The following is a 121896-nucleotide window of genomic DNA, read 5'->3' as shown; positions in this document are numbered from 1 at the left end:
TATGAAGACAATTTTTCACTCAACTTTGCATCAAAAGACCATGTTTATATACTATTAATTACACAGGTTTAATGTTTTTACTACAGATTTATATTTTGCACAATCAAAGTCATACTAATGGTTGGTACCGGTTGGATTTATACTGCACTGTGGAATTTTTGCCACTTTGTATTAACAACAATGAGCAAAAGATCCTCCCTCCTCTCTTCCTCCCTTGATACTATTTATTTTATTTTTTGACCGCTTGTTCACTGTGCTGGCATTTAACATTGTAAAATGTCTCAGGACAATGTCCTTTACCAAACATAAAATATAGATTTTCAGAGCTGTTGTTCAACAATTCAAAATCAATTGAAACATTGACATTGAACCAAACTATCCCCATCCCCAGTCAATCTTATATAGCCAACACAATATCATCGTGATCAGATTGTAAGTCAATCTGGAAAAGGGTGTCTGATAAATGCTGTATATTTAAATGTTCCCTCATAGGGTTACAATTAACCTGCAGCTTAAATGTACAGCAAATGTTGCCTTTTTATGACCCAGGAACCACCTATTTCCGTGTTCCTGTGTTGGTTATCTGATTTGGAACTGTGGTAGTTTCTTGCCACACTTGGTCACAGACGTGGTCACAGATGGGCTGAGTCCGGTGAGTGATCGTGAGAGAGCACATTGGCTTAATTTTCTTGCTGCCTGATCTGTAGGATATAGAGAATTCGTATTGTCCAAAGAACATGGCCCACCGGGCTTGTCTAAGTTGAGCTTTTTGCTAGCCAGGGTCTCCGAGCCATGGTATTATCTGTTTAGTAACAAGAGTGATGTCCCAATGTTAGCATGGTCCAATCGGGAGAGGTTGTTGATTCAGTCGACCACAATCACTTCCTTGTTCCCCCAATTAACTAAAACAGGGAAGCTGGAGACGCATTCATCAGGGATTCTTCCTTGTGCATTCTGCCCTCATCCCTGGACTGCCTGGTGGAATCCATTAGGTAGTTGTCCATTTGATTAAATAAGTATTACTTATTTATTTAATATACTGAACTAGTTTAATAAACCAGATGGCGTAGTTGTTTTTTTTGTGACTTGATGGTGTCAACCTGACCCAGGGCACATTAAATTCTGATGTTTGGTCCAGACCAGTTAAAAGGGGGATCACAGCCCTGCAACAAATACCACCATTACTCCAAAGCATATTTGATGGCTAACAGCTCACAGTTCCCCACCACGAAATGCTGCTGAGTGGAAGTGAATTCCCTGTTAAAGAAGCAACATGGGTGAAGGTTCTGGTCTGCATCACATTGGGACAGAATGGCACCAGTGCTTGCATCCGCCTCATCCACTTTAACAACAAAGGATTGTGCTGGATTGGGGTTATAAAGGATTGTTGCTGTGCTGAAAGCATGGCAGAGTGTGGTGAAAGCAGTGATGGCTTCAGGGTTTAAATTAAATGGTCAGACTGATGGGCAGTGAGGGGAGCCACAACTGCACTGTAGCCCCGGATAAATCAGCAACAAAAATTGCAGGTCTGGGCCCCAGCTGTAGTTGGGTGTTCAGGATGAGATGAGACAGGCTGGACAAGGAAGTAGTGGGGAATGCCTGTCTGGTGCCCCTATTTTCTGGCTAGAGGAGGCCGCGATGGTGGTTTGGCGAAGCACAATGTATGTACGAAGTGCATGGGTTTGCCTTGGTTGTCAGAACGGGTCACCAAGGAAGCTGGTGGAGTAAAGTGCTGTGCATAAGTCGGGGGGCTGGCGGACTGAAGGGAGGTGAATGAGACTGGACTGGTGATGGCAAAAAAAGAGGGAGTGCTTGCCAAGTGTGAGAAAGAAAGGTCGATTCTCATACCTAGTTGGATCATGCTACAATGGAACATATTCATGATCCATGCATTCTCCTCAAAGAACATGATCCTCACCTGTCCCCAAGGAGGTCTGGACTGCGAGAGTTCAAAAAGTGACAATGCTGACAAGAGGTAAGACCTTGGCGAATGTGATAGAGCTTGAGACGGTTTCAGTCTCACAATCTGGGTGGCAGAAGGTAGTTTGGAGCTCCTGCAAAAAAGTTAGGGCACATGAGGGAGTGGGATGAGTCAATCTGTAGCTGAGCAGTGGCCCATTTATCCAGGACAGAAATAGAGCAATGCAAACAAGTAAAACAGAACAGTGAATGTCACAAGTTCGGTGAACCCAATTGCGGAGGAACACAAAGAGGAAGGTGAGTCTTGTGTTTAATATACAAACATTATTTTAGCGATAAGCTCAACACGTTTGTACTAATGTTTGAGGCAACTTGCTGCATACGAGGCAGATGAGATGCTAGAGATTCAGAAGTATCTTACTAGATAATGATTCATCAAACATTCAGGCGAGTAGAACCAACGTGCACTCTTTGAACAATAAACTGGACTGCCGAAGACTACTTCTAACCTCCCGGAAAGAGATTAGACATTGCTGCATTCTTATCTTCACCGAAACTTGGCTGCACAATTGCATCGCGGACTCCTCTATCCAGCTAGACACGCTGACCTGCTTCTGCACCAACAGAGAGTCCTGCTCATCAGGTAAGGCGCATAGCAGTGGCCTGTTTGTCTACATCAATAACAGCGTGTGCAGGAATGCTGCGATCTTCTCCGTGCTTGTAGAGTGGCCCCGTAATCAGAAGGTTGCCAGTTCGAATCCCGATCCGGCAAGGTGCCACTGAGGTGCCACTGAGCAAAGCACCGTCCCCACACACTGCTCACCGGGCGCCTGTCATGGCTGCCCACTGCTCACTCAGGGTGATGGGTTAAACGCAGAGGACACACCGTGTGCTGTGCTGCTGTGTATCACACGTAACACATCACTTCACTTCGACTAAAGGTAGTGTTGCACTCGGTGAACTCAGCAAACTGCAGACAGTCTACTCGAACAGCTTCTTCATCATCGTGGCAGACTTCATCAATGCAAACCTCAAAACAATGCTGCCAAAATTCCATCAGCACATTCATTTTGCAACATGAGGGGACAGCATGTTAGACCACCTCCCCCACATACAATCAGACCACATCTCAAGCAATTCAGACTAGCCATCAGAGAGGTGAAAATGTTGCCCCAGGGGGCAATCTCTGCCCTCCAGGACTAATCTGACTGAACAGACTGGGAGATGTTTAGAGATGGAGCCACCTATGACCACTCTGTGGACTTGGAGGAGTACAGTCTTTCCATGACTCTCTGCATGGCCATGACCCTCCACAGAATAAACCGGCTGAAAGCAGAAGGACCAGACAATATATCTGGTCGGGTCCTACGGGAGTGTGGTGACCAGCTTGCAGACATCTTCACAGGTATCTTCAACACATCTCTGAGTTCAGTTGTGGTACCTTCCTCAAAACCACCAAGATCAACCCAGTGCCAAAGAAGCTCTCCACTCTGTAGCTTGATCTTGGACAGGCCTCAGTTTGTGTCTATAAGAACTAACCCCTTCAAGGACTTCAGACTGAGCACAGGTTCCCCACAGGGATGCTGCTCAGCGCACTGCTGTTCACTCTGCTGACACACGACTGTGCTGCACAGTACAGCTCGAACCACATCATCAGGTTTGCAGATGATACAACATTAGTTGTACATTATTTGTTAGTTGTACAATAGTAATCTACTGGTGTTAATCAACTAGAAACTGTTCATTCTTGTAACCTCTATTGTACCATGCCTCATTCATGCCAGGTAACATCAGAATGCATTTTTAATACAGTTCTTGCTCGAGTCTATTTCTTTACAGAAACCAACTCTCCCCACCCCACTGCAGACGACCTCTCCTCAAACCTCAACACCACCTCTACCACCAAGAAAACCCAGCAATGTCTGCATTATCAGACTCAGAAAGCTGAAGAACCTCCCGCCTCCCATCCTCACATCATACTACCGGGGGACCATCAAGAGTGTTTTCTGCTGCTACATCACTGTCTGGTACGGGAACTGCACTGTCACTGAGCAGAAGGCCCTGCAGCGTATAGTGAAGACAGCAGAGGGCATCATCGGGGTTCCACTTCCACCCATCTCTCAGCTCTGCGAGAAACACCTCATTACGGGGCCGCTTGTTGTTTCTTGTTTCCAGTTAATTACATTTTCTGTTAATCTGTCTGCTGGCAAACCAGGGGTGCTCAGAGCGGGCCTACTTTACCATCCAAACTTCGTGCAATAAAAAGCCCCTTAAAAAAACAGAACAAAAGCATATTGAGGTGTATTGTCTTCTCTCCTTTGTGCGATTTACATGAAGGGCATATGAAGATTTCCAATATATTCCCTTAAAAAGTCTTCTCTCGTAACTATTCTCGCTTCCATCTGTGGAAAGTTTTTTTTTTTTTTTTTTTGTGTTGTTTCCAGCTTTAATTTAGATTTAGTCACTTCTTGACTTTTATAGTACAGACAACCTTTAGGGAAAGCTGTTACCTCAGCTTGTGCACAGCAGATTGATTTTAATGTTTGACAGATGTTTCTCAGCAAGGCTGTGTGTACCATATATGCCTACCCACCATACAGAAAAAAGTCTTGTAATAATCTGACGTGAGAGGAAATTAACAGCACTCCACATCTAGCCAAATGCGGCTGATGAATTTTTAATACCTGCAGATTTGTCATCAGGTGCTGTGAGACACTGGCTCTGAGGAGAGCGCCAGTTTGCAAGACGGAGATCTGTGGTGACGTTCCAAGTTCCCAGCGCAGGGAAACTGCTGTAATCATCTCATGGTTGACATGAGTGGAGTCTGCACAGGTGCAGTGTTACTGATCCTTTTGCTGTGATTTCCTGCTGCTATAATTCTGGTGGTGATGTTGTGTCAAATATTGTCCTTAATGTCCATATTCCAGAAGACATGGCAGCATTTTAGTGCACGTACACAAATGAATGAATCACATTTTAGTGTCAGAAGGTTGCCGGTTCGAATCCCGATCCGCCGAGGTGCCACTGACAAAAGCACTGTCCCCACACACTGCTCCCCGGGTGCCTGTTATGGCTGTGCACTGCTCACCAAGGGTGATGGTTAAAAGCATAGGACACATTTCATTGTGTCACCGTGTACTGTGCTGTGTATCGCAATGACAATCACTTCACTTTCAGGTTGATTTTTAAATAATCATTACTGGATAACTAGATATTCAACTGGATATTCTGGATATACTGGATATTCAATCCCAGGACCACAGAAATCATATATTTTTATATAAATTTTATGTATTTTTTTTTTTTAGATCACATTCATTCGATACTGTTCTTCTGTCAGTTGTATACAAAGGACGAATTTGATTCAAAACCATGTCTACTGTATTGGACAAGAATGTTTACACACACAAATTGGCAATTGGTGTATCTGAAGGAACACAGTACAATATACAGTACAAAGCGATATAACATAAGCTACACAAAAAAAATGCAATCAGGATCTCACTTGCAGGCACTCAAGTGAGGGTGAGGACGTGATGGGAAGCAACCAGTTGACTCTGGTGTCTATAGTCTGACAGAGGGGAGGTGTTCGTGGTGTCAGGGGTCTAAAATTATTTTTCCTGTTTGTTTGCCACACGTCCTGTAGGGTGTGTGGGGGTGGGGCACCAATTATTCTACAAGGCTCCACATCTAGAGATCTTTTGAAAACAGTCACTGTCAAATTGACCTTATAGAATCTTCTCTTCAAAGACCCGGTCACAGACAACAGTAAAGGGGGCTGTTTTGCTTGCTTCTGTGAGCAAACTGAATTTTCTCTCTGGGGGAGGATCACAGTGCACTAAATAATCTATAAGGTGCAGGCCTGGAATGATGGTCACGTCGATCCACACATTTCACTATCTGAAACAGTCACAGCAATCATAAGCGTCATCAGATTGGAAACGGGTTGTGAGCTACAGTAATTATGTGGCTTGTCAGTTAGGAAGTTTGTACGTCGCCTGGATCTCTTATCCTTTGGGAGGAAGCTGAATATCTATCAAATGCTCCACTAGACACGTCCACTAAGCTTCTTTATTTCTGTGCAAGACTTCACCGACATCCTTGGTGGACCAGAAGTTAAATGAATATGCAACTTGGGAGACAGGACAGGTGTTGTCAGCTTGGGCAGCTTCTTATTCAGCATTTCGTGAGAATTTGATTGTGGAGAATATGTAGAAGAGCAATATCAAAGTAGATTTTGTGCATGTTTCACTAATCATGTGTGACAAATCTGCTTGTGCTTCTTTGTGCATGTGATGTGTTGGTGGGAGGGGGTTTATATCTTAATAATCTTAATTACAAAATTAAACAATTATCCACACTGAAAAAATACTTTGAACAACATGCTAATTTCTTCTTTGAAAAACATTAGACCGAGGATCAATATTCCAAGCGTTGCAAAGGATCTAAAATTCAGCCACATGCACAAATTCTGACGGACTTTATCCTCATGGAACACAATAATTAATAATAATCTGGTAGCAGTCGCATTAGCTGCTCTACTCTCCCACAAAGGCACCTTTTTACCATATTGCTGTTCATTTGTTTGTGTTTGTATTTATATTGATATGACGACGAAGCGTTAAATGAAACACGAATAGCAGCTGTCGTGCCACAGAGCGCAGCAGAGAAGCCGGTTAACGTCGGTCAGATGTGTTTAGAGTAATAAGCGGTTTCTGCTCAGTGAGCTCTCCTCCGCTTGCTCGCCCCTCTGCTACTGTCACTCTCTCTCATCTCTCCGCCTCCCTCTGCGTGTTCACTATCTCCGATCTCCCCCACGCCGGCAGATTCTCTTCTCCTTCTGACTGCACTAGTCACAGTCGCTGCCTCATTAGCAGCATTATGGGAAAGAGAGAAATAACGCGGCGCAGCAGATCGGCTTTGCTCTTATACATCGATAGATGAATAGCGTTTCTTTTATCATTTTGGGCAATTCGTGAACCTCACCAAAAATGTCAACCTCCAACTTGGCAAGGACGTTGCGGATGACTTCACAATGACATCGCCAGTGGCAGTGGCCCGTCTGCTCCGAACTACGATCGGAAATGACATTTGCTTGCACCCGCTGCTTCGAACACCAAGCACCCTGCAACACACAACACGTGTCCATCCGTCATTATCAGCCCCCCACCCTCCCTCACTACAGTTGAGTCCAAATCCATCCTTCATGCCAACCAATACACTTAGATCCTGACCCAGGCTCCGGTTGTCGGCTCGGCACGCATTTTTCACATGTCTGTAGTGAATGAAGCAAATGAAAACAGCAGCGTTCTGCGGGAGAATCTGAGAAGATGAATGCAGTGTAGTTGACAGCATGTAATGGTACATGGGTGCATTTGCACCATAAAGAGTAGATTGTAAAGCAGTGCGGCGATATGTAGGTGTATGTGTGTGTGTGTGTGTGTGTGTGAGAGTGTATGCCACAGTTTGAAAGACAAAGGACCAGGAGTTACAGAGATTGTGAACGAGAGAGGGAGGGTTAAAAAGAGTGGTGGAAATGGAGAGTGAGTGAGTAAGTGGGTGTGTGTGCGTGAGCGCGCGATGGAGAGAGAGAGAGGGGATAGAGGGTTGTGCGGAGGAGAGCGAGCCTCTCACTTGCAGCCTGGTCGCCGTCCCTCTGCATTGCCGCCAGCACCGCGGGCTCAGCCTGAGTCAGTACGCTCCTTGAAGACCTACGGCTCGTCCCTGTCTGAACTGTGTGTGTGTGTGTGTAAAAGAGTGTGTGTGTGTGTATTCCCAGACATCCAGATTCCTACAGAATGACTCCTCTGTTCTCCTCTCTTCACATTGTACTCCTCCCTTCGAAATGACTCCTTCGCCCAAGGGTGAAGGCTGCCCAGCGACGGACTCTATCCTAAATCCGCGATCTTATGTAAGGGCTGGCATCACGTCCCTTTAAGGTAGGCACCATGGCACTTTTCTGGGCACAGCTTGCCCCCTTCGTTTCCACTCCGAGCTGTGTGTCTTTCATTGGGAGAACTGGAGGGCTCTGCTTCCAACTATAAATAGTTTGCATTTATTGTACACATGGCTGTTGCAACTATTTTAAGAACGTTTTTTACACCATGTACAGCTGTACAATTTACTTTCAAAGTTTAAACGTTGCAAAAGTCCACATATGAATGGGACTGTAGAATTATAATGTGTAACATAAGGGTTATAAAGTCCAATATACAATGCTCTTGTGAAACATTCATGTGAACTCTGATAAGGAGCTACGCTTAAGGCAGCTTATGAGTTATGTAGTTCTCGGTCCCATATGATGGCAATGTGATGCTAATAAGCAATGCTTACGATTCAGCCCACACTCCATGTGAGTAAGGAACGTAACTTTATTCACACGCAGCCCATTGCCTCGCTGATCAGCTCTTGTGATTTGGATTACGGATTCAATTAGAGATCACCGACGAATGTTTATGGACCTTGGAGTAACAGAGGCTTATTAAATAGATTTTTTTTTTTAGCGATTTGTTTGTTTGTGGTAGCCAAGCTTGGCGACAACATTCCAGCCTGCTTGATTTCTGGCTCGTGACCACGGCTCTAAATGCAAAATGGATACAGCAAGTGTTCTTATCTAAATCAGCCACTGAGGGATTTTTTTGCAAGGGACACTTTCAAAACCTGGACAAATACAGAAAAGAAGAATTAATGTCTCATTTTGTATTTGTCTTCAAGATGTTGTCCTGGAATCAGAGCACTGTCCCATATACGTGACTCTCAAACCTAAAATGTATGTTAAACAGAAGGGTTACTTTTCATAGATAAACCAAATAATTAAATATATGTAACATATGAAGGGTAAGGGTAGGATAAGTTTTGAGGCCGGGTAAGGTTTATTTTTCTGTTGTTACACATTTATAACATATGTACAATATATTTATTACAGTAGATTGGAACAAAGGTGTTAAAAGAAGTGTGCATGTGTGTGAGAGTCTTACACAACCATAATCCTGTGTTCACCCAGGAGCAATTCCAGTCAAATTCTGTTACAACAAAATGTATATTGCAGCTACGCACACAGTTAGTGGTGGTGAGCATGGCTTTTGCTTTGTATGCTGTTTCAGTTTTGCTGATCCAGCCAATGGGCAGACCGGCCCTTCAAGTAAAATGTGGTTGATCACGATCTTGAGTGTGGGTCTGAACACTCTGCACATGCCGCAATTTTTGTCTTAATTAAGGAGACGCTTGAAGCATATACTTACATGTTGTGTCTTTTTAAAATTATTCGATACTATGTGTGATTGCTTTTAACACCATTTATTGATAGAGCCCTGTCTAGCCTTTGCACGGTCAGGTCAATGTTCTTTGATCATTTGCAGCAAAGAAAGAATGCTGATTTGTAGCTTTCCTGCTATCCAATGCTCAGCAAAGTGCTCATTGGTTGTAATGAATAATTCAGAATTTGGGGATTTTTGATGCTTTCATTTTATATTGATGTGTTTTCCATTTCCATTGATATATTAATGTTGCTTGAATCAGTGAATTTTGTGTGCAAATTTGTTTAAATATTTGGATATATGATTAAAACCTTTACATCTGGATTCATTGAGCAGTAACACTTCATGTGAAGCTGGACTTTAGAGATGGTTTTGTTACATCTAAGCATGATTAGGTAAGTGTACAAGTCCTAACTTGTACAAGTAATCAGAATGAAGCAAAATGTGGAATATGCTTTCCACATTCCACAGAATACAGAATTGTTTTTAGAATTGATATATTGTAAAAAGCTGAAAAGAAATGCATTTCATTAGACTGACATGTAGCGGCAGCAGAGAGATTTATGGGTAAAGGCTGACAAAACGTGACAAATGATTTTTGAAAAAAAAGGTCACTGACCTCCCTGAGTTACGTGTGATTGATAATGATCAGCCCGGACTGCTACTTGTGTTGGACACAAGTAGCAGCTTCATGCTACCATATCTCCAGATTTCACTGTGACACACACTGTCATACATACCTACACACTGTAAATTACAGATGAGTACAACACAACAACAATTTATCAAAATTACAAACTCTTACCTGAACTGTTACTGCGGAACCTGCAGTAAATCTAAAACATTTAGTCATGCTTGTTCATGATTGGTTAATTTATAGACTGGAAAGGAAGCAATTTGTGTATATAGAGATCCAATACAATTTTCATTGTTTAAAATATAAAATTATTTTTAAGCTGATATTCCTCTTATAGCAATACCCAATTAAATTAATGTTGCTGTTTAATAGTAATGCTGATACCAAAAAGCATTATCATGAATACCTAATTTTAAGACCTATATAAATCAATTTAATGGCACTACAAAAAATAAATAAATAAATAATAATTATTTTACTCTGATAGGGTGTAAACGTCTGATCAAGCGTTTTTCTTACCAAAGGTGGTGCTCACCACCTGACTGTGCTCCACCTCCTCATTAAATCTGATTAAGAACTGATTATATTTGTTATTTATATTGAATTTATTTAAAATTACCTCAAAACTGATTTTTTTTACTACAGTTTAATCATAATATGTATTTGTTTCTATTAATTGGGGGGCAGTGGTGGCGTAGCGGTTAAGGAAGCGGCCTCGTAATCAGAAGGTTGCTGGTTCGAATCCCAATCCACCAAGGTGCCACTGAGCAAAGCACCGTCCCCACAAACTGCTCCCCGGGTGCCTCTCATGGCTGCCCACTGCTCACTCAAGGTGATGGGTTAAATGCAGAGGACAAATTTCACTGTGTACACCGTGTGCTGTGCTTCTGTGTTTTTCACTGCTTTAACAAATTAGTTGCAAGTACATCCCACATTTTGGGGTGGGAAACCACCACAGAATATTGTGATGCCCTGGAGTGTCCTGCTGCTGCATACTGGTATTTCACTGTCATTTGTCAGTGATCTTTTTTAGGACATTCAAAAATAGATTACTCTTCATAATTTGGCATTGAATCATTGAATCAAAGTATTAGAATGTTTAACAGCCATCTGATGATTAACCCTTTATCATATGCAAAAAGTTAAAGGAGCCTCATTAAATTAAGTTTATGAAGTTTGCCCATCCATTATCCAGACCCTTATTATGGTGTGTGATTGGGACAGCACTAGCCATCTGATATTTGAACAGTGCTACACCCAATCAATATATTTATATAAGAATCTAATTATTCTCCATGAAGCAAGTGCAAACTGGATTATTGAAATAAACTTGCCTTCTCTCACCTTCAGCGAACAATATAAAGATTGGAGTTGAAGTTCCCATTGACACATACTGTATGTGATTTTGGGCTATATAAGAAATGTTGTTGTTGTTCCTTTATTTATGCAGCCAAAGTGCCCCATCACTCTCCCCTATGATAGAGTAGGGGGAAATAATAAACTGACCTAAACCACAGCCTTGACACTCCACCCACTGCATTATCCAATTGGTTGAAATGTTGACAATAAACGAAAGACTGATCAATTTTTTTTACATGAGTGCTGTAGAAAAGACATTACAAAGGAAAGACTAAAGCTGTAGAGCCTCCAGCCATCCTCTGTGTACTTTCTAACTGCAGTTGAATTAATTAAGCATCCCCATTAATCACATGAAAATAAGTCAGAGTATAATGATTGGAACTTACTGGGAAAGGTCCACACTTATTTAATATCCTTAACTTCTGTGTCAGAGCACAATTTGTTTTGCCATGCATATGCACTTATTTAAATGATTGCAAAGTAAAAGTACCAAGGGTTATGTTCCCTTTTTGAAATGTTCAAATGCTTTTGCTTCGGGAAGTCTTTCTTTATATAATGTGTGGTTCTGGTGTTTCATATTGATTAAATCTGAACCCCCCAAACATTCACTTTTACTACAAATGTGAAGAATAAATTAAAGTTTACTTGTTCTGCAAGCCTAGGTAATATCTGTACAGTAAATGACATCACCATTAGAAACTGTTATATTGATCTGCTGTTTGCTACATACAGAGCATCATATGGCGAGGACAGACCGTGTGTTCAGTGAATCTGCAGACACAGCAGCGCATCACAGCAGGGAAATAAGTGGGGAGATGAAAGAATGCCTCCAGCACCTGTCAATCAACAAGCAGCAACAAACGCGTTCGGAGCTGTGGTAACAACAAATTATCCCTTAAAACTGCAGAACAGTGCCTTCAAGATGCATTTACAAAATGTCAAAAATGTCTAATTCACTGCAATAATAGGTCCTCAGGGTTCATCTGTAAAAAATGGATGCAGAAACAGGTTGAGTGAACTGAACCAGGGAACCAATTACATGCCAAGATTATACAATGCAAAGTGACTATGGAGTGACTAAGACAAACAAGACAAGAAAATGCTAGAAAAACGTGAGCTCATGAAACAAAGAACATAACAACGATTGCAAATTTACTAGCCTTAACAAAACAACATGCAAACCCTAGAAACCCAGAAGACAGAAGAGACAAGGAAAAAGGACAGAAGTAACACCAATCCACCAAAAGATGCTGGGCAAGAAATAACTAGTTTTTAATTGGTATAAAATTATAAATATATTTATATGTTGTGTTTAATACAAATATCATGAGGACAGGAAAATGGACTTCTCAACTAACAAAAAACATTGGATTTACAGACAGAATTAGATAAAACACAATGACCCAACGAGGACTAGACACAACAAAACTACATTTATGAACTTAAAATCAGGTGCACACAAGCAGGGAATCATGACCACACACAGGAACATCAAACATTGGACAGGAACATGAAGCCGGAGGACCCAGCAAAGTCAGGCAGGCCTGCAACAGAAGTCACTACAACAAAAATGATGAGATGTGGATCAAAGCCCTTGATCATTCGCATCACAAGCAGCGAGTCTTAAAACAGAGTAAAGTTGTCTGAATCTGCGAGAGGAGGAACTACAAACCCAGCTGTTTTTGTTGATATGTAATTTCTGACAACTATAAAATGAACTTTATCAATGTTTTTATTGGCCTTGGTGGCCTTTGCCTTTTTGGGGCTCTTGGACACTTTCCTGGCTGCGGCGGTCGCCGCCTTCTTGCCAGCTGCCGCAGGCTTCTCACTTTCTTGGGCGACTTCTTTGTTTCCGCCTTCTTCGCCTTAGGACGTCTCTACCTACATCTTGTTCAGCTTGAAGGAGCTCAAGGCGCAGATGCCCATTCGTCTGCACCAGAGTCTCCTTGGTGACCAGGTTCTTGATGGCCACCTTGACCCGAGAGTTGTTCTTCTCCACTTTGTAGCCAGCGGCAGCCAGCTCCTTCTTCAAGGCGGCCAGAGACTATCCGCTCCGCTCTTTGGTAGCGCACGCGGCTTTGATGATCAGCTGGGCGGCGCCGGGTCTCACTTTCTTGGGTTTCTTCTCATTCAGAGCAGTAGTTCAGTTTGGACAAGGTCATGTAAATAATAATGAGGGAAATCTATTTTCATAGAGGATGCCAGGAGGGATGGAGAGGTTTCCGATTGCACACACAGTTGTCACATAACCAGAGAATGCAAAACTAAATTCTGTGATGGAGAACTTCTGACACCAACATTCTTATGTCTACTTGAAATGCACATTGTTCTATGTCTCTGCAATTATTAAAATAGGTATAGGCCATGAAATGGTAAAAGAAAGTGGATAAACAAAAGTGGTGGAAGGACAGCTGCTGCAAGTTATCATAGAAAGAAAACTAGAGCCTAAGTGCCCAAGACTGGGAAAATTGACTGGATGAAAAAATTAATTTCTGTAGAAACAAGCAAAAATGACTGGCTAAAAAAAATGAAGGCTAAAGGTAAGCCTCATATGTAATCATCAGATTTCCTACATGCCAGGAGTCACTGGTTCTTTGGTTCCTGTTTCTTGGCTACAAAATATTTGCCTCTTCAGTGTTATATACGGCCTGTAGTTGAAGTGAAAGTGAAGTGAAGTGAAAGTGAAGTGATTGTCACATGTGATACACAGCAGCACTGCACACGGTGCACACAGTGAAATTTGTCCTCTGCATTTAACCCATCACCCTGAGCGAGCAGTGGGCAGCCATGACAGGCGCCCGGGGAGCAGTGTGTGGGGACGGTGCTTTGCTCAGCGGCACCTCAGTGGCACCTTGGCGGATCGGGATTCGAACCGGCAACCTTCTGATTATGGGGCCGCTTCCTTAACTGCTAGGCCACCACTGCCCCGAGTTAGTTGGTACAGAGGAAGCTGGCAGCTGCTGTCTACAGTGACAAAGACATAGTCGAACGCTACAGACGTCTCACGGCAGTTTATTCAGTCAAAGAGAGAAGATCCTGCGAAGTAGGGCACCCACGGAGACAGAAACTAGATGATCATGAGCAACAGGGTGATGCTTAACAGAAGCAAATTTACACACTGAGGGTGTGTGTCAGTGCTGCTGAGGGAATGGGACATTTGTACAAAAGTCAATTTATCCAAGATTTTGCGAGTTAGGGTGTGTGTGTCTGTGTCTGTGTGACGTATATATATCACATGAGATGAGCATGTGACCAGAGGATGAGCTTTACAAATAAAGCTCACAGAAACAAATATATAGCTTGTTCAGAGAGAAAAATAATGTTAAAGAGGGGGACATTAAGTGGGCAACATGCATGCTTTCCAAGGTCGCAGGGAAGGGACGGTGTACCAGGCCACAGGAGAGTTATTCACGTATGCTACTTCAATGTATTAATTACAGTTCAATAATAAATGTAATTACCTATGAAAAAGCACAGTGGAAAAGTTTGATTCCCAATCACAACCAAACAATCAAATATGTGAGACCATACTTTTACTGATCCCAACAATATCATATAATTATATTATGTTCAAGTATGAAACAACCTGATTGTTGTGTTTTACCTGCACGCGAAACGCACGGAAAATATGGCACAGATGTGTTTGAGCGGAGAGCATCCTTCACCAGGCAGTGGAAACGGGCTGCTACCTCACCATCGGGAGCCACATCTGCACGATTACTTCACCGACGCTCCGCAGAGCGTTTCCCCTCATTAAGCATGCGTGAACGGGGAGCGTCTCCTCCCCACATTCCGCCTGCAGACTAATGAAAACGAGCACTGAAGAAAAAGAAACATCTTTCCCCACCGCAGCGCTCTCCTGCAGCTCCAGGTAGCGACTTTGAAATGTTTTGTGTGCTCATAAAAACGTGGAGCACAGTTGGTATGCAGCGTATAGCAGTCTGCCCATGTTAAAAATAATTTTCTGTTGTCGGAATAGGGAAATAAATAAACAAATTAATCATGAAAAAATTTGTTAAATTGAAACCTTACAATTGTGTAAAGTTTTTTTTCATTCATTAATTTGAATGTGCCACGTTTCAATCTGTGTTTGCAATTACATATTGCAGGGTTTACTGCAGAAGCACAGAATGCAGTGTACAAAAACCATAAACTTTACCTAAACTCCAGATTACTACAAAGCCCACTCAAAATATTATCATAAATGTAATCATGCATCCATAATCTCTTCCTGTTATCTGTCTCTCAAAAGTGAATGGTTAATATACACTTTTTTATTTTTTATTATGGAACATAGTCACCCTCTGCGAATTTAATCACTGGCATGTACAAACACACAGTCTGGATAGCCACATATTTTCGTGCCGTCATCAAAAGTCTTCATTTTTCTTCTTCCAAGAAAAAGTGTGGAATCATTTCATCATTCAGCAGAACAACAATTAAAGAAATAAATATTTAAAATGAAATTCCTCCAAACACCAGTCATATAGCTCCAGAGAGCAGTTTGGAAATTTATTTTCAATTTATTCAATTATTTTCAGCTTATAAAATGAAAATGGGTGTGATAAAAATGAAATGGTTCTGCGTTTCACACCAAAAAAAAAAAACAACAACATTTTAATAGGATGACATTAGGTCCTGTTTTCATTAACAATTAACCCTATTTTCCTTCATAATGTGACTTTTGATCAATGGGCTACATCTGGCAGTATAAAAAAATTATAAGAATGCTTCTGTCTTTGATACTGCAGAATGCCATGCGTCATGAGATGATACTGAAATCTTTCATAGTGCCCAAACAAATCTCCAGTTCATCAGTCTCTCAGTGGGTTTGGGGTGTCTAAGCCACCAATGGCCAATGGCACAGTAGCAAGAGAAAATATGTGAACCCTTTTGAATTTGATATTTTTCTGCAATAATTTATCATCAGATATAATCAGACCTCCATCTATGTCAAGGGTACTGACAAATACAATAAAACAAAACCAAAAAACAGTGTTATTATTTGTTTGTTGTGAAAAACCATAATAAACAAGAGAAAAAATATGTGAACCCTTCAAATTAATAACCGGATGAACCCCTTGGCAGCAATAACCTCAACTGGGCGCTTCCTGTAGCTGTGGATCACAAAAACAAGATGAGACGTTACTTCCTTGCATTTAATCATGTTATTATATCGCAGTTTCTGTTCTCTTTATCTGCCACTCGGTCACACAGATGATGTCACCTCCACAATATGCAATCGTGGAAATAATTCAGTTTCAGGATAGTTCTGATGGATGAGCAGATGGCTGGGGGAAAATGACGAAGCGATCGAATGGACACACTTCTTCACAATGAAGTGGAAAAGATAACAGAATGTGTGGTCGGAAAACATGGAACAAATCAGAGCGTCTTCCATGTCTGGAATGGATTTAGTGTTTTCTTGAGTACACAAGGTAACACTAATATAAAGTAGATTTTTTTATTTTAATCAAATTTGACTAAAATCGTTGACAAATATTCGTGGGTAATTCTGACTAAAATGCTCAGACTTTTAGTGAACTGAAACTTGACTAGACTAAAATGAGTATGGACATGACTAAGACTAAAAAAGACTAAAATGACAGCTTGACTCAAAGACTTGACTCAAATACTTGTTGTACTAGAGTACAACAAAAATAGATGGCACCAAAAAAAACTATACTTGGAAATGTAACTCCCCCTTAGTGATAATGTCAGGATTGACTGCAGCTGGTCTCAACACCGGTGGCCAATCCTGACGGTGCATATAGACCGCAGAATTCCGCCCCCTTCGAAAGAGACGACATTTTCGTGGACTCTCTGCACGAACTTGACCTGGTTTTGTTTCATGTGTGTTTTGAGTTCTGGCAATCGCCACACGCCTGCGGGTTAGTTTATGTTCTTTATTTAAGTTAAATCCTTTTTGGCCACCGCGCCATTGTTTCTTTGTGTTTATTGTTTGTTTAGTAATAAAAACCCCTTCCCAACATGTCAAACCTCTGCGCTTCCTTCCCCCGTAAGTCCGTAGTCGTGACAGATAACAAGATGAAGAGGACCTGGTGCAACAAAGCAGGTTGAAATCATGATGTTTTCTTCAATAATCAATAATTCTTGATGACATGCAATCAACAACACTGGTCGGAAAAATAAATACAAATAAAAAGTCCCGCTTGTTGCCATGTGATTAGAGAATTACACCTTTATCACTAAAAGTTATTATTTGAGATTATTGTACTGTTGAGATGTTCAGAGAGAAAAACAGTTTCACATAAATATAAATTCTGATCCTAAACATGTTGATCATACCGAACATGAATTTAAAATGTAAACAATGAATTTCCAATCCCTGATCAGTTATTATCAAATTGTTCAGCGTGGGACATAGTTTATGATGTTCAATGTAGTGCTGCAAGATTAATCTAATCGCAATCGTAATCGCGATTTCAGTCTGTGCGATTACATGAACGCAAAAAGCTGTGATTTAAATGATTAGTACATGGATTGGATCGGATATGTTGCCGGATATGTTGACAATTGTTTTGAATATATTTGGCCATTATAAAATCCCGTTTTATAAGTCTTAACCTTAGCTAAGCTAGGCTAAGCTAGCGAAGCTATGCATTCCTGTGTTCAAGTCAGCCTCCAAACAACGTTTTGGATAAACGTAAGAACTATAATACAGGATTTTATAATGGCCAAATATAATCAAAACAGTTGTTTAGCCTTACCAGGGTTTGTCGTTCGACAGTAATGTAAAAGATTTTTTGTGATTACTTAATTTTGTAGAATATTGTATTTTGAAAGCACTGGGCATTTCAGGTTGTTATAAGTAGTTTGTATGTTTCACTTTGAAATTAAACATTTCACTATTAGTATGCGACTTTTCATTGATATACAAGCAAGTGTCCATTATCACATCGCAATCGCAATATTGATCTCAATAATCGCAATATGTCTTTTTCCCCAAATCGTGCAGCCCTAGTTCAATGTAATACCGGTAATCTAAAATGTCACAAATCCTGGTTATTACTGGTTACACTTTGGTTTGTGGGTTCATCTATTGTGCCAGCCATATCTACATACCACATTGTAAGTGATACAGTAATTAGTCTATGTTCATTTTATACCTTGTCGGAGTGGATCTGGATTTAGAAATGCCTCGGTTTCTATGGTCCCGGGCTTTTAGGATATGTAGATCGTTTTTATTTAAATTAAAGCACAGAGATTCTATTCCTCCCTATGCAGTAAAATTCAGATAAAAAAGACTTACGTTCACAGATCCACATCCGAGCAAAGGTATCACGTCGGGATCACCATTTGTAAAAAAGACCGTGTGGTGGGGTGAGAGAACAGAGTGTAGAAAGACACTTTCTCCCTCCACACAAACGCACTGTATTCAACCACTCCAACTTGATGTTACCTGGCAGAAAGAGGCATGGCACAATAGAGGTTAAAAATGAACAGTTTCTAATTTATTAACACCGGAATGTGAATATTGAATGTACTTTGTAAACCTCTTCCATCTTTATTTAAGTAAGTAATTCAAAATTGTAGAAGCTCTGAAAGCTTTTTGGCCAGACACAGCACACGTAGGCATGGTATGGGAACTGCACTGTCACCCCATCTGTCACATCTATACGAAACTCCTCATGCATCAAGCTCACTACATTATGAAGGACACCCACCAACCCTCACAAATCCTGTTCTTCCTCCTGTCATCTGGCAGACTGTTCCATAGCATCTGAACTGTAACTGCCAGACCCTGCAAGAGTTCCTTCCCACAAGCAGTCAGAGCTCCCAATGCACTGCCATCACCAAAAAAACTGAGCAACTCAGGAACAATACACTTTCAGCCTTACGCACCTTTTCACATTTCACACTAAATCTGCCCATTTTGCACATTGACATTTTGCGTATGTTTGTCTTGTCTCATGTGTCTTGGTTGAAATATCCTACATCCAGTCCATTGTAAAATGCACAGCCGTGTTGACCACCTTTTATAACGTTGTCCTTGTTTAGTGTACAGACATTTAGTCTTTAAATGTATTTAAGTCTTTAATGTATAGACGTTTACATTTACATTTACGGCATTTGGCAGACGCCCTTATCCAGAGCGACTTACAACGTGCTTTCAAGTTACCATCGATGAAGAGATCAATTCCGGTTCACTAGGACCCCAACTATGAATACAATCTTACAATCAACATTTTTTTATTCAATAAAACACATAAGCTTTTTAAAATACATGGATTTAAGAAAAGACAACTCAATTTTATTAGTATTTTAATGTGTTTGAAAATATGTTTTAAATGCCTGCTGGTAAGTGTTGGGCCCTGGCCCTTGCTTCCGTTCTTGCTATTTTGATCAAATGGAGGGATGATGAGCCCCCCAGTCATTCTCAGTGGTCAGAAAATTTAATGTCATGTTTGAATCTTGAAAAATCTGTTATTTACTTCAGCATTTAAATAGCAAGTTTTCGGAAATCCTCTAGTACACAGAGTACATGACTCATAGTGCGCTGATTTGCCGGTGTGTGTGTGTGTGTGTGTGTGTGTGTATATATAATGTTAGTTTTATCCATAAACTATTGGCAGTGATATCGTGGGGTTTTGAAGTCTGTTTTTACCTCCCTTTTGTGAAATCAACATTTCCTTTTTCTTTTGAACTTTTGCAATGCCATGTAAAAATCCCAATAAAATTATCTATGATTAAATTGTGCTCCTGTGGTCTTCAAAGGCTGTTATTTGCAATTTAATATGCATGCATTAGAACCTGCAAATATTAGAACTCACGGCAGTTAGTTAGCATCATGGCTTCTCACCTGCAATGTAATGGACTGTGTCCTTCACTCTGTGTTCAGGAAAGGGCTCTAGAAACCACAACCCTAATCATGAATAAATTGTTTTGGATAGTGTGGGATAGTGAGTAATTTAAGTACTTTATAGCCTCAAAGAAACATCGATTAAAAATGTGGTAGTAAAAACAATCAATATTTGGATATCGTGTTGGTCACTTCTGTCCCTGAAGACCAGCACTTAGCCCATGCAAACTCCGGTGCAGCTACAACCGGCTGCATAAATGTTGAGGTGGCTCAGAAGGCAACGAACAGTCCAGCTGCGCTGACAGATCCTCTTCCCACCTCTGCTCCCAGGTGCAGGAGTCACGGAACGCGCCACTAATCATTCTCCCTCTGACACCAAGCTAACAGGGAGCTGCAAGCACTGTAAACCCTCAGAGATCAGTCACCTTGTCACTACAGATCTATGTTTGTGTGTGTGTGTGTGTGTGTGTGTGTAGCATGCAATCCCACATTGCTCTACATAAGATCATTTTTAGGTGAAACAAGGAGATGTGATACCTGAGCTCTTGCTGACCTCATTGTCCATAGTCCAAAGACATATGGTTAAGGTCCTTGTACTGGGTTGTGCCTTATGGTTGTTGGGATGTTTCAGCGTCACATGACCCTGAACTAGATGGATGGATGGATGGATGGATGTCCTTTCTGTCCTTGTTGTTTATATATGCACACAAGTGAAAATAAAATAAATACATAATCTGCCATCTTGCAGGTCTTCCGTTTTCCTCCTGTGATGTGAAAGCAGCAGTTGAACCTATTTGACAATGCAGATCTGACCCTCTGTAACTGTTTGTGTGCCCAGGGATTACTGCTGGGATAGGCTATAACCTCTCTCTGACCCTTGCACGGATAAGTGGGTTTAAAAAAAAATGAATGTGATAGATGGATTTCATACTGTGACATCAGGTAATATACGCTTTTGAGGCATGTGCCTAGGTGTGTGTCAACCCGTAAAGGTCAGGAATTTGCTGTGTGCGACCTTGTTGTGCCTGGTGACATCATTATCCCTTCCTGTATATGCCACTGAACAGCTGGACTCCTATGTGTCTCGGTGGAGCGTCATGACCGGTCCCTCTCTGAGTGATCAGACCATGTGCTCGCTCTCTCGCCCCCATCTTCTGTAAGTGAATAAAATCCCTTCATTCCAGCCAGTCGAGGGGCAGCTCTGCTGTTTTCTCCCAGTGGGGATGAAATGGCTTTAAATATGATAAATAAAGCAGCAGGGGGAGGAGAAGTCGGGTCGGGTTGATCCAGTTTGGCTATGGTGGTGTTGTTTATCTCACCCTAAAGGTAAGAGTGGCACACCGAGCAACAGAGCCTAAAGGCAGAAGAAGTAGAATAAGCAGGGAGCCTGACAATTGCAGAGTAGCAGTGTGTTTGCTGTTACATATAGGCTGTTGTCTGGATGCAGATAAGATAGCAGCATACACACACACTAATGTGCAAATGTATTGGGCATGTGTGAAAAAATAATGCTATTAACTAAGTTCACTAAGCTCACTTCCAAGACTCATTGATCTTTATGGTGACAATATTACGTAATCACACTGACTGTACAGTTGAGGTTGTTTTCCTGGTGCACACAAACATTTGGGGATCAATACCAAATGGTTGATAAGTGTCTGCCTGTATTTGTCAGCATTACGAACACCATTTGTTCAACTCCATTTCCAGAAATGCAGTACCAATGCAGGGAAATAAGCTTGACATATTTTTCAGCTTCCTCAAGGGCAAGGTTATGGGCCAAAGATAGGCCAACAATTCTGTCAGCCTTGCCCATTTCTTTCTGCTTCATCAACAGTACATCTTGAAAAGTGTAACTCATGAGGAAAACATTGATTATTTCATGATTGTATTGTCTAGAATAAGAGATCTCTTAGTGACCTCTATAATGCTGTGATTATAGCTAATTGACAAGCTAAATGTAGGACATGCTAGTTAACACCAGAGTTTGCAGTGCTTTACGGTTTAAATTTTCTTTACAATCTTTGCAATTATTTACACTAATGATTTAATATTCTATATTTGTAGATAAGCGAAAGAACAGCTAACAACTAACCATGTCAGTCATAGACTTCCTCCTTTTTTAACCAACAAACCTACAAACGTGCACTGTCATTCACAGTATGTCTTTCTGTGCAAGATTCAGGCTTTTTTTGTTTTCTTTTTAAGTAAAACTCAATTTTCACATGCGACGTGCAGTTCATTTTTTCTTAAGGGCACCAGCACAAAAGTTAGTTGCAGCAAATTTTTTATTTCATTGCATTTAATAACGCTGTTTAACAAGTTCACTTTTCCTCCTTTATAAATCGCTGTGCATATAGGCAATATTGAATATTAAATATCAATTAAATGTTTAATATATAAATAAATCTGAGAAAATTACATTAAAACTGTATAAATGACTCATAACACATGCAAAGCATGTTGGTACAGTCTTGTTGGTCGGCATACGCTACCACAATAATTTTGGGCTCAGGCTTTTAAAAAGCTCTACCTGTCTGGCTCGTGTCAGTACAGGAATATCTAGGCCACGCCCAATCAGAGGCAGTTTTTTGCATGAACCACCTCCGGGGTTATACTGGCTAGGGGTTATTGTCTAGATCTGATATATTGGGGGGCAGGGGTCATAAGCCCTTTACCTCACTGGACATCACACCTCTGAGTGGAGGAATAGCAGTAAATGCGAACTTGCCCCTTCAAGCGGCCCACAGACACGGGTTAAAAATAATGAACACCAGGATTTGACAGCTGACACAGATCCTCTGTACTATGTCCATGTTTCCATCTGTCTGTATCCTGGCTGTTTAGATGGACTCTGAAAAACAGGGTGTAGTTATAGGTGACATGAGCATAGCTGAGAGGATGGCCTTGTTAATCTTATCCAGAGTGAAATGGGAATCAGAAGTAGAAGCTGACCAGTGAAATGAATGAACAGCAGGCTGTGGTAATGAGCTCATTACTGAGCCTAAATTACTGGGACTCCAGTTACTTCTGCAAAAAAAAAAAAAAAAAAAAGTTAATTTATACAAGTGTGAGTTGATTGGAATGGATATTGTTAGAATACTGGGACCAGTTTGTAATGCATGGATACATTTTTTGACATGTGCAGAGCAGAAAGGTTATGATCCTTGTTAATGTATTCCACATGACAAAATCTACAATATTACTAGATAACACACACCCACACCCACACACAAAACAGATGTCTGGACAGATGGAGTGGTGATTTCTTGTGTGCTTTACATTTGTTTTGTGTAAAGATGTGAATAATAATCTGTTGAAAAATTAACTATTGTGTGGACAGGCGGTGATTTCTCCAGCGTTTTCAACACAATACATACCAGACTACTGAGGGAGAAGTTGCTAATGATGGGTGAGGACTCGATCGTAGTGGCATGGATTACAGAATACTTCACTGAGAGACCACAGTTTGTGCATCCATACCGTGCACATGAGAGTATACTGATCATTTCTTTATGTGTCATGTCTATTCGACATAGTGCTCTTTTTAACTGGTGTCAGGGGTCAACATTCAGTATAAAGCTTGGCAAAACTATTCATAAGGTTCTGTCGGTCTATTGAATTAACAGCATACAGGGCACTTTTCTTCCATTCCTCTTAGCAGAAATGGCATGAGCCGCAATTAAATCTGAACACAACTGGTCAGATGGAGAAGTACAATCGACACAGGACTTTGATTAGTTTTGGCTGCCTACTTGTGATCTTATCGCCTGGGACCAAATGTAAACAGCACTTTACACTTCACAGAGATCTGAATCAACCAAGGATTAGTGAAAAGGGGGAGGGATGAGAAGACATGAAGGCGGAGAAAAAGAGATACCAGAAAGGAGCAAACCAAAATAAGAAAAAATCAAAGAGGGATGAGTAGAGAAAACAACAAAGGTAGCGTATAGATCCAGGCACATTTGTCAATGAGAAATACCTGTCTTTCTGTCCTTGTCATCAGAGGACATCAGAAACCTAACCAAACATGCAGATATATGAAAATTAGTTTGTAACCCAATTTCAATGTGTCATTAGCACTTAATATAGGATTAATAATGACCTATCATGTCGACATGTTCTAGTTCCCACCATAATTTCAGAGAATCCATAGAAGCCCAACAAACACAGACTACTACAGACATTTACAGTGCTGCTGGGTATTAGTTTTCAAATAAACTAATTATAATGTATGTAGGACTTGTCCCAAAAGCAAACCACCACATGTTAAAACAGCACTTTTCAAATCCCGGACCATCAGCTTCTTTTTTCCCTGCCATTCTTCAATCTAGTACTGATCCAGATTCCACTTATGTGTGTCGACAGAAAATTAGGGGAAAAAATAAAAAACAATAAGAACTTGGAAAAATAACATTAAAAATTAAACATAGAAAATTTTGCAGCATCACAAAACCATCATCATTAAAAGTTTCAAATCATAGTTCACTTAAGCTCACTGCATATATGTCTGGGTGTAGATTGGGTGGAATATTAAGTAAGACTCTTTTTATAGGATGATGGATCACATTTTGAAGGTCATGATTCTGGCAGGCTGTGTCACGATGTTTAAAAAAGACCATGTGGTGTGAGAGAGAACAGAGTGTGTAGAAAAACTCTTTCTCCCTCCACAAAAAAGGACTGGCCTACAGGAAGTTGTCACTGACCAATCACATATCTTCTTGTAGACGATCGCTATGCAAAACAAAAGCATGTTCTTGTGATGTCCAATCTTACAGACAGCCGCTTGATCCCCTGGGGCACTCGAGTATTCAGGGTCCATGGGGATCACAATTGGGTCATGTTGTGTATCTGCTTGTTCGTCCTTCCTGGTCAGTCGGGAATTCAAATGTAGCCGATAGTTGTGGTTCTGTGTCCTTTGCGATCTTCAGGCATCTGAGATCACGCTTGCAGGTAAACCTGCCTTCTTGACATAGATCAAACACAGCAGCATACATAGAATATTCAACTTGATCCAGGGCTTTTCACACTTGGTTGGGTTCTTTGTCTGGAGTCTGATGAAGTGAAAAGGTTGTAGTTTTGTATACAGATTGTACATGTAGAAAAACAGTGTTCATTGTACATTAAAACCAAACCAGAAAAAACAAATGACAACAATGATCAGACACTGTAATGCAAAAACATGTAAAAATAGTGGGAGGCTTAAAATGATATCAGGGAATTCATAACTCTGCAGATTTGCACTGGCTTATCAAGTCTAATCAACAACAGTGGCCGGAAAAATAAATACAAATAAAAATCCCGCTTGTTGCCATGTGATTAGAGAATTACACCTTTATCACTAAAAGTTATTATTTGAGATTATGGCATTGTTGAGGTGTTTAGAGAGAAAAACAGTTTCACATAAATATAAATTTTGATCCTAAACATGTTGATCATACTGAACATGAATGTAAAATGTAAATAATGAATTTTAACAGTGCAATTTCCAAACCCTGATCAGTTATTATCAAATTGTTCACAATTTGGTATGTAGTATGGTATTTGGTATGTGGTATGTAGATATGGCTGGCACAATAGATGAACTCACAAACCAAACTGTAACCAGTAGTAACCAAGATTTGTGACATTTTGTGACAAAGGGGAAAAACACAAACTTGCCTGCAGGCGTGTGGCGATTGCCATAACTCAAAAGACTACACAAAGTTGCCAGGTCAAGTTTACAATAGAGTTCAACATAAATGTTGCCGCTGCACAGGGGCAGAGCCACAGGCTTTTAAAAGATGTCCGGATTGGGCACAGGTGATGTGTTCAGGTGCCGTCAATCCTGACAGGCTGCAGCTGTCACTCAGAATTACACTTCTCAAAAAAATAAAGGGAACACTTGAACAGCAGAATGTAACTCCAGTCACACTTCTGTGCAATCAAACAGTCAACTTAGGAAGCAACACTGTCTGACAATCAATTTGACATGCTGTTTTGCAAATGGACTAGACAACAGGTGGAAATTATAGGCAGTTAGCAAGACGTGGTAAATAAAGGCGTGGTCCGGCAGGTGGTGACCACAGACCACTTCTCAGTTCCTCTGCTTTCTGGCTGATGTTTTGGTCACTTTTGAATGCTGCCAGAGCTTTCACTGTAGTGGTAGCAGGAGACGGAGTCTACAACCCACACAAGTGACTCAGGTAGTGCAGCTCATCCAGGATGCAAGCTGTGGCAAGAAGGTTCACTGTGTTTGTCAGCGCAGTGTCCAGAGCATGGAGGCGCTACCAGTAAACAGGACAGTATATCAGGAGACATGGAGGAGGTGGTAGGGGGAAGCAACTCAGCAGCAGGACCGCTACTTCTGCCTTTGTGCAAGGAGGAACAGGAGGAGCACTGCCAGAGCCTAGTGGGTAACACACTCGCCTATGAACCAGAAGACCCAGGTTCAAATCCAACTTACTACCATTGTGTCCCTGAGCAAGACACTTAACCCTAAGTTGCTCCAGGGGGGACTGTCCCTGTAACTACTGATTGTAAGTCGCTCTGGATAAGGGAGTCTGATAAATGCTGTAAATGTAAATGTAAATGTAAATTACCTCCAGCAGGCCACAAATGTGCATGTGTCTGCTCAAACGGTCAGAAATAGACTTCATGAGGGTGATCTGAGGGATTGTGCTTACAGCCTAACACCATGCAGAACAGTTAGCATTTACCAGAGAACACCAAGATTGGCATATTCACCACTGCTGCCCTGTACTCTTCACAGATGAAAGCAGGTTCAGACTGAGCACATGTCATCCTTCAGCATGACCAGTTTGGCAGTGGGTCGGTAATTATGTGGAATGGCCTTTCTTTGGGTGGCCGCACAGCCCTCCATATGCTCGCCAGAGGTAGCCTGACGGCCATTAGGTATCAAGATGAGATCCTCAGAACCCTTGTGAGACCATATGCTGGTGTGGTTGGCCCTGGGTTCCTCCTAACCTCATGTACCTGGAGACTGTCAGCAGTACTTTCAAGACAAAGACATTGATGCTATGGACTGGCCCGCTTGCCTCCAGACCTGAATCCAATTGAGCACATCTGGGACATCATGTCTTGCTCCATCCAGACCTGGATGCTTTCATTCAGATCTAGGATGTCTTTTTTCCCTTTTTTTGAGTAGTGTACAGTATTGCTGTTCAATATGTTAACAGCCTATATTGAACAACTAACAAGACTGAAACTTTTTATAACAGCTGTGGGAAATGAGTCCAAGATGGCAATTTTTTTTAATATCAAAGTACTGTTGCATGTTTGTTGCACTGACTCAACATTCTAAATTTATTACTTGAAAAATTAAATCATCCTATTTCATTTGCCATAGCTAGACTTCTTTGTAATTTCATATATGTTTGAAATTTCACATTTATTTGCATGCTCCCTATGTGTGTTTTTTTTTTTTTTTTGCAACACCACTATAAGCCTTCGCTGTTTTTTTAGTGAACCATTGCCTAAGAATACAATTAAAATAGCTTTCAGTTGGTCATGTGCAAGCTGCTTAATTGCAATAATTCAACCACATGAAAATAAGCCACCCCCATAGGCAACTATGGCCACTAATATGGTGGCAATTAGCAGTGACCTTTTTGAATGTCATTCAGTGCTAAATTCATAAGCTTTTGTATTTTGTTATACATATTGCATAATTTGTCCTCTTGCAGTGTGTCAGTGAGGCCTTCTGATATGTGACCCTAGGTAACTCTTGTGCTAAATAGGCTCTTTTACCACCTCCCCAGCTTCCAGCCTTTCCAGTTCCCAAACCTGACAGTCTGCTGCCGTGCCATCTGACAGGGCCGCCGGCAAACAGATTCATCTTGCTAACAAGAGAGCATGCTGCTAAATCCATAAATAAACAGATCATTAGCACCGTGACAGCCAGGAAGAGAGAAGAATCAGATCCTACGGGGCACTTTTCATTGGGTAATGAAAAACATTCCAGCAGGGATCACTGTGCCATTGTTTCTGTATTGCACGTCCGTGACGTGTGTCAGACCGTCAGCAATTCTTCCCTACCAGATAAAACTAATTAAAAGGTTTTGTGCAATCACTTACACAATGGTGTCATCCACATTTTATGATCTCTTTGTTGTACACTACTCTGCTGGCAAAAGTAGCTTTACTAGAATAAATGCTAAATAGTGTGTACGCAGTGAAAAGCGACTTCAAAGTGTCAAAGTTTTGGAATTGCTTAATATAGTTTTATGCATTATTCATTGCAGATTAGGTTTGATGTGCTAAAGCACACTATTCAGTATTTTGTTAAGTAGTAGTAGCCTAGTGGGTAACACACTCGCTTATGAACCAAAAGACCCAGATTCAAATCCCACTTACTACCTTTGTGTCCCTGAGCGAGACACTTAACCCTAAGTTGCTCCAGAGAGACTGTCCCTGAAACTACTAGTTGTAAGTCGCTCTGGATAAGGGCGTCTAAAAATGCTGTAAATGTAAAAAATCACAACAAATACAGTTAACTCCAATCAATGCAAGATACAAAATATTCTTGTTTATGTTAACATGTATAACCCACAAAATTAACATTGTAACAATATGTATTGAAAACATACAACTTTTATCATTATGTTTTTATTATAATTACCATGAAACAATTCCCTTCACTTTTTTGTGGCTGGAACTGCACCTGAAGTCAGTGGCTGATGTCAGTGGCTGTACATATCGCTGAGAGTGCATGTCTGCCTTATTGGAAGTTTCACAAATGTATGTACATATCCTCTTATTTTTGCACATAATGATAAAAAGGTTGCATGCAGGGTGCATTAATATGGAACTGTACCTGGCAACATTTATTATCTTTCTGAATGCAAAATAACAATCTCTCCACAAGGCTTGTCATTGTTCATCCACAATCTATAACCACGAATATTATAAAATTGGCAGTGTTATACTGACCCTGGTGTGTCTCTGTATTCACCCTATTTCAGCCTTGTTTCTGCCTCAGAGAGGTCTAGATTAGGCTTCATGCTACCCTGCAAACCTAATTTGGATAATTGGCTTACAAGCCTGAATGGAATTTTTGCCCACAGTGCAACAAAAAAGACATACATAAGTGTGGAATGCTGGGTAAACAGACTAATATGTATGTTTTGGCACATTTCTCATTATTTGATATTCTGACAGACATCTTTTTGAAACCCAGCTGTCTCCTAAACCTTCTAATCCAGGTCAGGGTTGCACGGAGACAACAGTCTGTCTCAGCAATCTGATTGTAAATTCAGGGACCCAGTCCTTCAGAAGGTAGACTCATGCACACCAATAGCAGTTTAGAGCAATTGTTCTTAATGGTTGGACTCTGGGGAAACTGTAAAACCAGTGTAAAACCGGGGAGAACAGAGAAAAAAACTCTCCCTCTGCACACAAAAGCACTGTATTCAAACCACTCCAACTTGATGTTTCCTGGCAGAAAGAGGCATAGCACAATAGAGGTTAAAAGATGAACAGTTTCTAAATTATTAACACCAGCAAATTATTATTGCAGTTACATGTGAATATTGTATGTAAAAAGGTACCAATATTACAGAGAAAACCAAAATTAAAGACAGAAGGAAAAGACAGAAAAGGACAGCACAGCCGGAACCAAGCTTCAGAGACATCACCTGATCCAGGAGAAAATTGGGAGGAGAGAAAAGACTCGGAAGCCGGAAGGCTTCCGATGGAAAAACAGCTGAGAAAGAAAGAAAAGTCCCTTCCCCACATGTGAACAGATCTTTATACACCTGGCCTACAGGAAGCTGTCACAGACCAATCAGAACCTGTTGTTTCTGACGTCACGCCCCCGGGGCCTCCCGTCTGGGGAAGACAAAGAGAGTAGACGGTCCCGACGGCCGGCACATCACACATTTTTTGCTCAGGGGAAGGCCAGCAAATGTTGCAATGAAATGTTATGCCTCCGCGACTTCCCATTTTACACCAGTAAGACACCCACATGAAACCAGCATGATAGAGTCTTGGTTCTAAGGCGGTTAACAGCAAGGGTGGATGAGGAAACACCAACCAATTAAAACTTCATCAAAAATAGAAATTCTATATTCAAACATCTTAAGTGAAACAACAAAAGGATTTGCCTTGACATTTACATTTACTTATGTAAATAAGTAAGTAAATGTGCTGTAATGTCTAATGATCACTTTGTAATAAGACTTTTAAATACATTTTATGTAAAAAGACTATAGACTCTTTCTTGGCTTGGCGATCACACCAATAAATGGTATGTCATTAATCACTGATGTCTATTAAACATCACAAGCACAAAACATGAGGGTGAACAATTTTCATAAGGCAAAACCAAGTACAGATTCCATTGGATTAAAAAAAAAAGTCATATTAGAGCAATAAAAGCTTAAACAGAAATCCAGTGTACGCTGGATTTTTTCACAGTCTTACATGGATCAAAATGGATTTTACTGTTTGTTCTAATAATTCAATTTCATGTATTTTTGAGAATTTAGACCTAAAAGCCTAAAAGATAGGCCTGACCTGAGTCCAACAGAACTTGACTCGACCTGACAGGAAATGTGTGTGGAAATGAATGGGTTGTAAATAGTTGAATGTTGCATGTTGAGATGTGTGTGACATGGGAGTTCAACCCAGTTTAGCGTAGGTGAGTTGGTAAGGCACAGTCTATGTGGTGCATATTTCCTCAATATTACCCTGAAGTTTAGATATCATATTTTAACAGAATATTTGCATTTCACACTACTTTTTTTCAAATACACATAGTCAAATTATTTTAATATGCCCAATAAAAACATGTACTAAATCACCAGAGGTTAAGCTCCATTTCACCTTGTTTCAGCATCCATTTTTGCATCTCACAATAATTAAAACACATCACCTAATAACAGTGGATGAGAATTGCGAATGGATTTAACATTTCATTAAAAAGTAAATATTTTGTCATGATTGCAAGGCATGGCAAGGGAAAAATGGATGCAGTCACACAGCTAACAGAAGGGAGATTTAAAACAAAACAAAAGACAACCAGACAAAGACAATAAGCTAACTCAACCCACACAAACTGGTGCACACTATCAGGAAAATCAGGAAGACAACATGTGTTGTCTGATTTCACCAAGCTTGACCCAATGCCCGATTTGGGCCAAGGTTTAAAGCTCTAATCGAGAGCCCTGAGACTTACTAACAAATCCACTAAATCAGGTTCTGGACATGATGGACCTCATTGCTGGTAGAACTGGTGTGGGTGTGGCCAACAAGGGCATTCATCCTGTGGTCAGAGTGGATCCCATTACTCCAGCATGGTCATGGATTGAATAGAAATGTCATATCTTGCAGATGTGATGTAAAATCAGGGTTCTATATTTTTTTGGATTGCAGGAAGAGTACAGGGATCCGTGGTCACCAAGTTAGCATTGTGATTGCTTGGGTGTCGAAAAATCAAATGCATTTCCATTGAATAGCATCTTATCAACTGCAATTGTTAGGTCTGGTATATATTTATATTCCCCAGCAGGAACCTGTGAGCAGAATATGGCTGATGGTTGATGAAGGGGGAAAAAATAGAGGCAAAAAGAAAGAAACACATTGTGCTTCCGGGTTTGGCAAATCCATGCTGCACTATTGTTGGTTATCTTCCTGCTCCATGGTGAGGAGCTTTGCTTTGTCTTCTGCTGCATCAGTGCAGTACTTGCCAGATCCCCGTTCCCCTTCAAATGTTATCTCTGCTGCTCCCTCTGGCCTTCCTACTCAGAGGAAAACACCCCCTCTCTCTTTCTATCTCCGGAGTCCTCCAGTCAGCAGTCTACGAGAGGTGATCAAACATCTACTTCTCTCTAATGTGACTCTGTGCTGAAAGTACTATGTGTGGTTTTACTGCAAAACTTTCTTACCCTGCAGGCTGTGATTACCCATACTGATAACTGTGATCATGTGGTTTTGGTGTCGACCTCAAATGCCAATGGTTGAGTTTTCAAGGCGGGGTTGTGATTTTTTTCTCAGTACTGATCTTGTTAACAATTGTTGGCGATTAGTACAAATTTGATTTAGACCTATCTTGAGTCGAATGGTTTATTGATGATTTTCTGTGCACATAAATTATGGTTTTTCGTTTTTTTTTTTTTTTTTTCTTGTTCTTGTTGTTTTTTTTTTTTGGTTTGTTAGGCCCAAATTCAAAGACGTTATGTATCTAGGGGTTCTCACTTTCCTGTGCCAAATTCATAGGCTTTAAGGTTACACCCAACATGACTGTGTGTCAAAGCTGTATGTCAAAGTGTGAGGCATTCCTCACGAAACAAATGGATATTGCTAAATACTACATTGTTAAATGTATTTCAATATATAAGAAACTTCCCCATGTATTTGCGATGCCTTTTTTCAATATATAATCTTTTTCAGTATATGTCATGATCTGTACCGGCAGGGGTTACTCCGGATCCGGAGTCCGGACCGGAGTTTCATGTTCGTCTTGTGTAATGTTCCCTGAACGTGTTTACCTGCTGTATATTTATATAATTGTATAAAACTATCCTGTTCGTGTCTGTTCGCCGTCGGGTCATTGTGCGTGTAGATATTCCCCTGTCTCGTGAAGTTTGTATTAAACCCCTGTCCTGTGATCGTGCGCATGCGTCCTCCTTCATGCCATGTCCAGCCCACCCGTGACAGTATATTATAATCACTGCACTGCTACCCATCAAATTTAGGATTGAATACAAAATCCTACTTTTGACTTATAAAGCACTTAAAGGTCTCCACAGTACCTGAGTAATCTCTTAGCTATTTATCTTAGCTATTTGAACACCCTGTGTTCAAAGGGTGCATGGTCACTACTGGTACCCAAAGTACAGAAAACTGAAAACACATCTGTTCACTCTGGCCTTCTATGAAAATCGCAGAATCTGTGTCAAATAAAAATCCACTTAATCACACAGTCACCTAGTCAAGCATACACAGTGTTCAGTTCACCTTAGTTAGGCTGTCCTAGTTAGGGTACCGGGCCATGACTCAATGCCATGACTCAACTTTCAGACGTACCAGGCCACTGTTGCACAAATATACCATTAAAGCCAAATATTTCAGCACCAGTCGTACAGTGCCACCGTCTGCTGTTGCTTCTGTTTGTTCTCTCCGAGGCACTGAGTCAACCTACTCTGCACTGTCCAGTTCCTCCAAACATGGACAGATGCTCTATACTGCACTTTGAACTTTTCCACCTCTACAACTGTAGGACTTTATCGCCTTTTTAACAAATTTATAGTCGCATAACATATTGAAAAAAAAATATTTTTAATGCATTATGGGTAAAGGAGGACCTAACTCATTTTGTTATAATGTCATTACCTCCGTTTTTTTTTCTAGCACATCTGAAGATATTATAATTTTATTGCCGCTTTCACTTTTTAATAATATTTATTTTTTGCGCTTTACAAAGAAAAAGTTACTGGTGGGAACATTTGCACATTACGCTGTGCTAGATCGTCAAAGTTGTGTTTCTAATAAAACTAAATAATTAATAAAAGATTCATATGATGCATTTTTGTTGGTTGGATGCTTTGTGGCTCAGGAAAAAGGAGGACTCATTTCTGGGCCAAATTTTAAAGAAATCCTCAAAATAGGGCACCGCTGTGATGCTTTCGGTCTTCAGTTGCATTCTTAGAAGGATACAGCCTCTGAAGTGGCAAAATCAGCAGTGAAAGCGAGTGAACAACAAAGTACTTGACTGTTAGCCGGTTGTTCTCTTCACAGCAGTAACAAGCAATATGCTCTAATTCTGCTATTTATATGTTATCGTATGTTTATCCAAAATCCTGGAAGATCTCCAAAAAAAAAAATGCAAATAATGAAGCCACGAAACTATGAGATCTGAGGCTGTGAGATCAACTCTCTCAAACCCAACTACCCTTTTGCTGAAGCATGACTTTGCTGTCTGCTTATTACTGCTTCATCAATAACAGGCTGACTGACTTGAGAGCATGTCATGTATTGTGCTTGTCCCTGCTAGCCATCATTTTATATATATTTTTTTACTAGTTTTTTTCTTGTAGTTTAGTTGGTTTGTTGATGTGTCTACATTTGCGCATCTCGTGGTGTGCTGAACACTCCCTTGCATGGTACCAAAACTGAGCGTGGAGGGTGAACAGTTTTCTTCTGTCTGCTGAAGGAACCTGGCCAGCATGGATGATTTCACCCCACCGCGAAACAAAGTCATGTGGGGGTGGTTAGGGCGCAGAAGCTGGACACTGAGATGAAACAAAGGATTTATTTTGAGAGGAAATCAAACTGGCACAAGGCTAGACAAACAAACGTAATAAGCCAAAAGGGAACAGAAACACACATGAACTAACCCGAAGACACGTGGTATGAAGACCAGGAACAAAGGAAACACAAGGTGACAGCTCTGTCCTGCTGCAGTCTCTTCCTTTAACAGGGCTCTAATCACGGAAGCCTAATTAGAGCCCCGTTGGCCCCCTGTGAACCCAGCTGCACCCAGCCGTGACAATGACAACAATTATTTACAGTGCCATTTGAGATACACAAGGACACTGTACAATACAACTTACACCAGCAGTAGTATGTATTTAAATTATAGTCATCATAATAAAAAAAAAAGGTAAAATATAAAAAAAAAAAAATCTTTTGAAGATAGAACTCAAAGTGGAAGAGAGTTGCAAAGTTTAAACACACTATAAAGCCCTGTCTCCCATGGATCCAAGATGAGCAGAAGGGGTGAACAGGAGGTGGGCATCTGTAGAACAAAGCGTATGGGTTGGTTGGTGTGGGATCAGCAAGGCGAGATGCCAACTTGGTGACTGACCTTATTTGCTGGTGAAAGATCTTCGGCGTCAACAGTCAATCCGGTTGCAATTTTTAATTGGGTATTAATGACTTTGCTACTGCTCATCCTGTAAAAACAAAACTCTTTTCAGGACTTTAAGGAGCAGTAAATTAAGTTTCACACTCATTTGCACGAAAAGAATAGCCGGGTCGCCACAAGTGCATCAGGTTGTCATGACAACAAGTAAGGGGAGGACTCAGCCACAGGTGCTTTGTACAAAAAAACTGTTAATTGAAAGTAAAGGGCGAACAAACATGTACAAATCTATTTTGGGGAATTTCTAATGGAAACAGGAAAAAGAACGGATCATTCACTAAAAACATGTGACTAAGGCCATGACTAAGACCTGACTTGCTGGAGCAGACTGCATGGGGTCTGCCCTGTGGCCACACCAGCCCACCAACTCAGAGAAACTGCACACGCTTACTCTCGCCCACACACACACACCGCACACCCACGCCCACATACACACCCACAGGTGGGAGACTGGGAATAAAGGTGGGAAAACAAGTGTAGAGATTTCGGAATGGGCTGGGCCTGCACTCAGTGCTATGTTGGATAGTACCAAACGCTCCCCTTTTGATCTCATGTGAAGTTGCATATCTTGCTATAGTTTTTTTTTTTTTTGGCCATCTTGCCATGTTATTGTTTTATTAAAATCACCATTGTATACTTGTGCCTCCTTACAATATTTCCTCCTTGCAAATATCGCAAAATAATAAATGTATGTAAATTAATTAGTCATTTAATTTCATTTTACATGGAAAGTATTAATTACGAATAACATTTAATTTTTTTATTACATATTGACTTTAATTTAGTTTTTTTTATTTGATTACATTACAGGACATACATTTCAATGTTTGTTTTGGATAATAATAAGATAATGTGAAGTGATTGTCACTTGTGATACACAGCAGCACAGCAAACGGTGCACACAGTGAAATTTGACCTCTGCATTTAACCCATCACCCTTAGTGAGCGGTGGGCAGCTATGACAGGCACCCTGGAGCATTGTGTGGGGACAGTGCTTTGCTCAGTGGCACCTCAGTGTCACCTTGGCAGATTGGGATTTGAACCTGCCACCTTCTGATTACTGGGCCACTTCCTTAACCGCTAGGCCACCACTGCCCAGTATGAGGAGTATGTGGAGTATGATGATGACAACTGTGAAAAGCAGAAGTTTAGTTCTTTAGTCTCTAGTGGCTGGCTTTTAATATTGAACTTTCCTTCTTCCACCAGGTTAATCAGCTCTGTCACCACGCCTGTACAATGGAAGATGAGGAAGTGCAAGTATAAAAATGAATAACAAAGAGCTCATGAAGCTGACTTTTTTTATTTTTTAGAAAAATATCATTTTTATCTTTTTTTTTTCCTGTGGCTGCAGTCATAGGCTGTTTCGACAGCCACACAGCAAAAGATAAATGGGTCGACAGTGCCAGTCCCTTTTATGCAAGTCAGTGATTGGCAGGGTTGAGGAAAAAGGTTAGTTAAGGGGATGCGACTCTCACATTTGAAAAAGCAGAGTAGAATCCTTAAGATAATAAACTCATTCTCATTCATAAGTAGTCATGACCATTGCTATTTAGAAACTGCATTTAGAATACTGATCTTTGCTTAAGTGTTTCTAAAATAATGAAAAAGGTCTGTGGGTTTTATTTGTCTTCTCTCAGCCAAGTAAACGGTTGACAACACACATTTGAAAAAATCAACCTTTTGGAATCAGTTGAACTCTTCAAGCACAATAATCTGTATCCTGTGCATTTAATCTAAATTTATGGCTGTGAAGCCCAGTTGCACCCAGAGAGTATTTTTGCAGACATTTAATGCTCTGCAATCTATATTTCACACACCAGAGCTCTGTGACTAATATTTGATTGAAACCAAACTGTGTCATGGAAAGAAATTTGCAATGGAGAGATAGTCAAGTGGCATGGTTTAGCAGTGACCTTAAAAATGCTAATTTTCCAGCCAGTTTCACGGATGTCCAGTCAACTTGGCAAGCAGAGGGTGGCACTGGAGACAAGCATTAAAATCTGTTCTCTATAATGCACATAGCAGACGTGGTACCACGATGCACTAGGATGCAGGTAAGCTAATGGAGGTGATTTGGTGATTTTGACAATGTTCTACTGAGAAACCTCGGGTTTTGTGTTTCTGTGGAAGTCACTTTGTCCCATAAAGTGATGCAATTGTGACACACAGCAGCACAGCACACGGTGCAGACAGTAAAATGTGTCTTCTGCATTTAACCCATCACCCTTGGTGAGCAGCCATGACAGGCGTCCGGGGAGCAGTGTGTGGGGACGTTGCTTTGCTCAGTGGCACCTTGGCAGATCGGGACTCGAACCAGCAACCTTCTGATTATGGGACCACTTCCTTAACCGCTAGGCCACCACTGCTCGTACCACCTACCTACAGCACATTCTGTCATGGCTGTTTGGCATGGCGAGGCAGGTGAACTGAGACGATGAGAAGACTTGACGAGGAAGAAGGACGCATTCGCACAACGTCACAAAAGCGTGAACATGTAACATAACAAAGACCCGACGTATAACAGACTCAAACAGGGCAGCTTTAAACAATTAAACACAGGTGAAAATGAGACATTACACATAGTAAACCCTTCCGGACTGGATCATGACAGTACCCTCCTTCCTAGGTACGACACCCAGCGTGTCAGCCAAAGCAGTCCACAAAGGAGGGAAGGAAGTCCATACAGTCTTTTTGAAGAAGAGTGGAAGATGAGATGAGATGAGATGATGAACGGCTGAGATGAATGAAAAACTGAATGATGACTGGTCCGGTATTCATGATGGATGAGTGGTGGTAGTCCTGCGCAGATGGCTTCAGACCAGTGTGGTACCGGCACCTCGTCCGCTGTCCTCAGGTGCCCGCCGCTCCAGTCCAGTCAAGAACAAGGGGGCTGGCGGTGTCCTCCCGGCGAGTCACGGCTCCTTGGATCTCAGCAGGGTGGTAAAGGCTGCGTCCAAATGCAGTCAGGTGTTTCTGTCATGGCTGTTTGGCATGATGAGGCAGGTGATCGAAGATGATGACGAGATGACTTGACAAGGAAGAAGGACGCATTTGCACAATGTCACAAGTAACTCCTTCCAGACCGGATCATGACACATTCAGCATGACCCTAAAAATGTTTGCTCAGTGCCCTCTTTCAGCCATATAAGACACCTTGGTTTGAGAAACACAAGTCTGACTCCAAACTCTCCACAATCCAGTTGAGCATTTGTGGGAAATGTTGAAAAATGCAAGATCCATGGAGGCACCACCTCACAACTTCCAGTGCTAAAAACTGCAGCATAACGTCAGATTTTGTATAGTGGAGTCCATGCCTCCATGAGTCAGGGTCGTTTTGGTAGCAAAAGTGGGACTTATTTCATGTAGACTTCGTGGTGTTAATGTTGTGGCTGATTGGTGTAGTATTATTCTGTGCTCCTTCCATCTGCCAACCCATCTTGGAGTTGTAATTGGGTGTCTATGTGTCTGTAAATCTTTTTTCAGGGGAATTTTTATGGAAAAAAAAAAAGTTGTGCAGTTGTGGGCTAGCGGTTAAGGAAGCAACTATTTAATCAGTAGTTACAGGGACAGCTTCCCCCCTGGAGCAACTTAGGGTTAAGTGTCTTTCTCAGGGACACAATGGTAGTAAGTGGGATTTGAATCTGGGTCTTCTGGTTCATAGGCGAGTGTGTTGCCCACTAGGCTACAACTACCATATCATGGCTGCCCACTGCTCACTAAGGGTGTTGGTTAAAAGCAGAGAACACATTTCGTTGTGTCACTGTGTGCTGTGCTGCAGTGTTTCACCATGACAATCACTTCACTTTCACGTTTACTGTAGTAATACACTGCTGAGTCTTGTCATTGTTTTTTTTTTTTATTGTGATTGTAAAACACTAGAGCACAGCACTTTCTTCTCTTTTTTCTCTTTTCTCAAATGAACGCCTCAGCAATTACTTTGGCACATTGAATTAGCATGTTGTTGAGAATCCATGCACATGGTAGTGTGGAGAAATGAGAATGAATGAATGTACTGCATTTATTGGAGCATTTTTGCGCATTTTACATGCACCTTATGACTGAATCAGAATATCTAGATTGACCTGGATTACAGTTTATTGTTAAAAGTCAAGTGAGAGGCCTTCGAGGAAGATGCTTATAATGTGTTTTCCTGTAATGTGGTGAGTCCTTCTGAATAATATATTTTTTTTCATGAGCTCCTGACCACCTGATTTGTGCAATTTTTGCACATTTGCTGGACTGCGTGTTTGTGTGAGTGTAATACTATGGATCTTCCAGAATTTTTCATTATGCACTGTCTATTCCCCCCACTGAGAGAGCGAAATAATACCTGCTCTGTGTTTTTGTTCTTTCAAGAGATTCAAGATTCAGTTCAAAACATGATTTCTAATCCAATTCTAATACAAATATGAAGAGATAACATGAGTAATTCTACAGAAGACTACAGAAGACAGAAAGACAATGTATAGCTAATTAAATGCAATACAATATAGATTTTGTAGGCCAGTGGTGGCCTAGCAGTTAAGGACGCAGACCTGTGATCAGAAGGTTGTCGGTTCGAATCCTGAGCCAGCAAGGTGCCACTGAGGTGCCACTGAGCAAAGCACCGTCCCCACACACTGCTCCCCAGGTGGCTGTCATGGCTGCCCACATTTCGTTGTGAGACGTGTTTTAGAATGACAATCATTTCACTTTCAACTGGCAGCAACATGGACAGAAAATATGAACATTGTTTTGTTTCATTCACAACATTTACCAGACACCCTTAACCAGAGTGATTTACAATCTGTAGTTTCAGGGACAGTCCCCCTGGAGAAACTCTGGGTTAAGTGTCTTGCTCAGGCACACAGTTGTAGTAATTGGGGTTTTTAATCATACCAAAAGTTCTCTAAATTTACTCTGTGCTGTCTTGATACCTCTTGTACCTGCACTACCTCAGAGGACTCATGCGTAACCCCATTCTCACACTTTTTTCCTCATACTTGCATACTTCATCTTGTGCACTTGTGTCATGTTTACTTAATTCAGCCACCATGTGCCCCTGCTTGTTTTTCAGACCAAATGAAGTTGAGCCGCTGCTATCACAGCAGCATAGGCTGCCAATTACAACACAGTCTTTTTATTGCGCGGCCAGAATGTACGTTGTCCTAATGCTCCATTTCTGCAAGGAGTGAAAGTCTTTAAAAAGCTTTCAAGCTTTAAAAAGCTTTGCTGACCAATCAAGGCAAGGTCATGGCCATGTTCTAATTTACCCTTGATAATAAAGATGAGGTTGGTATTTTTTCCCATGAGTGAGTGGTGTACTTTTGTTGTCATGTCGACTTATTCAAGAATGAAAGTGCTTGTGTTACAAGACATTTTTGTTTTCTTTTTTCAACATGATGTAAAAATGCCATGGGGGGGATAAAAGGAACATCCATCCATCCGTGTAAACATCTGGGCTGGGTCATAGTCTCTGTTTACTTTCCCCTTGGAGTGATGACCTGCCACAATTTGTTAAGCGCTGTCTAGTCCAGTGCAAAGAGGGTATGACTTTTGATCGCACACTCCTCTCTTGAGCCGTCCTGTTGACGACTCTTGGTGAGAAGTCCTGTTACTGAAAGCAGACCAGGCAAATAAAAAAAGAGTAACACATGACAATGAGATATTTTGGCAACACCAACAAAGTGGGTTTAATATTGTAGGGTGCTCAAAACCTTTCGGGTGAAGGGCTGCCTGTGGAGAAACAGGGCTATGCCTCACCTTGAGGAACAACGTGATGCTGATAACTAATTGACATTTAAATTATTGTGATGAACAATCCTGACTATAAAACTGCTATAATATTATACATTGGTTAAAAATAAATAAATAAAATAATCAAAACCATATCTCTGTTTACCTCTATGATTTTTTTTACAGAGTTGTGCAGGATTGCTATCTTGTTAAGGCCCATTACGTTGCTTTTTGATCTTTTTTTTTGGCCATCTGGGGGATTTGCCTGGATTGAACTGCAGATGCAGTTATTCATCCAAGTTCAACACCTTCGTTGGGTCTTACAAAGGTAGCTTGCAGATATGTCATATTAGTGCTTTTGACCGACACCTTTCTATTCCAATATCAAGAATGCCATTTCTTTTATGCACTTTAAAACCATAAAGCCTTAGCACACCTCTTAAAAGGCGATGTGTGATGGCTACCATCATAATGACTCTAGTATGAGGCCAGGTCTGCATGTTCGTCTGAGCCAACTTTTTTGTGTGTATTCTGCATGACAAGCTCTGGTCACTTTTGAGTGAAATAATTCACCCCTGGACATTCTGTGGACTGTTTGTCCTTAAGTCGTCCTATTAGTATTGAAAGGGTGCTGACGGTCACTACATGAAAGGGTTAAGCGATTATGGAAAGTGAGTGGGTGTGTGATGTAGGTGAATGTAATTGACTTGCACTTTATGGAAGAAAATGCACAAGTGGGTCTTTTTGTTGTTATGTTTTCGTTTAATGCCACTAGTATCGGCGAGCAAATAAACATTGGCAAAAATGTATAACACGCTACAGTGTACCACATCACATAAATCGGTGAAATCTCTCTTCCATTTTCCAACCTCACTCTTTGGTTGCTATGCTCCCTCTTCATCCCAGAACTTGAATAAAACATCAGCTGGGGTCTCTTTGCCATTGCTCCAAATGCCACTGTTTGATCTCTTCAGCAGGAACACAGAACTGACGTCTCCGGTCTCAAGTACATCGTGTTCAGTACACTAGTTATTGGTATGTGTACAGAAATTACCAGCACACACTCCCCTCATTTCTGGATTTGCATGCAAGAAAAGGAGCAGACTGAACCGGACAGTGACAAATTGGCTAAGCCAGACAGAATCACCAGTCCTTGGCCGACACATGAACTAATATCCAGCTATGAATACGAGGCAAACGTGAGACAAATATCTTAAAAAGTGACAACTTTGTCTTACAGACAGGGCATCATGGACGAACTGCAGGCACTTTTGTCCTGCGTTTAAGTGCATCAGCAGCCATGTTTCTCCATTTGAAAATAACATGAATGTATTCATGCCAACTGATTCAAGCCTACAATTCTTTCACTGTCCGTCTCCAGTTTTGTGTCATTATTTATTTTCTCTTAAATTTTTACTTTAATAATGTTGGGGGTTACTGTGACAGCCCAGGGCATGCAATCTAATCACTGTGTGAGCATTTTAGGGTCTGCAGGAGAATCTCAACTGAGGCGCTGGCTTTTGTGTGGCTAATGTTAAAGCTATCGTCACTGTGCTTGGCAAAGCAGCCATTTGTACGCATCAGTGAGGGACCTTGTTAAGCCTAAAACAACTGTAGAGTCACCCCCTCTCTCTCCATGTCTCTCTCAGCCTCAGTTATCATCACTCATCCAGCAGCTGTTTCTGCTGGCTTCCGGTTTTATTTATTTCAGAGTTGCTGGCAGAGGATTAGTGAACCAATGTGAAATACACACAGCAAACTGGCAGGGACCGGATGCATTAAGGCTATAAAAAATCAGTCTCGTGGAAGTAATGCTGTCTCTTAACATTTCTCTGTGGTGCTAAATCACTCTAGCAGAGGCACATAAATTTAAATGGCCGTAGTAGAGGCCCATAAATGTTTAGTCTGTAGAATGGCTTTCTTTCACTTCTCAGTTCTGTTGCCACTCGTTTTCAATTGGATTTGAGTGGAGAATGTTTAGTGCAGAAATAAGGGCTTTGACCAAATTATTTTGACACGTTTATTCATGGGCAGGAGAGCAAATTCCCATCTTTAACACAAGAGGATCAACATTTAATATTTTATTATTATGAGAGCATGTAGAAATATATAAATATACACTAGTATTACAGTTAAAAACCGAGGGGGAAAATAAGGGTGAATAAAACATGACAAAAATTAGGTCTGGAGTGCAGTTTCCGGGCACTTTCACTAGTTTCCTAATTGGAATGATTGAAGCTCTTTCAAATAATTTGCTCGAGTGGCTTGAAGGTGATGGCAAAGGAGGGGAAAGGGTGGGAATGGGATTCTACGCAACACCTAGGTGTGTGGGGTTTTGACCTCAGTGTTGACAGAGTGTCCGGAATTTTAAAAAAGTCATTCCTATGGGCACCTCCCATTTTAAAGAGTCTATGTAAAGAGTCTATGTCAATTAAAATGTATTTCAGAGTAGAACATACTATAAAGAATGGTGTTTAAACATTCACCCTAAGTTTGAATGATTGTCAAGTTGGCTGGACATGGCGAGGAAGGAGGATGCATACGCATCACATCACAGGACACAGGTTTTAATACATAATCAACAGGACAGGGGAACATCACCACACAATGACCTGATGGCGAACAGTCATGAACAGGGTAGCTTTATATCACCTGATACACAGGTGATAACAATCAGGGAACATTACACAGGACGGACATGAATCTCCGGTCCGAAGTAACCCCTGCCGGACCGGATCATGACAACGACATTAATGTTGGTGTGTGGTGAGCATGTGGCTATAACACCACCACTTTCTCAAGTGAGCAATGCAACTTTGAACTGAAAAAAATTAAGATCTAGCAGGTTTATAGGTACAAAGTACAAATCAACCTAGTTCCTCTCAATCAGTTAAACCGGTTTTTTACCTTGGAAGGGGATTCCTTTCTAACTCACTCCTTCCTAAGGTTTCTCCCTTTTTTTCTTTGTGTGAAATGTTCAAAGTGTGCGAAAACCAACTGTAGAACCATACTGTATGCGTTTTTGGCTAAATAATGTGTATGTGTGGTCATCTGCAAGGGCTTTGTTGTAAAGTCTGCCAGTCCGACTGGAAAGATCTTCTGATTCTCTCCTTTCCACATTGTGGATGCAGCAACCTGCCACTGAAGGAGCTGTTCAGTGGAGATGTTATCCAACAGGGATTATGGTTTAGCCACCATTCTCCTGCTACACAATGCCTCCACTGTGTCTGGAGGGCATCCTAAAACAGAGCTGAATCTTTGGATGTGCCTGTTCAGCCTCTTTCTGCCTGGTCTGTCCTTTTTGGTAAAGAGGATATGTTTTATAAATCTAGTTCAGTTTATTGAAGTGCCACATAAAATACCTTACTTGATTGTAAAGTTTGAGAATATTGATCACTTTCCTAGTGGCCACTTTCCTAATCGTGAATTACTCTGCCAAAGGATAATAGTTAGATTTTTTCTTTAGATTTGATTAGAGCATGTGCCTGACATTCATTACCACTAATAAAACATTCTTGCACATAATTTAGCTATTTGTACCTAATTATGCCTCACTATAAAAACTAAACAAAACAGTAATAAAACATGTTATCAGTCGCAACATTATTGGATTTTAAATGTTCAATGAAGTTGTACCACCGGACTTTTTTTTTTAAACTAAAAGGAGGCAATTCACAGAGTATAGGCCTTATTTAACAAGCAGTTCATAACCCATATTTAACCGTAATCTCCTTCACTCTTTTATATTCTTGAATAAGCACTTCTGAAATGCAGCGATATTATTTTCACATTTACTTTAAATACACAGCCAGTTGCGTCCCTCCAGCAATGTCAAATGTAACTGTACCATGCAGGTAGTGAGTTAACCTTGGTGGTAAATAATAAAGACCATGTTCTGTTGGAGCAGCCAAAAACTCTCATCTTCTTTCACTGGACACACATCAAAGATGAATACTTCTTACAGGCAGTACATGCTGTCGATCTTTTTCTTTCTTTCAGTGCTCAGTGGTGAACAGGCAGCAAAGGTAATATCTTGAAGGCTCAGGAGGCCTGGCGAGTTGGAGTGTGACTGTCAAGTGATCTTGCTGTTGTCTGCTGGGTATCCCAGGCATGAATGTAAAGACTGAATGATCTTGGCAGGGATGAGGCATAGGGTGGTTACCGTAAAAAAAAACACAAACTACAGAACAACAACCTCTGCCTGTGACAGTGACCCCTCCCTAGCGAATAACTTCTAAATGAATGACATTCAACACACAGAACAACGTGACTAAAAGGAAAGCCAACCCTCCTCCAAGTGATCAGGTGCTGTGTCTAACCACACTGGACGCGAAGAAAACCCTTCGCAAAATTACCTCACGAAAGGCTGCTGGACCAGACACCATCCATGGAAGAGTGCTCAGAAAATGCACAGACCTGCTGGCAGTATCTACTGCCATCATTCCAATGTGGCACAATGGCCACCACCATTGTGCCTATGTCTAAGAAGTCTTCACTGTTGTGTCTTAATGACTACCATCCCATTGCACTTACACCCATCATGATGAAGTTCCTAGAGAGGCTGGTCATAAAACATATGAAAACCCTGCTGCCCTCCACCCTGGACCCACTGCAATTTGCCTATCATCCAAACAGCTCTATGGAGGATGCATCTCCACCACCCTGCATCTGACCCTCACCCACCAGGACAATAAGGACAAATATGCACGAATGCTGTTCACATTCTTCAGTTCAGCAGTACCTTGTTGAGAAGCTGACCCTGCTGGGCCTGAACACCTTCCTCTGCAACTGGATCTTGGACTTCCTGACTGAGAGACCTCATAATGTTTGGATCAGGAACGGAATCTCCAGCACCACCACACTGACCACTGGAGCTCCTCAGGGCTGTGTTCTCAGCGATATACAGCTCCAACCACATCATCCAGTTCGCTGATGTCATGACCATGGTGGGTCTCATCAGCAAGAATGCTGAGTCAGTGTACAGAAGCGGTGCAACGACTGATGGACCAATGTAAGGTGAACAATCTGTTTCTGATCATGGACAAAACAAAAGAAATAATGGTTGACTTCAGAAGACAATAGAAGGACCTCCTGGGCTCTAAATACAGCCAAGAAAGCCCAGCAGCATCTCTACTTCCTGTGAAGATTGAGGAAAGCCCATGTCCCTCCACCCATTCTCACCTCCTTCTATATAGGGACTATTGAAAGCATTCTGACCAGCTGCATCTCTGTCTGGTTTGGGATCTGCACTGCATCAGACCGCAAGACCCTACAGCAGATAGTGAGGACAGCTGAGAAGATCATTGGATAACACGATTACATTTCAATTACAGCAGTATTTGCACATTTGAACAGCAACATTTGCACTTTGTTACTCTGCCACCTAATTACAAATTACCAATAACCCACACTTTTTTTAGCGCTGTCTGTCTTCTTACTATCTTAGTGGTTTATTTGAAGTTACTCTTTTTATTTTTCCACTGCTTGTCTTGCACTACCTGTGTCCCATGTTTGCACTTTATGTAGGCATTTTGTTTATGACACTTTATGTGAGTCTATAACTTTGAACTTGAACTTGAAGATATAACTTTGAACTTGAACTTGAAGAGGAACCCGTCCAGTTGGACCAGGAGTGGTATGCCATATCTCCAGCAGATCATGTGACGGGCACCCAAATGAAACCTCAGTCTGAAAATGTAAATGCCTGACTAATGGCAAGGTGACTCCTGGCATCAGCTTATGCTGGCATCTTTCAGAAATATCTCTGCTTGCAAAAGCATGTTTCCCAAAAATACTCACACACAAGTGAGCTCTCTTGGGATCACACTGTAATTCAAAATAATCCATAAACCAAAAGACCTCTTCTTCTAGGCCTGATACACACTCACAGGAGAAATGAACTATACATTCCTAATGCACAAAGAGGTGGTAAATCATCTGCTTGAAAGAACCACCCCACACATGTGTTGGAAGCACTAGGAATTTCAGTGGCATTTTCACATTCCACGTGTGGGAATATGTTAGTATTTACATATTGTAATTCATCATGCACCTCCAGCTTTTCCTCTTACCCTTAAATGAGTCAGGAAATATATACCATTTTGTCACCGCAGTCAGCCAGCCATCTGCTGAATATAAATGCCTGAGCAGCGCACGCTTACATATTTTCATTGGTAGACAACAGTTGTCTAGTAGAAATAAAGGAAAAATAAAACAGATTTCTGGATTTTGATGGCTTTGTGCAACACCGAGGGCTTGCACAGCTTTGAAAAGCTTTTAGATGCCTAGTCTGGCTTTCTTGTTTTATTCTGTCTAAATAAAAGTTTTTGTATCAGTCACATGCAACTTTGCCTGACAGCTACACAAATATTGAGTGTTCTGTTCACTGAAGTGGCTAATCAGAGCAGATTGTTCACATGAAAATTTCAATTCAAACATGGTTTGTGTTTCCATCTCAAGCTAAATGCCTGAAGTGGAGTTGGTGCTCCACTGCAGCTTAATTAGGCTTTCATATATTGCCAAGAACAAAAACTAATATCAGCTTTTAGAGGTTTTTGTTCTTGTTTTCATGCATTTTCCTAGTGCTCATTCAAGCACACTACTGTTGATCAAAGGGAAAGAAAATGCAGAAAACATAGGTTGTTGAGAAAATAATTCAGCTTTCTGTGAGTGACACACTATCTGCTTTTCGCATTTTCTGTCATAACCTGTCAAATGTTTGCATGCAAGAGAAGAAGAGAAGGAAGGAAGGGAAGAGAGCGTTTGTGCCGCTTAGTCTCCATGTCTCCTGTTGGGTAAATTACGCTACCCAACGTGGTTCTCAACAAGAACCAGTTTTCTATTCCCATCCCTAACTGTATGTAAAATGTAGTGTGACCAAGTTACATGAGGAAACAAATCCTGAAAACAAAGTGCTCAGCCCAGTTAAAATGCTTGACGGAAGTTGTAGATGAAAAAGTTTACTTGGGTGACTTTATAGTGTGAATATGACTTTGAATGTCAACTCTGAATATGAATATTTGACCGCTGGGAGGCGTGACGGCAGGTATTAGCCCGCGTGTCGTGCAGATCAGTGGGACGGCAGCCGATCGTTTGGATCAATTTTGTCTGCTGTTTCTGCCCGACTTCCAATCTCCGGGGGGATTAGAGAGCTAAATGCTTTCCTAAGACTAGAGATTATGAGCTGTGTCACTTTGCCAAGCAGAAGTGAAAAAGTTCAATTTCAGAAGAAAGTAGATTTCCCTCTCCAGTATTTTTTTCAAATCAATCTTTTTGTTTGTTGATGCAATTAATTTGCAAACTCTTGATTGCCATCTTATAGAGATATGTTATGTAATTATTACATAACTCCTCAACACAACACCATGTGAATATTACACTTGGTGAATATTAAAGAGGTAGTTGTGTGGTGTAGTGGCATAGCATTTCCATTAGTGCATGTGTGTGTTCCAGCGTTTTCCATTGATTGAGACCCTGAAGGCTGCTAGAAATGGATGGTGTACGTGGATGAACATATAGACCACATGGGAAATTTTATGTTACCTAGACATACAGACGAATGGCACAATAAAAGTGTCTGGAATCAACATTTATAATTTAATAGTTTCTAATAATTAATATATTATACAATATATTATAATATATTATACAATTTAGGGTTGAGTTTCTCACAGTGGTAATAAAAGGCATTTGAACCTGGGTCTTTTGGTTCCTAGGCGATTGTGTTACCCTCTAGATTACTACCACCCTACCTGGCTCTTGAGTTTATCCATTGTGCGAGCCATATTTAAATTCCACAGAAGTTAGTAAGTAATACATTAAGTAATACATTAAACACGCTCTGAAAGTGAAGTGATTGTCATTGTGAAATACTGCAGCACAGCACATGGTGACAATGAAATGTGTCCTCTACTTTTAACCATCACCCTTGGTGATGCCATCAGGGAATATTGTTTCAATGAATGAATATACTTGTCAACATTTAGGGTGGTGTTACACATCATAATAACATGCACATGAATCTATCACACTGCCCAAAGTATCACACCCCCTCAGCTCACTCTGTAAATGGGTAAAACCTTTTATTATTAGCTCTCAGAGCACTCACCTCTACATGCTACACTTTTTTTGGTCTGGTGGTAAAACCCTCTCTGTATTTAAGCCGATTCCTTAATTGCCTAGACATATTCAAAAGTGCTTGAGAATTGGATTATCGGTTAAAAAAAAAAAGATTTCTTATAATAAACACAGAAGGGGTCCGCCCAAGGGGGAAACTGATTTAGTTGAAATAACCTTCTCTCCTGGGTCTCTGATGAGAAACGGGTGACAGCGGATGTGTGGAGAGCACCCACAGGAAGGGTCTTTATATATATTTTTTATCTCACAGGGAAACAGGATAATTCTCAGCATCCTGTTTACATAATTGTGCTTATTACTCTAATAGGTTACTGGGTAGAATATATGTTCTTCAGGGTTTCATTAGGGCAGGAAAGAAAGGACACAATCTCTCAATTTACAATCATGGGGATTAAATTAATCAAACAGGGCAGGACACTCATGTAGACATAACACATTAGCACAGTAATAAAAGGGCAGAACACAGCAAGAATACATTTAAACACATGATAACACAACTTTAAATTTGAAAAACATTTTAAACAAATTCACAGATAAACATGGGAAATTTGAAATATACAACGCACACATCCTGTCCTGTCAGTAGAGAGGCAGTTTGGATGGATTGGACATCCCACAGATACACAACTGGCTTGAGATCAGGAGAATTTGAACTCTTTTGGATGTTCCTCAAACCACTGAACCGTTTTTGCAGAGTGTCACGCTATTACGTTATTATTTTATATAAATACACAGCTTCCACTTGCACAATTGCATACTTTTTTCTTTTCTTTTCTTTCTTTCTAACCACATTTCAACGCTTCAATCTTTGAATCATCACCCTTTCATGCACTGTCAACAGCATGTCAGCTGATATTATCTGATATCTTCCATCACATTATTCACATATTAGGTAACACACTTTACCCTCACTGCCAAGGACAAAATGACATTTCCATAAATCATATACACATCATTTACTTTAATGTGGTTTAAATAAACAAATTATAGAATACAAAACCATATTATAAACCACGCTCTCATGACACTTGAACAGAACAGAACAGTGATTCTAAAATTATAGTTAATAATTATTTACAAAGGTTACTGTTACATATTACTGTTTTCAAATGAAAACATCTTCTCTTCGGTATTCTCATTCTGACAGACCAGCATAATGGAGACCTTCCCTTTGGACCACACTTAATTTAATTATGAGACCGTTCGGGACAAACTAAAGACTCTGCTGAGGAGTCCAGATGTGAGTCATTTCAGATGCGAGCAATAACGCCAAGTGTCCCTTGTTCTCCATAGATGCATAACAGGCTCTGGACATGTCTCACCCCTCAGAGTGGCCTTTTTGTCTTGCCTGCCATGACAGTGGGCCCTGATTGGTCTGTCAGTCACTCTGATGCAATAGCATCTGGATATGACACATTTATGGGGCCTGTCATCATGTTTTTATCAATGAAATCTCAGTTTTGCCTGCCTCGTTCACCCACATCCCTCGTCCCCTTTGTCCTTTGCAAGCCGAGGTTGTGTCAGGAGTCAGCTTGAACCCAATTGCCTGGGGGTGGACATCAATTTTGCTTTCTCCGTCATACTTTATTTGCGCTGACACACGACAAAACTACAGTACATCTGCAGCCACCAGCAGGATTCATTCTGACGGCTCTGTGTCCTGTCTCCCACTGTGTGTGTATGTGTGTGAAGATCGATATGAATATACCGTGTGTGTATGTGTGTGTGTGTGTGTATCTATATATATATATATATACACACACATACAGTATATTCATATCGATCTATAGGCCTGGTCCTGTCCTGCTGTCAAGTGCCACTGTGACCTGAGCCTCTGGTGGACTGGAGTATCTTTGCCTCGTGTACTGAGAGTGTGTCAGCTGTATTTGAGCTGGACAGAAATCAAGTGTCCTTTAGTGTGACATTCAGCGTTTATCTTTCCTGTCCCTTTAGTCCTTGCTTTGAGTATAGTTGTATATGTGTGTGTGTTTATGTATGTATGCATGTGCTGCACCCTTTCCTCAGAACGTCCAGGGTTTTTTGCAAGCTATTTTGAGAGTCCTAAAGTCTGATTCATCTCGACATTTCTGTTGTATAAGTTCTGTGCGTATAAGAAGTGCTGTGCTCGCTGTCTGCAGTCTTCCTTTCTCTCCTTTTCTCTTTTGTCTCTGCCACAAGACTGAATTACTTAAAGCGCTCAAAATAGCAGAGCCTCTTGTGCCTGACTCCCGGCCGCTGTGCCTCCAGTCTGCACTGACAGCAAGCCCGAGACCGACAGGATGGGGAGAGGCAACGGCACCCTTACCGCATCTTCTGTGGAGATTAATCCTCAAATCCCCTAAACCTCAGTCTCAGTCACACCTCCAGAGGGCAAAACATCCACTCCACACACCACAGTCACAAGCCCCACTTCTCTCCCAATGCCTTCCTTGTGCAATAATAAAGTAATGGGAAATTGTCATTTTAAGGAATCCATACATATGTACATTTTGATAGACCAAGGGTGGTGGCACCAAATATGGATTTGAATGTGGATTTAATGCTGAAAATAATACTTTTGTATTGTATGTTTCAGTAATATACTGAAAACATACAATATACAGAAAAGGTTGAAAAAGTTAAGGTCAGATCAAAAATATATCAATAAACCAGTCGTTGTTGTAACTCATTATGTATATAGAGAAGGGGGGAATCTTGAATCAAAATTGGACTCAAACATTACATTTACTACTAGTTATGGTTTCAATGCATTAAATTCATACCATTACTATATCATCAGCATATTTAAATATGCTTAAAGCTGTATAAAAAAAAATACTATATTTTAACAAATCTCCAGACGCATCTCAAAAACTTAGCAGAGATGTGTACATTAATATCCATTTATTGATTTTAAAAAGCGTTTTGTTTGCTTTGTTGAAAGAAAATGGAAGTATATTGCAAAAGCATTACCAACCCTGTGCTCATGCTGCTGTTTTACCTGACAGGGGTCCAGGAGTCCTCATCAACACAATCACACATGTATGGACACACACACACACACACACACACTCCTACAACTTCAGCTACTTCAGGATCACTAAAGTCCTCCCCCGAGGCCCTGCTTTGACATGGAGGATTCATTTCTAGAAGAGCCATCATATATTCTCCACAGGAGTATCACACAACAGAGACAGGGGAACATAAAACACAAAACTGTAAGCCTGCATTAATAATAGACAATATACAGGGAGTCAACCATCATATCCAAGATGTGTGCATAGACCTCAAAGTATATATATATATATATATATATACACAATCTTAAACCCTTGTCTTGTGTGAAATACGTTTTGCACTCCCCAGTTACCTCTTAAAGAACTGTTACATCAGGCATGACGAAATACCACATTGAAGGTCTGTGTCATCTACAGATGAAAAGCAAGGAGGTTATGACAGGCTGGTTCTGGTGTGTTTGTGTCTGAGTGCTTGTATGCCAGTATGTATGCCTGTACATAGCATCCTCACTGCGACCTCCTTTAAAATATCACACACTGTTCCATTTACGTACCTGTTAGAAAGCCAATTGTTTAATTGTTGCAGTTATGTGCATTATTTTTTAAAATGTAAAAAAAAAAGTAGATTTTATCAAATCATTGACTTCTGCGCCCCTTCAAGTGGTGGGCCCAGTACAATACTCACTTCACTGTTGATTGATTAAGGTCATGGTGGCCTGACAGGAAGGACTGTAAACCATTTTTCAGAAGTTGATATTTTATTGGATGTACTGGAGGAATTTTCACTTGACCTGGGGAGCTGCTGTGAACTGTTCTTGTCTCTCATCACATATTTGCTCATATTCTTAAAAATTCGGTGAGTAATTGCATTTCAAAATGATCCATATGTAGTTTTATAGTTTGATGAACATGAGTCATCTGTAGGTTGTATCCTAGTAGCGGCCAACAAAATATGACAGTCATTAAAGTTCCACTACCACTGTGTCCCTGAATCAGACAGTTATCCCTCCAGTTCCCCAGGGTCTGTCCATGTAAAAACTGCTAAGAGACAATTGTGGTTTTTTTTTTAATGGTGCAGTATAATATACCCTTATAACCTGACATACTTTCGCATTGTCATGCCATGCAGATGAAACATATATAGGCACTAATCTACAAAACTAGTTCTAGGGTTGCCTTTGAGTTGCAGCAGTGAATGAAAAATATATAGTTAAAATATCTGGAACATTAAAGTAGCAATTCAAATAATATAATCAAAATTTAATATTATAAATTTTTCTTTTTTAATGAAACACCCATCAATGTACTGACAGAATCTACTTTAACTTTGTTGTAGGCATATTGTTCATATTTATTATGGTTGTAACTGTGTTTCCTGTGCACCTTGATCAAGGTAAATTATATAATGGGGCAAGCGGCTTGACAAATACAGACAAAAGACAACAGCAAATGAGTCTAAAAAGTTGTATTATGTAAATAAAATCACAATCAAGAATTAATTATTTAATGATAAAATTTAGGATAATAATTTCATACGAAAAAAAAGTTATGAGTCAATGGCCTTGATGAATGGTCATGGTCTGCTTGAGTGAGGTTTAATTTTTTTTTTATACTGTTAGTCTCCTACCCTTCCAGTGTGAGAGACAATGTGAAACACCCAATCACGCACGATGGGGAGAGCCGCAATCTCCACCTTGGACCATAAAACTGCAACCACTAGCAATCCAAATATGCAGGTTATCAGCAAGCCTTCAGATAGGTGGAATAGTGAATACCTTTTTGAAGATGTGTAACTCTGGAATGTAGAAATTAACCTGTCCAGTGATTCCTTTCTCTTTATTTATTTACTTTTTTATGGGTTTTGTGAACCATTATGTGTGCTATCACATGGGGCAGTGGTGGCCTAGCGGTTAAGGAAGCGGCCCCATAATCAGAAGGTTGCCGGTTCGAATCCCGATCCGCCAAGGTGCCATTGAGGTGCCACTGAGCAAAGCACCGTCCCCACACACTGCTCGCCTGTCATGGCTGCCGACTGTTCACATGGCTGCCGACTGATGGGTTAAATGCAGAGGACAAATTTCACTGTGTGCACCATGTGCTGTGCTGCTGTGTATCACATGTGACAATCACATCACTTCACATGGAGTGGTTTATCTTACAACATGGAGACAATGAGTGACCACCTGACACTCAGTCATCACAACATATGGCTGTAGCCTCATGCAAATTGATAAGAAATTCCGATTTTTAGGTCGAAAACCTGGTTGAACCTGGAACCTGGAAATGATTGCTGGTCTTGCTACATCTCACACTTGGCAGATTTGTGAGCATAAATACCTTGTTAAGGAGCAGCCAGAAGGGAATGAGTCTTCAGCTGAGAGATGAATAAATGTAAAAAATGACGCGGTGATAGGGATTTGTTTTTCTCAGGGCATAATCTCCTAAAGGCAGCTGAATCACAGTGCATGACTCTATTCACCCCTTTATGGCCACATTTAGGGTTTTGGTTGACAAGAACTGGAGAATGTCACCAAGTTTCAAAACAGGTTTTCTTATTCCAATAGCTCTACAGTCCCCAAATTTTAACTCAAGAGAGCCCTGATAGAACACATGGGATTTGATGGGAATGGGGTCAGGGTTGGACAAGATATTTGGCAAGTGCCTAAATACAGAACACATTGCCATAAATGTATCCGGGAATGTATTTTGTTACATCATTTAATGTAGTCAGAAAACATATACATGAAGGGTTTCTGTGTAATAGAGATGTGCTTTATGATTATATGTTTCTTTGTTCTGTGATTCTCTGCAATATTTTTTTGGGAAACATCAAATGTATTCTTAAAGTATTATGTTATTTGTTTATGAAAGAACCTGCTCTAAATATTAAATATCAGGGGATCTCCACGAACATTTGCTCTGAATCAATTTAACTATGTGTTGAACCAAAACGGAGTTGCATTTTGGGTTGAATTTGTTGCTCTCTCTTTTTCCAGATGGGAAATGCCTCTGAATTTGAATCAACAATATCCAAAGAGAATGACTACGTTTTGGCCACCATCTACGCCATTTTTGGTATGTTGTGATTTTCTGGGATTATTCTCGATTTTTGGCAGTTTCAAGAGAAGATCAGGGGAAAGTCACGTCCTGTCTTGTTTTCACCCTTCCAGGTGTGTTCTCGGTTCTCGGCAATAGCACGCTGCTGTTTGTGGCCTACAGGAAGAAATCCTCCCTGAAGCCCGCTGAGTTCTTCATCATCAACCTGTCCATCAGCGACCTGGGGATGACCTGCACGCTCTTTCCTCTTGCCATCCCCTCTGCTTATGCCCACAGGTATTGCACTCTTGTTCTCATTGCATCATGATATAGGCACCCTTTGTGACCCATGTTACATATAAATTTAGGGGTCTTCATACCACTTCTGATTCGAAGGGGACTGAGAGGACACATAAGGTATAAAAACATTTGTTCCATTATAAAGGACCTTATTAAGGCATATTTCAAGATGTTTTTCTGAATGTGAATGGAGGTTGATAGTGCCAAGTGGGGCAAATTGGGTGGTACTTTTCTGGGGTGCTTAAACATTTATACTGTACCACAGTAGACAGTCATGAAAAGGCAATCTGTTTCTTTTTTCTCTGATCACTGGTGGCACACATCCACAAACAGCTGTTCTGTTATTGAGGCACTTTATTTCATGCGAGATTTGAATATGGTAATTGAGATAAATAATTTGGCTAAGATTTTGCTATGTTTTCAGAGGTTCTTGATTTCACTGAGGGGAATAATGGGACATGAGGATCTTATACCCCATGGAATAATGTTCCAGCAGTCAGGACTGCTGAGCAGTGACCTTTTTTTTTCCTCCTCCCCTTCCCTGTGTTTGACAATGGAAGAGACTGTGTTATGTGTGTTTGTGTGTGTGTGTGTGTGTGTGTGTGTGAGAGAGAGAGAGAGAGAGAGAGAGAGAGAGAGAGAGAGAGAGAGAGAAAGTTAATCTAAAGAGACAGAAGAGTGACAATCTATCGTGTCTAATTTTTATTGTGCGCTCCCAGAATTCCCTGCTTCTGGAATGCACCAAATAGAATACCCTATACAGCATGTACTTGTCCCTCTTCTTCGTCCATCTCAATTATTGTTCTTTGACGTGGGTCCTGTTGTGCTTCGTTGTGGCTCTCTTAAAATGTTTTTTTTACTCTTTAATTAATGAGGAGAGACTCCTTACAAGGATTCTCCATCACTTATACTTTCATGTTTCAAGTCACAAAGCGCATTTTGGCTTTTATTACCAGCTTTTATGTGTTCAGGATGTGTTGACTGACATACCGTGTACTATTGTTCTAAGACCAGTGCAATAAAAGCTAATGTTAAACACCTTAAAAACATTTTAAAAACAAGGCACGATTATAAACCATTGTAAGTAAAGCACGTTGTAAGTCGCTCTGGATAAGGGCATCTGCCAAATGCCATAAATGTAAATGTTATAAACCATTTTTTAAATCCACTTGTCAAGTAATGGAAAATATTTCAAATATCATTACCAGGTCAGCAGGATCATTTCAGATGATCTGCACTGGTCGGCAAAATTACAGGCATAAATGCAATTAAATGAAAATATTTATAGACCATGTTAGGACTTGGTATTGCAGCGATGGCACTTCAGGGGTGTGCTGAGGCAGCAGCTCTTCTTGTTTTTTATTTTTATTTTTTTGTAAATTTCTTTGTTCATTTCACAAGAAAATAACCAATGAGCAAGACAAAATTTTTCCACCAGCACAAAATATTACATTTTATGCTTTTAGTTTACACTGTCGATGTCAAACAATCACATATTTTCAGAGCAGATTTATCTTCATAAAAAGCTACTAAGGCACATAAACAGGGATGTCAGGTCCTTTTTTCCTTTTCTCATTTTACTCACTTTTCATTATAATCCATCTACGTGGACCTGCCCTCCTTCCTCCTCCTAATCTTTCTCAGTAGCTCCCTTTATGTCTGCCTGCTTGGCTAATGAGTGCCATGAAACCCCCCTTCTTCCCAGATGTCTTTTATTTGGTATATGAAGATGTCACAATGTGCTTGACATTTGGTCACATGGGACAGTCTTTATGCTCTTAGAATTTCAATAAATCAAATTAAACCAGGGACCACATAGATCTCTCTATGTGTTAAACGTCCTATTCATTTATTAGATGTCTCTCTTGCACTCTTTCTCTCTGTCTCAAGCTTTTTCTATTTTATCATGAGGTAGTGATCTTGCTCTGTCTTCCTTTTGTCATATTTTATATATCTTTTGTTTTCCTTACTCCTTTTGCAGGTGGCTGTTTAACAAGACCCTCTGTTTGTGCTATGCTTTCTGCGGTGTTTTCTTTGGTCTCGCCAGCCTGACCAACCTGACAGTCCTGTCCTCTGTGTGCTGGCTCAAAGTCTGCCACCCCAACTACGGTACGCTCACTCACGCTCACCTACGCTCACCTACGCCTACTACTTATGTTTCTGTTTAAGTTCCTCTACATATTCCACTATTTATCTTGTGCATAATGGTCTATCAAGTATTATGGCAAGTAATATGGGGTCTACCTTCTACATGTTAGACAAATGTAACATAGCAGAGTAAGAAAAGGGGTCATGGCAAATCTCTTGTTTTGACCTTGCATAAAGACACACAACTGTGTTTATGATGTATGTTTATATGGAAGAAACCATTTGTAGCTTTACTCAAATAGGTGTTCCTGTGTCAGGGTTGTTCTTCATGTCAGACTTGCCAAGTATTGATGTTTTATCTTGTGTTGGCATTTACCAACACACACACACACACACACACACACACACACACACAGACACATTGAATGTTTTCAACAGGGCAGATTTGAGTTTGTTATTGGTGATAAATTGCTTGTGAAGAATAGGCTTTGAGGAACACATTCTTATTTAAACATATTAAATAGTTAGTTAAAAACTTATGAGATGTCTTGAGCAATTTTGTATGTGTTTTTGATGCATTTTTGGTCAGACTATGAGGTATCTGGCAACACTGAGTGTGCCATATTTGCATTTATGACATATTGAAAGAGGGGGACACTCAATTGTCCAAGTAGAGAGAGTGAGAGCCATCAATGATGTAGGCTCCTTCCCTTGTGTTTTCTGAATGCTCTGGTTGTTTGTATCTGTTCTTATAATTATAAATTCATCCTAGTTGTGTCCTTGTTTCATGTGTGGTGTCTGTGTGATGGTCCATGTGCCCTGGTTAATTTATTATTGAATACCAGTGTGTGTGAGTCATGCATTGCACCCTTTCCTTGCCCCGCGTTCCGGACAGAATGATCAAACCTGACACTGGATGCAGCCATGTCATTCACGACATCCAGGCTCCTCTTTTTGCTTGATTACATCACTTTTCCTGGACTTTACGCATGCATACATGTGCTTCCTGGGAAGATCCTGATGCTTACTTCAAGGTTTCTGGTGAGGTCGTGGATGACTGCTTCCTTGTGGGTTCACTCATGCTGCATTGGTGCCTGCGAAGGTGCAGTCACATTCACTGACTAAGATCACTGACTGCTCTCTTGGATTGCCTTTCCTGGTTCCTGTTCTGATCCTGATGTTGCGACTCACCGCGCTGTTCCTGATACCCTCTCTGCCTCTGGATCGGACCATGCCTCTATGACACATCTACTTCCTGTGTCCTTCCTGTACCAGTACTCCACAGTTAGTCCTGCACAGTTAGTCCTCATGTGCCTGCAATCCTCCTCCCACTGAGAGGTGGCCTGGTCCCACTCTCGTCCGTCCACTGCCTGTCTCTGCTGCTCAGCTACTCCCAGCGTCAGCGTTCTGACCCACCAAGTCCTCTGGTCTCGCTCTCCACTCCAGCCGCAAGTGCATCCCACCTCTCTGCTTCTGATAGTTTGCCTTGTCTTGTTTCCTGTGTCCCTGGCCAGCCCAGTTTTATTCATTATTAAATATCTGTGTTTGTGCTTCGTTGGTTTGTGTCCTTTCCCTGTGTTCCTGACGAAGGCATTAAAGCATATTTTCTTGGTGACAGAAATAATTACGGCAACAAAAAAGGCAGGGTATGTAGTTAGTTGCTCCTCTCCGATATACAGATCACAAAGTTACGAATTAAATCACTGTCGAGAAGGGGGAAGCTAGAGTCCAAGAGGTCACAAGCAGAAAGAAGCATTCATCTGAAATATCATGCTCACCAGGTTTCACTGATGGGCCAGAGAGTATACCCTTTAAGAGCTTTGTGGTGTTTTGAAAATTGGGAGATCTGAGAAGCTCAATTAATCTCCCCAGGGGCGAGTGTGCTCCCCCAGGATCTCATGAAAAATGCAGGAAGGAGCGTCAAACAGGGCTGAAGAGAGAGGGGTATTAAAGGAGACGAGTCGGGCAAGGTGACACTGCTTCCTCTACTCCTGCTTCTTCTGACATTGAACGGAAGGGGTTGCTGGAGTGTAGCCAGGCACAAGGAGTTCAGATTTGAATAATTTCTGTGACACGAGCAAAGAAGCAAGGCTGCTAATGAGGCAGATTCGTTTGTGCACCTCGATCTCGTCGATCGTCCAGCACTGCTCGGCTGGTACACCCATCTCTCAAGGTACTAGGAAAGCGTTCATCTAGAGTCTTCTCTGTTTTGGCCTCTAGATGGTGGAATGAAGGTCCACTTGACGTTCGAATAGAGTCATCAAAGATCGTCAAACACAAATTAGAAGCCTTTCTGTTAAGAAAATCGTTGGACTAAAAGAACTCTTAAGTGCACTTTCTATCTAAAAAACTAAATAATTCTGAGTTGTTATGCAAATAGCATCTATCAATCGGGTCTTAGTGAACCAAATGAGGGATCTCAATGATAGATATTTAATTCACATGTGTAAGTTTCTCTGAATAAGAGCGTGTGGCCAATGCTGTAGATGTAAGTCTTGTGTGCCACTTAAACCTGCCGAGCTTTTTCTGACAACATGAATGCCTTCCTTGAAATGCCTTGAAGAAAGAAAAGATGAAAAATGCCCAGGTCCCCCTCACCTAAATTGTCATTTTTGTTCTGATTCTTGCTCAGCAGCTTGTCTGTGCCTGTCTGCCTTTTCCAAACACTTCACCCGTGCATAACTTTTATTACATCAAAATGATCATAATCCTCATAATGTGAAATATGGGGACGCTGCTAATTTAATGATGTTTTCTCTCTCTCCCTCTCTCTCTCTCATTGTCTCTGTGAAGCTGCGATAAACTGCTGCGTTGCGAGCAGGGGAAACAACGGCAGTAATTGGCTCAGGTATTTACAATAAGGCTGCTGATTAAATAATGCCCCCTTGCTCATGCTCAAATGGCGCTGAGAGAGAGAGAAAGAGAGATAGGAGCTTTTTTCAAATAATCATGTTTGAAATGCAAATGAGCAGATATAATGATGTGTTTACAAGGGGTGGTTGGAAAGAATGGGAAGTTCACATAAAACACACACACACACACACACACACACACACACACACATGCAGTCACTAGCAAGCCCACACACACTCAATGTGCAGATTACATTTACTCTTTTATCCATAAAGATATCAGTGTTTGGCACTTCACATGCTTTTGTTTTAGTCACAGCATTATTTAGTTCCATCTACTGTGAATAGTGAACCAGAAAAATGCAAAGAAAGTGTTTCATCTCAGTGTCACCCCACAACTATATTTAATGTATTATATATACACTACTGCTCAAATGTTACATTTGAAATTTTATTTTAAATTGAAATTCAAGCGGTTCAAGACTATTTTTATATTCTGATGGGTGGAAACATGAAAATGTTCTAATTCTCTTAATAATTCAGAGGAGTATCATGAATCAGAATGTCATATTGCATAGGCTTTTTAAGGCAGGAGCAGATGATCTATGGCAGACTGTTATAATGATCGTGTTTACCTAGTAACAGTGGAAGTAAAGTGACTGTCATTGTGAAGCATATGTCCATACCAAATGGTGGACATAGAAACATTAAGAGGTTGCAAAAATGCGTGCTTAACCTCATATTTAAAAAAAAATGTGCCATTTTGCCTCCTGATACACTCAAGGGAAATCAAAGAGGAAATAATTGAAGAAGACATATCAGTACCAATCTGCCTGCCCTGAATGACATTTATCACTCAGCCCTTTTATCTCTGACTCCATCAGGATCACCTGACAACTGAAGGTGAGGAGCTTGTACAGGATCATTTCACCCTTGTTTCACCACCATCCCAGGGGTAAAGTGAAAGTCCCTCATGTCACAGAGATACCTTCTTGTCTGGATGAATTCAGTTTGTTTCGTTCTGTGCTGTCATGGTTGATGCATGGGTGTAGTCAGAGTAATCCATCTCACAGGTCAGTAGTGATTATGTAAATTGTAGATTTTTGGTGTCCATCTTGTTTTGACTTGACATTAAAAGGCTCTTTGTCAATTGACAAATGTCAATGTTGGATTTTAACCAATCCTTCTGCATTGCTCCATTTCATCTACTCTTAATTGCATTTGGTTCCTCCTGTGCAGACTCAAAAATACTGCTCTCACTTACATAGCTTACATAGCTGCCTGGATGGCTCACCAGGATAGATTCAGTGATTAATATAGCCACAGCTGGAAACCCATTCAAACGCTGTCAGCTAAAATATGGATCATGCTTCACTGTAACCGGCCTAAAGCTCTAATGCTTAGACTGTTATAGATCAATTACTGGGGGGCAGTTATTACAAAGGATAATAACCCTCTTTCAAAGTGAAGACACCTCAAAGGATGTGAAAAGGGAATCCCACGCAAAAGGATGTGAAGAGAACCTTAATGAGTGGGGGAGTAGGTGATGGCTACAGAAGAATGCAGTGTGTTCTCAATGAAGATGGTGGTGACTAGAGGATTGACAGTGACTAGAGGAAGACAGTGTTCCTCCTGGGTAAGATGACAGTGATGTGAATGACACCATTACATAATATATCTGTTAGAAAAATGTGGGGATAATTATAAATGAATATTTATACATGTTAAAATTAATAACAGCAAATAATAACAGAGGAAGTTACTGACATTGTTGATGTCAGATGCTTTAATACTGGGGCAGAGGTGGCCTAGCGGTTAAGGAGGCGGCCCCATAATCAGAAGGTTGTTGGTTCGAATCCTGATCCGCCAAGGTGCCACTGAGCAAAGCACCGTCCCCACACACTGCTCTTCTCCACCTGTCATGGCTGCACACTGCTCACTAAGGGTGATGGGTTAAATGCAGAGGACACATTTCACTGTGTGCACCGTGTGCTGTGCTGCTGTGTATCACAAGTGACAATCACTTAATTTTTTTTTTTACTTTTTTTTCTTTAGTTTAAAACAAACTGCAGTTGAAACGTCTCCAGGTCACAATGACAGACTGGTATCATGGGACTTTGGCTAACATTTAAAGATCCTGATCACCTGGACCTGAGAGACGGTACCTGTTGGTGATCCGGATCCAGAACAGTTGCCATGGGCACCAAGGCACCAAAAAGAAACAGTAGTAGAAAGTGGGATTTGAACCTGTGACTTTGTGGTCTTCAGTTTCCTAGGTGAAAGTGTTACCAACTAGGCTACTAACACATCTGTGAGGATCTGGTCCAGAAGGGGCTACTCTGGATCCAAGGTTTAAACTGGACTTTCATGTTTGTCCTGTGTTATTATGTATCTGGGTGCGTGTATATTCATAGAGCTAGTGAAAGTGAAGTGATTGTCATTGTGATACATAGCAAGCACATCACACGGTGACACAATGAAATGTGTCCTCTGCTTTTAACCATCACCCTTAGTGAGCAGTGGGCAGCCATGACAGGTGCCCGGGGAGTAGTGTGTGGGGACAGTAGCACCTCAGTAGCACCTTGGCAACCTTCCTTACCCGCTAGATCACTACTGCCCCAATCAGTTTGAAGATTTTTCTTTGGTGCAGATGATGTTTGATACATCTGTAGAGAAAACTGAGCCCAAATGTGTAGTTATGAATCTTTTTTTTATTGTTTCATAAGCATGTTATTTTTAGTAAATTATTAATAATTCCACACGTTTAATGACTCGTCCACTAAATAAGTCTCGTGGTACTCTTTTTATAATAATGTTCATATGATGAGGCATGGACAAAAAAGGGCATCCCCAGAGGTCGTCCACGATCATTATAAGTTAAATCAAATTAGAGCAAGTCTGATTGTTATGAGTGCTAAGTTTGCATCTTGATAAACTTGAAGGTGCCAGGTTTTATCCTAATCAGATTATCAAGTACAAATAAAGGAGTAGGCTATGATGTTAATAATACAGCTTGGCCTCCTGAGTACTGTAGAGGCAGACTTATGCAATGAACAGTCAATGATAATATACTATACACAATCCATAACGTGTTTTCTGTCTGACGGATGATTATAGAGTAAGGCATAGAATGGTCCTACTTTATAGGTGATAAGGCTGGCTGCTGGTTGCTCGTGTCGACTCATGATGGCAGGGTGTAGTTGAGGCTGAAGGTTGAAGAAGTTGCTGGTTCTGCTGCTCATTCTTCTTCTGTTCTTCTAGCTGTTCTGCTCAGTTGGGATCATTTGCTCCTTCTTTATTTGTCCCTGCTTCTCTGTTAAGTTGGGATGCCAACTTTATCTACAGTAAGACCTCACCCCAGGTTGAGGCCTTGGCAAATGGTGTGATGCTGCATTTATTTTTCCATTTATTAATAAAACAAAAAAACAAAAAGGAAGTCGAAGCCTCAAAATGGTTCATAGGTTCAAAGATTCAAGCAGCATGACTGCTTGGCACATTGTCAGACACACAAATCGGCATAATCAAGCGTTGCATGGTTCTGCAAGGGCCGATTGGGGCAGACAGGTACAGGTGAGACAAACAGGGCAGATGAGCTGAGGGCGTGACAACGTGTGAGAGCAGACTGGGCAGTATGTGTGTGTGAGCCTGTCTCAACCCTGACATTTCCCGGTACTCCAGACCAGAGTTTCATGGACTTTCAACATTCGGCAGCCATCTTGCCCAAGGGCTCGCCCATTGTAGATGTACTCTCCTGGCTGCTAGGTGTTTCTGATCCTTGACTGACCATGCTTCATGCTGACATGACTACTGCCTTCCCTGGAGTTTATTCTCCTGGTATTGTACTTTATTTCCTTACGTTTTGGAACCCGCTGTTGCTGACCAATTGCCGGTCATTTGATTGACCTAAAAAAAATAATTGGAATGAGGCATAGCTGGAATTTTGATAAAATTCACTCAAAAACGTTTTAAGCCTGTGCCACACAAGAAGGATATGTCTATTATTCCAAAGCAATAGACTTGTTCATAAGTCTATTACTCCTAAGCCTATTATTCCATTTTATATCATGCAGGTTTCCCTAATGTCCTATATGCCACTGAGCATATACACATCTAAAGATCATGATTTAATATATTCTTTTTGCAGTCTATACCATCAAATATCATATTTCCATATTATAAAAGAGTTCTGCTTTTATCTGTCAAATGAAATATGTGCAGAGGGTTGACTTTTTCATCATGCTTTAGTTAATATTCATCATATGCACAGTTGTGATCTGTTGTCTTTGTTCATTTAGCACGTTTTGATATTTCCTAGTACAGATGCTGAAGCCAAATGTAATTCAAAGGTTCTTTTCATTCTTGTAATTCTTTTTTTGCATTTGTAGATGGCTTGAACCGTGTCTATAATAACTGCAAAATCCCCTGCGTGCCTGGTCATAATTAGTAATAACCAGTCATCTGCACTGCACTGGGTAAAATGGAGACTGTAAAGACGAAGATAATTAGATGAAGTAGTGCAGAGTGTAAAGATGAAGATGAACAGATTGTGAAAATTTACTCTCTGATTAACCCCTTAGTGTGTTTCTTATCAGATCTTAATATGGTGACATAGTTTTTTTTTAGTTTTTATCTATTGTTATTGATTGTTCTAATCCACTGAGTCTAATGGCAGTGTGTGGGGATGGTTGTGTCCAACTGAGTAAGTATAATCTACAAAGTATTAGTATTGTATTCACTTTCTCACTCACTATCTATCAGCAATAAGCATGGTCGATGCTGCTCGAGCTCACTCACACCTTCAGAAGAAAACCGGAGAACATGTGGGAAACGCTCAGACAAGGGGAGAGAATGCAAATTCCACACACAAAATCATACTCACAATATATTTGATTAAATATTTGATCACTTTTGTAAGTTATGAATGCATTGGCAGTGTTTACCTTACCTTTGACAGACTCTATTCAATTCACCAAATAACATCATCATAAATGACTTCATAAAGATAACATAATAACAGCTCCACAAGGTCAGACTTCAGGTCTCATTTTACTGCAAGATCATAGTTATTAAAGTCATAATAATTTTGTAAAATCAGCAGCACTGCTAAATATATTGCTTTGAAGATATTTAATAATGGTTCATAGGCAGGTGTGTTGCCCACTAGGGTACTATCACCACATAATGCTTTATTGAAACTATACCTACTACTGTAGTTATCACATGCTTTTTCTGTTTCATATATACTACCAACAATAAGCAATGTTCATGGTCAAAACACACTTGGCAGGCCTGTGGCATCTGAAATATAATCGACTTATAATCACTGCTATTATAAACCTCTCCCCAATCTTGGTTTCAGAGCCCACTTCAATGCTCTGTTTCTATTGGTTATGCAACAATGCATCACAGCGAGCAAAGTTCTAATTCAACTCTGACCGTGGTGTGCTCGCTTCTGTCGTGCAAGCTGCATGCTTCTGTGGGAAATTATTCATTTCTTTTTAGACAGACTTATGCTGGGCTTGGGCTTGTGTGGTAAATGAGCAGTCAGGTGATACATTTTTATTAGCATGAGAAAGATGCAACTATGGATTCTGAGGAGTCTCTGTGTATAACATCTTGGTTGCACCGGCAACAAAAGTAATGTCTGAGATTGTGGAAAAAATTTTGACCATAAATAAATAGTTAAAAAATGAGCCATTCTTGAAATGCAAAAAAAAATAAAAAATTGTGAGTTTGCCCAAGACTTAATAATGTGGTGAGCTTTTGACAAACCCGGGAGGAGAAAATCTGACTGAATTAAGATCTTATTTATACAAGCTGCTGGTCAACAGTACAGCGACTTCCATTTTATGCAGACCGACTTACAACCAGTAGTTAGAAGGATAGTTGTTAGGACAATAGTCTCCCTAGAGACACTCAGGGTTAAGTGTCTTTCTCAGGTATTAACTAATGGTAGTAATTTGGGTTTGAACCTGTGACTTTGTGCTCACTAGGTATTTACTAGGTATTTTCCTTACTAGGTATTTTCCACTAGGCTACTACCACCCTCAGAGCATCACACTGTCTTGTGGGATTGTCTTTTTCCCTTTCTCAGCCATCCACATAAGCATAAATTGATTTTAATTTATCAATGGTCCAATGTTGACTCTCAAGCATCCTTTGTAGTTCATTATGAAGCAATAAAGCAAACTGTTATGCAACATTCTGACCTTTTTATATCCTGATTATAGTAACATTAAGGTTTTCAGCAACATGCCATGTTCACGGTGAGCAGCACGATTAGACACAACAGGCCACACTCGTTACACAGTGATCCATGCCAGCAACCAATAACCCGGAAGTGTGAGAAGGATAATGCCAAGTGCACACTACAGGAAGAGGACTGACCAGGAGGTTGGGACCACACACACACACGAAATGCAGACACAGACCCTAATACTCATGGGAAGGGGGCCGTGTCGTAGGGGGTGGAGCCAACATGCATGTGACAGTACCGCCTCCTCCAGGTGTGCTTCCAACGCTAGAGGCCCTCAGGGCCGTATCCTTACCAGTCCACAAGATACTGCAACATGCCCCTACGTCATTGAGAATTTAGGAGACCACCTCCACTGCCCTGGGGGTGACATGGCCACACCATCCATGTGCAGTGGTCCCTCTGTGACTTCAGCTAATAGATGACAGCACTCCTACAATGTGGCTTTTCTGGCCAGCATCTCCCAGTTTATCACATCATAATGAATTTTGGCCTTCGCCAATTTGAATGACAAAAGAACAGGTGTGCAGGGGTTACCATGGTACTGAGAAAGCACCGCCCCCAATCCGCCCCAACCCCACCTCGCTTCAACCTCCATGACAAAAGGCTTTGTAAGGTCAGGCATTTGAAGGACTGAAGATGAAACAAGTCACTTTTTGAGTGTGATTGACGCCTCTTTGGCAGCATTGGTCCACTGGAGCACCTCGAAGCAGGGACGCGGTGCGGCCACAGTACTGAGCTTTGTAACCCTTTAATGGTAGTGGGCCGATAATCAATACAAGGACGTAGACCCGGTCTTTCTTTGTCACAAAGAAAAAAACTGACGGAGACGGGAGAGTGTGACCGCCTAATGTAACCCTGACGCAGGTCACATATTGCTCTATTACCCTATGCTCCAGCTCAGACAACGAGTAAATAAGAGACAGAGGGGTTGTTTTACCTGGCAGGAGGTCAATCGCGCAGACCCACGGTACGGTGGCAGGCGCATTGCCTTGTCCATGACAAGGCCTTGTGTAAATCAGAAAACTTGGGGCGAATTGTGTGAGTGTTTTGAGCATGCGGGCTTTCAATGAAAGTTGCATGCATGGAAGTGGGAGGGACCTACACTCCGGGGACCAAGAGATCAGCATAGCCATACAGTGCCGGAGATAATGGTGTTTGTGTTCCAGTTTATATGTGTTTTCATAACCAGGCGAATGGGGCGGAGTGGTGTGTGGGCACTAGTAGGGTAAGGGGGACAGGTGACTAGCGAAAGGGAACAGCCTTCCAGTTTTCAGCCATCCAGAGCTGGAACGGAGACCGGGGGTTCTAGAGGACGGGTGGGGATACTACAGGAAACACGAGAGACCGGGCGATGAAATTAACCGTAGATCCGGAGTCCACCAGATCTGGAACACAAACAGACACACACTATTACAGTTATGACAAATTGTTCATGAGATGGCTGTCGGAGACCCTTTGGCTCTTGTCCCTAGGGGCCCTGGTTCTGTGAACAGTCCTGTTTCCAATGCCGCTCCACAAACAAACCTCCACAGGGAACATTATAAGCATCTTTCCTCAGCCAGGATGCAGAACTGCAGTGTAGTCGTTCACCGTCACCTTTCCTTTCAATTTCATTTACATTTACCGCATTTATCAGACGCCCTTATCCAGAGCGACTTACAATCAGTAGTTACAGGGACCGTCCCCCTGGAGCAACTTAGGGTTAAGTCTTGCTCAGGGACACAATGGAACCTGGGTCTTCTGGTTCATAGGCGAGTGTGTTACCCACTAGGTTACTACCATCCCACCTACTACCTTTCCCTGTTAGTGTGAAGTGTTGCCCGACAGATCGACCTTAAACCATTCAACAAACTGGTGATATGTCACCACTGCAGCCCTGCCTCATCTCCGCAGCGCTCCACCCCAATCCAGCGCCGGACCTGTCAGGCACTGCAGGACTATGCTGATCTTCTGCTGGTCTATTAAGTTGGGAGCTTCAGCAAAATAAAGCTCAGACACCAACAGGAACTCTCTACAGTTACCTGCGTTTCCCAAGAAACGCTCAGGGAGACTTGGCACCCAACGTATCGAAGGCTCTGCGCTTCCTGAAGAAGCCTAATGTATTGGGGTGCTGACAGGTGGGGGTGGAGTTGCTGGTGTATGCTGTCAAATGTGGCATGCACTGTGAATCACAACGACAATCACTTCACTTTAACTTTCTTCTTTCATGTGGTGTACGCCAAGTAGTTTTTCCACTGTCGCTATTGAAGAGCTGGGCAGAGGGATCTGTTATGGGTCCCTCGTTTTGCAAGACCTGTTCCTCTGTCACACCCAAGGTGCAGAGGAAACAAGGGACACCGAGGGATGGAACAAAATGAACAAAGTTTATTTGTATACCAGCTAAAAGTTTAAACAATGCAGCATGCCTTAGCGTTGAAAAGAGGCTCCCTGCTGGTTCTGCTGTGTTCACGCTGACCAGTGCATTGCTGCAGTATGCTGGCTTACGATCACGAGTCCAGTGCCTTGTCTTAGGGTATGAGCATTACTGGCTCGCTGGCATCAAAGCATTCCGGATCACACCAGTGTTTACACACAATCCTGGAAGGCATATATTCCCTCACACATTCTCATTAAGAACCAACCAGATCTTTGAGAGTTACACTATACACAGGGAACACCTTGGGTCCAATGAGGGAGACCAGCTCTGATGATCTCTGCATTGCACATGCTTAAATAGGGGAAGGATTAGACGCAACACTCAGGAAGTGCGAGAAGGATAACTCCAAGTGCACACTACAGATAAGGCTTACCAAGAGGTTGCTGCTACACACAACACACAGACATTAACCCTAATACTCAGGGGAAGGAGGAGGCGTGTTGTGGGGGGTGGACCCGATGCGGACGTGACACAGCAGTTGAGGGTTGACTTTTGATTGTCAATGACTGTTTTTTTTATTGAAACACTTTTCATGCTTTACTTTCATCTAAAAACAAAGCATTTCTAAATGGCTAAACTTTTTGAAAAGCATTGTACAACCTCGGACTATTATTATCATGACCGATCATTTCTGTTTCTCATATTTCAGGCAGCAAGTTTTCACCGACTCATGCACGTCTGTTGGTGGTTGGGGTATGGTGCTATGCCATGGTGTTTGCAGTCGGGCCTCTCTCCGGATGGGGTCAGTATGGGCCTGAGCCATATGGGACCGCCTGCTGCATCAATTGGAATGCACCCAGATATAACCTACTCGCCATGTCCTACATAATCAGTCTTTTCTTCTTCTGCTACATCGTCCCCTGCACCATCATCTTCCTATCCTATGCCTTCATCCTTGTGACGGTCCGTGGCTCTCGCCAGGCCATACAACAGCACGTCTCTCCGCAGAACAAGATCACCAATGCACAAACCCTCATCGTCAAGGTGGGAGAATTTCAGAGAAACCATAGGATCCATCTGGAATTAGTGCATGAAAAACTTTGGATTTAGGTCTAGTTTAACACAAGATATAATGAGTAACAGAGAATGGTGCATGGTCTATGCTGTTCTGTCTTACGAATCTAAAGATGGCTCCGCTAAGGCTGTATTTGTGTTTAGCTTTCAGTGGCAGTGTGTATTGGCTTCCTGATGGCATGGAGTCCATATGCAGGCGTCTCCATGTGGGCTGCATTCACCTACTCTGACACAATTCCTCCCATGGCTTTTGCCTTAGCTGCTATTTTTGCCAAGTCCTCCACCCTTTACAACCCAATGGTGTATCTGGTCTTCAAGCCCAATTTTCGCAAATTGCTGAGTCGGGATGCAGCTAAATGCCGACGAACACTGTGCCCATGCTTATGCCCAGCCGGTGGCTCACGGACAGGGCCATGTGGAACTTCACAGCCCAATAACAAGGAGGACGGCAACTCCACACGGCTGTCTAACGGGCTGCCTGAAAGTCATACAGGCTGTAGACACTGCCCTGAGGATGGAATGGTCAGCTGCCAGGACACCATGCCCCAGAGGACAATTCGAATGGTCACTGGATCCACCCAGAGTGAGGTGGCCATCAGTCAGGTCTCTGTTGAACAACAGAGTGACTTCCTCTAGATCTGCAGAGTAGAGAGGGCACAGAAGACGCTTCTTAATGGAGGACGGATGGACAGATGAAGAAAGATGAAAGCCTTTATTAACACCAGAAGAAGCTAAACACCTCAGTTTTTTACTGCCAAAAATACAATATGCACAACACGTCTTACAGATGGACACAAATACATTTTTTGATGATGGAGCAGACCAAACAAACCACAGTTTCTTGGAGCGGGGAAATATTTGAGTTTCTAGCCCGGCCACATACATAAGTATGGAGGTATTTTCGAGAGTTGTATAAAGTTGATCACAGAGATGGAAAAAAGATAAGAGCTGTTGTCACTGTGGATGTACTAATTAAAGTGGCATGGTCATCTTCCTTCGGACGTTACTTAACTAGCAAAGGACCTGTCCTCATTCTATGCATCTCCAGTAATCCAGAGCTAGCATGAGTCCAGAGTGGCAGAACTTTTTGAACATCAGTAATGTTTCATGTCCTCCAACCAAATTTGCAGGTTTACAGTTTCACACATTGTTGTTTCTCTCTGAACAATCCTTTAATCTAAAAGTGGGATCCTCAGAGAGAGCATAAACATACAGCAATACTTGTTTAATGTTTCAATGCAAGGGGGGCATTTTATTGGTTCCATGATTTGCAGCTTCACTATCCAGTTTTATTGCGCTTGCCCTGTTTCAACAGACTTTACTACAGCATAAAATATTTCTTTTGGTCTTCTCAAGCATATCCCCATGAAGGCAAGTATTTCTAACAGAAGCATATGGTAACAGCAGTGGATAAATGCTGAGTCAGATGTTACTGGTGGTTTATCAGGACAGGTGAAATGAGATCATCCATTTTCAGTCTATCTAGTGCCGTGAAAAAAGAAATATTTATAAATCGTTAAGAGGGGTGTGGAGTGAAAATAGGATTACTACACGTTCATCTACAATATCCACTACATTTTCATCTCTTGTTAAGACAGAATGCTTTCATGTAGATGTATATTATTTATTTTTTACAAAAAAATGCAGGAGCTACTTGTGAAGTGTTTAAAAAAATATCCTAATGATCAGACTATTGCTCTGTCTAGTTTTGTCAATGTATGTTTGTTTGCACATATTATGGATTTTATTTATATTATTTTGGGAATGTAAGGTTAAAAATCAGTCATTCTCAGGGAATATTATATATTCAAATGTGATGTAAGCAATCACGTGTTTGTGGCTCTCTATACTATTTGTTGGTGACATGATGTAAAAGAAGCTGAAGACTTCTCAATTGTCTGCTCTGTACTGTGAAAAGCATGAACTATTTTTTTTTTTTTTTTGAGAAATTTTGAGAATCTGCCATTCTTTCCAAAAATGCTTCATTTTTTGTTTTGTTTTTTGTTTGTGAAAAATAGACTGATTCTAACATCCTGTGATTTAGTGAGCTATGTTCAGCCAATTCTTATCAGGTTCAGTTTATCCTACTAACAAAAGAAGCAAAAAATATATATATACTGTGAATATTATCAGCTGTTATTCAACTATTTACTTACCAGCCATTTTATTGCGAATACCTCTAGTGTTCTAGTGCCATCTTTGCCATTATTTTATTTACCATGTACAACCCATTCATCAGTGCTCAGTGTCTTATTTTCTGGTCTCTGCTGAGTAGTAACAATTAAGGTGTTTTGATCATTCTTGAGACTGTACTGTACACACTGTATTGACACACATTTATTTACTCATTTTGTGACACTGATCAGCATCAGTGTCACTGTTCGTCCACCACACAAACTATGCACAAACTTTAACATGGAAAGGCTCTACATTTACTGAAACAGGTAAAGTGGCTCTTGAGTGTAAATGACGTTCAGAAGTATTTTTTTTTTGTTTTGTTTTGTAGTTTATTGGTCTGAGCGTATTTATCTTAGTAAGTATATTAAAAACAATTAAATACGCGTTTTTTGCAGGGTAAAAAAAAAAAAACAATTCTAGGGTCAAACAAGTGACACAGTAATTGGTCAATGAGCACTTACCACTTTTAAACAGATCTCAGTACAGCAGCTATTCTTTCTTCAGGTCTTCTAAAGCATATCCCTGTGAATGCATGTTTTTCTAACTTTTGCAGTAGTTGATAAATGCTGAATCAGGTGTTACTGATCCCTTATCAGTACAAGTGAAATGACATCATCCATTTCTAGCACCTACAGCATATCCGGAAAGTATTCACAGCACATTACTTTTTCCAACATTTTGTTAACACCCCATAATGACAAAAAAAAGGTTTTTGTTGATTCAACTTTGACAGCAATTACAGCCTTTGAATATTACAGTGCTTATGAATATGATGCCACAAGTTGGGCACACCTATCCTTGGCCAGTTTGGCCCATTCCCCTTTACAGCAAGCTCTCAAGCTCCATCAGGTTAGATGAGAAGCGTCAGTGCACAGGCATTTTAAAAGATGTTCAATCTGATTCAAGTCTGGGCTCTGACTAGACCACTCAAGGACATTCATAGAGTTGTCCTAAAGCCACTTATTTGATATCTTGACTGTGTGCTTAGGGTTGTTGTCCTGATGAAAGATGAACCATTGCCCCAGTCTGAGTTCAAGAGCACTCTGGAGCAGGTTTTCATCCAGTATGTCTCTGTACATTGCTGCAGTCATCTTTCCTATTATCCTTTCTAGTCTCCTAGTTCCTGCAGCTGAAAAACATTTCCACAGCATGATGCGACCACCATGCTTTACTGTAGGCATGGCATTTACCTGGTGATGAACGGTGTCTGGTTTCCTCCAAATTTGCCGCCCAACATTCACACCAAAGAGTTCAATCTTTGTGTCATCAGACCATAGAATCTTGTTTCTCATTGTCTGAGAGTCCTTCAGGTGCCTTTTGGCAAACTCCAAGCAGGCTGCCATATGTCTTTTACTAAGGAGTAGAGTGGCTTCCGTCTGGACACTCTGCCATACATGTCTGATTGGTGGATTACTGCAGAGATAGTTGTCCTTCTAGAAGGTTCTCCCCTGTCCACACAGGACATCTGGAGCTCTGACAGATTGACCATTGAGTTCTTGGACAATTCCCTGACTAAGGCCGTTCTCCTTTGATTGCTCAGTTTAGGTGGCCGGCCAGCTCTAGGTAGTGTCCTGGTGTTTTTGCACTTCTTCCACTGATGGAAGATGGAGGCCACTGTACTCATTGGGACCTTCAAGCTACAGAATTTCTTTTGTAACCTTCCCCATATTAGAACCTCAAGACAATACTGTCTCATGCTTGGTTTGTGCTCTGACATGAACGGTCAACTCTGTGACCTTATATAGACGCTTGTGTGTCTTTCTAAATCTTGTCCAATCAACTGTTTTTTCCACAGGTGAACTCCAATTAAGCTGCAGAAACATCTCAAGGATGATCAACAGAAACAGAATGCACCTGAGCTCCGTTTTGGGCTGTGAATACTTATGTGAATACTTATGTGCAAAAGTAACCTTATTCACATTGTCATTATGGGGTGTTGTGTGTAGAATTCTGAGGAAAAAAAAAAACATTTAATCCATTTTGGAATAAGGTGAACGCTTTCCAGATGCACTGTGTATTCCCTTACATATGCTATCATATTTATGTCTGACATGTCATTCTTGATGCTATGGCATCTCTTAGCTCCTATATTTTCTTTACATTTACAAATGCTATAAATTTAAATATCTTCCATTGGCATTCACCAAACCATACCACTGAGTATTTACATGAAATTACATTTCCTTCATTTCCATTGGTTATCACCATGTTTGCATAAAATTGTCTTGTTTCATTCTACCTAGTTCACAAATCTATCACCTTTTTCACACTGTAATTCACCAACACCCACTGAAAGTCAAATATTCTCTAATACAATTTTGGCTGTTGTAGATTGTAGGTTACATAGATATTCTTCATCCACTAAATGGACCAAAAGTCCATACAAAAATCTTGATGTTGAATTACATGCACAACAAGCATTTGTCATAAGTTCTTGCTGGATTATATTGTTCATAATCTTATGAGCCTCAATGTAGGTAGGATAAATCTTTTTACACACTCAAAATTTTAATTCTGAGGCACTTATGTTTCTTACTACAAAGTTTTTGTATCACAGTGTCACGCAGGGACTTTTTATTAATGGACGTATGCATTATACACTTCAAAAGCCTATTTAGTATTCAAACACTTCCGTCCATCCTTTAATGTGAGTGGAATGAAACATTCATGAAACATTTTACAATTCCTCTGTGAGACAGTTGAAGTCATGCATATGGAAATGAGTTCATGAACTTCTGGCTTCTACAGATAAATAATTGCATTTTTTTTTCAGAATCGCTACCATTGTTTGACGCTAAAAAATAAATGCTTCAGCACATTACTGCTTGTATTTTATACAAATGTGCAGTGTATACACATTAGTTTAACCCAACATTCTGTTTAATTTTGCATCATGTCATATTGAAGCAAAAGAAGCTTGTGTCAGATATAAAAGAAAATCAACTACTACAAAGACAAAGCCTTATAAAAAAAAAAAAGAAAAAATACAAGGGGACATCGACATGGCATATCTGAATAAGGTTAATAAACATAAACAACGGAGAAATGAAGATTACGACCTTATGTAGACTTCCCAAAGACTGATGAGGGGAGCAGCTCGGCTGCAGAGTCACATAAAGTAAGATTATCCAGACGCAGAGTCAGATTGTTCCCTTAAGACAGTGACTCTTGAGCAGTCAATTACAAGATAACAAAATATGTTCCCTTTCCCGTAAAAAGCTTGAACACCTTCAGTCACTCTGGTTGGACTGTTGAAAATGTATTTATAAATGAGCTGTACAATTTATCAAAATGCGTTTGTCTAAAAAATACATACTTACTACACATCACATTCCACAGTTCCAGTAATAAAATGGAAAGCTCAATTCAGAAGTGTTACAAAAACCCCTTAATTCTCTTCAAAGATACAAAGCATAAAACTTTCGCTTTGGGACGGATTCTTTATTCTTTAGAAATTCTTTAAAAACCATACAATTCGATTTCCTGGATTTTTTTTTACATTGTGTCTGTCACAGTTGAAGTGTCCCTATAATGAAAATTACAGACCTCACTCATCATTTTAACTGGGACAAGTTGCACAATCAGTGGCTGCCAAATACTTTTTGGTCCCACTGTATATATTTAAATTAATTTCAAGAGTTTTCATATATTTGAAATAGTTTCAATTATTCATAGATAAAAATATAAGAATATCCTTATTACCATGCTTATGAGCACAAGTGCATCATGAGGACATATTAAATAAAATTTAAAATCCCCTTGCCCAACCAGAAAATGCACTACCATAATACGTGTGCCAACCCCACGATCTGTCAGTACATTACCTATACTTGGTTAGTGACCGGTCACTAACCCTGTAATTTTGGTGACCGCTGCTTCACTGTATCCTGGGATTTAGTTAAGTGTTTACAGGTTTTGTATTCCACCATGTGGAATTGGGGAATTGTGTCAAGTGATTATATTAGCCCAATTTCCAATGCAGGAAAAATCATTAGGACATAGGAGGAAGGGGGGATGGGAACAAGGCAGGAGACAGGCTGTGGAACGAGAACAGGGGAGAGTGTAGTTTTGAAGATATGGATAACTGGTCTGGGTCAGAGACCCTGGTTGGGATTAGTTTAGAGGCAATTGAAGTAGAATTATCCACATCGGGTGATAGATACAGCATGGTAACTTTGGGGCAAAACTGGCCTTGTTGCAGGAGGTTTGACTGTGATCCTGAGTGTAGAACTAAGAGCCTGGGTGTGGGCATGGGCTTAACTTTCAGGGATAAATGTGTCAGTCCGAAGCATCCAATGTACTCCACCTCTTGAGGAGTTTGTCGCTTGTTGCAATGACACTGTGGGTATGTCGCTGATGTAGCCCACCTTTATTTATTTTTCCAAGGCAGGAAATGTTTTCTTGCATTTCATTAAAGCACTATGGGTTTTGTCCTGTCGGTCACATTTTGGGCATTGTTAGGGTGGGTACACAAGGGCTTGATCTCATTTGGAGTTTTTTTTTATTCAAACTGAAGTTGGATGCAAACAAGGTTTCTGGCAATTATTCAAGACACATGAATGGCTTATTGTCTTTAATGGGAAAGATTGTGAATGGGTTGTAGTAAAGAGAGGAGGTGAAGCAGCAGTATGGTGTGGGTGACTGGTAGCAGAGAATGGTTGTAGACCTGAGGTGGAGCTACACTGTCAATGACAGTTGAGATTGAGAATTGGGGGCAGAGCCAAGGATTCTACATGTAGTCACGAAGTCACTGTACTCTTCACACTACAACTTTCTGACTAGTGACAATGTTTTATAAATGAATGATGTATGACAGGAATGTCATTCTCTCTCCATCCTTCTGTGTCCTGCACTCTCATATTCTATAGTTTGTCATACTAAATATCTGACCAGTGTTGAACATATAGTGACTGGTCACCTTTCCACGTAACACAAAAAAAAAAAAAAAAACACTTGTTAAAGTATGATCCTCATACTTATTGCATCCCATGCTATAAACACACCTTCAGCAATGTGTAGATGTGGCGTCATGCTTGCTAAACATTGCACTCAGGCTTTTCTACCACATTATCTGAAATCACAGGTTTCAATTCATAGTAAAACTAAGGTTCGGACACAACTTGATGCAGTGTACAGTCATTATGTCATATAAAAAAAAAAACACAGTGAAATGTACAAAACTGTCTTGATTTGGTGAACTGTATCCAGAAATAACACTGATGATAAAGGCTGTGTGATACACAAATACTTAGAAGATGTCGTTAGGAAGACTGAACTACCTCATCCAACATCTGTACTTTTCTCTCAGACTTGTACAGTATGAGAAATGCAACCCCAGTCAAAAAACATTTTTTATGTGATATTTTCCTGTTTTTAATATACATCCATGTTTTATAGTATACATATATAATGTGTTTTAAATCATTATTTATAATTATTATTGTTAAATTTGTTTTGTTCATATTTTTTAATCAACAGTCTCCCTCAATGCGAAGCACTCAGTTAGATACAGTATACCACTCTGTACTGAATAACTTTATAACATCTTGACCTAAGACTTGAGCTGTAAAATGAGAATATTAAAGTTAACCAGAATGCAGTCATTCTTATGACAAAAGAGCATAAAATACATAAATAGTGCAGTCATTATCATACCTAAGAACTAAATTATGATTTTAAAATGAATTGAAACATCTTACTTAGGCCCTTTTTGTGGTTGGTGGCAACATCATGCACAGCAGGAGCTAGTGATTCTTAGCCAAGAGAATGAATATGAGACCCATTCAATGATTTATAGTGTTATTAATCCTCCTATCTGGTGCTTCTTATGCTGCGCATTAGTATGTAAATTAACATATGCTTCGTTTATTTACACAGATAGAAGGCGTACATTTCGACTAACTCCTCAGTTGGAAATTTACTACTTGCAGGGCTCATGAAAGGAGCTCAAAAGGGGAACGGGTTTCCAAGTGATGCCAATATTCTGCACAAGATCAGATCTTCCTGACACAAATCTTAACAATAGATCATGAGATTATAATGAAACATATTGCTTATAATGAATTCTTTTAATGAGCATATTAGAAATATGTTATTGACACAATTGTTCCAAAGGAACATAAATTACATTTTACTGTAATACATAGTAGAGGAACTCTAAGTATTGTTATAATTGAATGGTAATATGCACTGAATATTCATTAATCGAAATGTATGGCTAACTTATGAACAGCAATGAAGTAAAACAACCAAAGCAAAGCAATATTTTGGTTTAGCCAATCTTAAACTAATTCTTCAGAAATCAGTTATGTAGATTATATTATCTATTATGGTAATTAACGAATCAAATTATACTTATTTGCATATTCTCATTAGTATCGAAATTATACAATTTATAATTTGTTATTATAAAATTAATACACTAGATTTAGTACACTTAATACAGTTTGGTTAATTAGCCTGTAACTGCTAAACTAGTGAAAGCCCAGTGGTCCATTATATTTTGTGTGGACAACATGTTGCTTTATAAGGCTGTCTGAGCCAGGCATGTCTGGCCAAGTTTTGATTTTTAAAATTTACCATCCTGAAACATAGTCGGAATGACTTTTCTGTGTCAATACCATGCTTAACATTGTTGTTATGGTGAAAATTTTAACTAACCTTATGAAAAAAAAGACTTTCATGAACTATGTAGTTTTTTAGGTGTAAATATTTTCTATATTTGTGTTTTTATTTTGTGAATGTTTACAGTGGTTGTCGTAAAAGTTGCAGGCATGAGCAACCCCTTAAGTCTCACAAACATCCACATTAATGCCGCAGCACCTACAGGATCCTGCTTTTAAGGAGTCCTGAGCAATCCTGCTTTATTGACGTCATCTAAGATTAAGACTCTTTGATTTGGTGCTTCGGCACCTTTGACCACCCTTTTGAAGTTCACACATTGCCATGCCATGTGATGGTCAGGATTTTGAATAAATCTGAATAAATTTAACAAATCTGCTTTATCGGGGGGGGGGGCATGTCTTTGTTAGTTGTGAGGCAGCAGTAATAGTGTCTTTGTGTCTTGCGCTATGCACCGAGTGGCACAGTATTGTCGGCACTGTTAATAATAGGTCAATTCTCTCTCTCTCTCTCTTCATTTCTCATTGTGTCTCATTCAGCATCAGTGGCACACCATGTCCATTGCACTTTTTTTTTTTTACATTTTATAATGATCCTTAATATGCAAACTTTGAGACAAACGCAAATAGTTAAAGTACAAGACCCTATTTTCTTACTGGTGCAAAGCTGGAAGCTTCAGATTTAGAGAGCCACATGTTTATTATTTCTCTGTGACATATTAAGGACACTATTTTCAATCTGAAGGCTAGCACTATGTTCTAAGCATGCAGCTTGTTTGCTAGTGTGAGAAAAAAGGTGTCCTTAGGATTAACATGGATGGAACACAAGAAATAATGTTATTAATGTTCGTGCAAGTGACTCCGTTTCATTTCATGTGAAATATTAAGGGCAACATACACTAGCGAACAAAACTTAGTGCTGTTCTTTCCACCAGTTTCAAACATTTGCCCCAAGTGAATGTATATACAACTTTGTTATTTACAATCTCCCATTTTCAAATAACAAAAGGGATGCTTTTTAGATGTTTGACATTGTTTAGAAGATCCTTTCTCATGTCTGAAAAGGTGTGTGTTCTTTGCACACACCTTTTTTTGGTGAAGGAACTCACAGAGGCCCTCATTGTTCCTTCCTTCCTTGGCGAAAGGCAATTCACTCCATTAAATAAAATGAGTGGCCACGTATGACGCAGGTTGTAAACTCTGTGAATTGGTTTAGGGGGAATCTGTTTATAGGCGAGGCGTCAGCGAGCCAAAGTGGGCCTGGCACGAAGATCGGGATTGAGATAACCGGCTCTCAAGTGCTGGAGCTCTGGGCACAGAGAAGGTGACTAATCATCAGCCATCTGTGCTTTGTGCTGACAGCAGAGTACTTCCCGTCACACACACACACACACACACACACACACACCACTTAGGACCTACGTTCATGGCAGGAAAGGTGGCAGTGTCGAACGAAGTGACGTGAATGGTGTCATATTTGGAACTTCCCATCTCCTGTTGTCGGAATGTCCTGCTAGCCTGTTTCATAAGGTGTTTTTGTCACCACCAGCATGACGGATGGGTATTCCTCCCAAAAATTCTTTACATTTAAAATAGTCTGCATTTGTAAATTCCAGCTTTCTGCAACATTTGTCTAAGTTGAAGTTACTCTATTGAAATTGCAGAGCATATTTTGGTATAATATTGGCACCTAACTAAACTATTTTCAGAATAAAAATGAACCTCAATTGAATTATTCTGATGGTTAGGCTTTGACCATACTGGTGGGCTTTTTTGTCTCCCTGCTTTAAGACATCTTAATTGATTTAGTGGAACCAGCATGACCAAATTTAGACAAAGCTTGCATCTTCAGCATACCAAAAAAAAAATGTCATAATAAGATCATTTAATTCCCATAAAGCAAGAACATCTGTCATAATAAGAGCATTTAGTTCACACAAATTATTTAATCTGTGACTGAGATTTAAATGAGCTGTGTCTTTGACGTTGGTCACTTTGGTGACGTTCTGCCAATGACTGTACTGTCAGCCTGACACGAAAGATTGATGGATCTGATTTCCAGTGATGCTCATTGTGTCTCCTGTGATTTGTCTAATCGCACCACTCAAGGACAGAGTAACTACTGCCAATGTACTTTTTGTCTATTTTTTTTAATCAATCTGTGCTCTTAAATCTCTCCAGTGATGGTGAATTGTGCTGACAGGTTTGTTTTGTGTATATAATTTATGTCATTGATATATAATATCCTTTATGATAATATTATATAATTATAATTAAATCACTATTTCAAGGTTTGAATCATTTTAACTTGAACAAGTGCCGCTGAACAAATTGGAGTTTATTGAGAATGTTTCTCCCAGAAGCTGGGTGATTTATTCAGTGTTGAAAAAATAATTGTGAAACATTGTAAAAAGCCTTTCTTTCTCTTTCTTTCTTGTGACATAAGGCTTGTAAAATGAAGTCAGACAATAAAAAAAGAAAACTGCCGTTGTTCAGAGTGAATAATGTTTTCTCTTTCCATGGGCTTCTAATGTTCTCCTTGGGGTTGTTCCTATGAGTACTGCTGGCTGAATTTTATTGTACATGACATGGATGGACGGATCAGTCTTTTTCAGGCAGAAAATTCCTCATTCACGACTAAACACTTAACATTCAAAAATCCCTTCAGTAAACCTTTTTTTTATTGTTATGCAGTTACATGTAAAGATATTAAGGTATTTAAAATATGCAGTTCCACGCCAATGCGAAGTAATAGCAGATGACATCGAGGAGCAACTGAAAAATGAGTGTTTTCTCCAGTTTGAGTGTTTCTCTCCAGTGAGTCGACTGATCTGGCAGAGCTTTTTTTGTGTGTTTATTAGAATGTTTTTTGGAGATATGAGTGCCAACAAAGAGCTGCTGTAACCTAAGTGTCCTTCTCGTTGCCGCGTCCCCCCCGCCTCCCACCGCAGAGCCTCACGCCTCCCTGCATCGTGCTGTTGCACGCTCCCTCTCCCTGCCCCAGTCCCATTCACCTGATGTCTCCCTCCTGCATTCCAAACAGCGAAGTTCCAAGTCCCCAAGTCTCCTCAGTCTCCTCTATATCCTTCAATGTCTGCAAGTGTGCCTCCAAACCGTGACAAATAGAGTAATTACTAAAGAGTCATTTGATCGGGTAGATCTCACCACACAGCCAGCTTCAATAGTTTAAAAAATGCAACCCTGGGTTAAAGTCATTGACAAGCGGGTCTGAATCCAAGATGGAGGGGAGGCTGATTATTACGGTGATTATAAGTTGATTATAGCAATTTAATTTAAAATGTCGGATGCTACCCAGGTGTGTTTTGACAGTGAACGGGTGCTGGTTTAACGGGACGGAGGTATTCGCGGTACGAAGGAAGGAACAGGCACCAGCACAAGGGTGAAAAGGGGAGTTTCAATAAAGAAACCAAAGCGGGGAACATCGATGATCCCGACATGAGAAAAACAATTGAAATAGAAAGAGTCCGAATCACTCAGTCAACCTGTTTCGCCTGGCTACACACAGAAGTAAAGGTACACGCAGGGTACAATATTAAACCTCCAGGTACAAAACTGTTCCTTTCAGCTGATTGTACCTCACAAGGTACAGGACAGGTCCGTTGGGATACCATGTTGTACCTTTAAAGGAACATGATTTGGGAAAGTACATAGTTGTACCCATGAACCTGAACCACATGGAAATGATCCCTGTTGACCCCAATGTGCCAACAAAAATGCTTGTAAATTGCTAGAATTCAGGTGCACAATAGTGATAGAATGGCTGGTGGGTCTGACCAATTTTTCCAAAAGAGGCTGATGTAGTAAGTTGTTTTTGTAAAAGCAGCATACCACAACACAGGACAAAAGAAATGTATATGAAAATACATAAATGACAGAAAAAACAAATCACAGAGTCAGACATAGCAGAATTTGTCTCTGTGGACTACGACTCTGTGCCTGTGAGTTGAAGGTTTCTGGATTATGGTACTTCCGCTTCTCTGTGTGAACTCCAGGTGTGAACTCCAGGTCAGGCAGTGGTGGCCTAGCGGTTAAGGAAGCGGCCTCGTAATCAGAAGGTTGTCGGTTCAAATCCCGATCCGCCAAGGTGCCACTGATGTGCCACTGAGCAAAGCACCGTCCCCACACATTGCTCCCCGGGCGCTGGTCATGGCTGCCCACTGCTCACTCGGGGTGATGGGTTAAATGCAGAGGACAAATTTCACTGTGTGCACCGTGTGCTGTGCTGCTGTGTATCACATGTGACAATCACTTCACTTTAAAAGGTAAGGCGTGACATAAGAAACCCAGCCACAATGGTGGACCAGGACACTCTGTTGGGCTCTCCTTGTGTCTCCCATGTGACCAGGAGGATGGCGCGAAGCAGGTGACTGGACAGTGCAGGGGTACGATGCCTCCACAGCGCCTTCCCCTCGCCAGTGAGCCTCCTCCTCCCTGTCATCTCTGTTGAGCTCGTCCTCCCAGTACTGAACCCACAGGAGGTACCACTCCCTGGTTGTCTCACTCAGCTGCTGCGTGACCCACTCCCACTGGCAGCACTCTGACGATCCGCACAAGTGTCCGCCAGCCATTACAACTCTGTCCCCGGTCCTCACTGCCTATGCCAATTCTGTCGGTTCTTCTGTCACGGTACAAAGGAAGGAACAGGACAGCTGGGTACATAAAGGTAATTAAATACGCAATGTAACAGTGTTTTAGCAACATACAAGAACCAATGCCAACCCAGGTCACCGACTCACACACCTTTCAACCTGCTTCACCTGGCTAGTCTAGGTAAGACTAGGAACCCCGAATAATGTGAGGAATAAAGTTCCTCACATTATTCAATGCTCTTGAATGTTAAATATTTTATTTAATAGTGGTTTATAACTGTATGATATAATATTAAAATGAGGCCTGAAGTCTGTATATACAGCTTTTATATAGTAATTGAAGTAGATACACTACTACTACATTCTAAACAGGGTAACTTGTAACTGTGATGAGTTACATTTCCAAAGTAATCTTCTCAACACTGCATAGTGCAGACCCCACCCTCTCCTCATTTCCCACTGCTGTTTCCCAGTGCCTGTGCCAGTGTACCAGAGTCCAGTCTTGCTTGTTGCACACAAGATCATGCTCGTACACTTATTCATGTGTCTTAGTCTCGTCTGAATGTTTGTCTGGTCCCCATTTGGGTGTCTGCCGTGTCTTGTATTGTACGTTGATTATGGCCGTACCAGCTGAAGCTAAGGGGGGTTGGGCCTGGTTAGTACTTGGATGGGAGACTGCCTGGGAAAATCAGGCGCTGTAAGATTTAACTATTTAAGGGGCACTGCTCCCCGGGCGCCTGTCGTGGCTGCCCACAGCATGGGTGACGGTTAAAAGCAGAGGACACATTTGTTGTGTCATCGTGTGCTGTGCTGCAGTGTTTCACAATGACAATCACCTTCACTTCACTTTCACTTCATTAGTTGTGTGTCTGCCTTTCCCACTTCCCATTTCCAAGCTCCCCATTTTCAAAGTACTGACCCTGGATGTTGTGAGTCCTTTCCAATTGTTTTTTTTTTTTCCAGGGTCCCCTGTCCCGGTGTATTTGACATTTCTACAATTAACAAACATGTGATCACACCTGTGCCTTTACAAATATAATTTTTTACAATTCTGAGTGGAAATTTTAAAATAATACTGAAAATATAACTGACCTTGACAATGACTATGGCTTCCATATGAATTCTGTGCTATTACATAATTAATCCAAAATAAAGTCCCATAGCCACAAAACTAATAAACAGAGAAGGTTGTATTTCTCTTGACATTACAGGTTAATTAAATTGATAAATCAAATCCATCAGTGTCACTATTTACTAGCTCCTGTATAAAATTCTGTTCAGGTATCCTTCTCATACAATACGTTATCATGCAATAAGAACAAGACCCATATAAAACTTCTGCTTGAACAGGGAAGTGGTGGTCTGGAGAAGATGGTACACAATATTGTGTAGTGAGAGCATGGTTCATAATTTATTATTCCCAGAGAGCCCAGTTAACAGGCCTGCTGGGGAATTTTGAACAGGGATGTTAAATAGCTTCTAAGCTTTGTGCAAATTAAATGATTTGGTGCATCCAAAGCTGTCGCTTGTTGAAGAAATTGCTTTTCTCTGCAACTGTCTGTATTTGTATACAAGGTTGTATAAGTTTGTATGAAAATAGCCCGAATCTGATGCTCCAGGAGGAGCAACTAGGCACACACCACAATATAATTAGAAATGCAGCCCTGAAGCAGTTTGGATTTGCTGCTGATTTACCACACTCAGTTAATTGAAGTTATTTATTTAAGCCGCAGACAGCTGTACATTGCCTGATGAATTTATGCATTTTTGACTACCGAGTAACATATGCACATAAATTTGTATCCCTGGGGTCCCATGTGCTGAACCCCTTCAGTTGCATGCTTGCAATTATGTACAGCACCATTCATGAATATTGGCACATTTCGTAAATATTGATAAAATAGATTTTTTTGGGGGGAAGTAGCTTAATATCTTACATCTATACACCCACACTCATATAGCCAACAGTCCATATGTCCATATATGCTCGTTCATTTCAGAAGTCCATAGCAGCTCCAACACAGGTGCACCCATTACCATCACCAACTTAAAGGTCCACTGATATGAATTGTATATTGGTCCCCTAATACTGTATCTAAAGTCTCTTTCCAAAATTCAGCCTTGGTGCAGAATTACAGTCACTTTCAACCAGTCCCACAATGAGATTTTCCCAGGACGCGCTGTTTCAGTGTCTGTAGCTTTAAAGGCTATTGAGGAGGAGAGAGGCAGGATGAGGAGGAGAGCGGCCTATAGACGTTGAGGGAGTATTCACGGACATGACGTCTTCAACCCCTTTCACCAACCACGTTTGGCATAGACAGGAAGTCCTGTCGGCATGTTTCCAGAATAAAAAAAATCTTGCTGTGATGACATAAGGGGAGAAAGTCCAGATCCTGCCATCTGAACGGCGAATCAGAATGTCCAAAGCACTCTTTATACCTATCGCCATTTCTAGCCACTTCAGGACCATAGACAGGCTTGAGGAACTTGTATTAATGATAAATAATATCACAAAGTGAAATTTTCATGTCATTATAAAGCTAATAAGTTATAAAGCTAATTCTATTCACTTGTGTTGCATATGAATATCTGCCTCCTGTGTCTTTGTTCGGTTTTTTTTTACCTTGTGTGCATTTGTTTGTCAGGCTTTGGTCTTATTTAGGTCATGCCATTTCCTTGGTTCATTACAAGATGCAGTTTCTTCAGTCACAAACATGACATGTTTACATAATCTCCCTTTGTTCATGCAACTGAGAACACTGGGACATCTATACCCTTTTGTAGGACAAAGAGCAGGGCATGTGAGACCATTCATCATCATGAAATCTCTACAGATCGTCACGTTTGGAATGGGCTCCAGATATAGAGAATGACATGGTCATGATACAATAATTGTTCTGAGGTCAGGTCATTGCCCTGTGGGAAGCTTCAATGATGACAATCAAGTGAAAAATACTCAAGAAAAAAAATAGTGATAAAAATTTGACCTACATGGTAGAATAAATTCACGGTGGTGAGTGGAGTTGTATTTACAGTAGGTCACACAAACAACCACATCACAACATTTTACAGTTGGGAAGGGCTATTTTCAATGTAGACCTTTCTTTTACACACCAAGCATGGTGTTCAGAAGAAAAACTACACCATAGAACACAGTTCCTGTTAGAGTTGTACAAACCTCTGCTTTGTCACACTCCACATATCAAGGCAAAGGGACAAGTCAGCTTTTTTGGCCACAATTTTCTCATTTGATTTGTGCGTGTTCTCTTTTCTTTCCCATGGTAATGAAAGATGAGGGGAATCTGGCCTTTGTGTTATATCATATTTGTACTCCAGGAAGTCATGGATTACAGCTTGAAAGACCTCTCACACTCCAATCAACTCAATTTAAACGGGAAATGGGAAACATGCTTCAGTTACGCAGTTTCAATATTTCTGCCATGTGTGTTTTTCTTGATGGATTTGGTCTTTTCGTAGTAAACTGGTTTCAATCATCAAAGATGATTTTGTGGTGAGTGCTAGAAATTAGTTACACAACCAAGGTCATATTTGGGTTGTGTATGTGAACCCGATGGAATGCCAGTGGGTTTCTTATGGGATTTCTTCACAAGCCTCAACCATGATATGTGGTCTGGTGCCAGTTTAACATCAAAGTTGACAGAAACAGACAGATAATCCTGAAATCTTTGATTCTTAGGATGGGTGGAGTGTTCCCACCACACAAAACTATTTCAACTTTCATTTAATTATTGCTTTGTGGGCACTCCACAAACGTTCACCAACTTTCATATTCAATATTACATTGAATATGCAATATTAATTAATAATGTTATAGTATTATTGAATATTACATTTTATTGTCATGTACAATAAAATCATTAAATTCAAAATTTTCTGTCCACACAATGCCAAACTTAAAATAGTATAGAAAATATAATGATAAAAAAGTAATAATAACATAAAGGTAGGTGATGATGTCAATTGGTCACACTCCTTACAGCTTTTAAGGAGTCTGATTGCAGAGTATCAGGAAGCTCTCGATTTCACACTTCTGTACCTCTGCCCTGCAAGTGTGAACCCTCCATTATGGGGAAGTGTGGGGTATTTGCGGATGGAGGTAGTTCTGGACCCTGTGTGGTAGATGATCTGCAAAGAGGGCAATGGAGTTTATCATCTCCAAAGTCTATACCACTCTCTGCAGGAGCTTGCAGTCCAAAGCAGTAGTGCTGCCATAACGCACGGTAATGCAGCTGGTCAATGTGCTCTCCACAATACAGCTGTGAAAGTTGCTGAGGAACTTGGTTGACGTTCCAAACTTCCTCAGCCTCCTAAAGAAATGAAAGTGAAAGTCATTGTGAAACACTGCAGCACAGCACGCCAAGCACGTCCTGCAAATAACTGATTAAAAATCTTCACAATATTATTTTACTATGTTATAGACTAGGTTCAACTGCCTCTGATTATCCATATAATATTGGTTAAGGAGTGTATTTTCATCATTTATTGGGCCTGGTTAGTACTTGGATGGGAGACTGCCTGGGAAAATCAGGCGCTGTAAGGGGCACTGCTCCCCGGGCGCCTGTCGTGGGAAAATTCACAACCACTTCAAGGACAGCGGTGAAAAGATAAGAAAGGATCCAGTTGCTTATGTAAATGTTGATATATTTCACAAGAAATAAAGTAGTTCAGACAGGGAAACCTTCAGTGCACACCTTTGAGTTTGTTATGCATTTAAGGTATGAATTTTATTAGCATATCATGAAATGTTTAATTTACAATAGCAAACCATGAGTGGGAATATCTGGTATTATATGGAAGTTGGCTCTATTAGTTCTGCTAGGGGACATAAAAGCAAGAGGCACCTCATGTATCATAATTCTAGTGATTTGATGTGTCCTGTTTTATTATAAAAACACAAAATGCTGCTGAATGAGAAAAATATGCAATGGGTGAAGCCTGTATGGTTACACAAGCAGGTACAACAATGTGCTGTCAAGAAAACTCACAGAAAACTGTTGCTAAATTGAAGTGTTTGTTAGAAGTTCCTACATTTCAGGGTACTTTGAGCCCAAATGTATGAATCAATTAGTGAAATAATTCATAAGAAGAATAATTCAGAATTTTTGTAAATTGACAACTTTTTGTTCTCTGAGAAAGTCTTGTGGTATACAAAAAGGGACAAAAAAGGCATCTCCAGAGGTCATCCATGATTATTATAAGTCAGATAAGTTTAGAGCAAATGATCGTAATCAGTGTAGGGACCCTTGACGCAGTGGTAAATATGCCCGTCCCAGCTTTTTGGAATGCGTTGCAGGCATCAAATTCAAAATGAGAGAAGATTAACAAAAAACAATAAAGATTATCAGTTTGAACATTTGCAAATCATCGCATTCTGTTTTTGGTTACTTTTTACCCAACATCCCAACTTTATTGGAAACTGCTAGCGCCTCTGTTGGGTCTGCATGATGAGAACCCATACTCAGCCATAACTCAGGGGTCATACCATACCTCAGAGGCCAACAGTTCCAAGGTTTCTTTGTTCTTCTTTATGCTGAATATATTTTCTTCATGACATTGGCTGTATGTTTAGGGTTGTTGTTCTAATGCAATATATATTTGGGACCAATCATACATTATGGTGTGGCCTGATGAATATGTTTATGCCTGTGTTTCTCAGCATTTAGGACACCATTAATTCTGACCAAATCCATTTGCAGAAAGGCAGCGCAACACTCCACCATGCCTCTCTGTTGCCTGCAGACACCCATTATTGTACTGCTCTCCAGGCCTTCTACTACAGCAAAACTTTGGCTCATCAGTCCAGAGCAGTAGACTGAAGAGTAGATGTACAATTAATGATCATTACCACCAGTTTGGTATAATGGATTGATTTTTATGCATGTGTACCTATATAAAAAAAAGGGGAAAAAGTAAAAGTGAAGTGAAACACAGCAGAACGGAACACAACAAAATGTGTCCTCTGCTCTTAACCCATCACCCTTGGTGAGCAGTGGGCAGCCATGAAAAGTGACCGGGGAGCAGTGTGTGGGGATGGTGCTTTGCTAAGTGGCACCTCGGCGGTTCATTATTTGAACCGGCATCCTTCCGATTACGGGTCCACTTCCTTACCCGCTAGGCCACCACTACCCTTAAATTCACATTTTTGCCCTTTATTCACTTATTTATTGTTTTTGGAGGTATTGTCATGTCATGTTAAAATAACTGTTTAATAACTAGTTAGTGTATAGCAATTAATTAGTTCATAAGAGTTGTTATTTTTATTATTTACCAAGTCTTAAGTATTGCTTGAATTCTTAGCTTTAAATAATCTTAAAATCTTAAAATAAGCTTTAATAATTAAAATAATATTTGCAAAATTAAAACATGTTCAGAAATGTTCTTTGGCCTAATTGCTGTTTTGTTCTTTAGGACTATATTTTTACAAAGGGAATAGATTGGTTGTATTGTTCAGTAACTAGCAAAATATTTTTTTAAATCTATAGTTCCAAATCAATGTAAAAATCAGGATATAATAGTGATAATATATTTTTACCATATTGTCCACCCCTACTGCTCAAGGGTGTTGGGATAATTACAGAGGACACAATATCACTGTGTGCATGTGTGCACTGTGTGCTTTGCTGCTTCACAATGTGCTGTGACTATCACTTCACTTTCACTTACTTTGGCATCTACTGATGTTTTTATTTGATAGCCAGTGTTGGGGAGTAATGGAATACATGTACCGGCATTACATATTTAGGATACAAAATATGAGTAACTGTATTTCGTTACAGTTACCGTTTAAATGAGTGATAATCAGAATACAGTTACTTTGTTGAAATAAATGGATTACACGGCGGGTTTTTCCTGTTTCATATGTTAGGCTATCCCCTCTCTGGGGGTCCCTTAAGTTTGAGCTCTGTTTCAGCGCCCATAAATCCATGCTACCCCTGAAATTGTAAATAAATATGATTTAATTCACAATTACACCTTGATCTTTATACTCATACAGTGCATATGGACTGAGTATTGGTGCCATTTAGTGATTTGTACTGTTATCGGAAATGCAGGAAAAAAATAGCTTTTTTTATTATCTGTGATTGCTACATTTGTTGTAGTTGTAAAAAGCATGACAACATATTAAGTACTAAGTAATCCAAAGTATTCAGTATTCACATTGAGTAACTTAAAGGAATAAGTTACAAACTACATTTTGGGGGATGTATTCTGTAATCTGTAATGGAATACATTTTAGAAGTAACCTTCCCAACACTGTTGATAGCACAGCAAGTCAGTATCATTGAAATATCAAAGATGACTTTTCCACTAATTTAAATTTGTGGCATTTATTAGACCACAGCGACTTACAATCAGTAGTTACAGGGACAGTCTCCATTGAGCAACTTAGGGTTAAGTGTCTTGCTCAGGGACACTGTGGCATTTGAAGCTGGGTCTCCTGGTTTACACGCACGTGCCCAGGGGGTGTATTTGCGGATATTGTTCTTGGGGCAGGTGGTGCTGGGAAAGCATAGGGGCTTGAAGATGGGGCGCACTGGCGCTTGGGACCTTGCGAGAAGACAGGGAGCAGAGTGTGAGAGACAGGTGACAGTTCAGGTAGCCGACCAGCAGGTCTAGGAACAGAGATGCAACAAAATGGATAGGAGACATGCCAAAGACAACATCGAGGTCAGACAAAAACAGGCAGGGGTAATCCCAAAGAGAAGTCAAGAACGTGGCAGGAGTTGACGTGTGGCATGATCAAAGGCAGGAAAATGGCGATCAGCAGCACGTCATTGTGTCATACATCTGAAAGCCATCGTTTAATATTTTTCCAGTGTTCCGGAAGCAGAGACTTTACCAGCTGATTGTGCCAGTCTCAGCTATCAATCAGACCCGGCACATTCTGTGCTGAAATAATCGTGATGGGTGTAGATTTGAAGTGTCTAATTCTTGTATACATCCATGAGATCTGGTCTCGTAACCTACATGTGGGTGAACTGTAGATCCTCAGATGCACATGCAGTCATTATATGCACCTTTATGCATGCTCCTTTTCTCTCCTGCACTTTTTTTAACTCGTTGGCTGTCTCCTCGTTATGCAAGAGGCTTTTATTTATGTTGTATTGTGTAGTCTCTGTGAGTCTCTCTTCAGTCTTATCTCCCCCATTTACCCACTTCCTGGCACCTATGCATCCTTGCATGGTTTGGACAGTGTCTAGTTATAAACTGGGTTATGTATAACCTGACATTAATAAACAGGACTCCAGTTTGTTTAGAACAGTTGGCTTTTGTAGAGTTAATATGGAGCCTCAGTTGCATTTGTTGGGGTACGGCTGGTGGGGAGATTAAATCTTGGGAAGGAGGGCAGCTTTGACTATGTGTTTGGTGTGATTCACTGCATGATACCCCCATGGGCAGAACCTCAAGGGCTCATTTCCTCTGCTGAAGGCCGGAAGCCTCCTCTGCTGTTTTGATTAGCCTAAATAACACTGTAACACATAGACTGTCAATATATCAATGGGATCAAGGTTAATGGGCTGTGGAGCAGCTCTTCCAGCGCTCCGTGCTCAATGAACGTGGCTGACCCTATCTGCGTGGCACTGCCGCTCTCAGCTCAGAGATTTGTGTGGGAGGGGTGCTGGAGGGACGGCGGGAGATGAGGTGGACAGCATGAATTATGGGACAATCGTCCTGATGTGCGCAGGCGATGTGGCCTGAAGCTGCCTGGTGATTCCTGTAGGGGAGCAGATGATAGAAATGTACCAGGTACTCCCCAAGACCTCTCCTCAGAGCGGAGAGAAGCATACAAACTCTGTATTCATTCCATTCTCCCAGGAAGTGGTATGTTATAAATGATAGTAATCTCTGGAAAATGAGCCACATCAGTGTCAGTATGAATTATATACTATTTTTAGATATTAATTTTCCAACCCAATAACCCAGAGCTAAGTTTTAAAATTAAGTTTATTCTTACTTCAATACTGGTCATTTTCTATCAATTTAGGGCTTCTCGCTGAAAGTGCAAACAATTTTACGTTTTTTTATTATGAAGAAAGCATCTAGATTTCATGACATGGTTTAGCATGGAAACTATAAAAAAAACTGAATTTGAATTGAATACTTGATTTTTATAATTGAATATTTGATTCAAAACAGAGTTCTGATATGGTAGAGTGTTTTTTACCATTGTACCATCAACAATCTTCACTGAAGAAGCAGTGAATTCCGAACATTCATTCCAAAACAAAGTGTTGCCGCTGCTTTTGTGCCTTTGTCCTTGGGATTTTTTCAGCAATCCCGGCACATTGTCCCAAATCTACTGCTCCACATGCCACAGTGCACTGGGAGAGTCATGTCAGGGTCGCCCATATGGCCCCCAACCCTTTCTCACAACCCCTTCCATTCAGTTCCATCATTCTAAGAGGCGTTCTGCCACTGCCACTGAAGCACAGGCTGAGGATATTACAGGTTCTTCTCTAGCGCTTATGTAACAAAGGGTTACATAACAAATTCTAAAACCTTTTTGTCATGTAATAAGCGTAGTGGTGCTTATGGCATGTGCAGCACTTAAGAGACGTGTGATGCACCTCAGTACATGGATTAGACTGGAAAGTAGAACATTTTCTTCATGACCAGTATTCTGTTGCTCTTATTAATCATTATTGAAAATGGCGAAAAATAAAAACAATTGTAGCAGATTGTTTCCCGTCACAGCCTCCTGTCCTAGAGCAAATCTAGAATCATCTGGAGTACAAATGTAGATGAGGATTTTTGAGGGACCTGCTGCAAGGTAAATAACAGAATGTTGGCATTTGTCACCACCGTCTACACCTGCTAGAGGCGTTCCCACCACCTTGTGCTCCTGCGGATGAAAGGACACTTCAGGCAAGCACGAATGACACAAGGACCTGGAAAGTGCAAATAAAAAGCTTTATTGTTGTTGATGTTTTATGGAGGTCAAAACTGTATTTATATTTTTTAAGTTGTTCATGGTTCTCTGCATCAGAAAATTGGACAATTGGCTTGGTTCATTTGACATTGTTTCGACTGTGTTGACTAACGTTGTTGCTATATTTTTTAAAGGTCCAGAGACATGTCAATGCAAAATATGCATTGGATCCAAAACACTTTTCTTTTTTTTTTTCGGCGGCGACGAGTAGCAGCAATGCAAGTGACTGAGTTTCAACAGTGAAAGAAAAGCAATTGTTCATCAAATATGTGGGAGTACTTAAATGCAGATAGAAGTTAAATAATCTTTTCATGAAGCTGGCCACCTGTGATAAAATCACACGCACACTCAGTTGATCCAATCAGTTGATCAATTAAATCAAATTGTGACTTTGTGACAAACAATAATACGTTAAAACTTGCTTTGTGTTTCTGAATAACGTATTTTTCCAACATGATTGTTAAATTCTGTTGGGTCAGGAATGACACCATGATGGGCTCCTGGTTTCTATTTCTGCTGTTTATTTTAATGAAAGCAATAAAACACTATTTTAGCCCCCATTTATACTTTGGTTGTTGTATTCTTTCAATTGCTTTAACAAAGTATTCTGGGTGACCTTTTTTATTGAATGCTACTTCTGATATTATTTTGCACATATTTCACTCTTACCTTTGTCATTTTGAGTTTAAGAGCAATAAACATTCCAATTTTTCATTCCAATATCTAAATTAGAATGTATAATTAGCTATATTAGTCAATTAATGTGGAAACAATCAAAAATCAAATCAAAACCAATTAGATGCATCAATGCATCAAAAAAATTATCGCTGGATTAATCGTTTAAAAAAATATAATAGGCCTCTCTCCTTGTCATTTACAGACTCCGAAACGTTGCGTCCTGGGGAAATCGTTGCGTCCTGGGACTGGCTCAAAGTGGCTGTAATTCTGCACTAAGGCTGAATTTCGGAAAGAGACAGATACAGTATCAAGGGACCAATAAAACCAATATAAAAGCAAAAAATATATATATCATGAGACCTTCAAGAGCAGTATGGAGTCTGTCAGTGTTTCAAATGTATTAGTATTATTATTATTAGTACTAACAGCACCAGTTGTCAGAGTAGTATGTTACCCTGCTAGTACACTGCTAAACAATTTCCAATGAAATCACACAGCGTTCTAAAAGGAAGATTTGGGTGGATAATCCTTCCCAGTGGGACTGGAGTTGGCAGGGGTTCTGTTAGTTTCCAGCACCAGTGACTCCATAATTATGATAGGAAGACAGATAAAGATAATTGCCTCTGTGCTCGGCCTCCAGTTTACTTGCAAAAATGCGGCGGTGCTGACACCTTTCTACTCTGAGCATCCTGCATCACAATAAATGAAGAGCATTCATATTTCCAGGAATCTACTAATTCAAGATTATATTTCAAGGTTATGCAATATAGCAATAAACCTTCTTCTGCAGGTCAAATGTATGAAAATTCCATGAGAAAGGATGCCATCAGCACAACTACAATACTTTTCCATATGGCCTACGCTCTTCTTTCTGTATGTTCACCAAAGGCTGAGGACAGAGGAGTGTGTACTACTGTATTGTGCTGCTGTATTCTGCTGTATGCTGTAGTTCTGGTTAAAGGAACTGGAGATGAATGTTACATCCTTACAGTGTATTCTCAGAATTGCGCATCAAAACATCTCCCTCTGAATCAAATATTTTCATGTTCTATACAGCTCTCCCTGGAATTAAACATATTCACATGCATATAGCACAAAAGCCACAATAACCAAACGACAAGGACATAGATGCTAACGAATCAGATGAGCAGACTGACCTGGACAGGTCTGACCATTGGAGACTCCATGGCTAAACGCGAGTGCATCATCATAGTGATCACCTAACTTTTTTTTGTAAATGACAAACAAAATAAGGTCCCCTGTGAAGTTTGCAAAATGTAATTTACGTCCATGTAAAATGTCCTTGGTAAGACAATTATTTGCCATCAACCTGATGCAACTCAACCTTCCCCCACGCAGCACAGGTCACGTGGGCGATGATGGAACTTTATGTTCGGACACAAAATACATAAACTGCATTTTGCATGTTCTGAGTGCTCCTTCCCCACCAGCCAGCCAGTGCTCAGTCATTAAATCCTGAGAACACTGACCCAGCTCTACCCCCCCTTTCAACCAGCCTTCTCCACCAGCCTTCTTACACTCCAGTCAACTTATTGATTCACCACTTCACTACTGAGTGCTGTCGCGAACACCGGTGGGTGTTCTTTTTATCAGTTTCGCGCATTTGTATAGTAAAGGTGAGATTGACCACTGACATTTGCACTACCCCACGAATGGGTCCGCCGTGACACATCCCAGTTCACACATCCTCTCTTTTCATATCTCAGGGGCTATGAACATCGAACTCAAATGTTTCTTCAGCCTACTAAAGGCTTGTTGCCTCATCCTGACAATAATTAAAATGACAATGTGAAAGCCATGATAGAAATGGAACATGACTCCATCACATGGCCTAATCTAGAAATGGCCTCTAGCAGGCCTCTCTCCATTAGCTTCTCTGTTTTTAATTCATGTTTAATAGGATGAGAATCCTCCAGCTGTTGCTCAAATCACAGGGCAAGAATGTGTGTGGACATAATGTAAGTGTCACACACCCGGACATTTCCTGGGGTTCTGGTCCCATGTCTTCTGGATCGGAGTTTTGTATTTGCTCAGACTAATGTTTCCCTGATCACCTTGAATGTTGTCATCTGTTACAATAAATATAAATTGATCCTTGCTGCATCCAATCCTTGTTCTGTTGTGCATCATCTGAACCCTGGTAGGAGTGTGCATGGTTCATGCATTCGTGTGGAAATACTAAAAGACTTTAAAAGTCCGTCTTTTACCCCTCAATCCTTTTTGCATGTCACATTCTTACCTCTTGCGAGATTTCACAGCTGTGAACCTTATTTGTGAAGAATGTGGCAAACATCATAGAAAAAGTCTGCAGGTTTTGTGTGCTAGAATGGATTTGTATTAGGGTACGCAGAGCTTATTGTGCAGCTGTCATAAAAATCAACTCTGTTGAGGCCTCTAAAACACAATGGCTGGTTATTGCTAAGTGGGCAAGGTCACTGGGGTAACACATTGCAAATATTAAATATTAATATTAATTAGTTCATATTTTGACCACAAAAAAAAAAAAAAAACGCGTGTGTGATCCTGCGTTGGTTCACTGAGATCAAGCCATGTGAGACCAATGAAATAGATTAAACGTTGAAACATTGCGCACATGCACACACACACACACACACACACTCTGGTTTCGTGGTCTTAGCAGGATGTTGGCACAGCGGGTTGTGGGGTTGCAGTCCAGCGTGCTACTGATCAAGCTGACTTTAAAGGCACTGAAGATCAATTTCCTTTCAACTAATACTAAGGTAAAACCACAACAGAAAGAAGATTAATGACTAAATAATCGCATAAACCATAGAAGGGATGTTGTCCACCTTGAGCCATTGAGTGTTGGCAAAACCCAGAAGTGACTTCAAACAGGCATACGATTTAAGAAGATTAACACATCTATTCCATATCACTCTGGTCCTCCAGTCTGGAAAGAAACACAAGCACCCTGCCAAGGGAAGAAAAATGAGGATGAAAAAGAATTAAGAAAACGTAAGCCGCCCAGTAGGTATAGAGAATATGTGACAAGGTTATTTGATTAGATGTTCTTATTGGGCTTTTCATTTGGCTTTTTTTTTTCTTTGTTCTTAATTCAATCCTTCTACATGCTCCCAGGCAGGTTAGGTTCAAAATAACAAGGAGTTTTTTTGTTTTTTTCTCAGATCACATTTAAAACTCAGATCTAAATCTAGCTTCCCCAATTCCATTTATAACTGGCTTTGCTTTTGTTTGAGTCACATTTAGAACCATGGACAGATTACAACAGACTTAAAGGATGTTGCATAATGAAATGGAGATAACCACACATTGTGCTCAAATTCAACGTGAATGAACGTTTCAGAATGTCAAAGCTTTTGTCAAGGTGTCCTTGACTGCCTTATGTGAGCAAATATTTTAAATAAGCTTCCCACCCACCATCTGGTGCAGCTAATGACTTAATATTTCGAGATCAGAATCACCTAGATTTACAATAGGAATTTTAATCAGTGCTTTAGATGGTCTGTTTGGACTGGGTTGTCATTAACTTGAATAAGTGGTAATTAACTTCTGTACTTATATCTTACCCAGCTGTACACATAGCTGTCCCTGAGTTATGGAATCAGGAAGCTATCCCTATAATCCTCAAAGACAGGGCTTGAAAAAAAAAGAACACCCTAATGTAGTGCCAGTCCATCACTGGGTGATGCACACATGTTCCTGTTACTCCCATTTCCACGCTTACCTCAGGGGGTATTAAAAATAAACTTGGCTTGAAGCTGTGTGCATTCCCACGATACCTCTATACCATATGTACATTTTTAAGGGTTTTAATGAACTGATGACACACTAAGCCGGGCAAAAGTTTCAGTGCTGTGTGAAATTCTTCTTATATCTGCAATCTAAGGTCCAACCAAAAGTGTTGTAAAGAGAATTAAAATGAAACAATTAAAGATAGATAACATAAATAATGTAAAATACAAATAAAATTATATACTTTGGGTAAATAATTATTTGATTCCCTTATTGATTTTGTTTGCCACTGACAATGGAATGATCAGTCGATAAATCGAACTAAGATCAACATCTCATTTGGTTTCGAAAGCCAAAAATAGCTTAAAATAGGCCTGTAATGGTTAAAAAGTGCAATGTAAAGTACAGACTTTAGGGATTACACCTGAAGACTGCGCTATACATTTAAGAACACAAGGCCCAACAGTGGAGAAAACCTCTTTTACAAAGTTGTGGGTGGACAACAACTTGAGGAGATTTTGATTAAATATGAAACAGCTAATGAATTTGACATATTAGGTATATTAAAAAAAAATCGCAAATAACAATTAGATTGAAGACATGGTGAATTTGGACTTGGACAACTACTTGGCTTGTCTAACTTGGCAAAAGGATTCAAACTACAACCATTTCATTGTTGGTTCAGATCATTCTGGTGTTTTTGGCCACTGGAGCTTTTTAATTAAATGGGCTTCTCTCAGGACTGCCGGCCCGTGGCATAGGCAGTATAGGCACAATCCAAGGGTGCCATTCATCCAGGGGCACCAAAATCAGAGTATAACAAAATATGTTTCCTAAAACTAGTTGGTATTAATGTGTCTTAATATGAAAAAAAACAATCCCATATTAATTTAAGCATATTAAGTAGTAATAATAATAATGATACGTAACTGTCCTATAAGGCCACCGGGCTGCACCACCCCTTCCCTCTTTACTACGGCAAGCCGACATGGGCAGTAATTTCCAAGTTCACAATGCATTTTAAAGGTTCACAACATGATGAAAGAAAACAGCCGCTTAGTGGTAAAATGATGTTGCAAATGGCGTTCGTGTGCAAACACTGTCAAAAACTTCTGAACGCCAGTAAGATGTAAAAGGCAGCATTCTGGCTGAAAAAAAATATAGCCTAGGGCTATTGCCTAGGGCTCCATATTTGGTAGGGTCAGCCCTCTATTTCAGTCACTGCCAAGCCTGTCATCAGAATTGTGCATGAACAGTCATTGTGCTGAAGCAAACAAATTATTTTGCAAACAAAAATTATGAATTGTGAATATTAACTTTTCATTTTCATTAGCTTTAAAATTTGGTCCCTTTTTTGTAATAAAATATAAGATATATTTATATAATATACAACATATGTAACAAATGCTCCCACATTTGTATTGAGGTGCTGTCAGAGGATGAGGAAGTAAACAGAATACATTTCCACTCTATAAATGTGTAAATTATTTGTGATGTGATAATGCATGTCACTAATATTTTGGAAAGATGGCCTCTGTCATGATCCGGTCCTGAAGAGGTTACTCTGGGCTGGGGATCCGGACACAGCCTCATGATTTATTAATTTTGAATAGTCTTGGGAACAAGACTGAAAACGTAGTTTTTTACTGGCTTTTCATGGTAAAGATCGCTTTGTCGATGACAAAGATATTTCATCATACATTTCATCATCCAGACACACCGCCACAAGGAACACAGAGAGGTGCGCAACTGCACAACACACAGCCAGGACAGAAGGAGGTGGGACCCAAGGCCCACGGTAGACATCTTGGAAACTGTGAACTCAGTCTGTGTTGTAAGTCTTGTGTTCATGATTGTCTTTACCTGCTGACCGAGTGCTTTCCTCAACTAACTCTTCTGGATTACTCTTGCTTGATTCTTGTGGACCTAGATGACAACTGACCTTCATCACGCCCCTGAAGATTATTCAAACCTTTGTCTCCTCCATGCCGACGTCTCACCAAACTCTAGCCTCACCACACCTAATGAGCATAGGAATGTCTACAAACTGGTACCAATTAATTTAATATGACCTGAATCATATGGCTAAGGGAATAAGGCTATTCCCTTAGTTCCAACAACATCTAATATGTCAAGTAGAATATTGATCAATAGTATCAAACATTGCATTAAGATGAAACAGGACAGCAGAGTTCAACAGCAGGTTGCGTGGTCTCAGTACTATGATGAGGTCTAAATCCCAACTGGTATATTTAATGAATATTTACTTTTTCAACATCAGCTGCATGGTTTGAATAACAGATTTTCTTTTAATTGAAACGTGATTAACCATATCTTATGCTAATTGTTAAATGCCCTCTCAAAAGGGCACTTTAGGCAAGACCCTGATGCAACCCTTCTTGCATGTGCCTGCCTCACATCCGGGTATTTACTCAGGAAGCTCCAGGTTCTCAGACCAGTGATCTGCGTCTTTGCAATTCCCCAGTCCCACACTTTCGGCTTTTCTATGTGCTCTTTTTTTGTGCTTCTTTTCCTCTGTCCAATTTTACACTGGCATGTTGTTTCTTGTGTTTCTCACTTCTCTGTTGTTCTACCCATAGGATATCAGGACTTTGACTGGCTTACGCTGCCTTAGACAGAGAAACAAAGAAGGGAGGTTTTCTGTTCACACTCGGACAGTTCTGACTAAGCAACCAAGTAGCCATCTAGTGGGAGCAACCAGGCAAAAAAGGAAAAAAAAAACAGTGGCTTATCCCAGCAACCCAGCAGCTTCTGCTCACAAAAGTCTGGTGCCACCTGGGCAGCTCTGCCCTGTCTCAGTGCACAGGCTCTGCCTAACCAAACCTCATCAATGTCCTTCACCTCATCACTTTTCCCAGCTAAAGGATTACCATGAGCTAAAATGAACTGCTTGAACTGAACCTCAGTTGTCTTTGCAGCTCACGTGATGAAAGCAGACCCCATTGCGTGCTGGTCTTGTTTGTGCATTGGCTGTGGACATTGTTTACAGCTGATTATGAGGCATTCGCACAGGCATCCTCTTGTTTGAAGATGAATTGGGCCTTTCTTTTGGTTTTATGTTCACAAGAAACACAAGTCCCTCAATCGCTCTTGAAAAACACAATCAAATGCAGCAGAAAGCCAATTATGCGCTGACCTCATTAGCCATCATGATTTCCTTTGTAGTCAACTACTCTAAAGTAGGAAAGGACTTTTCAAGTCATGCGCTATAACTAAATTAAGAGCCAGTCAGAACACCAGGGCTGGATGGTGACAAAAAAAACATCCCTGTTTTTTTTTTTTTTTTGGACCTTCACCATCCCTGTCGAAACTCTGCTTAAACGTGCATGCATGCAATAAAGTTCCTCAAAACAATAATTTTGTTGAATTCTCCCAGTTTGGGAGTCCCAGACTTTTAGGGACTTTATGTAACATCCGGTTAGGAATGCGGTCATTTGCAGCGCCTTTTATTCTGTGCCTTGATTCTCAATATTTATGGATGTTGGAATCACTGTCAATGTGAGTCGCCCATACCGTTATTAATGTACATTGGTCTAGTTCACGTTGATCGTCACAGCGGCATTGAAGGCGCTACGAAAAATTTACTCTGTAGAGAAGCTCCGTGGACCAGTGTTTGCCATTTTGGTATTCAGTAGCTTTGTATAATGCTGTGCTCATGTGCAAGTTCATGTAATTGGTACTGTCTCAAAATATTCGCGAAGATGAGTGTGTTATTGCTATGAGTGTGTTGTAGTTATGAGACTAAATCTAATGTTTATTTGTTTGTGTTAATAAAAGAAAATCCGTAATTCATTTCATGCGTACCCTTTCTCTTTCATCCATCTCATGGCTACTCTGTTCCTACATTGTCCCCTACCTGCAATTCGTGGTTAATGAGGCTGAGGTCTTTAGTTTAATCTTGTGCACGTCCCGCAGCACGTCCCGCAGCTGTCTGACAGTAGCCCTCCAGCGGTTTAATGTCACACAATAATGAAGCTGAGTGGTAAATGCACTGGTCATTTATTTTCTCACATATAATTATACAGGTATGGATAACATTGTTCTGTTATATGCCAACTTACCCTTGGTCTATGTGTGAAAGTGAAGTTATTGTCATTGTGAAAGACATCAGCACAGGACAAGATGACACAATGAAACATGTCCTCTGCTTTTAAACCATTACCTTTGGTGAGCAGTGGGCAGCCATGCAAGGTGCCCGGGAAGCAGTGTGTGGGGACTGTCACGTTAAATCATTTTTATTTAAAACCGTTGTTATGGAGATTTACCCTTTACACAACCATTCAAATAGACTCAATGTTCTCAAGCACTGTTTATAATGTGTCATATTGTCGGTAAATAATAGTGCCAAGCATTGTGCATGACTTTTCCAGAATGAGTGCCCCACTGCTTAATAGGTTAAACTGCAAATTGACCTGTGCCGTTGGAGTCAGTTGCAGGGATGGGACACAACTAGCCTATAACTAGCCCACAGAAGCATGGCGTAGCAGTGGATCACCAGCTTCATGAAAGGCTGGGGACTGCAGGTGAAGCTGGGCAAAGTAATTTCTGATTTACAGACTGGCATTACTGGTGCTCTACAGGGATGTGTCCTCTCTCCACTCTCTACACAAATGTTAGATGTTGAGCCCCCACTCCTAAATTCTTCAGGTTTGCAGATAACACCACAGTCATTGGACTCATTCAAGATAATGATGACACTGTGTAATGACAGGAGATTGAATGGTTGGTTGTATTGGACACGTTCAAGTCTGAAAGAGACAGCAGAAAACTGTCAGGACGAAGACAGCAGGAAACTTCACTCATCACTGCTTTTCCTTACCATATCCAACAGCCCTGTCTCAAATGTGAAGACATTTTTGTGGTAGCATAAATGTCCATAACCTGAACATATTGTTGCTGTACCTGACACTCCTCAGACGCCCTTATCCAGAGTGACTTACAATCAGTAGTTACAGGGACAGTCTCCCCTGGAGCAACTTAGGGTTAAGTGTCTTGCTCAGGGACACAATGGTAGTAAGTGGGATTTGAACCTGGGTCTTCTGGTCCATAGGCGAGTGTGTTACCCACTAGGCTACTACCACCCGAGAAGCGACGGAAGTGACAGTGCTGGGTCCTCCGGTTGCCGGTAAGCAGGGCGGGCCAAACATGGGCATGGGTCCGTGTCCAGAAGGGCAGGGAGAGCCACAGAGCCCCCTGGATGGCATGAGGATCCAGCTGGGACAGGCAGGAAGAGGGCCTGCTTGTCCCAACAGACACAGAAGGAGCTGACCACAAGTGAACATCCCTTTATACATTTGACCCACAGGAAGTTGTCACCGACCAATCAGAATGTGTTGTTTCTGTCTGGCTCAGACAAAGGCAGGGCAGGGTATCACAAAAACCTGTGGCAGGCATTTCACACCTCTTGCCATTTGAAAAAATATATGGAAAACGGGGGTGTTGAATCTCCATGCACAACAAAAGCGCAGAAACGCATGACCCTGCGACGTCCCATCTTACAAGCGGCCGCTATGCTAAACAAAAGCACAGAAATGCCCTAGCCCTGCGGCGTCCCATCTTACAAAGTATAGAAGGACAAATTCCTTAAAATTCTGCCTTTATGGAGACTAATAAAAGCAGTAAGCACTTTTCAACCTGTGAAAATGATTATGGAGATAAACGTTTTTCGGCCAAACTGAGATACTCATTTGACCGAGGATATGCTGCAGTTGAACACATGCATGTGTGTAACTATGTACGTTAGGAAGGTGACAATAATACAAGAAGTGCCAGAAAACAGATATGAAAGAATATCCCCTCTGAGCCTTAGATCCCAAGAAATGGAAATACTGAACCCAGCAGGACTTGCACACAACCCACTCCTACACACACACTTGGTCAGTGGTCAGTATCAGAGTATACACAGTAAAATGCTTTAAGAACATACACAGGCAATTGTAATTCCATCTGTATCCAGTGCTTTAAATTTTATATGTTCATTTTATATGAACAGTATTTGCTGTTCATATTCATGGGTGTTTATGTGTGCATACAGATGAGGAATTGCTTGACTCCAAATTCAATGCACTCGCAAAATGAATAAATGTAAATATATTTAATGTGAGAGCACTTCATTTCCAGGTAGACTATATTGCTGGATTTGGTTAAGCTACAGCTTGAGGCTTAACAAGTCTAATCTTTAAACTGTATGTTTACAATATTGAATAGAATTTTCATGAGGCCAGCATCTCAAGGTAAGTTTTTCTTTTAACCCACATGGGTTCACAACCTGCCACACTCATTATTATTAGAATATTAAGAAACCCTAGCCTATTTGAAGACTTTTGAAGACATTTTTGAAGGTAGAAGGTCCTCCAGGCCAGGGTTTGGAAACACTGGTCTAAGAGATCCTGAAGTGTAGGGTGCCCATAACCTTTTCACTGTTTCAACAGTTGACCTTTAAGGAATCATTGACCTAACTTACTGCTAATACCTACTTGTTGGGAGTTTTTGACTGGGGCCAGTTCTATCCTGTGGTAAACAAAAGTCCTGCTCTCTTAAATCAAACTTTTAGGAGTTGAGAAGGAAAAATAATATATTACCCATGTAAAAACCCACATGAAGACCATGTGGTGTTGGAGAGAAGAGAATAGAGTGTGTAGAAAAAACTCTTTCTCCCTCCACACAAAGCACTGTATTCAACCACTCCAATTTGATGTTACCTGGCAGAAAGAGGCATGGCACAATAGAGGTTAAAAATGAACAGTTTCTAATTTATTAACACCGGTAAATAATTATTGTAGTTACATGTGAATATTGAATGTAAAAAGGTACCAAGGTTACAGAGAAAGTAAACATGAGAAGAAAGAGTAAAGAGGGAGAAGAGAAAGAGAAGGGAAGATAAAAGTCTCAGAAGCCTTCCGGCTTCCGAGGGAAACCCCCCTGAGGCCTCATTTTCCACATGTGCGCAGACTTTTATACCCCTGGCCTACAGGAAGTTGTCACTGGCCTACAGGAAGTTGTCACTGGCCTACAGGAAGTTGTCACTGGCCTACAGGAAGTTGCCACTGACCAATCAGAACCTGTTGTTTCTGATGTCACGCCCCCGGTGCCTCCCATTTGGTGAAGACAAAGAGGGTGGGCGGTCCTGATGGCTGATACTTCGCACGTTGATGTCGGACAAAAGGCATGTAAAAACCGGGGTGTCGAATCTTCACCCTCAACCATCGACACAGGAATGTCACACCTCCCCCTGCAGACATCTGTTATGCAAGACAAAAACAGGCTCCTGCGATGTCCATTCTTACACCCACAAACTGAATAGGGTCTAGATTTACTTCAGTAGCTCTTTTTTAGCACATATCCCCATTCCGCCTCCCCCCAGCGAAACACCCAATAGCTGTTTGAATGCAAATGAGCTACTGTCAAGTTTTTCAGCTGGGCATTAAGTGTGCAATTTTACCGCCAATTTGTATTCGTGCAATAATTCCACAAGGCCGGCCGAATCACAGCTTGGTCATGCATCATACAGTGTACATGATGTACGACCACCATTTCAGCCCTCCCGAGACAGCTGGTCACCCATATTGAGATTTTGTCCTGACTGCGCATGAGAAAACCCAGAACTGATGTTCCAAATAGCTGTGCACCAAATGGCCAAAGCAGCATGTTTCGCTTTGTTCATCATCACTACTGATGTGGCTTTCTTTGTCGCATGCAATTTACATTTTACATTTATGGTATTTATCAGACGCCCTTATCCAGAGTGACATACAATCAGTAGTTACAGGGACAGTCCCCCCCCGGAGCAAAGTTCGGATTTGAACCTGGGTCTTCTGGTTCATAGGTGGGTGTGTTACCCACTAGGCTACAACCACGATTTATTCGTACATATTGAGTTTATACCACACAACAGGAAACGACCTTGAAAAATCGCATAGTGATACTTTCTCAATCCCACAAGCACCACTGTCAGCCTGTCTGCTGCATAATGTCAACTGGAGGAACCAGACACAAAGTAAAGTTTATTCACTTTCCACCCCAGCAGCTCACAAATGTAAAATTTGTGCTTTTTTCAACCATGCCAACCCTTTTTTAGTTTTGTTCAAATTTGAAATAGTGAGAAGTGTTACTGTTGGGTTCAAATATATTTGTAAATGTAATGCTTTTAGTTATAACCTAAGAGGCCTGATAAAGTGTATGTAATCCAGTTACTTGACAAAAACAGTTACCAAGAGCACCCCACCTCACCCATTTCCCGCCTCTGTCGCCACCATGTCCCCCTTCACATTTATGTCTGCCCCTCATATATGCCTGTCTAGAACCAGCCCTGGTTCTGACCCAGGTTAATTTAAGTCAAGGACCGCCTGTTCATTTACTGCACTAAACAAAACACACACACACATACACACTTAATTGCACATACACTTAATTGCATACACAAATTCCAATATGAAGAGTATTAAGAATGCATGGGCAAGTGTCTTATCAGTGATGGTGTGATTGCAAACTGACCTTTTAGGTATAATAAGCTGCTCAAATGGATTGGATGGATTATAAATTGTGCATTTCTAATGATTCAGTTACAATGATTGGATGCAAGCAACAGGAAACAGGCCAGTAGAAGGCTCCGCTGTTCACCAGATCCACATAAAAATGCTAAAAAGAGCACATGCCAGGATAATAATTATTATTATCGTAATTGAAGGTAATGGTTATATGATGCCACAGTTAAGTCCAGGCTGGCATTTTAAGATAAGATAAGATTAACCTCACAGTTGATAAATTAGCATTTTTACAGCAGCAGTGTGGACAGTCTCAGCAAAGTAAGTGCAATTTATTTCTGACTACAGCTGGACAAATGGAGCTGCAGTATCTCTCTTTCACACACCATGGGGCCAGCAAAAGGAGTTGCTCAGCGTTTTTTACTGATTGGTTGATAGGAATTTGATGCAATTTTTTCATTCAACAAATATCCCATAGATTCATTCCAAATATTCAAATATCATACTGTCACAGGGGGAATTCGATGACGTACTTGCAGACATACTTTGGGCGTGGGGATAAGCCGTCGTACCGGTAGAGGACGCTGGGCGAGCGGGGCAGGAGGACCGGAGGCGCCTGGCCGGCGAGGAATGAGGAAGCAATGGACGCGCTGCCACGCAGCGGGGAGTCGGTTCGGGATCTTTGGGAAGGACCGGGGCAGAGGAGAACCGGAAGACGGCGGGTTTCAGGATGGTCCGGGATCTTGGACTGGACGGGAGTAGGTCTTGGGCGGCAGGAAGGTAGGGGAGCATGGAATCCCGTCTTAACCGATGGGCCAGGTAGGTTCAAGGTCAGGGGCAGGTAGAGGTTGTAGCCAGGAAGTTCCGGTCGGGGTTTTTTACGTGGTTTCCAGGGGATCAGGCAATTCTCGAAGGCGTGGGCAGGCGAAGGTCGTATTTCAGGAAATCACTATTATCTTAGGTCGTGGGTGAGAGAGCTAGCGTCTCTGGCGAGTAAACTCATACAAAGAGCGGGCGTGTCTCCTTGGGGTTACCTCACTTTTATACTTGCCAACGCCCGCTTCCATTTCCTCTTCCGGGTCGTCGTCTCCCAGGCTGGTGAGGCGCCCTCTAGCGGGCTGGAGGCGCGTTGGCCATGACACATACACATTTATTACAATAAACCTTTAGATAAATTACATGAATTAATCTAATGCAAAAATAAAACAGGAAAACGTGCTAAGTGTCACAACCCTCGGGCCAATTATTGTTCACAGTCTTCAGCATATTGATCACTTGCTCACCGTGTTCCAGTTTGTACTGTGCGTATGTGCGTTCCTGATTTCCTAATCGTTCTCACCTCCTGTCTCTAGGTACCCGTGCTATGGACACCATAACCTGTCCCAGCACTCCAACCACACATCCCAGGATATTTTGCAATTATAGGGCAAACTGGCAGAGCTGCAAGCCATATCCCTCACTCGCCTAGAGGCACTACATTGGCTCAAGGAGGAAATAATGGGACTAATTTTAGAGCTTGGCTTTAAAGTCTAGAACAGGTATTTATTCTTGCCGTGTGCTATTTGTCAGATGTACGTTAGCTTGTTTGACTTGAAAACATTTCCATTTACAGTATTTACCAGACGCCCTTATCCAGAGCGATTTACAATCAAAAGTTACAGGAACAGTCCCCATGGAGACACTCAGGGTTAAATGTTTTGCTCAGGGACACAATGGTAAGTGCTATTTGAACCTGGGTCTTCTGGTTCATAGGCGAGTTCATTGCTCACTAGGCTACTACCACCCTTTATGATGGAAACATCATAAATCCATTTGCTTGCATCCACTAAGCATGCTTAGTGGAGCAAAAAACGAAACAAGTTAAATGAGATAAGCCCCAAGAAATCCCACACACGGCCAATCTACCCTTTACAGCTCTGTATGATCTTCCACTGTTTATGCTTGGGGCGGAAAAGTCACACTCTGCCGCCAGGCCTTATTAAAACCCCCACTGGCGCTCATTTACAGCAGTACATGTGGTACAATATGTGTAACAAATGCTTGAAAGTGTCGGTTTTGCCACAGGCAGTTGCAGAAAATCCCTTTGCAGCTACTCTGTATTCAGAATGACCCACACCTTAAAACATAGACACTATTTGTCAACTATAGGGTCTGTAAAATCCCATTGAGACTATATAAGAAATTATATGGTATATGGGGTATTGGGACAGCCCTACTAATTGGTTACATTCAGTTGTGACCAATCCCATGGTCTCATGTGCTTCTACCCACATTTATGAACAAATGAGTCGCTCTCAGGAGCTCAGTGACCAGTTTCAGTGTGGTATCATGATAGGATGCTACCTGTGCATTAGGACCAGTTGTGAAATATTCCACAGTCAACTGTTAGTAGCATTATAACAAAGTGAAAGCAGTTGGGTCAATATTTCAATCATAAAATAATAGCTTCATGGAAAAGGTTTCCATTGTCAAGCAAATGCATCCAAAGTTTATGTTGCCACCACTGGACTAGATTATATTCTCTAAAATGTTCTAGAAAAACTACTAGAAATACACTAGAGATATTCTCTGGAGTGATTAATAGTTCCAAACTGTGATTCTGGTGTCACGACTACGGACTTACGAGGGAAGGAAGCGCAGAGGTTTGACATTCTGGGAAGGGGGTTTTATTAATACAAACAATAAAGAAATACAAATAAACAGCGGCGCGGTGGCCGAAAACGATTTAACTTAAATAACGAACTGAAACTAACCCGTAGGCGTGTGGCGATTGCCAGAACTCAAAACACTCATAACAAAACCAGGTCAAGTTCGTGCAGAGTCCACGAAAATGCCAGCGACCCCGAACGGGCGGAAACTTCCGGCATTTATGGGGCGTCAGAATTGGATTCCGGTGTGGAGCCCAGCTGCAGGCAATCCTGACAGAGCCCCCCCTCCAAGGGCTACGTCCTCGGAGCCCCAACAGTACCATCAGTGGAGGCGGCAGGGCGGACGGTGGCAACCACAGGGCTCCTGCCCTGCTGTATCCTCCCCTTGGAGGACCGGGTCCCTCGGGCTGGCTCCCCGGCGTGGTCAGGCGTGGCGGCCCCGGTCCCTCGGGCTGGCTCCCGCGTGGTCAGGCGTGGCGGCCCCGGTCTCTCGGGCTGGCTCCCCGGCGTGGTCAGGCGTGGCGGCCCCGGTCCCTCGGGCTGGCTCCCCGGCGTGGTCAGGCGTGGCGGCCCTGGTCCCTCGGGCTGGCTCCGCGCGTGGTCAGGCGTGGCGGCCCCGGTCCCTCGGGCTGGCTCCCCGGCGTGGTCAGGCGTGGCGGCCCCGGTTGCCTCGGGCTGGCTCCCCGGCGTGGTCAGGCGTGGCGGCCCCGGTCCCTCGGGCTGGCTCCCCGGCGTGGTCAGGCGTGGCGGCCCCGGTCCCTCGGGCTGGCTCCCCGGCGTGGGTCAGGCGTGGCGGCCCCGGTCCCTCGGCCTGGCTACCCGGCGTGGTCCCGCTTGGCGGCCCCGGACCCTCGGCCTGGCTCCCCCGGCGTGGTCAGGCGTGGCGGCCCGGACCCTCGGCCTGGCTCCCCGGCCGTGGTCCCGCTTGGCGGCCCCGGACCCTCGGCCTGGCTCCCCGGCGTGGTCCCGCTTGGCGGCCCCGGACCCTCGGCCTGGCTCCCGGCGTGGTCCCGCTTGGCGGCCCCGGACCCTCGGCCTGGCTCCCCGGCGTGGTCCCGCTTGGCGGCCCCGGACCTCGGCCTGGCTCCCCGGCGTGGTCCCGCTTGGCGGCCCCGGACCCTCGGCCTGGCTCCCCGGCGTGGTCCCGCATGGCGGCCCCGGACCCTCGGCCCGGCTCCCCGGCGTGGTCCCGCATGGCGGCCCCGGACCCTCGGCCTGGCTCCCCGGCGTGGTCCCGCATGGCGGCCCCGGACCCTCGGCCTGGCTCCCCGGCGTGGTCCCGCATGGCGGCCCCCGACTCCCGTACCTGCACACAATAATCAGGGCCGATCCATCTGGGTACGTGTGGGCCCTGTCTCCACATGTCCCCTCTGAACGTCTTGTGTCACCCCCTGCACCGCGCAGGGAGATTGTCCCAGAGGCCTCCGGCGACTGTTCCAGGGCACCCCAGGCTGGTGCCTTCTGGGACTATGCAGCCCCTCTCGCTGCACGGCCCTGGTGCCAAGGGGGGGGCATTGCCAGACCATCCGGCTAGCCCCTTCTGCGTCCGTTGGGACAAGCAGGCCCTCTTCCTGTCTGTCCCAGCTGGGTCCTCATGCCTACCCGGGGGCTCTATGGCACTCCACCCCTCTGGAGGCAGACGCAGGCCCATGCCTGGCCCGCCCTCCTCACTGGCTACCGGAGGACCCAGCTCCATCGCTTCCCCCACCTCCCCTCCCCTCAGGAGGAGTCCCCAACCCGAACTGCACCCCCCCAAAAAATTCTTTGGGGGAGCACCCCCCCCGGCTGGACTTAGGGGTACCTTGGGGCTCGTCCACCTCGCCTTGGACCGGTGCAGTCAGGTTGGGAACTCCCTCCCTGGGGTTCGGCTCTGCTGCTGGGTCACCATCTGGTGGACACAAAGAGGGGAAGTGGGGGCGACATACGGACACATATGCCACGCACACACACACAGACAGAGACAGACAGAAGAGAGGGTCGTCTGGCTCCCTCTCTGGGCTCTCCGGGACCTCCTCAGGGGGCACAGCCAGGATCTCGGGAGGAGAGACCTTCTCGTTGCCCACCAGTGCTGGGTCTTCTTGCCCCGGATCCTGACTGGCACTGGATGTGGTGGAGGGGCAGAGTTCGATCCCTGGCTCAGGCCGATCAAACTCCGCCCTCAGTCTCTGTTGGAAGTCCCGAAAACTGCTGTCTGTCTCTCCCTGCTGCCAGAGGGCTGTGCTCCAGCCCCATGCTGACCCAAGCAGACACGAGAGGATGGTGGTGGTCTTATCAGTGTCTGCTGCCCCACTGAAGGGTCCCGGGACAATTGGGCTGTCCCACACGGGGCTGGGCACGTCGCTGGAGATGGTGGTAGGTGTGTGGTGTGGAGGGGGGTGGACGTCTTCTCCAGCTTGTGTGGACGCTGGTGCTGCGCTGCCATTTTGCTGGGGAACGTCCGGGCAGAGGGAAGGCGGGTCGGCGACTGGAGCAGGAATGGAGGATTCCCTGCGAGGCAGTCCCGGCAGCGCAGTTGCTGGCTGGCGATCTGTCAGGATTGCCTGCAGCTGGGCTCCACACCGGAATCCAATTCTGACGCCCCATAAATGCCGGAAGTTTCCGCCCGTTCGGGGTCGCTGGCATTCTGTCACGACTACGGACTTACGAGGGAAGGAAGCGCAGAGGTTTGACATTCTGGGAAGGGGGTTTTATTAATACAAACAATAAAGAAATACAAATAAACAGCGGCGCGGTGGCCGAAAACGATTTAACTTAAATAACGAACTGAAACTAACCCGTAGGCGTGTGGCGATTGCCAGAACTCAAAACACTCATAACAAAACCAGGTCAAGTTCGTGCAGAGTCCACGAAAATGCCAGCGACCCCGAACGGGCGGAAACTTCCGGCATTTATGGGGCGTCAGAATTGGATTCCGGTGTGGAGCCCAGCTGCAGGCAATCCTGACATCTGGACTTCTTGTCCAACATGCCTGATCTCTAATAATTTCCATAATTGCATTTATAAACCTTGTGAACACTAAGACACAGAAATGCAAATATGCATGTCCCTCTGTCTCCATATGATGCAAAGAAAGATAAAGCAGTTTGGGTAATTTAATGAATACACACACACACACACACACACTGCACCACTTTCTTCTTGCACAGTGAAACAGGTGTGTTTTGCCTTTACAACTGTTTTATTAATGTTCATTATTTACATTTTTGTTCAGCCAGCCTGAAGACACGAATTTAAGAACAATTTTGGTTTCTCTCAGGTCACCTACTGAACGTTTGTTTCTGGTCACATATGACCATAAACAATATTTTGTAGTACTGTCACAGCCCTGGATTTCAGCCCGGTATTGTACTCATTATCTGATTGTGGTACCATGTCTATTTAAGCCTTTGTTCCTTGTTCTTGTCTCTCTGTATCATCTGCCCGTATCACCCCCATCTGTCAGCAAGTCATATTTCTTCTGCTTGCCTTTGGTGTGTTTGTGGTTTTGAAGATGAACTCAAGATAAAGCACTGCACTTTTGACTCAATGGCTCTTAATGTGATAAGCACCATGATTTCTTGAGACCAAAAGAGACCCGGGAATTTATCTGTACAAACCAATGACCTGAAGGCAAAAATGTACTAAAGTAGCATGACTTGCTGGAGGACAGAGTGCAAAGATCACCCACCTTGTGTGGGTCTGTGTAAATAATTCATCAGGTTATTCTGCACCTGCGTTCTAGAGTCAGGCATCCTTCAGGCTCTTGCCTCCACTCTTAACTTGCTGCAGATGCACCACACAGTGGGACCAGCTGACTCTTAGTAGAAAGACTTAAATGTGTTACAAAAAACTTTTATTGAGGTCTTCGGTAACCGAAGGCTATATTCAATGGTGTACACAACTGGAAGCTTTTCCTGTCATGATATGTACTTAAAATGATGTGTTATTCACAGCAGTTGAGTTCCCAATTTCAACTGAATGCAGCATGTTCTTACATGTTATTCATTTTGCCTAAATGGGTATATTTATAGTGGATATAAAAGTTGCACACAGCCATGTTAAAATCCAATGTTGTTAAAAATGACACCAAAATAAAAATAAAATATACACACACACACACACACAGTAAGTCCAGGCCAAAAGTTTGGACGCACCATCTCATTCAATGTGTTTTCTTTATTTTCATGACCATTTACAGGCATCAAAACTATAAATGAACACAAGTGGAGTTATGTACTTAACAAAAAGTGGAGACCTGGCCTCTACAGTCACCGGACCTGAACCCAATCGAGATGGTTTGGGGTGAGCTGGGCCGCAGAGTGAAGTCAAAGGGGCCAAAAAGTGCTAAACACCTCTGGGAACTCCTTCAAGACTGTTGGAAAAGCCTTTCACGTGACGATCTCTTGAAGCTCATCAAGAGAATGCCAAGAGTGTGTAAAGCAGTAATCAGAGCAAAGAAACTAGAATATAAAACATGTTTTCACTTATTTCACCTTTTTTTTTTAAGTACATAACTCCACATGTGTTCATTCATAGTTTTAGATGCCCTTATCCAGAGCGACTTACAATCAGTAGTTACAGGGACAGTCCCCCCCTGGAGCAACTTAGGGTTAAGTGTCTTGCTCAGGGACACAATGGTAGTAAGTGGGATTTGAACATGGGTCTTCTGGTTCATAGGCAAGTGTGTTACCCACTAGGCTACTTCCACCCTACCACCCTACTTCACCCCCTGTGAAACCAGCTCCGGGGTCCTCCTCCGCTGGCTGAGATGAAACTGGTGGGCCTGGGAACTCAGAGGCACTCTGTCCCCAAATCCCATTTCCCACCGCCTACAACCGTCTCTCTTCATGTCAGTCCTTGTAAGCCCACCATGCTTACAGTCAGGACCCCTGACTCTTATAACACCCCCCCAAAAATGATCCCCCTCCTCCAGCTCCTGCTCGTTGTGGCAAGCTTTGTCCACGGGGTCTGGCCAGTCTAGTCGGCTACTGGCTCTCCTTTGTGTAAAGGGGTGCTGGAACAGCAGAGACCCATCATCCTCACTGTCCAGCACGTAACTCACCCAGGAGGCGGGGAGAAGGAAGCCTCCTCACAAAACCTGCCATTTTAACAAGGGTGTGTACATGTTTTATATCCACTGTAGGTTTGCTGACCATATGCCCAGCTGTATCTGATCCAAGTTTGCAGTCAGCGATGGCCGAATAGCTGCTGCCTGCTGTTCAAAAGGACATGGCAATGGCAAACCTGTCTGGGAAGCTGATTGCCTCACTCTTAGCCCTTATCTGCAAACAGAAAACAGGTTGGTCATTCCAGATTCTGCAAAACCATTGAACTCATATTTCACAGTACTGGGAAAATTGTGGGATTTGTGAATTTCCTTTGTTTATTGCTGGTCATTTTTTTCATCTAAAATGCCAGTATGGATAATAAATTACCTACACATTTTTATTATTTTTCATTACGAATTTCAACTAATTGTATTTCCATCTGTCAATCACTGTTAGGTCTTAATGTGGAATACAAACCCCATTTGAACCAGTTGACTTTTTGTGGAAAGGGGCGGAAAGTAAAGGATCAAACACTGGCTTTGTTCCACATCCTTTATTGTGTTTCCCCACAATCTTTGAATTAACCAAGTCTTAATTGGGTCTCATCGATCTATTTTCACGGTATGCCAAGTTTCAAGTGAGATTCGTGAAACAGGTGTACCTGTGCAAATCACTGCACAATTCACATGGCCGCACCCCAAAACATTGCGACATAAAGGTAGCGACGGAAGGTAGCAAAGAAGAGGTCATCACAACTGAGATAGAGAAGACTATTTGTAATATTACTTATGCACTGAAAGCTCAATGAATAAAGATGTTATTTGGAAACTTAAAAGCAAAATAAAATCATATCACTGCATCATAACTCCACAAACTTATGAATATGCATCTGGTCCAATGCGAGAGCCCAATGCAGCGATACACTGTTCCTCATGTCATGCCATGGCTGAATATGATGACTGTCAGCACTTTTGTTTAAGTTGGTCTCTTTCATTGTTTCACTTACAATATTACATCAATAAATAAATTAGTTTGTTTATCTTGGATGTGTAAATTCTCTTTGACTGCTTTTACACATGCAGTACTTCTGATAGAAATATAAAGACATAAAATAATCAAAAATAATGTAGCCATAGGAATGTGATAACTAAGTACTAAAATGTTTTGTTGCTAAGTTAAAACATTTTGGAATATGAAATAAACATATAAAGTTATGGAAAAGTAATTGAAATTAGATTGACATATGAATTTATAACAAAGTATAGAATTCCCGTAAGACCGTGCTATAACATTTTTTTTTCTACCTGTACAACTACTACATTATTTAAAACTTCAAATAATGCATAGTCTTTCAAATGTGCCTTGGAGAAATTGAAAATGTCATGTAAGCTCTTTTCTAAAAATGTGTAAGAAAATGTGTATTTTTCTTACAAGTGGTGTTGTTTAACATTTGGGGTCTAGATGGCACCACATAATTTAATTAGTCTTGGTCATCCTGTATTTTTATCTTCAGGCCAATATGACGAAATATGATGTTTCACATAAAAGGCACTATTTTCAAATTGGAGCTAAGACCAGTGAAATACAAATGTCTTGTTCAGTAGTTTTCTATTGTTCTCTAAACAATAGAGAGCCACTTGGTAATTATCTGTGCCTTGAAGAGGAGAAACAAACAATTCTTTCTGATTTTTCCTTTTTATTACTTATTGGAAGTTTATTGGAATTATAGCATGAGCAGTAAAAATATTCTCAAGAGGTTACAAAAGATAACAGCTCAAAAAATCCCAAATCTACACACATTTTGTTGTGTGCACCATGTGCTGTGCTGCTGTGTATCACAATGACTTCACTTTCAGGTTGATTTTTAAATAATCAGTACTGGATATCTAGAAATGAAAATAACATTTCAATCCCAGGACCAGAGCAATCATTAAAGGTAGTTTTGTTTTCTTTCTTTCATTTTCCTAATGTCTTTCCCATCTGTGCCTCTGTCGGTTGTATACAAAGGACGAATCTGATTGAAAACCATGTCTACTGGATTGGACAAGTATGTTTACACACACAAAGAATTGGCAATTGGTGTATCTGAAGGAACACAGTACAATATACAGTACAAGGCGATATAATATAAGCTACACAAAATAACATATTTTGTTCTGTGCACCGTGTGCTGTGTTTGCTGTGTATCACAATGACAAAAAAAATCATCAAATCAATTCACTGTACTGTGCAGTTTTGTAGGTAACGCTACGATGTGCTTATTAAATTCCCTTTCCCTACCCATATGATTGTGAACCCAGGGATGAACACATTTTTGACACTTTAATTAGAGCATGAAAGAGGAACAATTCATATACATTTACAGGAAAAAATAGAACTGAGAGAGAATATGTAATGGTCTCCATGGCAACAATTTAGTCATTGAAGGATTTGTAATCCTCTCTGATGTTTTAATGCATTCACATGGAGGGGCAATGTTTCTTTTTAAAGTGACGTAAATATTACAATAGGAGCAACTCCTCTTCATCTTCAAACTTTGAAGTGAGGCATGCTTTCATTTCCTGGCAGAAATGGGTATAATGCAACTCTCTTCATGTTCCGTATTGAATTTCACTCTTTGGGACAATAAAAAAATAAAATAAAAAACAAACTTGAATGCTCTAGCTTTCCTTGTATAGAAATTCTATTGTGATTCAGTGGCTCAGTGCTGAATCATAAAGCTGCATGAACTTGCCTAGTACGTCAGTGTTGGGAAGTTTATTTTGGAAATGTAATTTGATAGACTTACAAATTACCTTAATTACAATTTAATAGTAGTATTAAACATTGACTATTGTCATACTTTTATTATATATTAATTAACATCATGTATCAAATTAATTAAAGATATAAATTCAAATATTTAACATTCACGAGCACTAAATAATAGGATGAACTCTATTGTCCAGGACCGGCCATTCGTCACATTCAACTTTTAACATCCACATCACAGGGATTTTTACAGATATTGAGCACTGATTGGCTGACACAAATACCACTCTCATGATTCCCACTACACCACTATATTTATCTTATCAGCAATGTTCTTGTATTTACGAATTAAAAATAGAAATAAATTGTAATCATTAATCTTTCAATAAGCAGTACAGTAATTGTAATAGGTTAATTTTTTTGTAATTACATTTTTACATGTAATTCATTACTCCTCAACACTGTTAATGTTATTCAATGAATACAGTGCTTAAATATGAGGGGCCATTTAGGAAATATTTCAGACATTTGTTACACAAACACATGTGAAACACACACACATTCACATATGAAACTGACAAGCATGCATTTATACTACTGAAAACTCACACATATGAAACACTCACACAGATACATGTGAAATGGGCGCACACACACACACATTTGAAACACACACAGATACAGGTGAAAAGCACGCACACACGCATATGAATATGTGTGAGAATTTCATGTGTGTGTGTGTGTGCTTTTCACATGTATCATATGTGTGTGTGCGAGATTTCAGTAGTATAAATGCATGCATATTTGCATGCATGCATATTTCCTAAACGGCCCCTCATACTTAAATTCCAACATGCTGGCAATGTTGTTGTATGAAGGCTACATTGCTACATTTAAGTTTCATTCATTTTTATTGATTCCTTTGGTAGCTATTTTGCTGGCGTCTATATTTTTAAGGTCATCAACTTGAATTTCAGACTGCCTACATGCACAGCACTGATGAACCTGGGACCAAGCTTGATAGGGGCAGGATGTCAGCAGTGGTCCACCTTGCATTGCATTGTCAGGGCAGTCCAAGCCCAGCTGGAGAAGTTGCAGGTGACAAGCAGGCAGAGCAGTAGCAACAAGGATAAGTCTAGCCGTTTGGGGATGGGAGCCGGAGGTGAGGCTGACGTGGACACACTCCTGCCACCAGAAATGATACCAGAAGCCGTCAATGAACTCCTGTCCCCAGTCCGAGAGTATATCATCAGCTGGACCATCGTGTCAGACCACCTCCCAAGGGGCTGATGCAGTGCTAGTGTGGGGTGCTCGCTGATGACTAGTGAAGATTTTAACACAGCTGGCAGCCAGCGCCGCGGACAGGGACAGTAATAACTCAGGCCAATTTTCGTGTGATGAGGTTAAGCAGCGAATGTCAGGGCAGTGGGACGTGCGAGGAGAGAGGTCAAGGAACGAGCAAGAGTGCGATATTCAGAAATCAATCCACCAGTGAGGGATAATCCAAGACAGAGAAATCCAGAGACAGCAACAGGTTCATGCGCGTGAAAGTAATGCAGTAAATGGCAGTGTGTTGTTTTGCAGATGACGCTTGTTCGCTGTGGATGCCGCTTGTTCCCTCCAACGTGGCCGCACATTGCACATCTTTCGAGAATTTCGAGGTTCATTGTGCACCGGCTGTTGCAATAGGATTGAGGAGAGGGTGCTGATTAGCTAATATATGATAGATGCAGCTCTCGCTGCTTTCTATGATCAATTCAGAGCAAAGGGTGATTGAACACAACTGCATTACATGCTTGTTAATGCACACCTACCAGCCAATCGGAAAGGATTAGTCCAGAACATGAAATAACAAAAGGTTTTGCCTGAAGTGAGAGTAATTTTGCCTTCACACCATACCTGAGCATTGCATCCAATCAAATAGTACCAAGTAGGGCATTGCATGGTCTGCCAATACCAATGACTGGATGAATGACGTAAAATAGCACACTAATCTCTATGACTATATTCTCAAAATGTAGGAAAGGATTCATTTCAAGTTGACAGTATATATGAGACACACTTTTAACAAAGTATTTCTGTATCTGAATTAGATTAGAACTGAGATAATCTTCTTCTCAGTCTTCATATCTCTGGCCCTTTCAGAATGAGGCATAACAACGATGAACAAAATCTATGAAACTATCCAGTAAGAAAAGACATTTTAGAACATTCTCTGCATTGTCAACTTATTGAACCCTTTTAAAGGCAACAGAAGGTCCAAACCAATACTCAGATGGTTCAGTTAATAAAGTGGCCATTGAGTGAAAATTGGCTCGGCATCTTAGTCATGCTTATTTGTGGTGCACTTTCAAGACCCACAAACAAGCATGAAGTATGAGAGAAATAAAAACTATGCAGAATTCTTTTTTTTTCAAAATGCTTAGAACACATTTCAGTGACCTAGGGGAAACACAACATTTTTGTTCAGATCAGAATGTGCAAATCAATGCCTTTATTCATCAAAAAGATTATTTTCCAGTTTATTTTTGACCTGAAGGCAAGTGATGAATGCCCTCATTGCAAACAGCTGTTGCAGTTTATTGCAAGAAATGAAAAAGATAAAATTTAGCTGTCCTACCTTGCGGCAAAACCCGCTGAAGTTGCGCCAGAAGACAAACGACTGTAAACAGAGGTATGTCTGTATGGGATGCATATTGACAGTTTTGCTTAGAAATTCTTTCATTTTCAGAGCCTAATTTGCCTAAAGCGTTGCAGCACTGAGAGAGCGTTTGTCTAATAGTTGAAACTGGATCAGATTCTATCTTTCTTTGTCTAAGGCAATATGCTTTTTTATTATGATAAACTTGCATGCTTGTTACAAACCACACGTTCACAATAAAAACACTTAATTCATATTCTGTGAAATATCTCCTTGCGGGACGTCTGTATGTCTTTTTCTCGCTTTCCTTTTAATGGGTTTATTTCCAAATCTGAGACAGATTTGGGTCTTAAGAAGCTCTTCACAGCTAGGTGTGGAATCTATGATAAGAAAAAACATTCTAAGCACATAGGAGTGTAAGATGTGAAATTCCAAGTCCACGGCATTTTATGCTTTATCTTTAATGAAGGCCCCCCCACTCCCACTTGTATCTTTATCAAGCTGCAGCCTCCCCCAAGCAAGAAGTGTCTCCAGCGTGTCAAAAAGGCAACAAATTGCCTGAGGTGCCATGATTTGGGGGGGTGCTTCCTGTTTCAGGAAAAATCAGAAAAATCAAAGGACAATCTCATTGGTCTGCTTCAATTTGTTATGAGTCCTATTTCTGAAAGTCCAGGCTCCCTCCCTGAAGCTTGACCCCCTTCTTACTTTCTCTCTTTCTTCTTTTCTTTTCATTTAGGTTTTTCTGTAACATTGGTACCACTTTTACATACAGTATTTACATGTAACTGCAATATTAATCTACCAGTGATAATAAATTAGAAAATGTACATTCCTGTAACCTCTATTGTGCCACGCCTCTTTATGTCCATCAGATGACTTTATATATAGTGTTTTTACAAGAACTGGAAAATAAGTGGCTGTGAAAGCTGTAAGTGGCTGTATATGTGCATTAATGCCCATTGTGAGATGTAAAAAAAATGAAATATATTTAATAACTGTCTAACATATGCTTTTATGTTTTAGGATTGAGAGCAAATCTTTTTTTTTTTTTTCTTCATGTTTTTGGCTTTTTCATAACTTTGCCTTTAATCTTTGTCCATGAAACTGTTGTCGCTCATTCCTATATATGCTTGCAAATTCCAGTTCAACTTTCAATTTTTTTTTACTGCTTATGAGTGGTTTGCATCTTCAAAAAAGGCCACTGTATTGTTTTCCATGTTGCCATTGAACACTGGATTTGCCTCACAATAGCTAGCTTTGCTCCCATAGACAGCTCTCTAGTCTTACATTTACATTTACAGCATTTATCAGACGCCCTTATTTAGAGCAACTTACAATAAGTAGTTACAGGGATAGTTCCCCTAGAGACTCTCAGGGATAAGCGTCATGCTCAGAGACACATTGGTAGTAAGTGGGTCTTGAACCTGTGACTTTGTGGTTGCCAGGTTCATAGGCGAGTGTGTAGCCCACTAGGATACTACCGCCTAGTCTTCATACTGGTCTATATTAATCCGCAAATGCAGTGTTCATGGATGAACACCAGGTTCAGCGGAAAGCAGACGTCCTGCGCTACTTACGGATTCAACAATCAGGCCACTTTTTCCAAACTGATGGTGAGTGCAACCATGGGACTTGTTGGAAAGTTTTTTTTTTTGTATCTTTTGGTGCATAACCATTCCTGTTACCTAGCACGCAATCTTGGGTATAGCTTTCTGTAAGATGGGGCGTCGCAGGACCATGCTTTTGTTTTGCATAGCGGCCGTCTGCAAGAAGAAATGTGACATTCCTGTGGCTCGGGGGAGGCCGACAAAAGACCGTCCGACAATTGTTGTGCAATTGTTGTCCTGCGACGCCCCATCTTACATTTCAGAAATACTTTTTTTGAAATATTAGGAACCGATAACTGACTGCCCTTATTTGCGATACTTTCACATTCTGAAATTTAAGCGCATGCCTATGAATACGTCACATGGGCAAACATGCATTTGACCTTATAAATGTGAACACATTTGGTGTGCTGTTTTAAAATAAAAACAACAGCAACAATTTATTTTAGTATCGCCCCAAAATCACAAGCAGTATGTGTCAATGGACAGACAACACCCCTAACTCAGACCCTTTCAGGGCACAAGGAACATCTCTTTAGAAAGTGTCACAGCGCTCCTTTGGTAAGGAGTATGTCAGAGAGGGATCCCCTGTCAGGGTAGCCAAATCGACATAAGAGTACAGCGTCCATCATATCTAATATTGTCCTTGCTGATGGTGTTCAGAGTCTTGAATCCACTTTGGGTCGGTGGGGCCTGGGGTCGTGGTGGGTCCAGCAGTCCATGTCCACACTGTATATCTGTGGTAGTCTCATCAGTGGACGACTAATCAGTCATCTGGGTGGCATTGGTACAACTGGTACAAAAATACAAGATTACGGTGGTACACTAGTGTACTGGTGGCCTGGTACCATAGGCAGGATTGAACACTGTCTATGCTTAACTAAGCGACTGTATTTTAAACTGGACATGAAAATTTTACCTTCAGTAGCATTAGCAGCATTAACAGAAGGCTAAAGGAAACAGATGTATTATCAGTTTAGATTGTAACATAGTGCCCTCCATCTTATTTGACTAGAAACACTGGATAAAACTGGGTTCGTCTGTAAATATAAAGAAAAAAATAATCATATTTAAATAGCTCATCCGCACACCATGAATTCAGTCTAAAGATTAATAAAAAAATTGTGTTACACGCCATGGCTTGGTTACACCTGTGTATTCCGCATGTGACGGTATAGTTTTATACACACTGAGGGATCTTCTGACTGGAAGGGTTTTGATGTGAGAAAAAAGCATCATCACCTAATCATCCCTGCCTCCTGACCCAAACTTTTTTG

The 121896-nt window shown here is 41.2% G+C and overlaps 1 protein-coding gene across 1 annotated transcript; it reads left to right on the top strand.

Moving 5' to 3' along the window:
- The first annotated feature begins 7521 nt into the window (after positions 1-7521).
- Positions 7522-71353, top strand: opn7b (opsin 7, group member b). The gene is made up of 6 exons (XM_028994272.1): positions 7522-7859; positions 54703-54781; positions 54877-55039; positions 57024-57151; positions 69304-69638; positions 69813-71353. Exons 2-6 carry the CDS (start codon positions 54703-54705, stop codon positions 70302-70304), a joined length of 1197 nt encoding a protein of 398 aa, XP_028850105.1. The 5' UTR covers positions 7522-7859; the 3' UTR covers positions 70305-71353.
- The last annotated feature ends 50543 nt before the right edge of the window (positions 71354-121896 follow it).

This window comes from Denticeps clupeoides, chromosome 10, assembly GCF_900700375.1.
Source record: "Denticeps clupeoides chromosome 10, fDenClu1.1, whole genome shotgun sequence".
In the NCBI taxonomy this organism is placed as follows: Eukaryota; Metazoa; Chordata; class Actinopteri; order Clupeiformes; family Denticipitidae; genus Denticeps; species Denticeps clupeoides.
This window is presented reverse-complemented; position numbering and strand designations above follow the sequence as displayed.

What these genes read in the sequence shown, in the direction of transcription:
- opn7b (XM_028994272.1), top strand. Translation starts at nt 54,703, where the DNA reads ATGGGAAATGCCTCTGAATTTGAATCAACAATATCCAAAGAGAATGAC. An exon ending in CACCATCTACGCCATTTTTG is followed by an intron (nt 54,782 to 54,876) that starts GTATGTTGTGAT and finishes TCACCCTTCCAG; the next exon opens with GTGTGTTCTCGGTTCTCGGC. An exon ending in AGTCTGCCACCCCAACTACG is followed by an intron (nt 57,152 to 69,303) that starts GTACGCTCACTC and finishes CTCATATTTCAG; the next exon opens with GCAGCAAGTTTTCACCGACT.